Source organism: Oncorhynchus clarkii, chromosome 10, assembly GCF_045791955.1.
Source record: "Oncorhynchus clarkii lewisi isolate Uvic-CL-2024 chromosome 10, UVic_Ocla_1.0, whole genome shotgun sequence".
Classification (NCBI taxonomy): domain Eukaryota; kingdom Metazoa; phylum Chordata; class Actinopteri; order Salmoniformes; family Salmonidae; genus Oncorhynchus; species Oncorhynchus clarkii.
The window spans coordinates 49,702,885-49,813,682 of NC_092156.1; the positions used below are offsets into that span (position 1 = coordinate 49,702,885).

Sequence of the window (110,798 nt, forward strand, 5' to 3'; positions counted from 1 at the left end):
GAGAATCTGTGGAAAGAACTGAAAACTGCTGTTCACAAATGCTCTCCATCCAACCTCACTGAGCTCGGGTTGTTTTGCAAGGAGGAATGGGAAAAAAATTCACTCTCTCGATGTGCAAAGCTGATAAGAGACATACCCCAAGCGACTTACAGCTGTAATCGCAGCAAAAGGTGGCGCTACAAAGTATTAACTTAAGGGGGCTGAATAATTTTGCACGCCCAATTTTTCAGTGTTTGATTTGTTAAACAAGTTTGAAATATCCAATAAATGTCATTCCACTTCATGATTGTGTCATCAACTTGTTGTTGATTCTTCACAAAAAAATACAGTTTTATATCTTTATGTTTGAAGCCTGAAATGTGGCAAAAGGTCGCAAAGTTCAAGGGGGCCGAATACTTTCGCAAGGCACTGTATGAGGAATGAACAGAATTTCAGTTGGTTTAATAGCCATCAACATGAACTAAAATTGATCAAGCTTGGACCAATAACTTTTGTATGAAATATTTTCATCATAATAATGTAACGTGAGATGTATTGCCGATGCTTTTACATTCCATGCATGCTGTCACACTTACTAATACATAGAATCGGTTTATACAATAAATCACACAAAGCCAAACAATGAAAAGTTTATTTTTATTTTTATAATTTTATGAAAAAGTCCATGTATTTCTGTTGCAGTGTAATAAAGTGTTTGTTTGGTAGAAATTCTGGTGTGTATACTCTTCCTCTTAACAAACATTTTAAAGGGTACAAAATTACAAAAAATAATCAATAATTGGACCTTAAATACCCACCTAAGGCTGCAATTAACACTTTTTTTTACTATATTTCTGCTGTGTTTTACAAACTCCTGTTCTGAAAACCGCAAGCATCTACCAGTGAGGGGAGTCTATTTGGCAGAACAGTAGAAGGTTCTCTACTCCAAACTTATTCTAGGCACACAGGACCAAATCAGCTACTCTTCCAGTAAGGCTGTCTTAAGACACTACCAAAGCATACATCATGGTAAAAAGGGGTTTTCGCAGAACAGACATGTTGAGCTAGACACGTATAGGCAGTGGCAGGACAAAAATACTCAACTTTACAGTTCACAATATAAAATGACTTGGGAGGTAGATGTTCAGTTGAAGCGCTCACCCATTATTCAGGTAAGGATCTTATCAATAGGCCTCGCTAACTAAACATCATCAGTTATGAACCACAGTCAGGCGCCTGTACTCCAATACATACTTTTCTTTCATATGCAAAAATAACTGAGTGATGGCCATGCTAGGTTGTTAGCTAAATGTACAGTGCAGAGAACCCAGGGAAATGCACGTACTATATAGAAAAGTAGATCATTTCACAATTCTACAAAAAGCAAGACAGTCTCACAGGACAGGAGTTCATTGTCCTCTGAGTAAAACTAGAACAGGGATTCAGGATCTGCATGGGCCACCAACCAACTGATGTGCGCACCAAAGCTACCCATAAGCATGACAGAAAAATAACCTCAACCTGCACTTAAGAGACCTACAACAGCTTGCTAACATAAGGCTAGTAAGCTGCAAGCATCAACAGTTCACCGTACTTGCATTCCCTCAATCAATTGAAAGGAAGGTTTACTTGGCAGAACAGAAACTAAGCATAACGGGTTAATTCTCTCTCTCTCTGGTTGTTCCACCTCAAAAAGCACAAGAAAGAGAATTAACACTCACCATCTCAGATTGTTCTGAAATCAATTCTGTAGTTGGTAACATATGATTAGCATTCCTGAAACATTTTGTTGAAATATAATTTAATCTGAGAAATTAAGTTAATTGATTGCACCCAAATTGGCAATTTTAATAGGATTCAGATAACACAATATGGAGCTCCATACTACTTGTCAAACAGAACTGAAACTGTATACTGGATGTTGGGGGTGGGTGTTTGACATTTATTTTGGGATTCATCATGTCTTACTCATTGGTAGGAAGAAGTTTTAGCCAAATCAGATGTTGGGTACTATATTTCTTAAATATTATCTGAATCCTATCAATTAAAAAATGGCCAACTTGGGTGCAATCAATAAGCTTAATTTCTCCAAGATAAAATGTACATATCAACAAAATGTTTTAGGAATGCCAATCTTACCTGTTTCTAATTACAGAAACAATGTCAGAACAATCAGATGGTGGGTGTCATGGCTTGCTGAAATGACATGGAACGACTCGCTCTCCTTCTCAGTCAGAGTCGCTCTTCTCCTCCTTCACCAGTAGTTTCTTCCCTTTCTTTGGCCCCACTCCGAAGTCCCGTTTGGCAACTCTCTTGGTGAGGCTGTAGGGGATTTAATGTTTCATTTGAATAAGACTCGGAAAGGAAACAACACACACACACACACGCACACACGAGAGAGCCAAATGCACAAAAGGGAGAATTGTAATGTTGCATAAGGGAAAGAGAGCAGGAGAAAGCGAGGATGTGTGTCAGAGAAGTGAGTGAACTCACCGTTTCTGACGGTATTTGTCAGCGTCGGCAACAGGCACCAACTCACTCAGTTCAAGACTGTCATTGAACTTCTTCAGCATCTCATATTTTTCCTTCCCTCGAATCTGGATGGGCAGATGAGCCCAGTTACACACAGTATACACAAACAGCCAACAGCAGACTAGTGACTAGGCATCTCTGAAGGGGACGGGACAAACTTCCATTGGTCTGTTCTCTGAGCAGTTACCTGAAGAGTGTAGATCTCATCGTCACTCACAGCAGGGGAGGACTTGGTCTTCTTACTGGCCCCAGGCTGAGGGGCAGGCAGGGAGGCCTCCTTCATAGCTTAGAAGAACACAAACATGACACACACGATGAGGAACTACTCACACTCAGAGTCATAGGTCAATGTCAACCTTTATCAGCCATCATACAACTTTAAAGTCCAATGTCCAAAGATCTGGCATCTTTCTTTTTGCCATTTTATGTTAATCCCAACCCCAAGACCACCGCTTTAAGATTGTCAGGATCAATTACCACGTTTGATTCCCTGGGCAGGCTTGGTCTTGGTCTCCAGGGTTGTCTCCTGCTGCTTCTTCAGGTTGATCTCCTCTGTCTTCCTGTCTCGACCAGGACAGGCACACACACGCACCTCAAAGGAGCGCCGACCCAGGAGCTGCCCCCTGCAGAACGGGAGAGGAAGTTCCCATCACTGTCATACTATAACAAGACATTAGTTGGGGGTCAACCCAGGACCAGGGTTGGGGTCAATTCTATTTTAATTCAGTCAAATTATACATTTTACTAATTAGAAAAGCAACAATGACTGAATGTAAATGGAACTGAGACAAAACCCTGCAGAGGAGAGACAGGCAGGTAGAGAAGACAAATCAAAGACAATCAATGGAGCAACAGTCTAAAACGGATTATTAGATGACTCACTCTTGTGTCTCCAGGGTGATGATGGTGAGGATGGGTCTGCGGTTCATCCCTCCCATACAGGAGCTGTTGCACATGAAGTTGTAGAGCACAGTGGTACACTCTGATCCCACCTGGGAAACCAGATAGAGAGACAGCTGTGACTGATGGACACCCCCAAACACACACTCCCCCATACAACACAAAACACATACAGTGTAAACATATACAGTGCTGTGAAAAAGTATTTGCCCCCTCTCTGATCCTCTCTACTTCTGCATATTTTTGAAGCGGAATGTTAAGCAGATCTTCAACCAAAACCTAATATTAGATAAAGGGAACCCGAATGAATAACACTTACATAAACAAATTTATGCAACACCCAATACCCTTGTGTGAAAAAGTAATTGCCCCCTTACACGCAACTGGTTGTGCCACCTTTAGCTACAATGACTCCAACCATACACTTCCTTTCGATGTTAACCAGTCGCTCAAGCCATTTTCACGTCGACTTGATTGTGCGTTTTGGATCATGCATGACCCAGCTGCTCTTCAGCTCACAGACGGATGGACTGACATTCTCCTGTAGAATTCTCTGATACAGAGCAGAATTAATGGTTCATTCTATTAAGGCAAGTTGTTGACCTTTGGTGTAAGGTTCTTACTGTGTAATGCAGTGTTTGGTTTTTGGCAGGCATAATGGGACACGTCTCGTCCAAAAAGTTACACTTTTGACTTATCTGTCCATCGAACATCCTTCCCAGAGTCTTGATGATCATCCAGGTGCTTTTTGGCAAACTTCAGTCACTTTTAAGGATGAATGCCATGTTGAAAGTCACTAAGCTGTTCAGTACTGGCAATTCTACTGCCAATGTTTGTCTAGCGATTGCATGGTGGTGTGCTCGATTTTATACACCTATCAGCAACGGGTGTGGCTGAAATAACAGAATCCACTCATTTGAAGGGGTGGCCACATACTTTTGCACACACACACACACACAGGATGTAACGTTTCACCGATATGCATCAGTCACCAGTTCAAATGTTAAATATACAAAGTGCAACCGATCCAAATGTAGCATGCATCGGTCAGAAAATCAATTAAAACGTTATCAATCATCGGTTCACAAAATGTATATGCTCATAACATTTTATCTACCTTCCAAAAATACCTCTCATCCTTTGTAACAACTGACGCCTCCCCTATGGATGTAACTACGTTGACATTCATTGATCTACAAGTCATTTTGCATGCCGAACAACCCCAGGCAATATCTGTAGCCTAGCCAAACTGCGAGCTGCTTCCTGGAGTGACCAATGAGAGGTAGGTGGCCTATTCCTGATCTTGCACATCTGCACGGCCCCTCCAGAACTCGAATGCATGCAAAAATGGCTTGCACAATATTAGGTTTTAGTTGAGTGTCAACTAGGGCTGTCGCGGTGACCGTATTACCGCCACACTGGCAGTCACGAGTCATGAAGGCTGTCAAATTTCACATGACCGATTAGTCGCAGTAATTAGGCTTCTCCAAGCTCTGATGCTGCGGATTGTCATTAGTAGCCTACCAAACTCGCTAACTACCTGGTAATCAGCACTCTATTGTCCCTCTAATCACTCTGACATCAATGCAAATGTGATCAAAAACCTAATCAAACTCTTCATGAGAGCCCATGAGCTCATGTTGCGCAACATTTCTATAGGCTATGCAATTGAGCGAGAAAACATGGTGATGGCCTCTACTAAATAGAGGAGGATTTCATCAGCTTTCTATAGGCTAGGCCTACTATATTTATTTCTTAACTTTCCTAATATTAAGCACATTGCTTATATTTACAACAGGAGGGTAGCCTACCTGGCTAGCATGAAAATCAACAACAGGAAAAGCGTCCTCCATTCACTATTTTAGTGCATAGATTACATGTATTTTTCGCCTGCTTCGAGACAGGTGCTTGATAAAGGTCCATTCTAAATCAAAACGAATTTCACATAAACTAAATAATATATGTAAAGATTAAATCAATAATAATCTGATGGGTGACAATACTAGCCTATCACTTTTGAATTATATATGGAACATTCGTGCTTATGGCCTACTGCCGTGTGCGCATAGCTGCGCTTATAATATGAAGTAACCTAATAGTCTGTTGATCTGTTGCGTCAGTCTCACTGAGTAAAAAAGTTGTTTGATGCTAGTGGATCTATTAACTGTCCCAGACGATGTTTAGAATATTTATTTTGCACAGAATTGAATGTCAACTTCTGTACTATGGGGGATAGTAGATTGGCATAGGCTAGTGCTTTTGCTGTTCGTTAGGCCTACTCATCTTGTTGGCTGACGAAAAATAAATGTGGACGGTTCTTCCAATATCTTTAATATGCACCTCAGAATTGGATAAGGACGTGCGCAGTTAAGTCCCTGATGTGTCTGTCTTCACTTGTAGCCTGTGAAAAAGACCCGATCGTGTGATAGAGAGACGTGTGAGTGAGGTGCTTCATTGCAGGCAGCACTCAGGGAGAAGGGCCACAAAAGGCATGGATTTTTTTTAGGGTGCATTATGGCCACACAAAGGGGATGCTGCCAGGGAAATCTGCTTCTCAAATTGTGAATGAGAGAGACAAAGTGTATACAGCCTGCGCAAAAAAAACAAAGCAGAGCTGATGCCTTTCAAGTGACTTTTTTTTTCATGCAGCCTTACAATGCATTAAAATCAAAACATATAGCCCAACGTTTGTAGAACTAAAGTTACATTAATAACTAAATTAAGCATATAGGAATACATATTTCTTTGTTAACCGCTCAATGAATGTGCACTTCCTCAAATCGTTTGGAGAAAATATTATTTATATTTTATTAATCTTTGTTCAATTGTATTCCTCATACAACAAAACAATGTCATGGAATTCTAAGCAAATCTTGTCTGTTAAATGAACTAGTGTATTACAGCCATATGGCATAGCCAGACCAGGACGACTCAGAGTATGCTATTCTGTTCTTCTGAAATAGACTACATTTTCCTCATATCATGTTTCTTTAGACCCATCTAAAATAAATCATGGATTTATTGTGAAGGTGTAGGCTATATTACATAGATGTAGACTTTTTAAAGCTAAAAAAAAAAAAAATAGGCGAATTTGTGAAAATGCTTTATCCAACATTTTGTGGTTGCGTGAGGCTTGGTGCTCATGGAATCAGTGATCTATTAAAAAAACACTCAAACTGGAAACAGAAGCAGGATCTGTCTTATTTCTGTTTGGATGATTTATAAAGCCAGGCACATTTAACATTTAGGCTATTGATTATAGACTTAATTAAGTTGGGGTTCACACGCTCCTAAATTATCTTAGACAATTAAGCCGAGGGGCATTTTCTCGTCTCCTCACTCCGCTGCAGCCTCCAACGCATTGTTCTCAACACCAATATGCTGGTTTACTTAACTATTTTGCACATAGCAACATATAAGAAACGGCTCATGGATGATTAAGTTCTAGAACCTAGGCCTTCCATTGAATGCGTTTGACACACCTGTCTTAAGAGTGACTGTGCCATCCCTGTGGCCTCCGCAATGGGATTAGTCCAGAGGCAGGTGCAAATCAGACGGGTGTCTTGTGCACCACGAAAAAATGTAATGACATTTGCAACTGCTTGACTAAAGAAATCTCGGTCGACCAACAGACCAAACAATCGTTCAATCAACTAAATGAGGTCAGCCCTAACTCACACAGACACAAACAGTAGTGTATGGGACCTACCTGAGGAGGCTCATAGGGGACGAGCACGCTGTGTCTCAGAGTGTTACCATCCTCCATATACTCTGATCGCTGGTTCCCCTCAACTCTGACCAGGTGACCTCGCGGGGCAGGACCTAAGGCACAGAAAACACGAGTATTAAGCGACACACTGAGGATATCCTATCAGTCAAAACATTTGCGTTACTCATTCAATAGGCAACAAGTGTAAGTATAAAATGACGTTTAAACTCCTTTTATAGTGTGGACCCTCTATACTGCATCAAAGCACATTCTAGATCAATCTAACATGTTTTAGTATGGGTAAGAGTAGCCTTTCCCGCTGTGTTGTGTACCTTCATTGTTCTCGCTGGTGCTCTGGTGGTGAGGGCAGCGTCTCACCACGTCAGCCACGTCACTCAGCTTCTTATAGATGGCCAGGGCTCGTACCACTGCCCCAGGAGGAGGAGGGTGGTCCACCACGATCTGAACTGGACAAGTCTTCGCCAACTGGCAGAACAACTTGTTCAGGTCTGGCGAGTACTGGAGAGAGAAAGAGTTTGTTAAATCAAAAACAATACTTAGGTCTTAGTTTAACCTGTCAGCATTGTTCTAATCCCAGTGTGATAGATATTATGGCAACGACATACAAACTTCACCGTACAAAATTTGGTCACTGGATCCAAACTATGTGCGTCCTCATCCAATTTCGAGGTGCATATTCTCAGATTCCGAGGTGCATATTGAAGATATTGGAAGAACTGTCCACATTTACTTTGTCAGCCAACAAGATGAGTAGGCCTAACGAACTTCTATTTTTCCTGATAGTTTGATTGAACTCACAAAATTCTCATGTAAACATGTCCAAAATTCACAAAGTAAATCTAATTCCCCATTGTTCTTGTCTGACTCTGCCCTGAACATTTCCAAGTCCTTTGAAGCGTCAGACAGTAGAAAATGTAGTTATTTCTGAGCACTTGATTAGTTTAGATCTAATTAGTGAAGGAAATTTGACCATTACAAGTAGTTTGGACAAAAGAGGAATCTCTTTACCTTCTGTATAAAGTCCTCTTGATTCTTATCAACTGTATTAAAACTCAAGGCTGCTGTGACAGCCCAGCATCCTCCAAATAAACATCACTCCTCTCCTGATATACTCTTCAGATTATGAATGAGTCCAGGTTTAAATATTCTGTAGAGCGATCAAGCTGCTCCCCCAGTTCATATGGCCAGGACTGAAACCCCTCCCCCAGCCCTGCTTTGAGGCAAGTCAAGACATGTCCTCACAGGCAAACTTTACCATTGCAATTTAAACCTTATGCTTACTATGCTTTATTAAAGCATTCCAGTGAAAGTATTATGTTTACAACAGTACAATGTTAGGCGTTATTAATTACGTTTTTTTAGCAGCCACATTGCAAATGTACCATTATAAAGTACATGATATAGCTCCCATCACATGTACAATGCCTGAATACAATGAGTTACATTGTACAAGTTTGAGTAACATTGTTGCAAGTAGAAGACGTTTATGCTAATGTAACCATTTCAAATTAAACTTAATTTCATTTTAAGTCTTTTTCAGATTTTATTTCACAAAAACCCATAATCTCTTAAACACTGAACAAAAATCTAAATGCAACATGTAAAGTGTTGGTTCCATGAACTGAAATAAAAACAAAATGTTTTCCAAATGCACAAAAAGGTTGTCTCTCAAATGTTGTGCATAAATCAGTAATTTCTTCTTTGTCAAGATAATCCATCCACATGACAGGTGTGGCACATTAAGAAGCTAATTAAACAGCATAACAATTACGCAGGTGCACCTTGTGCTGGGAACAAAAATGCCACAAAACAATGTGCAGTTGTCACATAGATGTCCCAAGTTGAGGAAGCGTACAATTGGCATGCTGGCGGCAGGTATGTCCACTAGAGCGGTTGCCAGAGAATAAAATATAAATTTCTCTACCATAAGCCGCCTCCAACATTGTTTTAATTGAGTTTGTCAGTACATCCAACAGTCATCACAAACGCAGACCACGTTTACGGCGCTGTGTGGGCAAGCAGTTTAACGATGTGAACAGTGTGTGCAATGGTGGCAGTGGGGTTATAGTATGGGCAGGCAGGCAGGCATAAACTACGGACAACGACCACAATTTCATTTTATCGATGCCAATTTGAATGCCCAGAGATACCGTGACAAGATTCCACAAGCCACAATCAATAACCTGAGCAACTATGAAGGAGCTATGTCGCGCTGCATAAGGAAAATGGTGGTCACACCAGATACTGACTGGTTTTCTGATCCACACCACTACTTAATTATTATTTTTTATTTTTTACATGCATCTGTGACCAGATGCAAATCTGTATTTCCAGTCATGTGAATTCCATAGATTATGGCCTAATGAATTTATTTAAATTTACTGATTTCCTTATGAACTGTAACTCAAGAAAATCTTTGAAATGGTTGCGTTTATATTTTTGTTCAGTATATAATCGACATGCTATGTATGAGATACTTCCAACACCAGTAGGTAAGTTACTATTATAAAAAGACACATTAAGATCATTATGAGATATTGTAATATCAAGCCCACACCTTGTGTATACCGCCACATTAACATTTGTGAACACCATGATCACTTTCCCAAAAACATGAATAAAACACTGGGTGTCAAGGTGCTAATAATTAAGAATAAGAGTGTAAAAAGAGAACATTTTACTGACCGGCAGTCAAACTGAGCGCAGGGCGGGGAGGTGCCGTGTTAGTTAAATCTCTTATAGCAAGGATGGGGTTGTTGAAATCATAAACAAACCCTTGTGAATCAGTCTTAAAAGTCGACCAGATAGAGAAGGGCCACCATGAGACTTGTCTAACATGTTGATGGGCCAAGTTGTTCAAAGATTTAGGTTAAATCTAGCAATTGATTTTACAATGACAACAGAAAAGGATGATCCTGCCATGTTCTTGTGTGACAAGGCTCCCTCTTCCTCTTTGAGACCTTCTGCTACACCGCACAGACAAAGGAGGACTGGACCTTATTTAACTTTCCGCAGTTCCCCAGGTAATTTACTATGTCCATTCAACGGATGCTTAACTGGATGCGTTTGACTATATACTCGTCTGCAAATGTATGAATAGAATCTAGGACGATTAGGTGTCACAAAAAAAAAAAGGACTACCTTGTTGACCAATGTTGAATGGAATGTTAGTTCTATTCAAAATGATCAACTCAAATGACAAAAACTACAGTGCTATACCGGTGCATTTCCAATGTAAAAAGCCCCATGAGCACTAACGTGAAGTCCATAGGAGCACATCGAATTGTGTCCAATGAATGCTAAGAGTCTGTTTGTTAGAAATGAAGGCATATGTACATTTCTCAAACATTTCCCGTCTGAAAAATTCAGAACAAGCCTGTGAAGGCTTTGATTTCTGGTAAAAACAGATGGAAAAGGGATCTTAGAAATACATAAACACAACGTTGAAGTGAAAAGACCCCTGACAACTAATATCAACGTTTATATTTAGTTTTGCTGAAATGTTTTGCCTTCTGTAGGTTTAAGAAATATTGCCTAGTGTCTTGTCATTCTGTTACCAAAAACTCCCATATTTTGAAGATATTTTCAAATCTCTCTCTCTCTCATGAGGGACAATGAAAGTTCACAGAAGTAACACGTAAAGTAAAACCAAATAATTTGTTACCGTTTCCACTAATAACAATTTAGTTTATGATTTATTAAGTGATTAAAATGCATCATTCTGTTAGCAAATTGGTAACAGAAAGACAAACCCTAGGGAATGCGCTAGTTGTGTAACTGGTTAGAATGACAAAACTAAAGCCCCCCCCCCCCCCCAAAAAAGAAACATTTCAATGAACTGTTGATTGCAAAGTAGGCCTACTTGGCAGAAGAACATCTTGATGAATTGCCTATCAATCAGGTGGGCATTTGTTTTGCCACATACATGCAGTACAGAATATATTTTTCCCAGACATCAAAAGTTGTCTCCTGATGTGGTTTAAGCATTGTTGTGGACCAATGTTGTTCCTATGAAAAAGTGTGATTTTTTTGTGAAAACTTGAAAAAACTGAAAAGTCCTATTATTGTTGTGAAAAAATTAAATTAAAAATAAAATACTTTAAAGGCCCTAGATACATAGGTGAGGGTGTCAAATCCCTTAGACTTACTGTGCAAGTGACGGACTTGGCTGTGCTGGACTGGAGGAAACGTAGCTGGAACCCCAGGGCCCCGGGGTAGTCAGAGGTGGTTGGTACGGTGGAGGTAGGTGGCGAGCCAGTGTCCAGGGTAGAAATGGAGGGCTGGGGTGCAGGCTCCGTTGCGGACACCTCAAACAGACTCGGATCAAATTCCACCTGGAGGGGGGCCTCCATCATGAACTGCATGTAAGAGAAGTATGTTTTTCTTAATACAATGAATAGTATCAGAGAAATATTTAAAAAGAATGTTAGGTAAATAGTGCTCTGCAATGGAGACCAACATTTGTTTCCAGCAACAATGAAATTGTAACTTGAGACAACATTAAAATGACTGGCTAAATAGTACATAGAAATAACATGCACAAGGAAAAATTACTTGCTGCAGTGAAACGTACATTATCGTATCCCACCCAAGACTCGGTTACAGGTGGTTGAACTGCCCTGATGAGCGAGAGAGAGAGAGAGAGAGACTTTAAAACAACCAAATGCAGACATTGATCATGCCACAATTCAACAGTTCAGATTGTCCAAACTTTGGAGCTGATGGTGATAGCAACAGCTGCTTTGCTTATGTCTACACTCACAAATGGTCATAACCCTGAGGATGGAGAGACAAAACTGAGGCAGAAACAAAACATATTTCAGTATCCGATTCATTCAATTGTAATACTGCACGTTTTTTCTTACACCAGGTTCAAATTCATTTTCCACAGGTCCTCGAAAGACTCCTGGCTGAGGGGAAGAGACACGTTCTCCGCCAGATCAGCCATGATGTTGTTCTCTAGCACCTCAAAGCAGCACGCAGGGAAGAAAAGCCAATCGGGGCTGAAAGGAGACAAGCAATTAGAAACATGCAATATGATAAGAATGAGATGAAATAAGCGTTACAGTATTTACTATCTAACGTTAAACAGGATAAAATACAAATTGCAAAGACATATCAAAATGCTTAGCTCGTAGTAATTAGAATGGTAGGGCTGAACATGCTAAGTGTGGTTCAAAACGTTGTCTTTCATACATAACAGGCTCACTTCCGTGTTATTGCCACGATGACTATGAAATAGCTAACAAACGTACATAATTTCAATACAATCTAACGTTAACTAGGTATAAAACAATGCCGACGTACAATCTCCCTTGCTAGATAACCCCCATTCAAGTCAGTCTCATAGATCAAATAAGTAAGTACAGTCAGTGGCTACCTGAATGATGTATAACAAAACGCATAAGCCACAAACCAAGCAATGTTCTCTAGAAACTAGATTGCTCTGATCATTTGGTGGTGGTGGACTAAACTTACCTTCTCCGATCTGATTACCCCGACACTTCTGATTGCAGTGTTGCCGGTGAAGTGTTGCTAGCTAACTCGGTGTGTAAATTCACATTTGTTATTGCCGGGGGTGTTAAATTTGCCAGCACAATATGTTTAGACTTTTCTTCCACGAGTTGGGGAATCCCCTAAATTTGACCTGTAATATGGGCGGAGTCAAATGGGTCATCCAGTCAAATCCAACCAACGAAAAGTAAATTAATTCAAATCAAGACTGCTCCGAGGGGATCGAAATATTTATAATATAATTTTAGTGATGTAAATTATAGTACACTTCAAATAAAATACCAAAGGAATATTTTCATGTTGTATGACCAAGTGTTGATGGGTGCGTTCCAGAAATAGTCTCCCAAGGAAAAAGGACAAGTTTGACATTCCAGATACATTGGAGTTGTCCCGCTAGCAGTGGTGTAAAAAAATACTTTAAAGTACTGCTTAGGTCGTTTTTTGGGGTAGCTGTACTTTACTATGAATATGTTTGACAACTTTTACTTCACTACATTCCTAAAGAAAATTATGTACTTTTTACTCCATACATTTTCCCTGACACCCAAAAGTACTCGCTACATTTTGAATGCTTAGCAGGACAGGAAAATGGTCTAATTCATAAGCTTATCAAGAGAACATCCCTGGTCACCCCTACTGCCTCTGATCTGGCGGACTCGCTACACGCATGCTTAGTTTTTAAATTATATCTGAGAGTTGGAGTGTGCCCCTTGATATTCGAAATGAAAAAAAAAAAAAAACTAGAAAATGTGTGCTTTGCTTAATAGAAGGAATTTGACAATATTTATACCTGTACTTTTGATACCTAAGTACATTTTACCAATTACATTTACTTTTGATACTTAAGTATATTTAAACCAAATAATTTCTCAAGTTGTATTTTACTGGGTGACTTTCACTTGAGTAAAAGTAAAGATACCTTAATAGAAAATGACTCAAGTATGAAAATTGGGTACTTTTTCCACCACTGCCCACTAATAGTGGGGGCTTTGCGCCCAAGGAATAGTGTAACACGGGCTGGTGTCTACATAAGGCCCAAGTTTTTATGGTACAGGGTGCAGATCCTCACCTTTGCACCACAGGATCATAACATTTAGCAATCTGTCAGCTCTCTCTCCATCTACAATGAAACCTGCAAAGGCATGAATAATCTGGAACGCACCCAAATGGCCTGTCCAGAGCTGATTATTACAAAAGTGACATAAAATTAAGAGAAGATGCTTTTATAGATTCAAATTAACAGAATACAAACCATTTACATGTCCACTTCACCGATATACACTCACCTTCATATGAACTTGGACAGTGAAGCTACATTTTTTAACATTTGGCTCTATACTCCAGCATGTTGGATTTTCATAAATATCTGTTTTAGCACTTTATGTATATAGTCCCATCCGAGTGCCTTCATTTCTAAAACGGTAAATCAGATATGTTTGAAAATACCCTCAAATAAAAAGGTGACATTCTGTACGGTTGCCTCCTATGAAACATTTTGATTTCAAAATGCTGGAGTAAAGAGCCATTTTAGCTTCACTTTCAAAACACAGGTGAGTATACATGCTGGATTGCAAACCAAAAACACCAGAAAGAGTGGTGTGACGATTTCAGAGCCTCCATTTCATTACATTTACTGAAAAAGTAGATAGACGTTTAAGTGGATATTTCATCATTTTCTTGACCATCTCAAAGTCAATACAGGCTACATAGTTATAAAATCCAACTTTTCAAACAAACTTTTGATATAAATCAGATAAATATGTAGACAAATACTTTACAGGGAAAACAGAGATTCTCTGCACATCCCTTTCTGCTTCTCTACCACATGGGCACATACAATGGCTCTCTGTCACAGGCACATTCCGGACATGGTGAACAAGACTGACAAACAATACATAACGAACAAAACCAATAAATGCAAGTAAATAATACATATATAATTAATTCAAATAATTATTGTAGATAATAGGCAGAATCTACCGCACACTTAAGTCAGATTAGTGAAGGCGCTGGAGGCAAATCGCTAAACTGGAGAAACAGGAAAAACTATCCACACACTTCAAGACAGATGCAAATTAATTTTAATAGTAGCTGAGCTTTCGGTCAGTCGACCTTTACCTTAAAGTAAATTCAAATAATTCATAAAATACTTTAAAAGCCTAAACACTAATGTATCAGTGTAAAATATATTTCTCAGATAGAAAATGGGACTAATTACATCAAAAACCTTCGAAACCATACGTTTAATTGAAATATGTATAAATTAACACAATTAAAATTGCTCGACTGCGTAGCGTGTTTATCGAATATATCAATGACAAACCTACTCCTGCAATTGAATCACCCACCTGTCATCGGTGATGCCTGGAAAAGTAGTAGAGAAAGAGGTCTCCGTGAGTGGGTTTGAAACTCTGGGGAGATGGAAAGATTGAGAGGTTGCATAGAGATCCATGATAAACAATAGTGAACAAAAGACGTAAAATTGCTCCTATAATTCTAACTGACTAAAAGCCCGGAAATGGAGGTTTGGTCTGGGTATAGTCAAATAGAAGGTCAAAACATCAGGAAAAGAGCATCATTGGTAACCAATTGTATTGCTTGAACCGTTTCGGAAGTAGAAATCAACCGTTTTTTTTTTTAAAGTAAAGGAACACCCTCACGAAGACCCCGTTATCTGTGAGGAAAATGTATAAACTTGAAGGATATTAGTCGATAGCCACCATGATTGAATGACAAATATAGGAAGAAAAAAAAATTGAGTAGTTGACGTGAAATGGAAAAGGAAAAAGCTATATACACGAGAGAGAAAAAAAGGAAAACTAATATAAATATAAACACTCACTCCAAAAGCAACTGTACAAAATTCACAAAGATACATCACCCACATAAAAAGTCAAGTCATCCCAGTGCTTTCAACTACAAGAAAACAGACTCAGTGATTCATTCAAATAACACACTGGTTTCAGTTTCATCAGTCCCATAGCAATGTGAAGAGTAAAATCCAGAAGGGAACAGGTCGAATCCAAAAACAGTAGGCTATATTTTGATATCTATCTCGACCTACTTATTTTCTCTTAAGTTGAAATCTGAAACATGACGAGTCACTGGAGAGCAGGCCATTTTTTCGTCATTTTTCGCGCTCTCCCTCTCTTCCTAACCACTAAAAAATGCATAATCAACTTCCGCCCTTCTTCTCTCCCACAGACTGGCATATATTCAAGACACTTCTGCATGTGATCCTTAAACACTTTTTTTTATGCTTTATTTCTTGTGAATGACCTCTCCTTAGATTCATCGCTGTATGAATAAATGTTTCTATTCCAAGCCATCATCTCAAAGTTCTTTCTTTCGTTTTTACAAAGATTAACACCTTCACTTCCCTCCCACATATCTTGTCACATGTTCTCTTCTTACACATCACCATACGCCTCTGCATTAAATAAAAGCCATTGCATGTTTACTTTTCAAGTGCAATTTAATAAAATGAGTAGATTTTCATTTAAAAAGTTTAGGAAAATATGGCTTCCACAAATGCAGCATGTTTAAGTGAATCTTCCTTGCAAATGATCATTTCCTCCATGGGCCCTGAGAAGGGTTTACATTTAATCATTTAAAATGTTTTAAATAAGATTAAGAACACAAATATTAAGAGTATTTTAAGAGGCCTTCATTATCAGTAAAAAGTGAATAGCACAGAGTACTGAAGCTTGGGTTCATTTGCTAACACATCAACAATGAAAACAGCACCATTGTTTGGAATGCTAATATTATCATTCTGAATCTACCAATTCTCTATCATAGTATGTCATGATTGAGACACCCTTTATGAAACAAAGCTTATCTATTGAAATTCAGATTTTGTTATATAAAATTTAAAAAACATGCTAATGCATACTGAAAGTAGTCAATATACACATTATGGGATATAATGCAACATTTTGGCAGAAGAAATGCTACATTGATGTACTATTTCAGCAGTTAAAGTTGAAGCCTACATCTGTGTGGAGAATTATGCCAATCCCTAATTGCTGGTGGTGGTTGTTTCCAGTTTACTTGGTGTGGTGGTAGAACCTCTGTCCTGATTGGCTGTGGGAAAGGTAGGCATGCCGAGGAGAGCTCTGAAACGTTGCCTGTAAAAGACAAACAAGAAAGCATGAATAGATCCTTTAGAAACATCATACCATAGAAGTATAATTTAGTTATTTCATTTGTAAGCATCACGTCTAACTAAGCATGAGAATGACTGAGTCAGTCAAATCAAAGCTAGGGTGCATCTAGCCTAAAAGTGATGAATACTCTAATCCATATTGTGACTAATGTTGATTTTCATGATGTATTCCTAGTATTTCGTCGAAGCCATTACCATTGGCCATTTGATCTACCTGGCAACACCAAGGTTGTATGTAATGGGTTGTGCTGCCCAGGTTTCGGTGCTGTGTGATAGGTAGGGCTCTGCATTTAGGGAGTTATTAACTGACCTCAAGAGGCTGATAGTGCATCTTCTCACACCACGTGTGAATTAATTGTCACCCGTGCATACCATAATTATATAACGGAATTATTAAATTAGTCCAAAATAAATTCCCAACCATGTTGATTGACTTCAAAAAGGAAATTACTGCCAACACTTATTCCAGAGAAGAGGCAAAGTAGCAGGTTCTCTGCCCAAAATCTGCAGATTGAGCAGACTTGGTCAGCGTTAAGCAGACCAATTGAGGAGTTTTTGTATGGGGGGGGGGGGGGGGGGGGGCAGTGAGTGTCGAATTTGGTAAAGGTAAGTGATTTGCTATTTTGATACAGTAGTTTAAGGCTTATTGGATCGAATAGAAGTTCCATAATGCTTAGGTTGTTGGCATTGTATTAAATATTTTCTACAAAAAGATCATTGTCTAGCTAGAATGTTCCCACTTGATCTCGCCTCCTTCCGCCTGCCTTTCGCCTTTGCGGACATGCATTTCTATTGTTTGAGCCCTGTTCCCGGAGAGATACCGTCCTGTAGGATTTCACTCCAACCCTAATCTAGCGAACCTGATTCTAATAATTAGCTGGTTGATAAAATGAATCAGGTTAGTTACAACTGGGGTTGGATTGAAAACCTAAAGGAAAGTAGCTCTCCAGGAACAGGGTTGGAGAACCCTGGTTTGAGGGGTCAGTCAAACATCTTGTATAAAAGTATGTATTTCTAAAATGGTCAATTGTAAACACCATATTAAGGTTCATTGCATGACAAAAAATTAGCAGGTCTATTTCGTTCCAGTAGATAGCATAATCTGTCCATCCACAAATTACCTGTGGCAAGATGGTGGCATAACACCAGACAACAGAAAGAGCTGGCCACTACTATCCCAGAGATGACCTCTGCCCTCGACTTGCAATTAAAACAGTAAATTAATTTTTATTTGATTTATTTCACCTTTATTTAACCAGGTAGGCAAGTTGAGAACAAGTTCTCATTTACAATTGCGATCTGGCCAAGATAAAGCAAAGCGGTTCGACACATACAACAGAGTTACACATGGAGTAAAACAAACATACAGTCAATAATACAGTAGAAAAATAAGTCTATATACAATGTGAGCAAATGAGGTGAGAGAAGGGAGGGAAAGGCAAAAAAAGAGGCCATGGTGGCGAAGTAAATACAATATACACTGGAATGGTAGAGGTGGGTGCTGCTATGGTGACCAGCGAGCTGAGATAAGGGGGGACTTTACCTAGCAGGGTCTTGTAGATGACCTGGAGCCAGTGGGTCTGGCGACGAGTATGAAGCGAGGGCCAGCCAACAGGTCGCAGTGGTGGGTAGTATATGGGGCTTTGGTGACAAAACGGATGGCACTGTTATAGACTGCATCCAATTTATTGAGTAGGGTATTAGAGGCTATTTTGTAGATGACGTCGCCGAAGTCGAGGATCGGTAAGATGGTCAGTTTTACAAGGGTATGTTTGGAAGCATTGAATGAAGGATGCTTTGTTGCGAAATAGGAAGTAAATTCTATATTTAACTTTGGATTGGAAATGTTTGATGCGAGTCTGGAAGGAGAGTTCAGTTTAACCAGACACCTAGGTATTTGTAGTTGTCCACATATTCTAAGTCAGAACTGATCAGAGTAGTGATGTAGGACGGGCGGGCAGGTGCAGGCAGCGATCGGTTGAAGAGCATGCATTTAGTTTTACTTGCATTTAAGAGCAATTGGAGGCCACGGAAGGAGAGCTGTATGGCATTGAAGCTCACCTGGAGGGTTGTTAACACAGTGTCCAAAGAAGGGCCAGAAGTATACAGAATGGTATCGTCTGCATAGAGGTGGATCAGAGAATCACCAGCAACAAGAGCGACATCATTGATGTATACAGAGAAGAGAGTCGGTCCAAGAATTTAACCCTGTGGACCCCCAGAGACTGCCAGAGGCAGGGACAATAGGCCTTCCGATTTGACACACTGAACTCTATCAGAGAAGTAGTTGGTGAACCAGACGAGGCAATCACTTGAGAAACCAAGGCTTTCGAGTCTGCCGATGAGGATGTGGTGATTGACAGAGTCGAAATCCTGGGCCAGGTCAATGAATACGGCTGAACAGTATTGTTTCTTATCGATGGCGGTTAAGATATCGTTTAGGACCTTGAGCGTGGCTGAGGTGCACCCATGACCAGCTCTGAAACCAGATTCCATAGCGGCGAAGGTATGGTGGGATTCGAAATGGTCGGTAATCTGTTTGTTGACTTGGCTTTCGAAGACCTTAGAAAGGCAGGGTAGGATAGATATAGATCTTGCATTGCTCACTTCTAAAGTGGATGCCTATTCAACTAAAGTGTAAAGTCTAGTCTGGAGAATGACCTGGAAACGCATGTGCATGCTAAGTTAGAAGGAGTAATCAATCTTCTAAAAGGGAAAACAATCACTTGAAAATCACTCCTGTAAATTTAATGTGCGGGTATTTGGACTTGGAAATGGGGCAACCAAACTTCTATCATGAGCAATGTTTTCTATGAACTGTTAGGGCAGGAGAAGCTAGATCCCATGCCGCAAATTAACATTGCACACTGGACGGATCCTCGCCAGATTGGCTCATTGTATGATTGTACAAATCCACAGTTTTGAAGTCAAAAAGCAAATTGTTCACCTTGTAGCAGAATTGGGGGCTCTGACCTATGTACAGTGCCTTGCGAAAGTATTCGCCCCCCTTGAACTTTGCGGCCTTTTGCCACATTTCAGGCTTCAAACATAAAGATATAACACTGTATTTTTTTGTGAAGAATCAACAACAAGTGGGACACAATCATGAAGTGGAACGACATTTATTGGATATTTCAAACTTTTTTAACAAATCAAAAACTGAAAAATTGGGCGTGCAAAATTATTCAGCCCCTTTACTTTCAGTGCAGGAAACTCTCTCCAGAAGTTCAGTGAGGATCTCTGAATGATCCAATGTTGACCTAAATGACTAATGATGATAAATACAATCCACCTGTGTGTAATCAAGTCTCCGTATAAATGCACCTGCACTGTGATAGTCTCAGAGGTCCGTTAAAAGCGCAGAGAGCATCATGAAGAACAAGGAACACACCAGGCAGGTCCGAGATACTGTTGTGAAGAAGTTTAAAGCCGGATTTGGATACAAAAAGATTTCCCAAGCTTTAAACATCCCAAGGAGCACTGTGCAAGCGATAATATTGAAATGGAAGGAGTATAAGACCACTGCAAATCTACCAAGACCTGGCCGTCCCTCTAAACTTTCAGCTCATACAAGGAGAAGACTGATCAGAGATGCAGCCAAGAGGCCCATGATCACTCTGGATGAACTGCAGAGATCTACAGCTGAGGTGGGAGACTCTGTCCATAGGACAACAATCAGTCGTATATTGCACAAATCTGGCCTTTATGGAAGAGTGGCAAGAAGAAAGCCATTTCTTAAAGATATCCATAAAAAGTGTTGTTTAAAGTTTGCCACAAGCCACCTGGGAGACACACCAAACATGTGGAAGAAGGTGCTCTGGTCAGATGAAACCAAAATTAAACTTTTTGGCAACAATGCAAAATGTTATGTTTTGCGTAAAAGCAACACAGCTGAACACACCATCCCCACTGTCAAACATGGTGGTGGCAGCATCATGGTTTGGGCCTGCTTTTCTTCAGCAGGGACAGGGAAGATGGTTAAAATTGATGGGAAGATGGATGGAGCCAAATACAGGACCATTCTGGAAGAAAACCTGATGGAGTCTGCAAAAGACCTGAGACTGGGACGGAGATTTGTCTTCCAACAAGACAATGATCCAAAACATAAAGCAAAATCTACAATGGAATGGTTCAAAAATAAACATATCCAGGTGTTAGAATGGCCAAGTCAAAGTCCAGACCTGAATCCAATCGAGAATCTGTGGAAAGAACTGAAAACTTCTGTTCACAAATGCTCTCCATCCAACCTCACTGAGCTCGGGCTGTTTTGCAAGGAGGAATGGGAAAAAATGTCAGTCTCTCGATGTGCAAAACTGATAGAGACATACCCCAAGCGACTTACAGCTGTAATCGCAGCAAAAGGTGGCGCTACAAAGTATTAACTTAAGGGGGCTGAATAATTTTGCACGCCCAATTTTTTAGTTTTTGATTTGTTAAAAAAGTTTGAAATATCCAATAAATGTCGTTCCACTTCATGATTGTGTCCCACTTGTTGTTGATTCTTCACAAAAAAATACAGTTTTATATCTTTATGTTTGAAGCCTGAAATGTGGCAAAAGGTCGCAAAGTTCAAGGGGGCCGAATACTTTCGCAAGGCACTGTAGAAGAGGATCAACATCTAACCAGACCTGAGTGCCAAACTGCTAAAACAGAGGGCAACATACAATGAGGTGAAATCTGCAGCTATGCAAGCTAAATCTGTTAGGCAAAGGGGGGTCAGAGAAGGGGGGAATGGTTTACAGGGAGGGTGTTCTGGGTGGGGAATAATCAATGGGTGAATTTCCCAGTGGGTCCTGCTTTTTGTTACACATCCTTGGGCTTATCAACACTAAAGACAACAATTATACAGTTAATATAACACTCTTTTCTGAAAAACAATGGCAAAAATAGCAACTCTCTCTTGGAATTTGAAATACCTTATATGTCCTATCAAACGTGTCAGCGGTCTTGATATCCTTCCAAGAAACCATATTGATACAGCAATGCTCCAAGAAACACACCTGCTCCATAAGCAGCGCTCGACATTCAGGGCAGCCCGCTGGCCCTGCAAACGCTTTCATATCGCCCACTTGGGCCAGTACGTTTTCAAACTCCCACAAAAATTCAATAAATACATATTCACAATCTCCCTGACGTCTGACGCTTCAAATCAAATCAAATTTTATTTATCACATACATAATGGTTAGCAGATGTTAATGCGAGTGTAGCGAAATGCTTGTGCTTCTAGTTCCGACAACGCAGTAATAACCAACAAGTAATCAAACTAACAATTCCAAAACTACTGTCTTGTACACAGTGTAAGGGGATAAAGAATATGTACATAAAGATATATGGATGAGTGATGGTACAGAGCAGCATAGGCAAGATACAGTAGATGGTAACGAGTACAGTATATACATATGAGATGAGTATGTAAACAAAGTGGCATAGTTAAAGTGGCCAGTGATACATGTATTACATAAGGATGCAGTAGATGATGTAGAGTACAGTATATACGTATACATATGAGATGAATAATGTAGGGTATGTAAACATTATATTAGGTAGCATTGTTTAAAGTGGCTAGTGATATATTTTACATCATTTCCCATCAATTCCCATTATTAAAGTGGCTGGAGTTGAGTCAGTGTGTTGGCAGCAGCCACTCAATGTTAGTGATGGCTGTTTAACAGTCTGATGGCCTTGAGATAGAAGCTGTTTTTCAGTCTCTCGGTCCCAGCTTTGATGCACCTGTACTGACCTCGCCTTCTGGATGATAGCGGGGTGAACAGGCAGTGGCTCGGTGGTTGTTGTCCTTGATGATCTTTATGGCCTTCCTGTAACATCGGCTGGTGTAGGTGACCTGGAGGGCAGGTAGTTTGCCCCCGGTGATGCGTTGTGCAGACCTCACTACCCTCTGGAGAGCCTTACGGTTGTGGGCGGAGCAGTTGCCGTACCAGGCGGTGATACAGCCCGCCAGGATGCTCTCGATTGTGCATCTGTAGAAGTTTGTGAGTGCCGAATTTCTTCAGCCTCCTGAGGTTGAAGAGGCGCTGCTGCGCCTTCTTCACGATGCTGTCTGTGTGAGTGGACCAATTCAGTTTGTCTGTGATGTGTATGCCGAGGAACTTAAAACTTACTACCCTCTCCACTACTGTTCCATCGATGTGGATAGGGGGGTGTTCCCTCTGCTGTTTCTTGAAGTCCACAATCATCTCCTTAGTTTTGTTGACGTTGAGTGTGAGGTTATTTTCCTGACACCACACTCCGAGGGCCCTCACCTCCTCCCTGTAGGCCGTCTCGTCGTTGTTGGTAATCAAGCCTACCACTGTTGTGTCGTCCGCAAACTTGATGATTGAGTTGGAGGCGTGCGTGGCCACGCAGTCGTGGGTGAACAAGGAGTACAGGAGAGGGCTCAGAACGCACCCTTGTGGGGTCCCAGTGTTGAGGATCAGCGGGGTGGAGATGTTGTTGCCTACCCTCACCACCTGGGGGCGGCCCGGATTGCATCGTCTGTGGACCTATTTGGGCGGTAAGCAAATTGAAGTGGGTCTAGGGTGTCAGGTAGGGTGGAGGTGATATGGTCCTTGACTAGTCTCTCAAAGCACTTCATGATGACGGAAGTGAGTGCTACGGGGCGGTAGTCGTTTAGCTCAGTTACCTTAGCTTTCTTGGGAACAGGAACAATGGTGGCCCTCTTGAAGCATGTGGGAACAGCAGACTGGTATAGGGATTGATTGAATATGTCCGTAAACACACCGGCCAGCTGGTCTGCGCATGCTCTGAGGGCGCGGCTGGGGATGCCGTCTGGGCCTGCAGCCCTGCGAGGGTTAACACGTTTAAATGTTTTACTCACCTCGGCTGCAGTGAAGGAGAGTCCGCATGTTTTCGTTGCAGGCCGTGTCAGTGGCACTGTATTGTCCTCAAAGCGGGCAAAAAAGTTATTTAGTCTGCCTGGGAGCAAGACATCCTGGTCCGTGACTGGGCTGGTTTTCTTCTTGTAGTCCGTGATTGACTGTAGACCCTGCCACATACCTCTTGTGTCTGAGCCGTTGAATTGAGATTCTACTTTGTCTCTATACTGACGGTTAGCTTGTTTGATAGCCTTGCGGAGGGAATAGCTGCACTGTTTGTATTCGGTCATGTTACCAGTCACCTTGCCATGATTAAAAGCAGTGGTTCGCGCTTTCAGTTTCACGCGAATGCTGCCATCAATCCACGGTTTCTGGTTAGGGAATGTTTTAATCATTGCTATGGGAATGACATCTTCAACGCACGTTCTAATGAACTCGCACACCGAATCAGCGTATTCGTCAATGTTGTTATCTGACGCAATACGATACATATCCCAGTCCACGTGGTGGAGCAGTCTTGGAGTGTGGAATCAGCTTGGTCGGACCAGCGTTGGACAGACCTCAGCGTGGGAGCTTCTTGTTTTAGTTTCTGTCTGTAGGCAGGGATCAGCAAAATGGAGTCATGGTCAGCTTTTCCGAAAGGAGGGCGGGGCAGGGCCTTATATGCGTCGCGGAAGTTAGAATAGCAGTGATCCAAGGTTTTTCCAGCCCTGGTTGCGCAATCGATATGCTGATACAATTTAGGGAGTCTTGTTTTCAGACTAGCCTTGTTAAAATCCCCAGCTATAATGAATGCAGCCTCAGGATGTATGGATTCCAGTTTGCAAAGAGTCAAATAAAGTTTGTTCAGAGCCATCGATGTGTCTGCTTGGGGGGGAATATATACGGCTGTGATTATAATCGAAGAGAATTCTCTTGGTAGATAATGCGGTCGACATTTGATTGTGAGGAATTCTAAAATCAGGTGAACAGAAGGATTTGAGTTCCTGTATGTTTCTGTGATCACACCACGTCTCGTTAGCCATAAGGCATACGCCCCCGGCCCTCTTCTTACCAGAAAGATGTTTGTTTCTGTCGGCGCGATGCATGGAGAAACCCGCTGGCTGCACCGCCTCCGATAGCGTCTCTCCAGTGAGCCATGTTTCCGTGAAGCAAAGAACGTTACAGTCTCTGATGTCCCTCTGGAATGCTACCCTTGCTCGGATTTCATCAACCTTGTTGTCAAGAGACTGGACATTGGCGAGAAGAATGCTAGGGAGTGGTGCACGATGTGCCCGTCTCCGGAGTCTGACCAGAAGACCGCCTCGTTTCCCTCTTTTACGGAGTCGTTTTTTTGGGTCGCCGGCTGGGATCCATTCCGTTGTCCTGGTTGAACACAGAACACAGAATCCGCTTCACGAAAATCATATTCTTGGTTGTACTGATGGTGAGTTGACGCTGATCTTATATTCAGTAGTTCTTCTCGACTGTATGTAATGAAACCTAAGATGACCTGGGGTACTAATGTAAGAAATAACACGTAAAAAAACAAAAAACTGCATAGTTTCCTAGGAACACGAAGCGAGGCGGCCATCTCTGTCGGCGCCAAGGTACTGATTCACACTTGTTATCAACCAACATTCGGTTTCCAAGTATGGGGGATTTTCCGATGCATGTGGTGTGCGTCTTGGAGCGGTGAGTACAATCAATGCGGGCTTGGAGGGAGGCAATTGTGAATGTGTGTGTGACTGGGCCATTGAGAGAAGCCGTTGCCTAATCCTGTGGGTGTCCTTGGACATTTTTTTGTATCATTGCTATGGTTACACCACCAATATAATCTATGCCCTGAAGTATGTGCCAAGAAGGGGAGGAGAAACCAAGTAAAGATGGCCGTAGATAGACTAGAAGTAAGATTAGGACACAAGAGGCAGAAAACCAAAAGATGTGGATCACATACATAAAGAGGAGTGAATATGTATGTTGTGTCAAACTGAAACTGTATATAAAAAGGGATCTCAGTCTGAGACCGGCAGTTGCTCCATGGACCAGCTCGGCGTGTTACTTTGTAATAAAGTCTATATGAAATACACAAGCTCGGGTGTCTAAAATATGTTGTAAGAAGTATTTCCACAACACAAACAAGAATGTCAGAGAATTCCCTCTACGTCTAGAGTGAGCCCCGCCAGTAGCCTACGTCCTGGATACTCGAGCCAGACCCATCTCAGCAGAGGCAGGAAGCCCATCAATAAAAGTGCATTCAAAAGTCCTACACCTGCCTTTCCGCTTGCTTGTCAAGACATTAACAATATTTACACAAATGTGACTTGTTTCAGGAAACTACGCTATGTCGCGTGTCACTACTTCACAGGAGCACCATTTAAAATATTTTTTAAAAATAAAACATTTAATCAAAATGAGTTTTAGGCAAGAAATGCATGCATTTTCATGTGCCTTAATAACACACTTGTATGCCATCTGTAAATATGAATACAATTATTAAATTACAAGCCTAGTTGGTTTAGCCACAGAAAAAGACCGCAATCTTCCCGGTAGCAGTGATTAGATGAGATAATGAGTGGTCTGGAAATGCTGAGAGCTGAGTTTGGATTTGTCTACCATGTAGCACACTTGTCTATGATATGAGCTGGTCAGTATGTGTAGGTAATCCTTTTTAACGCAGCTTTAAAAAATAAAAAAAAGATATCACGTAGTAGAACTGCATAAGTGTTGCTCTCCACTTTCTGGAGGACAGAGTTTTGAAAGCAGTGGAATTACAGTACGATAGCTAAGGAGATGGACATAATTCTGGCTTTTGATTGCAACTATGCAGAGGGAGTCGAAAAGAGAACACACAGAAGGCTCCGGATCACATCTTCAAACTAAGGGCAACTATGTTATCCGTGACAGAGGGAGAAGCGTCCATCCACGTAAGAGAGTCTAGCTAGCTACATTTTTAGATATTACACGCTTCTAATTTGGTCAGAAAGTCAATTTCAGTTGAAGTGAAAATGTACTGTTAGCTAGCTAGCTAACGTTCCATGTATTTTGCTCCATAAGTCAGTAGGTCAGAAATTACTTTTTGGTTAAATAAAGAAATACAAATGAATATTGTAATAATGGTATCCTGCAGTCCATAGTTTTTTAGAAACCAGCTGTTAATGATCTATGTCATTTATTTATCAGCTAAAAATGGCGACCGTATTACCTCCCAAGAGAATTCTCTTTGGTTAGTCACAGCTGTGTATATTCCCCCTCAAGGAATTACACTGGACTTTATGCAAACAACATATCCTGAGGCTGCATTTCTTCTATCTGGGGATTTTAACAAAGCAAATTTGAAGAAAACGGTACCAAAGTTCTATCAACACATTCACTGTAGTACTCACGCTGGGAAAACACACGACCACTGCTACACTCTCTTCCGGGATGCCTACAAGGCCCTCCCCCGCCCTCCCTTTGGAAAATCTGATCACGACTCCATTTTTCTCCTCCCTTCCTATAGGCAGAAACTCAAAACAGTAAGTCCGTGCTAAGATCTATGCAACGCTGGTCTGACCAATCGGAATCCATGCTTGAAGATTGTTCTGATCACGCGGACTGGGATATGTACCGGGTAGCCTCATAGAATAACATTGATGTATACACGGACACGGTGACAGAGTTCCTCAGAAAGCGTATAGGGGATGTTGTTCCCACTGACTATTAAAACCTACCCAAACCAGATACTGTGGATAGATGGCAGAATTCAAGCTAAACTGAAAGCTAGAACCACCGCATTTAACCATTGCAAGGTGACTGGGAATACAAAACGAAGGAGCTGATAGTGGGTTTCAGGAAAAAGCAGAGGGAGCACGCCCCTATGCACATTGACGGGACCGCAGTGGAGAAGGTGGAAAGCTTAAAGTTCCTCAGCATACACATCATTGATGATCTAAAATGGTACACCCACACAGACAGTGTGGTGAAGAAGGCGCAATAGCACCTCTTCAACCTCAGGAGGCTGAATAAATTTGGCTTGGCCCCTAAGACTCCCACAAACTTTTACAGATCACAAAAGGATGGGCTGTATAACCGCCTGGTACAGCAACTGCACCGCCCACAACCGCATGGCTCTCTAGAGGGTGGTGTTGAGTTGCCTAACGCATCACCTACAACACCCAATGTCACAGGAAGGCCAAAAAAAATATCAAGGACATCAACCACCCAAGCCATGACCTGTTCACCCCACTATCATCCAGAAGGCGAGGTCAGTACAGGTGCATCAAAGCTGGGAACGAGAGACTGAAATACAACTTTATCTCAAGGCCGTCAGACTGTTAAATTGCTATCACTAGCCGGCTACCACCCGGTTCCTCAACCCTGCACCTTAGAGGCTGGTGCCCTATATACAGTGGGGAAGATGAAAGATGAGAGAGGCCTGTAATTTTCATCATAGGTACACTTCAACTATGACAGACAAAATGAGAGAGAAAAAATCCAGAAAATCACATTGAAGGATCTTTTATGAATTTATTTGCAAATTATGGTGGAAAATAAGTATTTGGTCACCTACAAACAAGCAAGATTTCTGGCTCTCACAGACGTGTAACTTCTTCTTTAAGACGCTCCTCTGTCCTCCACTTGTTACCTGTATTAATGGCACCTGTTTGAACTTGTTATCAGTACAAAAGACACCTGTCCATAACCTCAAACAGTCACACACCAAACTCCACTCAATACTTTGTTATATACCCTTTGTTGGCAATGACAGAGGTCAAACGTTTTCTGTAAGTCTTCACAAGGTTTTCACACACTGTTGCTGGTATTTTGGCCCATTCCTCCATGCAGATCTCCTCTAGAGCAGTGATGTTTTGGGGCTGTTGCTGGCCAACACTGACTTTCAACTCCCTCCAAAGATGTTCTATGGAGTTGAGATCTGGAGACTGGCTAGGCCACCCCAGGACCTTGAAATGCTTCTCACAAAGCCACTCCTTCGTTGCCCAGGCGGTGTGTTTGGGATCATTGTGATGCTGAAAGACCCAGCCACGTGTCATCTTCAATGCCCTTGCTGATGGAAGGAGGTTTTCACTCAAAGTCTCACGATACATGGCCCCATTCATTCTTTCCTTTACACGGATCAGTCGTCCTAGTCCCTTTGCAGAAAAACAGCCCCAAAGCATGATATTTCCACCCCCATGCTTCACAGTAGGTATGGTGTTCTTTGGATGCAACTCAGCATTCTTTGTCCTCCAAACACGACGAGTTGAGTTTTTACCAAAAAGTTATATTTTGGTTTCATCTGACATTCTCTCAATCTTCTTCTAGATCATCCAAATGCTCTCTAGCAAACTTCAGACGGGCCTGGACATGTACTGGCTTAAGCAGGGGGACACGTCTGGCACTGCAGGATTTGAGTCCCTGGCGGCGTAGTGTGGTACTGATGGTAGGCTTTGTTACTTTGGTCCCAGCTCTCTGCAGGTCATTCACTAGGTCCCCCCGTGTGGTTCTGGGATTTTTGCTCACCGTTCTTGTGATCATTTTGACCCCACGGGGTGAGATCTTGCGTGGAGCCCCAGATCGAGGGAGATTATCAGTGGTCTTGTATGTCTTCCATTTCCTAATAATTACTCCCACAGTTGATTTCTTCAAACCAAGCTGCTTACCTATTGCAGATTCAGTCTTCCCAGCCTGGTGCAGGACTACAATTTTGTTTCTGGTGTCCTTTGACAGCTCTTTGGTCTTGGCCATAGTGGAGTTTGGAGTGTGACTGTTTGAGGTTGTGGACAGGTGTCATTTATACTGATAACAAGTTCAAACAGGTGCCATTCATTTTTTGTACATTTTTTTATTTCACCTTTATTTAACCAGGTAGGCTAGTTGAGAACAAGTTCTAATTTGCAACTGCGACCTGGCCAAGATAAGGCATAGCAGTGTGAACAGACAACACAGAGTTACACATGGAGTAAACAATTAACAAGTCAATAACACAGTAGAAAAAAGGGGAGTCTAAATATACATTGTGTGCAAAAGGCATGAGAAGGTAGGCAAATAATTACAATTATGCAGATTAACACTGGAGTGATAAATGATCAGATGGTCATGTACAGGTAGAGATATTGGTGTGCAAAAGAGCAGAAAAATAAATAAATAAAAACAGTATGGGGATGAGGTAGGTGAAAATGGGTGGGCTATTTACCAATAGACTATGTACAGCTGCAGCGATCGGTTAGCTGCTCAGATAGCAGATGTTTGAAGTTGGTGAGGGAGATAAAAGTCTCCAACTTCAGCGATTTTTGCAATTCGTTCCAGTCACAGGCAGCAGAGAACTGGAACGAAAGGCGGCCAAATGAGGTGTTGGCTTTAGGGATGATCAGTGAGATACACCTGCTGGAGCGCGTGCTACGGATGGGTGTTGCCATCGTAACCAGTGAACTGAGATAAGGCGGAGCTTTACCTAGCATGGACTTGTAGATGACCTGGAGCCAGTGGGTCTGGCGACGAATATGTAGCGAGGGCCAGCCGACTAGAGCATACAAGTCGCAGTGGTGGGTGGTATAAGGTGCTTTAGTGACAAAACGGATGGCACTGTGATAAACTGCATCCAGTTTGCTGAGTAGAGTGTTGGAAGCAATTTTGTAGATGACATCGCCGAAGTCGAGGATCGGTAGGATAGTCCGTTTTACAAGGGTAAGTTTGGCGGCGTGAGTGAAGGAGGCTTTGTTGCGGAATAGAAAGCCGACTCTTGATTTGATTTTCGATTGGAGATGTTTGATATGGGTCTGGAAGGAGAGTTTAGAGTCTAGCCAGACACCTAGGTACTTATAGATGTCCACATATTCAAGGTCGGAACCATCCAGGGTGGTGATGCTGGTCAGGCGTGCGGGTGCAGGCAGCGAACGGTTGAAAAGCATGCATTTGGTTTTACTAGCGTTTAAGAGCAGTTGGAGGCCACGGAAGGAGTGCTGTATGGCATTGAAGCTCGTTTGGAGGTTAGATAGCACAGTGTCCAAGGACGGGCCGGAAGTATATAGAATGGTGTCGTCTGCGTAGAGGTGGATCAGGGAATCGCCCGCAGCATGAGAAACATCATTGATATATACAGAGAAAAGAGTCGGCCCGAGAATTGAACCCTGTGGCACCCCCATAGAGACTGCCAGAGGACCGGACAGCATGCCCTCCGATTTGACACACTGAACTCTGTCTGCAAAGTAATTGGTGAACCAGGCAAGGCAGTCATCCGAAAAACCGAGGCTACCGAGTCTGCCGATAAGAATACGGTGATTGACAGAGTCGAAAGCCTTGGCAAGGTCTATGAAGACGGCTGCACAGTACTGTCTTTTATCGATGGCGGTTATGATATCATTTAGTACCTTGAGCGTGGCTGAGGTACACCCGTGACCGGCTCGGAAACCAGATTGCACAGCGGAGAAGGTACGGTGGGATTCGAGATGGTCAGTGACCTGTTTGTTGACATGGCTTTCGAAGACCTTAGATAGGCAGGGCAGGATGGATATAGGTCTGTAACAGTTTGGGTCCAGGGTGTCGCCCCTTTGAAGAGGGGGATGACTGCGGCAGCTTTCCAATCCTTGGGGATCTCAGACGATATGAAAGAGAGGTTGAACAGGCTGGTAATAGGGGTTGCGACAATGGCGGCGGATAGTTTCAGGAATAGAGGGTCCAGATTGTCAAGCCCAGCTGATTTGTACGGGTCCAGGTTTTGCAGCTCTTTCAGAACATCTGCTATCTGGATTTGGGTAAAGGAGAACCTGGAGAGGCTTGGGCGAGTAGCTGCGGGGGGGGGGAGCTGTTGGCCGAGGTTGGAGTAGCCAGGCGGAAGGCATGGCCAGCCGTTGAGAAATGCTTGTTGAAGTTTTCGATAATCATGGATTTATCGGTGGTGACCGTGTTACCTAGCCTCAGTGCAGTGGGCAGCTGGGAGGAGGTGCTCTTGTTCTCCATGGACTTCACAGTGTCCCAGAACTGACTGACTGTGTGTATTGGTTCCTGACTTCCCTGAACAGTTGCATATCGCGGGGACTATTCGATGTTAGTGCAGTCCGCCACAGGATGTTTTTGTGCTGGTCGAGGGCAGTCAGGTCTGGAGTGAACCAGGGGCTATATCTGTTCTTAGTTCTGCATTTTTTGAACGGAGCATGCTTATCTAAAATGGTGAGGAAGTTACTTTTAAAGAAAGACCAGGCATCCTCAACTGACGGGATGAGGTCAATGTCCTTCCAGGATACCTGGGCCAGGTCGATTAGAAAGGCCTGCTCACAGAAGTGTTTTAGGGAGCGTTTGACAGTGATGAGGGGTGGTCGTTTGACTGCGGCTCCGTAGCGGATACAGGCAATGAGGCAGTGATCGCTGAGATCCTGGTTGAAGACAGCGGAGGTGTATTTGGAGGGCCAGTTGGTCAGGATGACGTCTATGAGGGTGCCCTTGTTTACAGAGTTAGGGTTGTACCTGGTGGGTTCCTTGATGATTTGAGTGAGATTGAGGGCATCTAGCTTAGATTGTAGGACTGCCGGGGTGTTAAGCATATCCCAGTTTAGGTCACCTAACAGAACAAACTCTGAAGCTAGATGGGGGGCGATCAATTCACAAATGGTGTCAAGGGCACAGCTGGGAGCTGAGGGGGGTCGGTAAGCAGGCGGCAACAGTGAGAGACTTATTTCTGGAGAGAGTAATTTTCAAAATTAGTAGTTCGAACTGTTTGGGTATGGACCTGGAAAGTATGACATTACTTTGCAGGCTATCTCTGCAGTAGACTGCAACTCCTCCCCCTTTGGCAGTTCTATCTTGACGGAAGATGTTATAGTTGGGTATTGAAATTTTTATGGAATATGGAATTTTTGGTGGCCTTCCTGAGCCAGGATTCAGACACGGCAAGGACATCAGGGTTAGCAGAGTGTGCTAGAGCAGTGAGTAAGACAAACTTAGGGAGGAGGCTTCTGATGTTGACATGCATGAAACCAAGGTTTTTTCGATCACAGAAGTCAACAAATGAGGGTGCCTGGGGACATGCAGGGCCTGGGTTTACCTCCACATCACCCGCGGAACAGAGAAGGAGTAGTATGAGGGTGCGGCTGACGGCTATCAAAACTAGTCGCCTAGGGCGTTGGGGACAGAGAATAAGAGGAGCAGGTTTCTGGGCATGGTAGAATATATTCAGGGCATAATGCGCAAACAGGGGTATGGTGGGGTGCGGGTACAGCGGAGGTAAGCCCAGGCACTGGGTGATGATGAGAGAGGTTGTATCTCTGGACATGCTGGTTGTAATGGGTGAGGTCACCGCATGTGTGGGGGGTGGGACAAAGGAGGTATCAGGGGTATAAAGAGTGGAACTAGGGGCTCCATTGTAAACTAAAACAATGATAACTAACCTGCACAACAGTATACAAGGCATATTGACATTTGAGAGAGACATACAGCGAGGCATACAGTAATCACAGGTGTTGAATTGGGAGAGCTAGCTAAAACAGTAGGTGAGACAACAGCTAATCAGCTAGCACAACAACAGCAGGTAGAATGGCGATTGACTAGGCAGAGAGGGTCGGATTAACTACACACAGAGCCTGAGTGCGGCTGGGGCCGACAGATAAAACATAAACAAGCAGAATGGATTACCGTGATTAATGGACAGTCCAGCATGCATCAGCTATGTAGCCAAGTGATCAGTGTCCAGGGGGCAGCGGTGGATGGGGCAGGGAAGCTGGACTGGCGAGTGTTATCCAGGTTAGAAAACTAAGAATGACTAAATAGCTTGTAGCCAGTTAGCTGGTTAGCTTCTGGAGGTTCTTGAGTGTGTTCTAAAAATGTAAAAATAATAGCGGTTCCGTATCACATTGGGTGAGGCAGGTTACCGGAAGGTATAAACAAATTAAAAATCGAAACGGGATAGAAAGTAAATATGGGTTCAGTGAGTGTTTGGGACGCGGCGATTCAGACAGTTAGCAGGCCTGTGCTAACAAGCTAACAGTTAGTAGACGGTGCTAAACACGGTAGCAGTTAGCGGACCGGGCTAAACAAGCTAGCAGTTAGCAGGCTGAATTTGCAAGCAAGGAGATAGCAGGGGCTAGAGAGTTAGCCTTTGGGGACGTCGCGATGGGGGGAGTCTGTTTATTCCTCTTCATGCGGTGACATCGATGGACCGGTCGTGGGTCCGGATATTGTAGCCCAGGAGCTCAAAATGTTCCGTTTGCGGTGGGAATCCGGGGATGAAAAATACAAATAAAAAAAATAAGTCCGTTATGCTCTGGTTAGAGTCGCGTTGTTCGAACTGGCGAGAGCTTTCCGAGCTAAAGGTTAGCTGATGACCGGTTAGCTGAAGACCGCTAGCAATGTTTTGCTGAAGCTGGTAGTTAGTTGGCTAGCTTCAGTTGAGGGGTTCCAGATCCGAAGTAAATATAAATACTTTAGGAAAAATAGCTACGTTGGGTGAGGCGGGTTGCAGGAGAGTATTTAGAAGAAGTTGATGTTCAGCAAAATGTTTTAAAGATATGCGAAGAAAAAAACGAAAAAACGAAAACAAACGATATATACAAGGGACACGACACGACAACACGTCCTACTGCTACGCCATCTTGGAACGAGTGGAGGACAGAGGAGCCTCTTAAAGAAGAAGTTACAGGTCTGTGAGAGCCAGACATCTTGCTTGGTTGTAGGTGACCAAATACTTCAATTTTCCACCATAATTTGCAAATAAATTAAAAATCCTACAATATGATTTTCTGGATTTTTTTTCTCATTTTGTCTGTCATAGTTTAAGTGTACCTATGATGAAAATTACAGGCCTCTCTCATCTTTTTAAGTGGGAGAACTTGCAATTGGTGGCTGACTAAATACTTTTTTGCCCCACTGTACATAGCCATGGAATCACCGGTCACTAATAATGGAACACTAGTCACTTTAATATTTACATACGGCTTTACTCATTTCATATGTATATACTGTATTCCGTTCTGCTGTATTTTAGTCAATGCCACTCCGACATTGCTCGTCCTAATATTGATACATTTCTTAATTCCATTATTTTACTTTTAGATGTGTGTGTATTGTTAGATATTACTGCACTGTTGGAACACAAGCATTCCGTTACACAATTAAAGAAGATAATCAGAACTGGAAATGTTAACTGCTGTAGAGCGTTCTCAACAAACACTTCTCAGACCAGGTAGTCAAGACAGAACTTAATTTATTGATAAGGCAGAGAGAAGAATTTCCCGTCCATCGAGTTAGACTCAACCATTACCCATGGTAATCATCCCAGTCTTTTACTGGCCAACAAGCTATGCATAATGATCAATTAGCTGATACAGCTACTACTGAATCTGAAACAGTGGAATTATCAGAACCCAAATGAATTAAAGAACCTTACATCACTGATTGTTAATCCACATCAAGCCAGACTAAGCCCTTTCTAAAATAATGAAGAACTACTCTTCTCAACAGAGGAAGCCACCTTGCTGGGAGCCCAAATCTCTTTCAAAGAACTCAAAAGAGCATTGGATAGCATGAATAAAGGTGAATCACCTGGATGAGATGGTATTCCCCGAGGTCCATTTAAAATTTTGGAATCAATTAGGTCTACTACTGCTCGGAATTATTAACACAGCCGTTCATTTGGAAGAGATGTGAATACAGCACTAACTTCACTTTTTTTTTTTAAAGGATGCCACTCAGTTCTCACTATCTTATCTTTGATAAACACAGATATTAAAGAGGTTTTCAAAATGTTATCGTCCCATTTCGAGGCTTACTACCCAAATTGGTCTACAAGGACGAAAGCAGGTTTGTTAAACATTTATCCTCTGCAACCTCCGACTATTACACATCTTAAATGCTTCATATGAAACAGCTCCTTGGGTTGTTTTATCTTTCAATGCAGAAAAATCTTTTGATAGACTAGATTAGTCATATCTTTGGTGTGTCTTGGAACATACAGTGCCAGTCAAAAGTTTGGACACAACTACTCATTCAAGGGTTTTTATTTTTACTATTTTATACATTGTAGAATAATAGCAAAGACATCAAAACTATGAAATAACATATGGAATAATGTAGTAACCAAAACAAGTGTTATACAAATCCAAATATATCTTATATTTGAGATTCTTTAAAGTAGCCACCCTTGCCTTGAAGCCAGCTTTGCAGACTCTTGGCATTCTCTCAACCAGCTTCATGAGGTAGTCACCTGGAATGCATTTCAATTAACAGTTGTGCCTTGTTAAACGTTCATTTGTGGAAATTCTTTCCTTCTTAACTTCTCTAGGGTAGGGGGCAGCATTTGAAATTTTGGATGAAAAGCATGCCCAAATTAAACTGCCTTCTACTCAGGCCCAGAAGATAGGATATGCATATAATTAGTAGATTTGGATTGAAAACTCTAAAGTTTCCAAAACTGTTAAAATAATGTCTGTGTATAACATAACTGATTTAGCAGGTGAAAACCTGAGAAAAATCCATTCAGGAAGTAGGATTTTTTGTTGTGTTTGTAGGTTCTATTCAATGCCATTGCAGAATCCATTGACTTAGGACTCAAATTGCAGTTCCTATGCCTTCCACTAGATGTCAAGTCTTTAGAAATGGTTTCAGGCTTGTACTCTGAATGAGTGGACCCTGCCGTATCACATGGCTATTTCATGCGCACGACCGAGAGTTCCTTTCTTGTTTACCTTTTATATTGACAACGTTATTATCCGGATGAAATATTATTGATTATTTAGGCTAAAAACAACCTGAGGATTGAATATAAACATCGTTTGACATGTTTCTATGAACTTTACGGATAAAATCAAAATTGTTTGTCTGCCTGTTGTGACTGCGTTTGAGCCTGTGGATTACTGAAGAAAATGGTTTTCGGATAAAAAGAGAGACTTTATCGAACAAAAGGAACATTTATTGAATAAATTAATGTCTTCTGAGTGCAAACATGTGAAGATCATTAAAGGTAAGTGATTAATTGTATCTCTATTTCTGACTTGTGTAACTCTTCTACTTGGCTGGTTACTGTTTGCAATGATTTGTCTGCTCAAATAATTCTAAGGTATGCTTTCGCCGTAAAGCATTTTTTAAATCTGACACCGTGGTTGGATTCACAAGAAGTTAATCTTTAAACCTATGTAAAATAGTTTTATATTTTCTGAATTTTCATAATGAGCATTTCTGTATTTGAATTTGGCGCTCTGCAATCTCACTGGATGTTGGCCAGGTGGGACGCTAGCGTCCCACATACCCTAGAGATGTTAATGCGTTTGAGCCAATCAGTTGTGTTGTGACAAGGTATGGGTGGTATACAGAAGAGCCCTATTTGGCAAAAGACCAAGTCCATATTATGACAAGAACAGTTCAAATAAGCAAAGAGAAACGACAGTTCATCATTACTTTAAGTCATGAAGGTCAGTCAATGCGGAACATTTCAAGAACTTTCAACGTTTCTTCATGTGCAGTCACAAAAACCATCAAGCGCTATGATGAAACTGGCTCTCATGAGGACCGCCACAGGAAAGATAGACCCAGAGTTACTTCTGCTGCAGAGAATAAATTCATTAGAGTTAACTGCAGCTCAGATTGCAGCCCAAATAAATGCTTCAGAGTTCAAGTAACAGACACATCTCAACATCAACTTCAGTGGAAACTATGTGAAATCAGGCATTCATGGTCGAATTGTTGCAAAACCACTACTAGAGGACACCAATAAGAAGAAGAGACCTGCTTGGGCCAAGAAACACGAGCAATGGACATGTCCTGTGGTCTGATGAGTCCAAATTGGAGATTTTTGGTTACAACTGCTGTGTCTTTGTGAGATACGGAGTAGGTGAACGGATGATCTTCCATGTGTGGTTCCCACTGTAAAGCATTGAGGAGGTGTTATGGTGTGGGGGTGCTTTGCTGGTGACAGTGATTTATTTAGAATTCAAGGCACTTTGAACTAGCATGGCTGCCACAGCATTCTGCAGTGATACCCCATCTGATTTGCGCTTAGTGGGACTATCATTTGTTTTTCAACAGGACAATGACCCACCTCCAGGCTGTGTAAGGGATATTTAACCAAGAAGGAGGAGAGTGATGAAGTTCTGCATCAGATGACCTGGCCTCCACAATCACCCAACCTCAACCCAATTGAGATGGTTTGGGATGAGTTGGACTGCAGAGTGAAGGAAAAGCAGCCAACAATTGCTCAGTATATGTGGAAATTCCTTCAAGACTGTTGGAAAAGCATTCCTCATGAAGCTGGTTGAGAGAATGCCAAAACTGAGCAAAGCTGTCAAGGGTGGCTACTTTGAAGAATCTAAAATACATTTTGATTTGTCTACAGTTTTTTGGTTACTTCATGATTCCATATGTGTTATTTCATAGTGTTGATGTCTTCACTATTATTCTACGTTGTAGAAAAGTGAAAAATTAATAAAAACCCTTGAATGAGTAGGTTTCCAAAATTTTGACTGGTACTTTGTGAATTGGCTCCAATTTCATTAATATGATTAAAATACTATATGCCAATCCCTCAGCCATAGTTATAACAGGTAATATCTGCACTGCTCCTTTTAGAATCACTAGAAGCAGCAGACAAGGTGAGAGAGCTGCTATTATTACTATCCATGGAACCCCTGGCCCAGACAATTCGTCAAATCGAAAGTAACACCGATTTCCCTCAAATCTACTGAGGACTTAATTTCATTATATGCGGACAACATTTTACTATACCTAGACAATCTTTTAATCACCCTCGAACACATTGAATATCATAGATTAATTTTATAACTTGAGATGAAGCTGAATTACAGTGCATTCGGGAAGTTCAGACCCTTCACTTTTTCCACGTTTTGTTACAATTTCTCTTTTTGCAAATGTATTAAAAACTACATAAGCATTCAGAACATTTACTCAGTACTTTGTTTAAGCATCTTTGGCAGCTATTACAGCCTCAAGTCTTCTTGGGTATGCTGCTACAAGCTTGGCACACCAGTATTTGGGGAGTTTCTCCCATTCTACTCTGCAGATCCTCTCAAGCTTTGTCAGGCTGGATGGGGAGCGTCGCTGCACAGCTATTTTCAACTATCTCCAGAGATGTTCTACCGGGTTCAAGTCCGGGCCACTCAATGACATTCAGAGACTTATCACTCCTGCATCATCTTGGCTGTGTGCTTAGTGTTGCTGGCTTGTTGGAAGGTGAACCTTTGTCCCAGTCTGAGGTCCTGAGCGCTCTGGAGCAGCAAGATCTCTCTGTACTTTGCTCCGTTCATCTTTTCCTCGACACTGACTAGTCTCCCAGTCCCTGCTGCTGAAAAACATCCCCACAGCATGATGCAGCCACCACCATGCTTCTCCGTAGGGATAGTATTGGCCAGGTGTTGAGCGGTGCCTGGTTTCCTCCAGACGTGACGCTTGGCATTCTGGCCAAAAACTTTGATCTGGGTTTCATCAGACCAGAGAATCCTGTTTCAAGATCTGAGAGTCCTTTAGATGCCTTTTGGAAAACTCCAAGCGGGCTGTCATGTGCCTTTTATTGAGTAGTGGCTTCAAATTGACCACTCTACCATAAACTCTGGAGATCTGTCAGAATGACCATCGAGTTCTTGGTCACCTCCCTGACCAAGGCCCTTCTCTCCCAATTGCTCAGTTTGGCCGGGTGGCCAGCTCTAGGAAGACTCTTGGTGGTTCCAAACTTTTTCCATTTAAGAATTATGGAGGCCACTGTGTTCTTGGGGACCTTCAATGCTGCATAAATGTTTTGGTACCCTTCCCCAGATCTGTGCCTCGACAGAATCCTGTCTTGGAGCTCTATGGACAATTCCTTCGACATCATGGCTTTGTTTTTGCTCTGACGTGCACTGTACACACACACACCTTTCCAAATCATGACCAATCAATCGAATTTACCACAGATGGAGTCCAATCAAGTTGTAGAAACATCTCAAGGGTGATCAATAGAAACAGGATACACCTGAGCTCAGGTGAGGCTCATAGCAAAGGGTCTGAATACTTATGAAAATACGGTATTTTTTTTTATTTTTTTTTATACATTTGCAAAAATGTATAAACCTGTTTTCGCTTTGTCATTATGTGGTAGTGTGTGTAGATTGAGGATTTTTCATTTAATCCATTTTAGAATAAGGCTGTAAGGTAACAAAACGTGGGAAAAGTGAAGGGGTCTGAATACTTTCCGAATGCAACGTAAATACACATTTGATTAAAATAAATCTATATACATTTTTCATTCACTATAGAAATTCATGTAAAAACTTAAATGGAGAGGAAATCGCGATAACAGACGACAGTCTCAACCTTAGCCTACATAACATTCTAATGCATAAAAAAAAACATCAAGAAAGAATAACGTAACCTAGGCTAGCACATGTGAATAGAGTTTTAGTATGGTTACGCTAATCGTCTATTGTGATAATAATAGACCGATTGGCACTGGTGAATAAATACTTGACCATACGATGACGCGGTTCTTTCAACATCAACGGAATTGTTTGAAACAGAGAGATATTTGTAATTGTACATTTGCAGAGCTTTTCCAGAACGGATTCATTTCGCTGCGGTTTGGTTTCGCATGGTGTGTGTATTGGTCCAGTTCTAACAATCTTTGGTGAAATTTGAAACAAGAAGATAACCGCAGACTGCTTACCTTCCAACTGAACACTTGTTGGGGATTTTTTTTAATTCTGTTTTGCCTTGAGAAATGTATGAGCTGGTTGATCGAAACTATTTTCAGAGTAACCCGGGTTATAATATGGAGTTGAGTTTCTTTGACCTCATTAAAATGTATCCACACATTTACGCTTAACTGTCTGGTCGACTGCTATTTCTGTATTGACTTTATTGTAGGTGAGGTGAATTCTGGATTTGTGTCTCTCAAACCACTGGATGAGGTCTATTAGGCTCTTTGCATGTTAAGCAATTAGAGAAAGTTGCTTCTGCAAACCCTCAGAGTTAACCAACAACTTCTCCACTCTTAAGAGATCTGCTTCTCCGCCTCCACAAAGCATGAGTAAAAGTGCAGGTACTCTCTGAATGATATCCGACAGCTTTGTACCAGGTACCCCATCGGGTTTTACATGGCTCGGGAGGAAGCTGTGTCAGCAGAGGGGAACTTGTTTCTGTAATGGATCTCTGAGATGCTCTTTCTATCGAAGTTTTCTGCTTGGGCAATGTTTGAAGATTTTATTGATGACTGCAGCAAGTTTGTCAACCTCTGGGAAATGAGTTTGCCAGATATTGCTTGCAAGAGCCACAACACGGGTATTGCCAGTCAAACGCAACAATTTGATAACAACCCCCACAGAATGTAATTGCATGAATTCACCATGCACCTTGAATTGTCTGACACAAATCGAGTTATCTTTTTAAAATCAACCTCATAATATTGTAGACATGTTTTAATACTTTCAGACAGTGTTGAATAGTGCACTCCCTATAAATACACTATCAGCCAGAACAACTTTTCAATCTTCACCCAGCTCTCCTTGCAAGACAATCAAAATATGAACATAGTGATCCAGTGTGTCAGTTGATTCGTCCAGTGTGTCAGTTTTAGTTCCTCTTTGTGTTTTGTGGCTACCTTTGGTAGATGTCGACTCCTGAGTTGGCTCCACCTAGGGACTGTGCCTCTGTTTTTCACATGTTTATTTAATGAAGGCACGCATTTCAGGGTTATCAACTTTTTCTAGAGGGATGTTGGCACTTGCGAAACCCTCCACCATATCCTCCAGGACCTCCCACCTGACTAAACGATCTTTGCCAGTAGTCCTAGAATTCTTATGAGACAGCGTAATGTTATTTCAGATGTCCGTCTATCCTGTCTTTGTGTTTATGAGCTAATGCTAAGTTGCATGTTTTGCTGAATATATTGTCGTCATCTGCAAAGAGCGTCCCTGTGGAGTATTGGCGCATACTTTTTTCTTAAAGCTATATTCTTATTTTGGAACTTTTCTTTCTCCTTCCATGGTTGGTTTCATTGACTCTCCATTTTAACTGCCCCATTTCTATACCCGCCGATGACCAGAAATTTAGTCAGTTGGAGAGGATCAGTTTGAGCAAAGTAAGGTGCAGAATCACTGATCTACAAAAAGAGTTCCTTGCCCCAAAAAAAAAAAATGTATTTGCAGAACTACGCCTCCCCTGGATCAGGCGAACCCCCGCAAAACACGCGCGTACAACCAGCCATTGATTGATTGGAAACAGCTCGTGTCAAATATAATTTCCTACAATTTTCTGACAGCTGCGTCACTAGCAGAATAAGGCTGGAAATACCGGTAAAAGCACAGTGCTACATATCATCAACCAAAACTCCAGGCCCTAGTGATAGGATACTCACTGGGTGAGCCTGCTGTGGAGGAGTTCCATGAGTGAAGCTTCCTGGAGAAGCCGGACGGGGGGGATGGGTGTATGGCAAGCCAGACTATTCACACAGAACAGGAGGAGCAAGAAAGGAAGACATGACGTTATGAATTGATAAGGATAACTGACTAAGTGGCTTTGTGGTGTGTGTCATGCCAGAGGGAAGAGGGTAGTACATACAGCAGGGTTGTGTTTATTAGGCACAAAATGGAAGAAAACTGAGTGAAATGGAGAGGTACTAACTACACCGGTCCAATAAGAAACACTTGTTTAGTTTTTCATTGCAAAACATTTTGCTACTTTTGTCCTAATGAAGACAACCCAGGGCAGGTGGGTAAAGAGGGTTGGCCTTACCTTGGCAGGAGGGATCTGCACTGTGAGGGAGGGGGTAGGCAGCAGGCCTGCAGCACTGGCATGAAGAGCCTGAGGGTGCACGGACCGTAGAGCACTCTGAAACCACCACAAAAACACAGCAGACAAAGATTAACGGACAGTTACGTGTGAGTTAACCACAGACAGCCCGTCCACAAACAGATACAGTACACTGCTTGTGATCAACCTCTAAAAAGGTTTGTTTGAACACTGTATGGTTTATAACACTTAACACCATATTACTTAATTGTGTGCAATGGTACTCTATTAAGGGGCCCAACAAACTCACAGAGTCAGTGAAGCCAGACTGTTGATTGGCATGTTCCAGTTGCTTCTGTAGAGGGATCCCAGCACTAGGGATAAATCCTGGTGACAAAATACAGAATATGTTTAAAAGAGAAAAATGGAGGGAAGCAAGAGAAGTGAGTAGTAGTTTAGGCAGAGCATGCGACTAACTTTATTTCCTCACCACCCTGGTACCGTCTGGAAGTGCAATTTCAACTGCACCCAAACTGATCTTGAACCGTCCCAAAATTAAAATAGTTCCAAAAAAAAAATGTGATATGCCAACATGGGTCTTTTGCAGTGCTTTTAAATTAATTGGTGTATTTCTGAGACAAATACAGAGTCTTTTTTTCTTTTCTTTTTTTAAATGAACACAGGCAAACATCCATTACATTATTAATAAATTACAATTGATTAACTGAACATGCTAACCACATTTATACAATATATCTAAGAGAGAACAAACAATGTTATTGTGAACTGGTTACGGAATAAACTTAAGACATTACATTCCACCAGCAGCTGCCCCCTTAAACAACAACATACAATAAAGAACGGCGTGTGTGTGAGCGCGTGCTTCACCCTCCCTCTTCAGTCAGTGAAGAATGGTCACCTTGACCTGATTGAGCGCCACCACCTGCTAACAGCCAGGGACTAAAATTTACTTTTTGGTACACCAGCCACTGTGAAAGGTATTCAGATTTTTACCAGCCCAGATCAAATTAAATCTCTAAAATTACACCAACAAAACATACAAAAAAAATACAGATGAGCACGCTTTGTAATGTTTCTAAAACAATACATGTATTAGTAGCAAGAAGTAGTGTGTTATATTGTTTAATTTCATAAAACATTTTGTGACTTAAGTCTTTTAAACAGAGACTTACATTTTACCGTGGTAATGCATGTTTTCGCCTGTGAGATTGAGTCTGACTAGTATCCACATTGCTTCTCCCTAGCAGTTGAAACTCAAAACATTGAAAAACAACCTAGCTGGTGAACAAAACTATATAATTAGCCAAGGAACACAAGGACAAAGTCTCACTTCAGTAGACTTCCGTTTCAATTAAATTAAAACAAACCTTTATGCCTGTGCGCTGCGCTGCACTTCTAAAAAACAGCCTGAGAGTGTAAAATGTGCATTCTAATAGGCCTATTTGCTCAACATTGGAATGATATTCTAATACACATTTCCATAACCTACATAATTACATATGCGAGGCCTAGCCAGCCATATAATTATTTGAAACCTGGACGTTTTACATAGCCTACAGCCAAAATCCGATCATAGAAAAAAGCAAAGATTTCCTGATTTGCCATTGAAACCCGCATTTCTTCTTCTACTGTCCAAAGGCAGGAAGGCACAATCCCATTGTTGCATCTTCATTCATTCCCTCTTTGTAAATTCCTACTATTATATCCATCTCTGTCGCATTTAAAAAAATTAAAAAAATTGCTCGCATCAGGTGCGCGTTTGAGAATGGTGTTTTCGCATAATAGCGTTTTGGAACATTCATATACATGGCCGAGACGAGTAAACACATTGCTGCGCTTATGTGAATTATTCATGGTTTATCAACTTAAGCTAAATATTGTGAGCCGTTTCGTCGGCCTCATCTTTGTGTTGAAATTTTTTTCTGGCCCATAGTCCCACAACTGTCCGAATGTCTGTTTTGAACCGTCCCAGACATATTTATCGTCTAGGGTCTAGGGCTGTTACAGTCTTGGAATTTGAGGTTAAGGTAATTGGCCAGGCCAATGTACATGTCACCAACATAACCGTTGGGGGGGAGGATTAGGCATATCAGACTCAAAAGAGGAGGCTTTTCTCTGCAACTTTACTATTATCATTACACTTCGTTATTATTATTCAAGTTATTACCTCAAAATATTAATCTAGTATACAAATTAAGAAATGTCCGATTGGAGAGGAATTCCACAAAAAATATAGAGTCCAATTTTGTCGCACTAAACCACTCACATCAAGCCCATCGCGTTTTTCCCTCCACTTTTCCCAAACAATTCGCATAACGTCACCAATGCTTTTGCGGTCATTCTATGTGGCAATATTTTGTTCAAAGTAGCAAGAGGACACAGTAACTAGAGAACAATCATATACTACTGGAAAAGTAATACGCTGATGAAAATATTATGATAGAGGCTATGCATCCTGTAGGATGAATCATGAAAAGAGCTGGGCTACGTTTCATTCAGTTGCACCACATGTAATAAGAGAGGAAACGCAAAACTGGCACCTGTCGTCATTCCCTGCACATATGCTGACCCTGCAACAAGACATAGGTTGTTGTTTTCTATCTGATTAAAAGAGATGAAGTCCAGACAGGCTTGGCCAAATGTAGTAAACTGTATGAATGGACATAAGGAATTGGTGAACTCATACATGCACACCACCCACCTAAAAGGACCCATCAATCGAGCTGTCTGCAGCGCATCTCCTTCAGACGCATAAGCAAATCACATTTGTCCCTTCCCAAAGACATACTAAAAACCTTGCCTTAACTTCAAATCCTTTCTGTGGGATATCCCCAAAAAATTGTCTACATTATAGGACAATGCTAAAACAAACGTAGCCCATCATAAATTGACGAGGAATGTTTTAAAAGGGGAATATAGAGACAGCTGTGATAGGCATAAAGATGAAATTGATAACCATAAGAAAATTTAAAACATGTATACAACCTGTCCATAGCCTAATGATCAGCCCTTGATCAATTTTATTGAAGCAATGGATGGTTATGTTGACACTACACTTTAATTTGAGTGCTTTATTTAAATCTGCGCAACCACTTATTGATAAAAGGTATTTTTTTCTCTTTGTCTTTTAGGGTCGCCTAGATTTACTTTAGCAGGCCTATAACGTATAGCCCAATACTGTATAGAGGCTATACAAATAATGCATTAATAAATCAATCCACTTCTAACTTACACATCTGTCTCCTTCACTGTTCCCTTCTTGGGCAATTCACACATCTCTGCTGGCAACTACACTGGCCCATCTCATCCCCCTCTCTCTAGCTCTTGAACGAGCAATATAATTTGTAACTTATTTCGAGCAATTTCTAAAACTAATAGGCCTATTCGAGAAGAGAAGCATTGATCAATCGTCTTGCTTGCTGAATGGCTATAAAATAGGCTGCAGCGTTAGCAATGAACTGGTGAGAACAAAGTGTATGTAGCCTAGATCTGGTGTGACGTGATCCCATTGAATTGATACATAGCTTAACTGATGCATTGCAAACGTTAAAAAGTCTGAGAAATTCATTTGTTCATGAATTCACACAATGAACCCAAAAGACCTGTCAACGGCAGTGTCCCTGATAACAAGTTCTATTGGGTCAACAGATTATTTTCGCATTTATCGTTCCGGATAAATAATTGACGGATTGTGGCAGGACGATATTTCGCAATTGGTGTGAACGCCATCATAAACAAGACGTGCACGTATTTCTTTTTTTCTTCCTAATTATTCGGACGACAATAACAGACTTGGTGAGAAATGGCCTTTAACAAGATTCAATTATGACCGGAGCATTCAATTTTCATTACAGATAGAAGACTGGACAGGCTACTTTAAGAAAACTTCTGAATGGACATATAGGCCTATAGAGAGAAAATCAGCGAACTCACACGCGCACCCCTTAAAAGGACCTGTCAATCAAAGCCACCAGCTTATGTCAGACACAAGAGCAAAAAAAAATGTTTTTCTTAAAACTTATGAAAAAACCTAGGACTACCTTATTCTTTCCGAAAGTAGGCTATAAGATCATGAATTGACAAGGAACGTATGAAGGGAAGACAACTAGGCGAAACTGACCATCATTAACCTAGAAACAAATACACGCAACACAGCCTATTTATCAGCGTAGATTAGTCTACAAATTAAGAGAAGACTACGTATCAAATGATACTATGCCAGGTTGGATTTGCACATTGTCCATTTGACACATTAGCACATTATAGGCCTCAGAGCCAGAACAAACTTGTCAACTGCTGTTGAGTAATTAATAGTCAGACACAACCAACCTGTTTTTAAAGACAGATTTATTTACTTATCCACACAAACTATTATTTTTTTTTTTAACTGAAGTGCCATAGCATATAGGCTAGCACTTCTCCACCCCCATGCATCTAGCGGATTAGCTGCTCGAGCATCCAACGACAGTTGGGAAAAGGAGGAGATGTAGACTAAGTTAGCAAATCAAATGCTTATGATCATTAGTAAACCCTCCCGCTATTAGGTCAAGTTCACCTACATCAAAAAATTTATAAAAAGTTAATACAAAATAAATATAGGTCTATTTAAACGTTTTTTTGGCGTTGTTTAATTTTCATGGCGGACATCATCCATAAACATCATATATGGTTATTCAATTACTGACAAGAGTCCTAGGTGCAGTCAGTACACTAAGCCATCCCAGCGCCTTTACGCATAAACCTTCTTAAACACACTGTGCCACAATCGCAACAGGGCCTACGACAACATATAGATTTTAGTAGACAGACACACAGGTGAAAAGGTACCTGGCTGAGAGGTAAAGTGGCTGTGTACAGCGTAGCCCTGCTGCTGTTGAGGCAGGTACTGCATGGCCTGGAAGGCTGAGGCACCTGGACACAAGAGGGGACATTAGCGATGGGGTTTATGAATGAAGCACGCACAAACAGCACACACATTAGGTTTCTCATTCTCATAATAACCGCAACATAGTCACTTTGAAAAAACATAATACCTAAAGATTCAACGCCTGTTTCCAGATCCGTTTGTGCCATCTTGACAACTCCATTGATCGCTGTCAAACATGCTTGGCATTACAATGACAATAGGAGCGGGCAAGACAACAGATCTGGGAGCAGGCTACCAGACAAAATGATTTGCTTTAACATCTCACATAGACAACACGTCTCTGAAATAACAATTACATTAAAAATTCTAACCGGTTACCTCTGAGCTGTGAGCTGCTGGCGTAACTGACAGGGACAGACTGGCTGGGGGCGAAGGGAGTGCCGTGCTGTGCCTGGGTGAGCTGGCCGTAGGGGCCATGGGCTGCCTGGCTGGATGCATACTGCCCATGCTCCAAGCCTCCGGAGCTCATCCCTGGCTGGCTCTGGTAGTGACGCCCCTGTCAAACAACATACAGGACACGTTTTCAGGCATTCACTGTACTGGAATTGCAAATATTATATAGTCATTACATTACATTCAAGCCTGAACTAAATTAATTATAGAACAATTAAGTACAACAACTAGGGCATCTTGTGTCCCCAGTCATTCCTCAAGTCACTGAAGTCCTAATTATAATCAACAGGAACAAGTGCCTGCTGCATACACTAACTAAGGTGCTTGAGACCAAACCCTAAGAACCCCATTTCTACACTGAACCAAAAGATAAAACGCAACATTTAACAGTTTCAAAGATTTCACTGAGTTACAGGTCATAAGGAAATCAGTCAATTGAAATAAATTCATTAGACCCAAATCTATGGATTTCACATGGACTGGGAATACAGCCACACTGTCCTTGTGGCTATCAAAAACATGGAGTACTGGTATATACAACAAACGATAAAATAAAACCTCCTCTTATTTCCTTTTCAAAACATACACACTCCTTCACTCAAACGCTCATGCACACATACACATCGCGGTGATAAGTCTGCCATGAATGGAGTAATGTCACAACGCCTGTGGGCTTCAAGAATGTACACACTGTTTACAGATGTGTTGGGGCGTGGATCAGAAAACCAGTCAGTATCTAGTGTGACCACTATGTCTCATGTGGCGCAACACATCTCCTTTGCATAGAGTTGATCAGGCTGTTGATTGTGGCCTGTGGAATGTTGTCCCGCTCTTCTTCAATGGCTGTGCGAAGTTACTGGGTATTGGCGGGAACTGGAACCCACTGTCATACACTTTGATACAGAGCATCCCAAACATGCTCAATGTGTGACATGTCTGTGCAAGCCACGGAACAACTGGGACATATTCAGCTTCAGCTTCCAGGAGTGTGTACAGATCCTTGCGACATGGGGCTATGCATTTTCATGCTAAAACTTCAGGTGATAGCAGGGCATGAACGTCACGACAATGGGCCTCAGGATCTTGTCACGGTATCTCTGCATTCAAATTGACATCGATAAAATGCAATTGTGTTCGTTGTTAGAAGTTCATGCCTGCCCATTCCATAACACCACCTCCACCATGGGGCACTCGGTTTACAATGTTGACATCAGGAAACCGCTCGCCCACACGACACCATACACATTGTCTGCTATCTGCCCAGTACAGTTAAATGCGGGATTCATCCACTTCCCCAGCATGCCAGTGGATATCGAACGTGAGCATATGCCCACTGAACTCGGTTACAACACCGAACTGCAGTCAGGTGAAGACCCTGGTAAGGATGACGAGCTCGCAATTGAGCTTCCCTGAGACAGTTTATGACAGTTTGTGCAGAAATTCTTTGGCTGTGCAAACCCAGTTTCATCAGCTGTCTGGGTGGCTGGTCCCAGATGATCCCGCAGGTGAAGGCGGCAGATGTGGAGGTCCTGGGCTGGCGTGGTTACACGTGGTCTGCCAAATTCTCAAAAACGATGTTGGAGGCAGCTTATGGAAGAGAACTTAATATTAAATTCTCTGGCAACAGCTCTGGTGAACATTCCTGCAGTCAGCATGCCAATTGCACACTCCCTCAACTTGAGACATCTGTGACATTGTGTTTTGTAACAAAACCTTATTGTACCCAGCCCAAGGTGCACCTGTGTAATGATCATCCTTTTCAATCAGCTTCTTAATATGCCACACCTGTCAGGTGGATGGATTATTTTGGCAAAGGAGAAACACTCACTAATAGGGATGTAAACAAATTTGTGCACGAAATAGAGAGAAATATGCTTTTTGTGCGTATGGAACATTTCTGGGATCTTTTATTTCAGGTCATGAAACATGGGACCAACACTTTACATGCATTTATATTAAGAATGCTCACTCACCGGAAGGACAGGGGACTGGAAGAGCTGTTTACTCCGTTCTCCTAGCAGGGCAGCAGAGCGGCCGTGACTCACTTGACCCGCTGATCATTGATATAGAGAGGAAGGAGACAGAGAGAAAGATAATACACAGTTTGTGTGTATTAACAATCAAACGTGTGATACATAAAATCTATGTGAATTACCTTGCATGCTGAGCAGGTGTTGTCCTGAGTGGGAGTGGATAGCCATGCTGGGCTGGTACGTAGATGATGTCAGGGTTGTCATATCACTACAAGAAAACAATCATGTCCATAGTCACACACTAGCAGTCAGTAGTAACAATGTGTGTATGTGTATGGTAACAATGTTAACGCTAATCTATCAGCAAATAGGACTGAATCTCACATCAAAAGCCAATAACCTAAGTAGGTTGCTGGGGAATGTGGGGATGTGTTAGCCTGGTGGTCCCAGATATGTATGCGCTGTCACACCATAGATGTGGTCAAGACAGCACATACAGATCTGGGACCACAAGGCTAAGGATAAGTGATGTTTGTAAGACCTCCAGAAAGTTCATTCAAGAGCCGGTAGAGCCTTTACCTTTGTTCTTTCCTCCGTCTCTTCTCCTCCTCATGGAGCACTTTCTTCAACTGGAGGAAGAGCTGGTGTTTCTCCTCTTGTAGCCCTTGTAGCTTCTCCCCCATCTTCATGATCTAAGGCAGAGCGAGAGGGACAAACAAAGAGGAGTTGAATAAAATAAATAGAAAGAAGCAGGCACTGGCCAATGTAAAAATCTCAATAACACACCTGCTCTTTTGTCTCATCTAAAGACATTCTCTCCTCCACCTCTTTCTTCCTCTTTCTTTCTTCCTCCTCCTTCTGCTTCTGCTCCATCATTTTGTCTACTTCTTCTTCCTCTGTGACACAAGGTTGGATGAGGGGGTTTACAGGACAGGAGTTGGTATCAATGACCACGTTCACATGCACACCAATATCCTGTTATTATTCGGGATACTCAAGTATTTTGCCTTTGAGTTGGCGCACAAACATCATATCCCATTTACAAAAGCTTGTAACCCAGTTATGAGAAACCCAGATAAGATGCCAGGTATATGCTAATCTAAGACGGGATACTGTAGAATGTAAACATCTAACCCTGTTTACTGTTGTTTTTGCTGTCTGTGCAGACTTAGTTTTGCATATCATGGGTGTTGTGTGATGTTTTCATCGGATTGCCAAACAATTCACTTCAAAAAGTAGCATACCTGAGCAGTTCAATCCACCATAATAACTTAGCCTATTATAATGAATTTACTACTGGCTACTTTAACCCCTAATTTAGACAATTCTGATTATAATTCCCGAAATCTGGTAGGCCATATTATAATTTCAGAAATTTGGTAGGCCATTTGTCATAGTCTTCTGGGGCAAAAAGTTAACTGAAAGTAGTGCTCACCAGAATGTCTTACATTGACAGAATTAATTAGTAATCTAGTTAACTCTTTTGGGATAGGGGGCAGCATTTTCACTTTTGGATGAATAGTGTGCCCAGAGTAAACTGCCTTCTACTCTGTCCCAGATGCTAATATATGCATAGTTTTATTAATATTGGATAGAAAACACTCTGAAGTTTCTAAAACTGTTTGAATGATGTCTGAGTATAACAGAACTCTTATGGCAGGCGAAAACCTGAGAAAAATCCAACCAGGAAGTGGGACACTGAGGTTTGTAGTTTTTCAAAGCTTGGCCTACCGAATACACAGTGTCTATGGAGTCAAGTTGCACTTCCTACGGCTTCCACTAGATGTCAACCGTCTTTAGAAACTTGAATGAGGATTCTACTATAAAAAGAGGGGCTCAGGAGACCGGTTTGAGTCAGTGGTCTGGCAGAGTGTCTCAGGCTCGTGACGCGCGCACCCGACAGAGTTAGCTCTCGTTCCATTGCTTTTCTTCAGACATAGGAATTCTCCGGTTGGAACATTATTATTGTTTTATGTTAAAAACATCCTAAAGATCAAATCAAATCAAATTTTATTTGTCACATACACATGGTTAGCAGATGTTAATGCGAGTGTAGCGAAATGCTTGCGCTTCTAGTTCCGACAATGCAGTGATAACAAGTAATCTAACTAACAATTCCAAAACTACTGTCTTGTACACAGTGTAAGGGGATAAAGAATATGTACATAAGGATATATGAATGAGTGATGGTACAGAGCAGCATAGGCAAGATACAGTAGATGGTATCGGGTACAGTATGTACAAATGAGATGAGTATGTAAACAAAGTGGCATAGTATAGTATAAAGTGGCTAGTGATACATGTATTACATAAGGATACCGTCGATGATATAGAGTACAGTATATACGTATGCGTATGAGATGAATAATGTAGGGTAAGTAACATTTATATAAGGTAGCATTGTTTAAAGTGGCTAGTGATATATTTACATCATTTCCCATCAATTCCCATTATTAAAGTGGCTGGAGTTGAGTCAGTGTCAGTGTGTTGGCAGCAGCCACTCAGTGTTAGTGGTGGCTGTTTAACAGTCTGATGGCCTTGAGATAGAAGCTGTTTTTCAGTCTCTCGGTCCCAGCTTTGATGCACCTGTACTGACCTCGCCTTCTGGATGATAGCGGGGTGAACAGGCAGTGGCTCGGGTGGTTGATGTCCTTGATGATCTTTATGGCCTTCCTGTGACATCGGGTGGTGTAGGTGTCCTGGAGGGCAGGTAGTTTGCCCCCGGTGATGCGTTGTGCAGACCTCACTACCCTCTGGAGAGCCTTACGGTTGAGGGCGGTGCAGTTGCCATACCAGGCGGTGATACAGCCCGCCAGGATGCTCTCGATTGTGCATCTGTAGAAGTTTGTGAGTGCTTTTGGTGACAAGCCGAATTTCTTCAGCCTCCTGAGGTTGAAGAGGCGCTGCTGCGCCTTCTTCACGATGCTGTCTGTGTGAGTGGACCAATTCAGTTTGTCTGTGATGTGTATGCCGAGGAACTTAAAACTTGCTACCCTCTCCACTACTGTTCCATCGATGTGGATAGGGGGGTGTTCCCTCTGCTGTTTCCTGAAGTCCACAATCATCTCCTTAGTTTTGTTGACGTTGAGTGTGAGGTTGTTTTCCTGACACCACACTCCGAGGGCCCTCACCTCCTCCCTGTAGGCCGTCTCATCGTTGTTGGTAATCAAGCCTACCACTGTTGTGTCGTCCGCAAACTTGATGATTGAGTTGGAGGCGTGCGTGGCCACGCAGTCGTGGGTGAACAGGGAGTACAGGAGAGGGCTCAGAACGCAACCTTGTGGGGCCCCAGTGTTGAGGATCAGCGGGGAGGAGATGTTGTTGCCTACCCTCACCACCTGGGGGCGGCCCGTCAGGAAGTCCAGTACCCAGTTGCACAGGGCGGGGTCGAGACCCAGGGTCTCGAGCTTGATGACGAGCTTGGAGGGTACTATGGTGTTGAATGCCGAGCTGTAGTCGATGAACAGCATTCTCACATAGGTATTCCTCTTGTCCAGATGGGTTAGGGCAGTGTGCAGTGTGGTTGAGATTGCATCGTCTGTGGACCTATTTGGGCGGTAAGCAAATTGGAGTGGGTCTAGGGTGTCAGGTAGGGTGGAGGTGATATGGTCCTTGACTAGTCTCTCAAAGCACTTCATGATGACGGATGTGAGTGCTACGGGGCGGTAGTCATTTAGCTCAGTTACCTTAGCTTTCTTGGGAACAGGAACAATGGTGGCCCTCTTGAAGCATGTGGGAACAGCAGACTGGTATAGGGATTGATTGAATATGTCCGTAAACACACCGGCCAGCTGGTCTGCGCATGCTCTGAGGGCGCGGCTGGGGATGCCATCTGGGCCTGCAGCCTTGCGAGGGTTAACACGTTTAAATGTCTTACTCACCTCGGCTGCAGTGAAGGAGAGACCGCATGTTTTCGTTGCAGGCCGTGTCAGTGGCACTGTATTGTCCTCAAAGCGGGCAAAAAAGTTATTTAGTCTGCCTGGGAGCAAGACATCCTGGTCCGTGACTGGGCTGGGTTTCTTCCTGTAGTCCGTGATTGACTGTAGACCCTGCCACATGCCTCTTGTGTCTGAGCCGTTGAATTGAGATTCTACTTTGTCTCTGTACTGGCGCTTAGCTTGTTTGATAGCCTTGCGGAGGGAATAGCTGCACTGTTTGTATTCGGTCATGTTACCAGACACCTTGCCCTGATTAAAAGCAGTGGTTCGCGCTGTCAGTTTCACACGAATGCTGCCATCAATCCACGGTTTCTGGTTAGGGAATGTTTTAATCGTTGCTATGGGAACGACATCTTCAACGCACGTTCTAATGAACTCGCACACCGAATCAGCGTATTCGTCAATGTTGTTATCTGACGCAATACGAAACATCTCCCAGTCCACGTGATGGAAGCAGTCTTGGAGTGTGGAGTCAGCTTGGTCGGACCAGCGTTGGACAGACCTCAGCGTGGGAGCCTCTTGTTTTAGTTTCTGTCTGTAGGCAGGGATCAACAAAATGGAGTCGTGGTCAGCTTTTCCGAAAGGGGGGCGGGGCAGGGCCTTATATGCGTCGCGGAAGTTAGAGTAACAATGGTCCAAGGTCTTTCCTCCCTGGTTGCGCAATCGATATGCTGATAAAATTTGGGGAGTCTTGTTTTCAGATTAGCCTTGTTAAAATCCCCAGCTACAATGAATGCAGCCTCCGGATAAATTGTTTCCAGTTTGCAGAGAGTTAAATAAAGTTCGTTCAGAGCCATCGATGTGTCTGCTTGGGGGGGGATATATACGGCTGTGATTATAATCGAAGAGAATTCTCTTGGTAGATAATGCGGTCTACATTTGATTGTGAGGAATTCTAAATCAGGTGAACAGAAGGATTTGAGTTCCTGTATGTTTCTTTCATCGCACCATGTCACGTTAGTCATAAGGCATACGCCCCCGCCCCTCTTTTTACCAGAAAGATGTTTTTTCCTGTCTGCGCGATGCGTGGAGAAACCTGTTGGCTGCACCGCTTCGGATTGCGTCTCTCCAGTAAGCCACGTTTCCGTGAAGCAAAGAACGTTACAGTCTCTGATGTCCCTCTGGAATGCTACCCTTGCTCGGATTTCATCAACCTTGTTGTCAAGAGACTGGACATTGGCAAGAAGAATGCTAGGGAGTGGTGTGCGCTGTGCCCGTCTCCGGAGTCTGACCAGAAGACCGCCTCGTTTCCCTCTCTTTCGGAGTCGTTTTTTTGGGTCGCTGCATAGGATCCACTCCGTTGTCCTGTTTGTAAGGCAGAACACAGGATCCGCGTCGCGAAAAACATATTCTTGGTCGTACTGATGGTGAGTTGATGCTGATCTTATATTCAGTAGTTCTTCTCGACTGTATGTAATGAAACCTAAGATGACCTGGGGTACTAATGTAAGAAATAACACGTAAAAAAACAAAAAACTGCATAGTTTCCTAGGAACGCGAAGCGAGGCGGCCATCTCTGTCGGCGCCGGAAGATTGATTCCATACATCGTTTGACTTGTTTCTACGACCTGTAACAGAACTTTTCGAGTTTTTGTCTGGACGAAGTGCTCACGCCTCATGAAGATGGATTACTGGGCTGAACACGCTAACAACAAGTGGCTATTTGGCCATAAATTATGGACTTTATGGAACAAATCAGTAATTTATTGTCAAACTGGGATTCATGGGAGTGCCTTCTGATGAAGATCATCAAAGGTTATTTCTAACTTCTGTTGACTCCAAAATGTCGGATATTTCTCTGGCTGGATTGGGCTCCGAGCACCGTTCTCAGATTATGCTTTTTCCGTAAAGTTTTTTTGAAATCTGACATAGTGGTTGCATTAAGGAGAAGTCTGTCTTTAATTCTGTGAATAACACTTGTATCTTTTATCAATGTTTATTATGAGTATTTCTGCAAAATCACCGGATGTTTTGGAATCAAAACATTACTGCACGTAACGCGCCAATGTAAACAAGATTTTTGGATATAAATATTCACATTATCGAACAAAACATACATGTTTTGTGTAACATGATGTCCTATGAGTGTCATCTGATGAAGATCATCAAAGGTTAGTGATTAATTTGATCTATATTTCTGCTTTTTGTGACTCCTATCTTTGACTGGAAAATGGCTGTGTTTTTTTGACTTGGCTATGATATGTTGTGCTTTCGCTGTAAAGATGTTTCTTTCATTTGCTGTATTGGACTTGTTTATGTGTGAAAGTTACATATTTCAACAACAAAAAGAAATGAATTTCGCGCGCTGCCTTTTCAGCGGAATGTTGTCAAGGGGTTCCGCCTGCCCTAGTAAGGTTAACACCAGTAAAGTTGTCTGTTTTGTTTAGGGACCAGGGAGAAAACGCAATAACTTCAAAACAGTAGAAAGACTTGTCCTGTGTGAAATCGAATCAAATTTTAGTCACATGCGCAGAATACAACAGGTGAAGCCTTACAGTGAAATGCTTACTTACGAGCCCCTGAACAACAATGCAGTTTTAAAAAAATATGGATAGAATAAAGAAATAAAAGTAACAAGTGATTAAAGAGCAGCAGTAAAATAACAATAACGAGACTATATACAAGGGGGTACCGGTACAGAGTCAATGTCAACGGTTAGTTGAGGTAATATGTAAATGTAGGTAGAGTTATTAAAGTGACTATGCAAAGATGATAACAAAGAGCAGCAGTGACGTAAAAGAGGGGGGGGGGGCAATCAAATAGTCTGAGTGGGCATTTGATTAGGTGTTCAGGAATCTTAAGGCTTGGGGGTAGAGGCGGCTTAGAAGCCTCTCGGGCCCAGACTTGGCGCTCAGATAGTCTATGACTATGGTGGCTGGAGTCATTGACAATTTTTAGGGCCTTCCTCTGACACCGCCTGGTATAGAAGTCCTGGATGGCAGGAAGCTTGGCCCCAGTGATGTACTGGGCCGATCGCACTACTCTCTGTAATGTCTTGAGGTCGGAGGACGAGCAGTTGCCATACCAGGCAGTGGTGCAACCAGTCAGAATGCTCTCGATGTTGCAGTTGTGGAACATTTTGAGGATCTGAGGACCCACGCCAAATCTTTTCAGTCTTCTGAGGGGGAATAGGTTTTGTCATGCCCTCTTCACGACTGTCTTGGTGTGCTTGGACCATGTTAGTTTGTTGGTGATATGGACACCAAGGAACTTGAAGCTCTCAACTTGCTCCACTGCAGCACCGTCGATGAGAACGGGGGAGTGCTCAGTCCTATTTTTCCTGTAGTCCACAATCATCTCCTTTGTCTTGATCACATTGAGGGAGAGGTTGTTGTTCTTGCACCAAATGGCCAGGTCTCTGACCTCCTCCCTATAGGCGGTATTGTCGTTGATCAGGCCTACCACTGTTGTGTCATCGGCAAACTTGATGATGGTGTTGGAGTTGTGCTTGGCCATGTAGTCATGAGTGAATGGGGAGTACAGGAGAGGACTGAGCACGCACCCCTGAGGAGCCCCTGTGTTGTTACCTACCCTTACCACCTGGCGGTGGCCCATCAGGAAGTCCAGGATCTAGTTGCAGAGGGAGGTGTTTAGTCCCAGGGTCCTTAGCATATTGATGAGCTTTGAGGGCACTACGTTGTTGAACGCTGAGCTGTTGTCAATGAATAACATCCTCACATAAGTGTTCCTTTTGTCCAGGTGGGAAAGGGCAGTGTGGAGCGCAATAGAGACAGCATCATCTGTGGATCTGTTGGGGCGGTATGCAAATTGGAGTGGGTCTAGGGTTTCTGGGATAATGGTGTTGACGTGAGCCATGACCAGCCTTTCAAAGCCTTGTGAATGTTGACCTGTTAAAAGGTCTTTCTCTAATTGGCTGCCGTGAGCGTGATCAGTCTTCCAGAACAGTTGGTGCTCTCATGCACATTTCAGTGTTATTTGCCTCAAAGTGAGCATAGAAGTAGTTTAGCTCGTCTGGTAGGCTCGTGTCACTGGGCAGTTCTCGGTGGTACTTCCCTTTATAGTCTAATGGTTTGCAAGCCCTGCCACATCCGACGAGTGTCAGAGCCAGTGTAGTATGATTCGATCTTAGTCCTGTATTGACACTTTGCCTGTTTGATGATTTGTTGGAGGGCATAGCGGGATGTCTAATAAGCTTGCGGATTAAAGTCCCAATCCTTGAAAGCGGCAGCTCTAGCCTTTAGCTCAGTGAGGATGTTGCCTGTAATCCATGGCTTCTTGTTGGGGTACGGTCAATGTGGGGACGACGTCATCAATGCACTTATTGATGAAGCCAGTGACTGATATGGTGTACTCCTCAATGACATCAGAGGAATCCCAGAACATATTCCAGTCTGTGCTAGCAAAACAGTCCTGTAGCTTAGCATCTGCTTAATCTGACCACTTTTTTATTGATCTAGTCACTGGTGCTTCCTGCTATAAGTTTTGCTTGGAAGCAGGAATCAGAAGGATAGAATTATTGTCAGATTTGCCAAATGGAAGGCGAGGGAGAGCTTTGTACGTGTCTTTGTGTGTGGAGTAAAGGTGGTCCAGAGGTTTTTTCCCCTCTGGTTGTACATTTAACATGCTGATAGAAATTTGGTAAAACTGATTTAAGTTTCCCTGCATTAAAGTCCCCAGCTACTAGAAGCGCCACCTCTGGTTGAGCATTTTCTTGTTTGCTTATTGCGTAATACAGCTCATTCAATGCTGTCTTAGTGCCAGCTTCTGACTGTGGTAGTATGTAAACAGCTATGAAAAATACAGATGAAAACTCTAGGTATGTCGTGTGGTCTACAGTTTATCATGAGATACTCTACCTCAGGCGAGCAATAGCTCAAAACTTCCTTAGATATCGTGCACCAGCTGTTATTTGCAAAAATACATAGTCTTCCGCCCCTTGTCTTACCAGACACAGCTGTTCTATCCTGCCGGTGCAGCGTAGAACCAGCCAGCTGTATGTTGGTATCGATAAGATATTACAGTTTTGAATGTCGGTAGTTTAATCTTTCGCGTAGGTCATATATTTTATTGTCCAAAGATTGCATGTTAGCTAACAGAATGGAAAGAAGTGGGGGTTTATTTCAATCATCTACAAATTCTCAGAAGGCAGCTCGCCCTTCAGACAAATTTTCTTAGCCTCCTCTTCACGCAAATTACGGGGATCTGGGTCTGTTCCCGAGAAAGTACATCTTTAGCGTCGGCCTCGTCAGACTCGTTAAAGGGAAAAAATGGATTCTACCAGTCCGTTGTGAGTAATTGCTGTCCTGATGTCCAGAAGTTATTTTCGGTCATAAAAGACAAGACTGTAGCGGCAACATTATGTACAAAATACGTTTTTTTTAAACAATCGGCTGGGGGGCACATAAAACATCTGCCGCCTTCTTGCGCGTCATCTTACCAAATGTCTAGTGTCCTCAGTTTGACCGGTTTTAAGGAAATTAAAAGCTGAGAAAATGACATTTTTCTGATAAGACCTCAGCTCCTCTTGGGTGCATATTTTATGTGGTTGAAATACTGTATGCATAACAGTGTCAAAGATAACACATTATACATGTATTCACATTTTATCAAGAGACGCAGAAAGAAAGAAATCAAATTTCTCCACTCCTTGTCCCCAGACAAGATTCACATTGCTCTATTGCCCTCAGCTATGTTTAAACTGTTGTGGTCCATGTTGCTGTTATCTAGTGTACTATAAAATAGATGGCTCTCCTATTCCACTTTGCCCAGTCATATTCAAGGTTAGAACTACCTTTCTAGGGGTTCTGATGCTTCTAGCCTTGATATGCATTTTTGATAACACATCTACAGTATTTCACTTTTTTATGTGTATAGTATTGCATACTAGGTGTTGTCCAATGAATTATGTAACCACTCCCTCTTCAAATTAGGGTTGATTGAAAAAGATGTTCAAAAGAGGACATGTATTATACCTTTGTACTCCCCGATGAAGGCCATGCAGCCAAAACGCATCAGTTTTAAAACTTTGTTTCCACGCAACTGAAGGCATTTTAATTAATCATATGCCTTCTGTCTACCAAAATCTACTATTGTGTACCTTAGCAGCAAAAAAAAATGTTTTAATAAAAGTTTCACTGAAAGAAATGAATCATTCTGCAGGTATTATATATTATATACTATGTTTTTTTTTGTTTTTTACCCCTTTTTCTCCCCAATTTCGTGGTATCCAATTGTTGTAGTAGCTACTATCTTGTCTCATTGCTACAACTCCCGTACGGGCTCGGGAGAGACGAAGGCTGAATGTCATGCGTCCTCCGATACACAACCCAACCAGCCGTACTGCTTCTTAACACAGCGCATCCAACCCGGAAGCCAGCCGCACCAATGTGTCGGAGGCTACACCGTGCACCTGGCAACCTTGGCTAGCGCGCACTGCGCTCGGCCCGCCGACCAATCCCTCCCTAACCTGGACGATGCTCCCGGACCTCCCGGTCGCGGCCGGTTACGACAGAGCCTGGGCGCGAACCCAGGGACTCTGATGGCACAGCTGGCGCTGCAGTACAGCGCCCTTAACCACTGCGCCACCCGGGAGGCCAATATTATACTATGTTACATGTGAGAGGTTATGGGACTACAGTCAGTGTCCATATCACAGTTACTATTCAATTTAACCCATATGAACTTAAGTTAGAAATATCCTGTTTATTCATGAGAATAGGGATACTCAAGATATCAAATGTAAACAGCTTATCCCGATTAAGACCTTAAGTGGGATATGAGCCACTATCCGGAAAACTGTGTGCATGTAAACATAGGCAGTAACTTTTTTGAGTTTGCAAACTCCCAGTGTCATTGGGTAGAGTGTTCTTTCTTACCTTGTCTCTTGCGGTCTCGCTCCCGCATGATGTGCTTGTGCAGGGCGCGTGCCATGGCATTGGACAGTTTGGGCCTCTCTAATAGAGCAGGCATAATGGTAGGGATTGGTGGGGCCAGCTAAGAACAGACAGATAGACACAGGAAGAAAGTGAGCCCACAAATCATCACTGACATTGCTAACATATGTTTACATCTAATTGCCTACCACAGTCCTTCATTAATCAAACCACAATACATGACTCAATCAGGCTGCTATAAATTCCCTAAGTAAATCACCACACCATAAATGTAAATCTAAAATATAATAATCTATTAAATTAGCAAGCGAGCTGTCTGAAGCCAGCTACAATATGACTGACTAGCTGAAATGTCAGCAGCAGATTCTAGCTACTGTACTTAAATATGGTAGCCAATGTCGAGAATGTGATCATGATTTTGTGATTCGACAGTTTTGTGGCAACGTTATACAATATAAGTACGTAATATTACAAAATCATGATCACATCCTCTACATAGGCTACCATATTTAAGAATGATAACGACAAACTAACAGTATAATCAAGAATAAACTACAGGCTAAATTGTATTACTAACTGGCTAATAAATCGTTAATATAGCTAGCCAAGTTAGCTAGCTAGCTTTTAACGCCGACTTGCTTGTTGACGAATTGCACAATGGTAATCTCACACTAGCAGTTTAGCATTAACTAGCTAACGTTAACTTGGTGACTTTTTGAAATCAATCTGACTACTTTGAAATCACACACGGGAAGCCTGACTCTATAGCGAGCTAACGTTAGCTAGATGGCAACGCTATCTAAAAACATCAAGAATGTACAGTTTAGCAAGCGAACATTGTGTCTAGTTAAACGACACATCCTCGCATATCTAGCTAGCGAATAGTCTTGCAATAATATTGCGTGGAATCCTTTCAAAACGCACTTTTATCCGTGCCAGAAAATATGTCTTTGTTAGTCTGGTTTGCAGATAAAATATAAAAGCCCAACGTTAACACTACAGCTGATACTGTTGGGTGTGACGTTACCGAGTTTCTGAATGTTGCCAAAATCAACAACAAAAAAGCAGAGGAAATGTGACACTTCATGCGTCAACTACAGCCAGAAATAATCATTCTTCTTCTTCTTTGTCGTCGTCTTCTTCGGTGGAGTTTAACGGGGGTTGGCATCCAATGTGTTGCGTTACCGCCCCCAAATGAGCTATAGTATAAATCCGTTACACTTTGTGATACAAAATGGGTAAAATTCAACACAAAATGTTTTTTCATTATCTTACTAACCCTACACTCATTAAAACCCACCACGTTATTTTACTACTTTAACCCCATCTGATCCTACCCCAGGCCAATGACCTGAGAGGTCGGGACACTACCACTACAACTCTTCTTTAGTCAGTGTAACTTCTTTAGTCAAATCTCGTATCCTCAAGTATTTCTCTGCAGATGGCACCACAACATCAATTTTATGTGATTTACGTTAAATCACAGCAGTACAGTTGACAATCATTGCTATGAACGCTAAGAAGCCAGCCTTACTAAACTCATTGGCCTATCCATCTGTTCTGGCGCAGATCACACGAATCCTCTCAGAATCCCTCACCCTTGATCCACCTTCCTCTACCTTCTTCACTGCGTCAGAATACAACATTTTCTGCACTACTCTGACCCTGGCCACCTCAACCTGCCTCTCTCGCACCGGACACCTCCGATCCCCAGCAACATGTACACCCCTACAGTTGACACAACTTTTCCCGACGAAACTACACATTCCTCTGTCCCACACCTTAAAATCTCCTGTAACAGCATAACTCATATATCCTAACATTACATTGTCAGGTAAAGACTGAATCAAAGCTCAAAAGAACAGACACCTCTGTTTCACCACACTCCCCACTGGATCTGCGTCGCGCCAAACGGCGAGCGTCACAGACACCAGAAATCGTAAATTGCCCCACCTCCACACTCCACTCCCTTCAATGGTACCTAAGCATATGGTGGGTGGGGAGTGATGATATGTGCCAGAATTAAGCCTAGGCAAACATGTTTGAATTAAATTGTAAATGAAAATATACACACGTGGTGCTATAGGATATATACATATTTTACATTGTAAGACGATGCCCTTGTGTGCTGGAGCTATGGGTTTATTTTTCCACTGTCACTAGGCCTTCACACTCGAACTGAATTGAATAGGGGATGCATAACTACTTTTCACTGAAGAAGGGAACGAGGTACGACGTTCAACTTCGATCGAAGACCTTCAAATCATGCCTGACAAGACCAATGAAATCATAACGGTATCCTAATATAGTGTGAATACGGGAGTAGCATATTCTACAATAATGTAACGGCATGTGCTTGTATTATTTATCCAATTGATAAATAAAATAGTTAATGTGGATGATACGCACTTCATTCAATGATTACGGTATTGGACAAGGTAGATATAGGAGTAGCCTATAGTCTACAGTAATAATGTCATTGAATGTGCTATATTATAATTTATTTAATTGATGAATTCACTTGTAAATGGGGATGGGTAGGCTACCTCATTCAGTGACTACTGAATGTCTTGCTATCTCTGGAAGTATGTTAATGAAAGCTTTTCAGCTGTTGAGCTAAGGCAAGGTCAAAATCATTTCTAAATCTATTTTTATTTTAGTCAAGAAGTGATGAGCCAGAGCAACCAATCAGCATCACTGTGGATGTTCTCCCCACCACCCACACTGCTCTCCCACCACAAGCAACCACATCCTATTCTCCTGTTCAATTAATTTGCCGCCACACTGAAAAGGACTGTACATAGTACCTCTGTGCCCATCTCATTGTAGCATGATCCATCCAAGGCCAAAGCTGGACGCCTAAAACGTGAAAAATTTAAACAAGATGCGACTGTAGTTTGTGTGTGTGTGTGTGTGTGTGTGTGTGTGTGTGTGTGTGTGTGTGTGTGTGTGTGTGTGTGTGTGTGTGTGTGTGTGTGTGTGTGTGTGTGTGTGTGTGTGTGTGTGTGTGTGTGTGTGTGTGTGGATGGAGTTCCAAGAAAATACATGAGATGGCAAAAGAGATAGCGATGAGAGTGAGAGCATACAGTATGAAAATAAAGACCCCTTTGGATCTAAAATGAGTGTGGGATGCCCTCTTGTGTCTCCTTTGTGTCTGTTTGGTGATACTACAGTCACCCTTGGTGGTGCTTCTTGGAACACTGCTATTTAAGTCTGAGCAGAGGTTGACAAAAACCTTCGATGGTGGTGGTGCTATGTTGCGGGTTATCTTGAATACCAGGCAGGTGTGTGAGTATAGAATGAAATGGTGTAAACTTAATAGGCTAAACTTGTTGAGTACACTCTTTTGAGAAAGGGGTTCCAACAGGGTTCTTTGGCTGTCAGCAAAGGAGAACACTTTTTGGTTCTTCCAGGTAGAAGTCTTTTTGGTTCCATGTAGAACCCTCTGTGGAATAGAGCCCAAAAGGGTTCTACCTAGACACAGAAGGGGTTCTACCTGGAACCATAAAGGGTTATCCTATTAGGGCAGCGGAAAAATCATTTTAGTTTGTAGATAGCACCTTTTTATCTGAGTGTAGGCCTATATTAAAATAAATTGTATTGGTCACATACACTTGTTTAGAAGATGTTATTGCGGGTGTAGCGAAATGCTTGTGTTTCTAGCTCCAACAGTGCAGTAATATCTAACAATATCACAACAATACACATAATACACACAAATCTAAAGTAAAGGAATTAAGAATATATAAATATTTGGACGAGCAATGTCAGAGCGCCATAGATTAAGACACAGTAGAATAGAATACAGTATATACAGTGGGGCAAAAAAGTATTTAGTCAGCCACCAATTGTGCAAGTTCTCCCACTTAAAAAGATGAGAGACCTGTAATTTTCATCATAGGTACACTTCAACTATGACAGACAAAATGAGGGGAAAAAATCCAGAAAATTACATTGTAGGATTTTTAATGAATTTATTTGCAAATTATGGTGGAAAATAAGTATTTGGTCACCTACAAACAAGCAAGATTTCTGGCTCTCACAGACCTGTAACTTCTTCTTTAAGAGGCTCCTTTAATACCTTTAAATTGTTTATCTTGGGTCAAACGTTTCGGGTAGCCTTCCACAAGCTTCCCACAATAAGTTGGGTGAATTATGGCCCATTCCTCCTGACAGAGCTGGTGTAACTGAGTCAGGTTTGTAGGCCCCCTTGCTCGCACACGCTTTTTCAGTTCTGCCCACAAATCTTATAAAGGATTGAGGTCAGGACTTTGATGGCCACTCCAATACCTTGACTTTGTTGTCCTTTAGCCAAGTACCTTCAGGCATTTGAAAATTGCTCCCAAGGATGAACCAGACATGCGTAGGTCTTGGCAGATTCTTTTGATTTTTCCCATGATGTCAAGCAAAGAGGCACTGAGTTTAAAGGTAGGATTTGAAATACATCCACAGGTACACATCCAATTGACACAAATGATGTCAGTTAGCCTATCAGAAGCTTCTAAAGCCATAACATAATTTTCTGGAATTTTCTAAGGTGTTTAAAGGCACAGTCAACTTCTGACCCACTGTTATTGTGATACAGTGAAATAATCTGTCTGTAAATAATTGTTGGAAAAATGACTTGTGTCATGCACAAAGTAGATGTCCTAACCAACTTGCCAAAACTATAGTTTGTTAACAAGAAATTTGTTCAGTAGTTGAAAACGAGTTTTAATGACTCCAACCTAAGTGTATGTAAACTTCCGACTTCAACTGTATGTATATGATTATTGCCGCTAGGGGGAGCTGTGGCATCAATGGAGTGTGTTATTGAGATCGTGAGGGTCTTGTTGATTTCTTCTTCCATCTTGGAGAATGACTAATGAAAACAAACGTTTCTCCGTCTCATCATTTTACCCTATTAATTCAGGTATATCATGTGCAAAAGTAAAATATGACTAAAAATGTTGAGGTAACCTGGTTAATTGCATAGTCCAAAAGTTTGGAGATGTTTGAAGGCAATTCAAGGGAGTTTAATTATCGGTAGACCGAATATGATTTTTCAAAGCAGATGCCTATACCGATTATTGGAGTACCAAAAAAAGCGGATACCAATAAATCGGCCGATTCTTATATATATATATATTTGTAATAATGACAATTACAACAATACTGAATTAACACTTATTTTAACTTAATATAATACATAAATAAAATCAATTTAGTCTCAAATAAATGAACATGCTCGATTTGTTTTAAATAATGCAAAAACACAGTTTTGGAGAAGAAGGTAAAAAGTGCAATATGTGCCATGTAAAAAAGCAAACATTTAAAGTTCTTTGCTCAGAACATGAGAACATATGAAAGCTGGTGGTTCCTTTTAACATGAGTCTTCAATATTCCTCTTTTGGTGCAGGTGGGACGGTAGCGTCCCACCTGGCCAACATCCAGTGAAATTGCAGAGCGCGAAATTCAAAATACAAAAGTAGTAATATTAAACATTCAAGAAAATACAAGTATTATACACCATCCTTTAGCTTTGAATCTTGGTAATCGAACCGCTTTGTCCGACTTACAAAATGTTTTACGGTGAAAGCATAGCATTTGATCGTCTGAGGACAGCGCCTCACACACTTCCTGCATTAACAAATTCATAACCTGCACAGGTGTCACAAAACTCAAAAATAGCGATAAAATAAATCACTTACCTTTTGAAGATCTTCATATTTTTGCAATCCAAGGGGGTCCCAGGTACACAATGAATGGTCTTTTTGTTCAATAAAGTCCTTCTTTATATCCCAAAAATGTCAGTTTATTTGGCACGTTTGATTCAGAAATCCACCTGTTCCAACTCGCCCAACATGCCTACAAAATAATCTAAAAAATTACTTGTAAACTTTGTCCAAACAATTCAAACAATGTTTCTAATCCAACCTCAGATACCCTTATATGTAAATAATCTATCAAATTTAAGATGGAATTCAATACCGGAGAAAAAGAACGAGGAGCGCGCACTCATTCACGCGTGACAAAAAACAAGAGTCCTTCTAAGGGATACTTCGAAAGAATACGAATACTTCTTAATAAATACAAAAAACAAGCATGAAACCATTTCTAAAGACTGTTGACATCTAGTGGATGCCATAGGAACTGCAATATGGGTCCTAATTATTTGGCTTTCCCATAGAAAAGCATTGAAAAGTCCAATAACCTCAACAAAAAAATTGCCCTAGGGTTTTGCCTGACAAATCGGTTCTGTTATACCCACAGACAATATTTTAACAGTTTCAGAGTGTTGTCTATCCAATGCTACCAATTATATGCATATCCTAGCTTCTGGGAGCTTCTAGCGCCTGAGTAACAGGTAGTTTACTTTGGACACATCAGTCATCCAAACTTCCGAATAATGCCTCCTACACCGAATAAGTTTTAAGAAGTTTTAGGTTGTAGTTATTATTATAGGTTAATATTCTAGGTTGTTATTATTATTATTATAGGACTATTTCTCTCTATACCATTTGTATTTCATGTACCTTTGACTATTGGATGTTCTTATAGGCACTATAGTATTGCCAGCCTAATCTCGGGAGTTGATAGGCTTGAAGTCATAAACAGCACTGTGCTTCAAGCATTGCGAAGAGCTGCTGGCAAACGCTAGAAAGTGCTGTTTGAATAAATGCTTACGAGCCTGCTGCTGCCTAGCATCGCTCAGTCAGACTGCTCTATCAAATATAAAATCAAGAAAGTTAATTACGGTCTTTGTTAGGAAGAAATGGTCTTAACACAGTTCGCAACGAGCCAGACGGTCCAAACTGCTGCATATACCCTGACTATAGTTAGATACATTGGTGCAACGATGGTGCTTTTTTCGCAAATGCACTTTTGTTAAATCATCACCCGTTTGGCGAAGTAAGCTGTGATTCGATGATAGATTAACAGGCACCACATTGATTATATGCAACACAGGACAAGCTAGTTAAACTAGTAATATCATCAACCATGTGTAGTTAACTAGTGATTATGTTAAGATGTATTGTTTTTTTATAAGATGAGCTTAATGCTAGCTAGCAACTTACCTTGGCTCCTTGTTGAACACGGGTAACAGGTGGTCAGCCTGCCACGCAGTCTCCTCATGGATTGCAATGTAATCGGCCATAATCAGCGTAAATGCTGATTACCGATTGTTATGAAAACTTGAAATCGGCCCTAATTAATTGGTCGGCCTCTAGTTTTAATGAGTGAAAAACTGGTTGGTATTTTCCCCATTGTAACTAATGGAGTTTGGCAAGGTTGCTAATGGTTTACATGTAAGAGAAGGGATTAAGATGGCGTCCAAACTTTCTGTAATTTTTTTCAACAACGTTTTAGATCCAATTTGTTTTATTTTCTATGAACAAATGCTCAGTTTACTTTAGGTAATATATGTAAATATGTGATTTCCCAATAAAATGTGTTAGTGTTAATATTTGTACGAAAATAGCTTTTAATTAACAGTTCGCTAGCTTGATGCTAACCAAATGTAGTTTGGCTCAGCGCTGGTTAGCTCTAGGCTAGTTGGTTTCAGTCAATGTTAGCTTACATGTTAGTGGTTAATAATGCAATGGTTGTAGCATTGTTTTGCATAGGCCTCCAGTAATATCAAGTTTTTTCGAAATAGACACTGATATAGTACAGTGAGTTATATATAATGTGAATGTGTAGATGTATGGTGACTCCAGGTTTGGATGAACGGACCAGTGGGATATCCATGGGCAAGTCCCTTGACTGGTACCAGGAATGGTGGGAGGATAATCTGAAAGTAATTATCTTTGCACACAAAAGCAGCGTCCAGGCCTCCAGAGTACTCACCCTATCGCCTGCTGTACGGACAGGAGCCGCAGCTGTTTATTGTTAGCAAGCTGGAGATTTTACAACAAACTCTGCACACCACACAGTTCTATCAGAAGCTCCTCTGGGGCAGTCCCAGCAGTTGTCTTATGTATGGCAAGTTATATTTGCATGATTTAGCATACTTCATTAATCATTACCGGTGGCTCGCACATGTGACTGACCAATACCTCACAAGGCTTTCTCTCCAAGTTGAGACCTTGGTTGATACCTCGGTTGTTTCCATATCAACATTCTGGGCGTACTGCCAAGTTGCAGTGACAGTGAGGATTCCTCCATACACGATCAGTCAGTCACCTGCATGAACCCATCAAATTGGTTTCAGAGAAAAGCAGCATTGATTTGATACAAACATAACATTTCCCCCACAGTACTTTGAGATCACTGAAACTCCACCTGATGTGGTGGAAGTTTGTCGAACCAGATCAGAACGCCTTCGAGGACCACTTTCAGGCATGGGCTGAGAAGGATGTGGAGGCATTTGACCAGGTAAAAATGATTGTCCGCTGTTAATTTATTTTCTGGCCTTCCAAGAGATATATAAGAGATGTATTTGTAATAATATTACGTATAATTGCATTTATTTCTATTATCATCAAGTTGAGACTGAACATGGACAAGGCGCCAGGAGAAACAGAAGGAGAGCCACCGTAGGAGAATCAAGGGGACCAAGTGCTTTAACATCCGGGCGAATGACTTGGTTTGGAAGAAAGACGAAAGGAAGGCGAGACCTCGAAAACCTTGCTGCTCTTTCGCTCCTAGCTGGGGTCACCATCCGTTAAGGTAAACATGAAAATCTCAGATGAAAGCTATTTGCTTTTGCCTCTTTGTTGTGGTCTACCATTAACATTATTGCATGTCTCATCAAACATTTAAATTAAATCATTCAAAAACTATATTTTTACATACCTGATAAACCTGTAACCTGTGTGTTCGCTTGTTTTACGTCTGTCTCCTATCCTGTTCCCTTTACTCTGCTCCTGTTCTCCAGGACCTAGGAGCTCTGCCTAACACCCAGACATGGATCCACCTGATGTCCTCCATTACCAACCACCCTCCAACTTTTCATTACATCATCTACAGCTACTGTTATTGTCATGTTGTCATTATCTGCTAAGAAAGAGCAAAAAAACTATCATACTGGGCACGTAATGTGAAATGCACAGAATAGCTAAAAACCCTAGCACTGCAAACACTCAGAACAAAGAGAGCAGCAGCGCCTGGACTTAGCAGTCTCCCTCTTCGAGTTCCCCTTCCGAGACTGACTACCTGTTGAAAAGCAGTGACGGGCAGAACCTCCCATCCCACAGCACCCACCACCTCTCTATTCACCTATCTACCAGAATTCACTATTTCAGTCATACCTATTCTATCTTTTTGGTCTTTTGCGGTAGCCTACCACTAATATTCTAAATTGCGGAGCATTTAATAAACCAACCATACTTTCCTGTGATGTTGAGGCTGAGCAAAAACTTTGATAGGCTAGTAGACTATGTGGAAATAATCGTGTAGTTATTCATTGATATAGCCTAGATCGCTTTATATAATCTGGACCGTTGTTTGTTCTAAGTCTAAGCAAACAAGGGCTATCAAATAAAATAAAATGTTATTGGTCACATGCACATGGTTAGCAGATGTTAAAGCGAGTGTAGTGAAATGCTCATGCTTCTAGTTCCGACAGTGCAGTAATATCTAACAAGTAATCTAACAAATTCACAAATACTACCTTATACATACAAATGTAAAGGGATGAATAAGAATATGTACATATAAATATATGGATGAGCGATGGCCGTGCGGCATAGGCAGGATGCAGTAGATGGTATAGAATACAGTATATACATACGCATGCTCTAAGGACGCGGCTACGGATGCCGTCTGGGCCGGTAGCCTTGCGATGGTTAATACGTTTAAATGTTTTACTCATGTTGGCCACGGAGAAGGAGACCCCACAAGCTTTGATAGCGGTCCGTGTCAGTGGCACTGTATTGTTCTCAAAGCAAGCAAAGAAGTTTAATTTGTCTGGGAGAAAGATGTCCGCGACGGGGCTGGTTTTCTTTTTGTAGTCCGTGATTGACTAGACCCTGCCACATACGTCTTGTGTTTGAGTTGAATTGCGACTCTACTTTGTCTCTATACTGACGCTTTGCTTGTTTGATTGCCTTGCGGAGGGAGTAACTACACTGTTTGTATTCGGTCATGTTTCCAGTTGCCTTGCCATGATTGAAAGCAGTGGTTTGCGCTTTCAGTTTTGTGCGAATGCTGCCATCCATCCATGGTTTCTGGTTAAGGAAGGTTTTAATAGTCACAGTGGGTACAACATCTCCGATGCACTTGCTAATAAACTTGCTCACCGAGTCAGCGTATAGGTCATTGTTATTGTCTGAGTCCACGTGATCGAAGCAATCTTGAAGCGTGGAATCCGATTGGTCAGATCAGCGTTGGATAGACCTGAGCACAGGTGTTTCCTGTTTAGTTTCTGCCTATAGGATTGTCGCAACAAAATAGAGTCATAGTCAGATTTGCCGAAGGGAGGGCGGGGGAGGGCTTTGTATGCATATGACTATAATCGAAGAAAATTCTCTTGGGAGATAATGCGGTCTGCATTTGATTGTAAGGAATTCTAGGTCAGGTGAACAAAATAACTTAACTTCCTGTATGTTGTTATGATTACACCATGAGTCGTTAATCATAAGGCATACACCCCCACCCCTTTTCTTAGCAGAGAAATGCTTGTTTGTGTCGGCACGATGCGTGAAGAAACCGGGTGGCTGTACCGACTCTGACAACATTTCCAGAGTGAGCCATGTTTCCGTGAAACAGAGAATGTTACAATCTCTGATGTCTCTCTGGAAGGCAACTTGTGCCCTAATTTCATCCACCTTGTTGTCTAGAGATTGGACATTGGCGAGTAATATGCTCAGAAGCGGTGGATGGTGTGCTCACCTTCTAAGTCTGACCAGTAGGCCACGCCATCTGCCTCTCCTGCGGCGACCGCATTGTTTTGGGTCAGCCTCTGGGATTAGATCCCATGTCCAGGGTGGAGGTCCGAACAAAGGATCCGCTTCGGGAAAGTCATATTCCTGGTCGTAATGTTGGTAAGTTGACGTCGCTTTATATCCAATAGTTCTTCCCGGCTGTATGTAATAACACTTGAGGTTTTCTGGGCTAACAATGTAAGAAATAACACATAAAAAAACGAATTACTGCATAGTTTCCTAAGGAACAGAAGCGAGGCGACCATCTCTGTCGGCACCATCTTGCTAAACTAACACTTGATGCGCAACACATGTAGACGTTTTTAAGGCGTTGTCGTATCTCTGACTGATTGAATTATGTGACAGGCTATTTTATAAAATCAATTACCTAACGTTTGATTGATTACGTGATTGAATTAAACCATGCAACAATTAACTTGTTAATAACCTGGGGTGCCACGGAAGTGTGTTTATAGAGCTGATGTCTTCCGAATAAACTCTTAAAGATCTGAAGATATTTTATATCAATAGCAGTCAATTATTAATCGTCACCTTATTCAGTCTCATCTGAATGTCGTAAAATTATTGGTTATCTTCACGAACCCTGGCTAACAAGTTGAATCAGCAATACAATAATTGGCTTATTTATTTATTTATTAAATACCTAAATAATCACAGAGAATTACACATACACGGGATAGATCATACATCGATTACTGATCATGTTATTAAAGAAAAAGTCCCTAGCAGACGAAACTTACACAAAGAAAAGGGGTTGGGTTTGAATCAAAGAGCGGGATGACTGAGGGACAAAGGAGATCGGGTCTCTATCGGACCTTGAAAAGCTATGCTACTGTAAATACCGAATCTTATGCATTCTATAATAACCGCCTATTCGGAAAAGGAAAATGCAAGATATATATTTACACTGATCTGCAGTTCAATAGATGGGTCGAAGATGTAAGACTGGTTTGCCCAGCAGAGATTGCCCTTGTCCTTTGTAGAATCTGTCTGGTCGTAGTGTTGTAGGGCAGATACGTTGTACCCTGTCATTCTTATTAGGAGATTGTCTGTCCTTTCCTAGGCCACGTACGTTTACAGCTGCAGCTGATAACTCAACTTCTAGGATGTATCACTTCTTCTTTAGTGAATAAGAGTTCAAAGTTCATACCATTGTGCCATAATCAGCTTGTGCTGAATTCTGTCTGGTCTAGTAGAAATTCATCCTTCCAGCATGGTGATCGTCACTTCCACGTTGAAATTAGCCCTTTAAAACGTATGGACACCAGTCCTCACATCGTCGGGAACTAAGGTTGACTTCCGTCAACGGGCTTTTGTGTTGGGGGAGAGAAGGGCGTGTTTCATAGTTCTCAACCAATGTATGTTCACTTGGGCATGGCCACTGAGTGAGCATAGTTTACTTATGAAAACTATTCTCTCATTTAGAAGGTAAAATTACGTTTAATATTTTCACAAATACTTTCATATTTAAACATTTAAATTGCACAACAATTCCATGTGAATCTGATAACTAGAATGTGTAGACTTTCCAAGATACAATTTAAGTCATCCTATCCTCAGATATAATGTCCCAGACACCAACTGATCTGACATCATATTCTTGAAGTACCAACGGACACTTTAAACTGGTTGGATTACAGAAATATTGTACCTTTCCCCAACCCTTTGATATTACCATACTGTTTCTATGTTAACAAAGGACTTTCCAATAGTCCGTTATGTAGGGTGGAGAGAAAACGGGGAAAGGTATTTATGGGGGTCATGAACCTCATACAACAGGGCAATGTCATGACAGCATTCATGTTAAGATCTTTCATAATAATAAACTTACAAGCGACGTGAACGCGACGGCAGTTTGAAGCATTAGAAAAACACTTGTCTCCATTGACAGGCCATGTTAATTCATGGTGGTATTTTATGGCGCTAGGAAGACGTTAGGTGACTTGGTGGGAGGTATCAGTAGCTTCACAAGGCTTAATTCTGGCACTTATCATCCCCAAAATGAGCGCAAAGCAATATATATGTCTTTCCCAAGATGCGTTGCATGCAGCACCTGCGCCCTCTGAGCTGAAGAAACACAAACATCACAAGTCCACTTCAGGTTACCTTAACTCAACAGCATCATATGCTTTTTGCCAGTCTCCCTTTAATTTGTTATTTTATTTTATTTTACCTTTTATTTAACTAGGCAAGTCAGTTAAGAACAAATTCTTAATTTCAATGACGGCCTAGGAACATCGGATTAACTGCCTTGTTCAGGGGCAGAACGACAGATCTCGGGGATTCAATCTTGCAACCTTTTGGTTACTAGTCCAACACTCTAACCACTAGGCTACCTGCCGCCCCTATAACAAGGGTTAGGCCTATATCCTCACATACCCACACAATTTGAGCCCTGCTTTTAACCATAAGACATCTCCACAGAAATGTATAGCCTAAGGATTGCATGGTGACAGTAATTGTGTCTGTTGAACTGTTGAAAAAAACGAGGTCAAATCATGACATCAGTGATTTTCAGGTCAGAGAAAGATGCCAGGGTTTCGGAATTGGAATTTTGAGTTGGATGACAATTCATAACAACAACAAAAATCCCAGTCTGCGCTTGTTTTTTTCTGAGTTTCCAGTTGTCATGAATGCACTGAAGTCGGAAGTCAGAGATTGCTGAGTTCCGAGTTGTTTTGAATGCGCCACAAGAGACCTAGGCTACCTCTTATTTCTGAAAAGGGCTACCTCCAACAAAGAGGCCTTGTGTCTGTATTGATGTGAGAAATAGGCATCTACACAGTAATGGTGGCAGGCTACGATATCAACTAGCCTAATAATTTTTGTATTGAAGTAATATGCCTATTTTCGCTAAATCGACTAATTAAATTGATTAGATTACTCTGGCAATTAAACATATTTTTTACAAATTCATGTACATTAAACATATTAAACATAAGGCATTCATGGTGAGATCTTTAATAATAAACTAAACAGACACTTTAACACGTGATGCGCTCATGTTAAGATCTTTCATAATAAAAAACTTACAAGCGACGTGAACTCGTCAGCAGTTTGAAGAATTGTAAAAACACTTGTCTCCATTGACAATCCATGTTAATTCATGGTGGTATTTTATGGCGCTAGGAAAATGTTATGTGACTTGGGAGGTATCAGTAGCTTCACAAGGCTTAATTTTGGCATGTATCACCCCCCTTATAAGAGCAAAGCAAAATACAGGTCTTTCCCAAGTTGCGTTGCACGCAGCACCTGCTCCTTCTGATCTGAAGAAACACAAACAAACATCACAAGTCCACTTCAGGTTACCTTAACAACTCAACAGCACCAGTCTTTTTCACCCAACCTGAAACCACCCATGGACCAGCCAAAAAGCCTGGTTCCACCCTCAATGCAAGGCTCGGGCTCCTCACAACAGCTTCTACCCCTTCCATTTCAACTTCAGAACTCAAACTGGTGTCAGGCTCACTCTGAACTTGACACCAATCTTCCTCGACATACCCTCTCCCTTGTTATTGCTAGGTTCAACAGATTCAACCCTATCCTCGGTCTCCCTCAATCCTTTCAACCTCTAAACAAATGTAGGGATCTGGCAGTTCTTGGGGTATGGTCTTCCACAGCTAGATGATAGGCAGTTCAGAAAGATAGTACTGTATCTTGAGAGAAGGGAGCATAGACTAGACTTAGTTGGTGTGTTTGTTCAGCTATTACATTCCACTCCATAGAAATATAATTAATTGAATGGGCATCTCCATTCAAGTCAATGATGGAATAAGGGGTGGACTGCCAGCCATTTTGAGTGCACCCATGCCAGGTAGTAAAAGCTAGGTTGAAGATGACAACCTAGAGTATAAGCAGGAAGTGTACCCTTCAATCTGTGCTGTGATTTGTTGAGTCAACTCAACTGACATTACAAATAATACATTTCATAAATAATACATTCCATTGGATGAGCATCAGTTGATAGAACATTCTAAAATACCATGGAAATGATTGCATCAGAATACCAGGCAGGCAGCCATTGCGAGTGTACTTGTGACTTTACCAGTCTAATTGCCAGGGTTAGAGCTTCCAGAGCCCATTCTATTCCTGCCATTTGCCAAAGAGACTGGCCTTTTGGCAATCTTGAAATAGGAACATTCTATCATTAATGAGCTTGAAGAGATCAAAACATTTGATCCTGATTCGATAACCCTCACGGCTATCAGCCAATCACAATGTTTATTCAAATTAGGCTGATGGGAAAACATTCTTAACTTAATTCATACATGCTCCCACTGGGGTGTGCCAATACATAGCATCAGCAATCCAGGGTTTATATACATCATTGCCTGCTACCCTTTGATAGGCTACAACTGTCTTAGCTCATCATTTTTTTTTTAAACTAAAGATATATTGTAGGCAATCAACTATTTGCACGTGACTATTTAACTTGCTTCATTGTTTACTGTTAACGGCTTAATTTTTTAAAATTAAAACTAGACCAAAGATTGAGCAAACACACATATACAGCCAGTTTCCTGGACAGATAAATAATAATAATTTATTCAACTTTTATAGCACTGTTCATTACAAAGAATCTCAATGGGCTTTAAAGCTAAACAAAAATGCATGCAATTTAGAAAAAACATCACAACATCATAAGATGGACAATCATTAGAAAGTTAATGGCTTGAGTGGTCATCTGGCCTGGCTTTCAGGCTAACATATCCTTCATATCACGGAAATAACCTTCATTGGTCTATGAAGCTACAGTAAGATGAATCACCAAAACTGTCCACTGAAATGTTTGGGTGCAATGTCAATGCATACTGTATACATAAATGCGTAAACAGTATATCACAAAAGTGAGTACACCCCTCACATTATAGTAACTATTTGAGTATATCTTTCATGTGACAACACTGAAGAAATGACACTTTGCTACAATGTAAAGTAGTGTGTACAGCTTGTATAAGTGTAAATAACTCTCAAAATAACCCTCAAAATAACTCACACAGCCATTAATGTCTAAACCGCTGGCAACAAAAGTGAGAACACCCCTAAGTGAAAATGTTCAAATTGGGCCCAATTAGCCATTTTCCCTCCCCAGTGTTATGTGACTCGTTAGTGTTACAAGGTCTCAGGTGTGAATGGGGAGCAGGTGTGTTCAATTTGGTGTCATCGCTCTCACACTCCCTCATACTGACTGGTCACTGGAAGTTCAACATGGCACCTAATGGCAAAGAACTCTGAGGATCTGAAAAAAATAATTGTTGCTCTACAAAAAGATGGCCTGGGCTATAAGAAGATTGCCAAGACCCTGAAACTGAGCTGCAGCACAGTGGCCAAGACCATACAGCGGTTTAACTGGACAGGTTCCACTCAGAACAGGCCTCGCCATGGTCGACCAAAGAAGTTGAGTGCACGTGCTCAGCGTCATATCCAGAGCTTGTCTTTGGGAAATAGATGTATGAGTGCTGCCAGCATTGCTGCAGAGGTTGAAGGGGTGGGGGGTCAGCCTGTCAGTGCTCAGACCATACGCCATACACTGCATCAAATTGGTCTGCATGGCTGTCGTCCCAAAAGGAAGCCTCTTCTAAAGATGATGCACAAGAAAGCCCGCAAACAGTTTGCTGAAGACAAGCAGACTAAGGACATGGATTACGGAAACCATATCCTGTGGTCTGATGAGACCAAGAAGCTTATTTGGTTCAGATGGTATCAAGTGTGTGTGGCGGCAACCAGGTGAGGAGTACAAAGACAAGTGTGTCTTGCCTACAGTCAAGCATGGTGGTGGGAGTGTCATGGTCTGGGGCTGCACTGGGGAGGTACAGTTCATTGAGGGAACCATGAATGCCAACATGTACTGTGACATACTGAAGCAGAGCATGATCCCCTCCCTTCGGAGACTGAGCCGCAGGGCAGTATTCCAACATACCGACCCCAAACACACCTCCCAGACGACCACTGCCTTGCTAAAGAAGCTGGGGGTAAAAGTGATGGACTGGCCAAGCATGTCTCCAGACCTTAACCCTATTGAGCATCTGTGGGGCATCCTCAAACGGAAGGTGGAGGAGTGCAAGGTCTCTAACATCCACCAGCTCCGTGATGTCGTCATGGAGGAGTGGAAGAGGACTCCAGTAGCAACTTGTGAAGCTCTGGTGAACTCCATGCCCAAAGGCAGTGCTGGAAAATGATGGTGGCCACAAAATATTGACACTTTGGACCCAATTTGGCCATTTTCACTTAGGGGTGTACTCACTTTTGTTGCCAGCGGTTTAGACATTAATGGCTGTGTGTTGAGTTAGAGGGGCCAGAAAATGTACACTGTTATACAAGCTGTACACTCACTACTTTACATTGTAGCAGTGTCGTCACAAAAATATATACTCAAATATTTACAAAAATGTGAGGGGTGTGATATACTGTAGGTCTAAAAGCTAATCTTTCAAGTAAACTAAAAAAGATGATTGCTAGCAACAGAGTAATCGGGTAGATTAAGGGCCTGTTTCTCAGACATAGACTAAGCATATTCCTAGACTAAAACACATGTTCAATGGAGAATATATATAGTTTTTAATTCTGGACAAGGATTGAATTGTGTCCAGGAAACTATCCCTAAGCCATTTGGGAGGTGAAACGAAACTAACAAAAATGTGCTGTGGATAACAACTATGACAGGAGAACACAGATGTAGATTTGGTAGTCTGAATGTTAAAGCTAGAATCCGTAGTTGTCACATCAGTTTTGGGAATAATAAATGATATATACCCATTGATTCTTGAAAAATATAACTTATAAATGCCTCATGAGCTTAGTTCAACTGTTGAACCCAAAATAGAAGCTAGTTTTACTCCAATGTTGGTAAACAACGTTTAAAAAAACTACTGTATAGCCTCAAAATATTGTTAACTATAATTTTGACATCATGCATGGTCAGTCCTTGCATCAATAGCTCGGTCTATGAATTTGAGAGTGGTTACATTTCCACAGGTCCATCCCGTCGCTTTTTACCAAAACAGAGGCGGGATGGTCGCTTTATTGTTTCAATTAAGGATTTTAGCTTTAAAAGGGGAAAGGGGGTTTGAAAGTGCATTAAAAGATTAATCTGGTGGCAACTAAATTGCTTTTATTTATCTTTGTGACGATGCAGTCAGACTGCAGATGTGCTGAAAGGTGGTTAGCTAGACTTTCGTTTGGCTGTTTCCGTAGACACTCTCGTCACTGTAGGCAATGTAAAGAAAGAAGTCCTCTTCGTGGTGTTCCTATTACAGAGAGATTCAACATTTGGTTAATCAGGAATGTGTTTGAGACAACAGAAAATCAAGGAACATTTCAGGATAAGTAGGATAGACCAGATGTAGGACGTCAAAGGCAGGAATTCCTGATTAATCAGGAGGAAATACCACAGCAGCATGCATAATGTATAAGAGGGAATTAAAAAAATGAAGCCCTGCCTAGATAAATAGGCTCAGTACCTGGTAAAGTAGTCCCATGGTGGCTGAGGTGGGAGGAATGACATTGTTGACAAAGAAGAAAAGGGCGTCCTCTGCCCGCAGGTGAATCCTCTTCCGTATTAGGAAGTAGAACTGTCCCACTTAAGAAATAAGAAAATACTTTAATTCAGATTAAAATGTGGAAATAGACCCAACACAATTCGATACATGTCCTGTATCTCACCTGTAAGATCAGAGGGTACAAGATATTTCTTCTTGTCCAAATCACCAATTCTGGCTTTGGGGGCTTTCTCCACTATCACCTGCAAATTAAATAAATGTCCCAGGCAGTCAGATGACTAAAAATCTATTTATGAAATGCTTACCGATTCTCAAAGCAACACGTTAAAAAAAAAAATATATATATATATATATATATATATATTGATAGTGTCAAAAAGGTGTCAATTTAGCAAAATAGATGACGTTAGCTAGCTGGCTAGAATGACAGTGTAAAACGTTAAATCAAAACAATCTGTGACCAATTAATTGTAAAACTTTTTCCAAAAATGTAACCATATATGTTAAGGTTGTAGCTAGTACCAACACTGTCGATGTCCTGAAGTTCCTCTCTTTGTTATTGTGTTGTGTGTGGGTGACAAGCGATGCGGTTAGCATTTCGCAAGCATTGGCTAGCTAGTTAGCAGCAACTCACTGGCACTCTATCAGGGTACTTCTTCCTGATCTTTTCCCCCTCCGATCTTCTCTTCTCAAATGGGTGCTCCTCTTTATACAGGAATTTCATTGTCACGGTTTAAGATTCCTCCAAACTCTAAATTTGGATGACAGTTCAAGCTAGCCTATGCCTGCCCTTTGTATGGCAGCAAAACTATGCAATTCTATCAAATCTGTTCGCCTTGTTGCTAATGCTAATTTCGTGACGTTGAACGTTATGACGAGAAGGAATAGAACAATGACGTTACTAAACCTAGGTTAAACATGGGATTGATGCCGCGTTCCAAAAAACTGGGAACTCGGAAAAATAATGTATTACATTTATATAGCGCTTTTCATAATCTAAAAGCACTTCAAACGCAAAACAAACAATATATCACGAAGGGTCAACCAATAGATGCCAAGTTCACATGCTAGTCGGAACTAGGAAACTCGGAAATGTCCGACATGCTGATTCGTTGAAGTCCTCTTCGTGGTAGAACTACAACCAGTTAGCAAGTCGGAAATGTCCTAGGTTCCGTGTTCCGAATAGCACATGAAAGCAGCAAAAAGGCAAAATATTTGAAAACTGTATTTTCCGAGGATGGTAGATTATGGTGATGGGGTCTGCAGGTGATCTTGTAGAGGGCAAATCTGGGAACCAGCCCGAGTTTTATAGCAACTGGACTTCTCTTCCATTCTGTATCAGCAGCTCTGGGCGCCAGAAAACGTATCACACAAAATTCAGAATAGTAGCGTCGTCCTCCCTACGAGCTCTCTGCCTCAGCACTGTTGTATTCCTCTGTCTCCCATTCATCTCACGCTTCAGGCGATTCCTCAAAATATATTCTCAAAATATCAGGAATTGTCAGCCAGGTAAAACAAAAAAGATGGTACTGTGTCGAGATCCATTTTTTTTAAACAAAAGCTAGCTAGCCAAGCCAAAAAGTCAATCAATCTGCAAACCCCTGGTTTAAAAACGACGGATCCATGCAATTAAAACTCAACGTTATCCAGGGGCGACAGTAGATTGAATGACTTACCGGTACGGGACACCCAAGTGTGCCCACAAAACGTACAGGGTATACTACTCTGCTGACACTGACAAACAGATCAATACAAACTTTTGTCTGATCCATATAATAGACCTACGAAAAGGGGAGTTATAAATACAATATGACGTTCATCTAACCTGGAGAAAATGATTGTCCAAAAACAAACAAGTGGTACTGACCCAATGATAAGACAGTGAACATGCACACTCACCAAATCATATAGCCTACATTCGGAATGGCTCGCAATTTGGGCAGTGCGCGCTGCAAATACCAAATATATGATTGTTAAATTGCGACTGTCAGTGAAAAGGTGAGTAAGCAGCCAATGATCCTCTGTGGCCAAATAATGCTTTCTGGTGTAGTAGCCAATTTTCAATTATTTTGTAACATTTCTGTATATAGAGGAGTTAAGTTTAATAAAATAACCTTTATTTAACCAGGTAGGCCAGTTGAGAACAAGTTCTCATTTACAACTGCGACCTGGCCAAGATAAAGCAAAACAGTGCTACAAAAACAACACAGAGTTACATATAAACGAACGTAGTCAATATAACACAATATAAAAAATATGTACAGTGTGTGAAAATCTAGAAGAGTAGGGAGGTAAGGCAATAAATAGGCGAAATAATTACAATGTAGCATTAACACTGGAGTGATAGATGTGCAGATGATGTGCAAGTAGAGATACTGGGGTGAAAAAGAGCAAGAAGACAAATAACAATATGAGGTAGTTGGGTGTGCTATTTACAAATCCAGGTACAGTGATCGGTAAGCTGCTCTGACAGCTGATGCTTCAAGATAGAGGGAGATATGTCTCCAGCTTCAGTGATTTTTGCAATTGTTCCAGTCATTGGCAGCAGAGAACTGGAAGGAAAGGCGGCCCAAGGAAGTGTTGGCTTTGGGGATGACCAGTGAAATATACCTACTGGAGCGTGTGCTACGGGTATGTGCTGCTGTGGTGACCAGTGAGCTGAGGTAAGGCGGGGCTTTACAAATGTATGTAATTTTTGATTAAGCATCTCCAATGTAAGTCTGGAATGAGAGTTTACAGTCTAACCACACCCCTAGGTATTTGTAGTTCTCCACATATTCTAAGTGTAACAGTTTAACTTCTGTCCCCTCGCCCCAGGCTCGAACCAGGGACCCTCTGCACACATCAACAACAGTCACCCTTGAAGCATTGTTACCCATCGTGCCACAAAAGCCGCGGGCCTTGCAGAGCAAGGGGAACAACTACTTCAAGGCCTCAGAGCGCGTGACGTCACCGATTGAAACACTATTAGCAAGCACCACCGCTAACTAGCTAGCCATTTCACATCGGTTACATAAATCAGAACCGTCCAGAGTAGTGATGCTAGTCGGGCGGGCGGGCAGCAATCGGTTGAAGAGCAGGCATTTAGTTTTACTAGCATTTAAAAGCAGTTGGAGGCCACTGAAGGAATGTTGTATGGCATTGAAGCTCGTTTGGAGGTTTGTTAAGTGTCCAAAGAAGGGCCAGATGTACACAGAATGGTGTCGTCTGCGTAGAGGTGGATTAGAGAATCACCAGCAGCAAGAGCGACATCATTGATGTATACAGAGAAAAGAGTCAGCCTGAGAATTGAACCCTGTGGCACCTTCAGACTGCCAGAGGTCCGGACAACAGGCCCTCCGATTTGACACACTGAACTCTATCAGAGAAGTAGTTGGTGAACCAGGTGAGGCAGTCATTTGAGAAACCAAGGCTATTGAGTCTGCCGATAAGAATGCAGTGATTGACAGAGTTGAAAGCCTTGGCCAGGTTGATGAAGACAGCTGCACAGTACTGTCTTATCGATGGCGGTTATGATATCATTTATGACATTGAGCATGGCTGAGGTGCACCCATTCCCAGTCCGACTGGAAAAAATCTTATGAAAGGTCATCCAACTTGGAATTCCAAGTCGGTAATCCGGCATCTTTCTTGAGCACCAAATTTCTGACATGAAGATCAGACGTCATGATTTGACTTTTTTTTGTTCCTACAGTAGTTGTTTTGAACTCGGCAAGAGTACCACTGTGTGAGTCATAATACCCATCAAACCTGGCAGTCAAACAACGTAATGGTTCCAATAGTTTTTTTACCATACATTCTTCCCATTGGGGATTTTAGAAACACTTAATATAAGGGCTGTTTCCAATGTAGTCTTACCCTGGCATGACATATGTGTCAATCTCTCTAGGACAATGTGACTTATCAATATATTTGACTGTATTTACTCCCACAAAATGAACCGCTAATTAGCTGCTGATGTGGCTATCAAAGAATTACAAATACATTTTTATTTGTCACACATGCTTAACAAATGTTATTGCGGGTGAGAAATGCTTGTTTCTCTAGCTCCAACAGTGCAGTAATATCTAACAATTCACAATCTAAGAGTAAAATAGAGTTAAGGAACATATAAATATTAGGATGAGCAATGTCAGAGTGGCATAGACTAAAATATGGTAGAATAGAATACAGTATATACACATGAGATAAGTAAAGCAAAAATATGTAAACATTAGTGACAAGTGTTCCATTTTTAAAGTGGCCACTGATTTCAAGTCTATGTATATGGGGCAGCAGCCTCTAAGGTGCAGGGTTACGTAACCGGGTGGAATCAGCCTAGTGATGGCTATTTAACAGTTTGATGGCCTTCAGATAGAAGCTGTTTTTCAGTTTCTCGGGCACAGCTGCACCTGTACTGACCTCGCCTTCTGGATGATAGCGGGGTGAACAGGTCATGGCTCGGGTGGATGATGTCTTTGATCTTTTTGGCCTTCCTGTGACATCGAGTGCTGTAGGTGCCCATCGGGTGCTGTAGGTATCCTGGAGGGCAGGGAGTTTGCCCCCGGTGATGTGTTGGGCAGACCGCACAACCCTCTGGAGAGACCTGCGGGTGTGGGCGGTAGATTTGGTAGATTTGCAGTGGTCTGATACTCCTTCCATTTCAATATTATCGCTTGCACAGTGCTCCTTTGGATGTTTAAAGCTTGGGAAATCTTTTTGTATCCAAATCCGGCTTTAAACTTCTTCACAACAGTATCTCGGACCTGCCTGGTGTGTTCCTTGTTCTTCATGATGCTCTCTGCGCTTTTAACGGACCTTAACGGACCACAGTGCAGGTGCATTTATACGGAGACTTGATTACACACAGGTGGATTGTATTTATCATCATTAGTCATTTAGGTCAACATTGGATCATTCAGAGATCCTCACTGAACTTCTGGAGAGAGTTTGCTGCACTGAAAGTAAAGGGGCTGAATAATTTTGCACGCCCAATTTCAGTTTTTGATTTATTAAAAAAGTTTGAAATATCCAATAAATGTCGTTCCACTTCATGATTGTGTCCCACTTGTTGTTGATTCTTCACAAAAAAATACAGTTTTATATCTTTATGTTTGAAGCCTGAAATGTGGCAAAAGGTCAAAGTTCAAGGGGGCCGAATACTTTCGCAAGGCACTGTACACATGGTTAGCAGATGTTAATGCGAGTGTAGCCAAATGCTTGTGCTTCTAGTTCCGACCATGTAGTAATATCTAACAATTTCACAACTACCTTTTACACACAAGTGTAAAGGAATGAATAAGAATATGTACATATAAATATATGGATGAGTGATGGCCGAACGGCATAGGCAAGATGCAGTAGATAAGTACAGAATATACATATGATATAGTAATGTAGGGTATGTAAACATTATATAAAGTGGTATTGTTTAAAGTGACTAGTGATACATTTATTACATCCAATTTTTAATTATTAAAGTGGCTAGAGATTTGAGTCAGTATGTTGGCAGCAGCTACTCAATGTTAGTGATGGCTGTTTAACAGTCTGATGGCCTTGAGATAGAAGCTGTTTTTCAGTCTCTCAGTCCCAGCTTTGATGCACCTGTACTGACCTCGCCTTCTGGATGATAGCGGGGTGAATTGGCAGTGGCTTGGGTGGTTGTTGTCCTTGATCTTTTTGGCCTTCCTGTGACATCGGGTGGTGTAGGTGTCCTGGAGGGTAGGTTTGTTTGCCCCCGGTGATTAGTTGTGCAGACCTCACTACCTTCTGGAGAGCCTTAGGGGTGTGGGCGGAGCAGTTTCCGTACCAGGCGGTGATAAAGCCCGACAGGATGCTCTCGATTGTGCATCTGTAGAAGCTTGTTTTTGGTGACAAGCCAAATTTCCACCCAAGGCGCTGTTGCTCCTTCACCACACTGTTTGTGTGGGTGGACCATTTCAGTTTGTCAGTGACGTGTACGCAGAGGAACTTAACTTTCCACATTCTCCACTACTGTCCCGTCGATGTGGATAGGTGGGTGCTCCCTCGGCTGTTTCCTAAAGTCCACGATCATCTCCTTTGTTTTGTAGACGTTGAATGAGAGGTTATTTTCCTGACACCACACTCAGAGGGACCTCACCTCCTCCCTGTAGGCATTTTCGTCATTGTTGGTCATCAAGCCTACCACTGTAGTGTAAACTTGATGATTGAGTTGGAGGTGTGCATGGCTGAACAGGGAGTACAGGAGGGGGCTGAGTACCCACCCTTGTGGGGCCAGTGTTTAGGATTAGAGAAGTGAAGGTGTTGTTTACTACCTTCACTTTCTGGGGGCGGCCCGTCAGGAAGTCCAGGCCCCAGTTGCACAGGGCGGTGTTCAGACCCAGGGCCCCAAAATGTGGCCACCAATTGTGAAAGTAAACCCACTTAAAAAGATGAGGCCTGAAATTTTCATCATAGGTACACTTCAACTATGACAGACAAAATGAGAAGAAAAAAAATCCAGAAAATCACATTGTAGGATTTTTAATGAATTTATTTGCAAATTATGGTGGAAAATAAGTATTTGGTCACCTACAAACAAGCAAGATTTCTGGCTCTCACAGACCTGTAACTTCTTCTTTAAGAGGCTCCTCTGTCCTCCACTCGTTACCTGTATTAATGGCACCTGTTTGAACTTGTTATCAGTATAAAAGACCTGTCCACAACCTCAAACAGTCACACTCCAAACTCCACTATGGCTAAGACCAATGAGCTGTCAAAGGACACCAGAAACAAATTGTAGACCTGCACCAGGCTGGGAAGACTGAATCTGCAATAGGTAAGCAGCTTGGTTTGAAGAAATCAACTGTGGGAGCAATTATTAGGAAATGGAAGACATACAAAACCACGATAATCTTCCTCGATCTGGGGCTCCACGCAAGATCTCACCCCGTGGGGTCAAAATGATCACAACAACGGTGAGCAAAAATCCCAGAACCACACGGGGGGATCTAGTGAATAACCTGCAGAGAGCTGGGACCAAAGTAACAAAGCCTACCATCAGTAACACACTACGCCGCCAGGGACTCAAATCCTGCAGTGCCAGACGTGTCCCCCTGCTTAAGCCAGTACATGTCCAGGCCTGTCTGAAGTTTGCTAGAGAGCATTTGGATGATCCATTAGAAGATTGGGAGAATGTCATATGGTCAGATGAAACCAAAATATAACTTTTTGGTAAATACTCAACTCGTCGTGTTTGGAGGACAAAGAATACTGAGTTGCATCCAAAGAACACCATACCTACTGTGAAGCATGGGGGTGGAAACATCATGCTTTGGGGCTGTTTTTCTGAAAAGGGACCAGGACGACTGATCCGTGTAAAGGAAAGAATGAATGGGGCCATGTATCATGAGATTTTGAGTGAAAACCTCCTATCAACAAGGGCATTGAAGATGAAACATGGCTGGGTCTTTCAGCATGACAATGAACCCAAACACACTGCCCGGGCAATGAAGGAGTGGCTTCGTAAGAAGCATTTCAAGGTCCTGGAGTGGCCTAGCCAGTCTCCAGATCTCAACCCCATAGAACATTTTTGGAGGGAGTTGAAAGTCCGTGTTGCCCAGCAACAGCCCCATAACATCACTGCTCTAGAGATCTGCATGGAGGAATGGGCCAAAATACCAGCAAGTGTGTGAAAACCTTGTGAAGACTTACAGAAAACGTTTGACCTCTGTCATTGCCAACAAAGGGTATATAACAAAGTATTGAGAAACTTTTGTTATTGACCAAATACTTATTTTCCACCATAATTTGCAAATAAATTCATTACAAATCCTACAATGTGATTTTCTGGATTTTTTTCCCCTCATTGTCTGTCATAGTTGAAGTGTACCTGTGATAAATTACAGGCCTCTCTCATATTTTTAAGTGGGAGAACTTGCACAATTGGTGGCTGACTAAATACTTTTTTGCCCCACTGTAGGTATTCATCTTGTCCAGATGGGATAGGGCAGTGCGATGGCACCGTCTGTGGATCTATTGGGGCGGTAAGCAAGTTGAAGTGGGTCTAGGGTGTCAGGTAAGGTAGAGGTGATATGATCCTGAAGTAGCCTGTCAAAGCACTTCATGATGACAGAAGTGAGTGCTACGGGGCGATAGTAATTTATTTCAGTTACCTTAACTTTCTTGGGAACAGGAACAATGGTGGACATCCTGAAGCGAGTGAGGACAGGAGACTGGGATAGGGAGAGATTGAATATGTCCGTACACACTTCAGCCAACTGGTCTGCGTATGCTCTGAGGATGCGGCTAGGGATGCCGTCAGCCTTGCAAGGGTTAACACGCTTAAATGTCTAACTCATGTCGGCCACGGAGAAGGCGAGCCCACAGTCCTAGGTAGCGGGCCGCATCGGTGGCACTGTGTTATCCTCAAAGCGGCGAAGGAGTTTAGCTTGTTTAGAAGCAAGACGGTGTCTGCAACTTGGCTGGTTTTCCCTGTGTAGTCCGTGATTGTCTGCCACATACGTCTCGTGTCTGAGCCGTTGAATTGCGACTCCACTGTGTCTGTACTGACGTTTTGCCTGTTCGATTGCCTTACGGAGGGAATAACTACACTGTTTGTCATCAGCCATATTCCCAGTCACCTTGCCATGGTTAAATGCAGTGGTTCGCACTTTCAGTTTTGCACAAATGCTGACATCTATCCACAGTTTCTGGTCAGGATAGGTTTTAAGTCACAATGGGTACAACATCCCTTACACTTCCTAATGGACAAAGACAGTATATCCCGAGAAACTCTTTCACGGAAACATGGCTGTGTTACAATCCCTGATGTCTCTCTGGAAGGAGATTCTCGCCCTGAGCTCGTCTACTTTATTATCCAGAGACTGAACATTAGTGAGTAATATACTCGGAAGCGGTGGATGGTGTGCGCGCCTCCTGAGTCGGACTAGAAGTCGACTCCTAATAGCGCTTCTCTGCCGGCAGTGTTTTGGATTAGCCTCTGGAATCAGTTCAATTGCCCTGGGGGGTACGAACAAAGGATCCAATTCAAAAGTTGTATTCCCGGTCATAATGCTGGCGAGTTACTGCCACTGATATCAAAAAGTTATTTACGGCATGTACGGTATTACGGTATGTAGTAACACAAATGTCCTGGGCTGCTAATGTAAGAAATCACACACAAAAACAAAAATACTGAAAAGTTGCTAAAGAGCTAGAAGCAGAGCTGCCCTATCTGTCGACGACATCTTGCAAAAAGTGCCATGATCTGAACGAGACTGTCGAATCGAGGCAAAAGTAAGAATCTCTGGATTAACTACGTTAGCTAAATTTAGTAATGAATAAATTGTCTAAATGTCTTTAAAAAAAATTACCATTCTATGAACGGTCTTGTGTAAGTTTTAAATGTGCACAACACCTGTTAGCAAAGGTGTCAGCTGGAGATGACATGCAGTAGGTAGCAGGGACTTGAAGTCGTGCATGATGTCTACTTTGATGCGAACTTGCATTTTCGAATTGGAGTAAATTGAGCCAAATATATATTGATAGGTCACCTTGTCCGAGGGAGATTTACATGGTTGTCACACAAAACACAGCCTTTATTTTAAGTGCTTCTAAAATTCCCTAAGGGAAAATTGGTGGGAAAATTATTAATACCATTTTCCTGTTTGACCGCTATGTTTTATTGATATCAGCTTATTGATATCAATAAAACGTCACAAGAGCATTCAATTTGACTGCTGAGGGGCAAGAAGAACCCCAGCTCCGTTAAAACCTACATGCCGTTTAAGGGATTGTTCAATAAATGTTTGTTTAGAATACCAATCACCCCTTGAAGAGCATAGTCAGAAGAGCATATTTCCGATTTCCATCCAGTTATTTCATATTTCATGCTCCAGAGTTTCCACTAAATAAGTCAGATTCCACCAGCAAAGTAAAAAATTGGCTAACAAATTAGCTTTTTGGTGTTAATTTAAAGGTTACGTATAAGGTTTGCAGTGTGGTTAAGGTTCGTTTTAAAATAAAATGTTAAGATAAATTGAAGGGTTAAACCATAATTCTGACTGTTAACTAGTGACAACCGTCCCTGTTAGACCAGAGAAGCTTTGGTCCAGGGACCTGTATTAGTCACTTACAAGAAACTCTCCATTAAAAAGATTGCTCTGAATTTAGTTTGACATTCACCATGGAATGCAGCAAGTTAAGCTCACAAAATAAAATAGTAATAGAATAATCTACATAAGACAATCATGATCTAAAAGTCAGTAAAATGTTTTTTAAAATTAAAAAAAAAAAAGAGTATGATGCCTAGCATTTTATTGGAAACACTGCTAGATGTGATTTTGAGCGACACAGAAACCCAACCAAGGCCTTAGCGTACATTGTTCAATGGGCTGGGATGTTGGGGTTACATTGAAGGAAATGTGATAATGTGTACATGGTGGAAAGTGAATGGGTGTAAATCAGGCTTTAAAAAGTATAAGGAAGAAAACGTGCTCATGAATAGAATGCTTGTTGAATAATCAATCAGAAAACCCATCTTTGCTCTGTGGATGGAGAAGTACGGTAAGTCTTCTCTATCAACTAAACGTTCAAGTAATTCAGTTATTTCTGTAAATCTCTGAATAGAATACAAATTATTTAAGAGTAAAAAAATATTCTCAACAAAGGGAGAAAATAACTCATTACTTAACCACCCTGTTGACCCCTCAGTAAAAATCCACATATCCCAATAATTGAAAGATATTGCCAAACTGGCCCGACCCAGTCCATCCCTAACCACTGATGAAAATATAGTTATATTTAGGCTTGTTGATCAGTTATCTATTAGTTGTTCCTTAATCTTAACTTTAACTCCAGAACCAAAACTATTAAAAGCACCCTTACCTGAGAAGGTAGATGATAAACAGAAAAGATTAACAGACATGTTGAGAGAGAATGATAGACTGGGTATAGTAGTGGGTATAGTAGTGGAGAGAGAGTTGAGTTCTAGGGGCATAAACTAAAAGATGGGATGGGAAATAAGAAATGACTGGTTTCTTTAGTCTCATATCATCAATATCTCCAGTCAATAGTTAAAAAGATTACATAATTTATCTAAAAAAAAAAATTTAAAAAAGAAGTCGACTCACAAATTTATACAAACACTCGACATGAACTCCCAGAATCCAAGGACTGTAAAGGCAAGAGTTTCCATTCAGGAAAAAAAAAAAAACCTTGCCCTCTCCACTTTGTTTTTATAATACGTAGCCCCCCCCCCCCCTCCCTCTTTATTTGTGGACCCCAGTCTTTGTCCTCCCTCTTCTTAAAAAGGGTCACACCATGGAGATTGAGAGATGTGGGCAGAGCAGAGGAAGGGGTCGTGCAAACCAGGAGAAAGGGCATTCTAAAAAGGAGAGGAAGTGGAGGTGCTGATACTAGTCCCGATGGACGAATCCCCATAGCCGATCCTGATGGAGTTTTCGACTGAGGACGGATCGGACATCTGAGGTGAACCTGAGATTGAGAGGAAGAGGGCAAGAGAAAGAAACATTACTATGGAAAATCAACATACTAATAAGTTATGATGAGCGGTATCACTACTCTTGGCAGCACATCACAGGTGTAACATCTTTGAGACATACCTAAGTGCATCTAGCATGGGAAGCAGGTTAAGTAGAGCTGTGTCGCTTGGGTCACTGAACCACGATTTGATGGGTATTGCATTGTCTGTGAGGCGAACACAAATGTTTGACAAGAGGGTACGGAGACAGGCCAGATCCATGACAAAACTGTTACAAGCCAATAGCCCCTTCTGTATAAGCAATCCAATGAAAATGGCACTTGGCATCTACCTAAACTTAGTTTGAAATAATAAATAGCCAAATATACTTGACATATAATCCCGTGTGAGTTGTACAGGTAACTGACAAAGTAAAAGGAAACACCAACATAAAGTTTCTTAATAGGGCGCGAGCCGCCAGAACAGCATCAATATGCCTTAGGATAGATTCTACAAGAGTCTGGAACTCTATTGGATGGATGTGATGCCATTCTTCCATGAGAAATTCCATCATTTGGTGTTTCGTTTATGGTGGTGGAAAACGCTGTCTCAGGTGCCGCTTATGGAGCGATTTCAGTGCCCTCAGAAATTCTATGAATCCCATTTTGAATTTGCTTTAGGATATTGAGTATCTTACTCAATTACCTCGTATCCCTGCACAACTCAGTTCTGGTACCCTTTGTATATACCAAAGCTATCGTTACTCATTGTGAATCAATTAATACTTTAATTACATGTTTTACTTTTCTATTATTTCTCTATTTTCTTTCTCTCTGCATTGTTGGAAGGGCCCGTAAATAAACATTTCACTTAGTTCACACCTGTTTACGAAGTATGCGACGTAGGATTTGAAACTGAATTTAAGGAATATTGTATTGTTTTAAAATGCAGTTTGAATATTCTAATCCAATATTTACATATACAGTTTCAATATGGTAGATATTGCATTCATTGTCTATGTATCAAGTTTAAACTATAATTTCAAGTTTAAGTTTCAAATAGCATATTCAACTTCTCAGATTCAGTTTTCATATTAAACCAGATAACATCCTGGTACTTTGCCAGCCAAGAAAAGTAGATGTGAACAGAATCAAATGCTCTCTGTGGTAAACTGAAGCTTCTGACAGTTTTTGAAGCCAATGTGGTATGTTTAATTTATTTTCTTCCTATGAATTTGGCTCTAGCATTTGAACCGTTTTGGCTATAAACTATTATGACCCCATTCCTGAAAGCAAAGACTCTGTGGAACATGGACGTTCCCCTTTACGATGATCACAGGCTGCACAGAACACATTAGAAGAGTGTCACAATAATTCGCAATTTGGCCCCCATTAAGAATATAGTTGAATGGGCCTGTCGTAGCCCTTCTAAGGATAGCCTTTTCACTCCCTATTTAAAAGCTTGCTCTTGTGACTGACTGGGTTCAAACTAGGTCTCCTACATGTCACAAGACTATGTTAGTCCACTTAGCTAAAGCCTATAGGGACACGTTCAGAAAGTTAATGTAAAGGACAACCTGCTTCTTGCTTAACGAGTACTGCTTCCCCCGGACTCAGCTCATACAGTACCGAGATCAAACTCAGGACTTTTGCCTCAAAACACACGACCGCCTTCCTGAAGCGTTCCCACCAATTGTGCTATTAAAAAAGGCCTTCAATTGTGCAAGGGGCGACCCTTCATGCTGAGAATTGAGTTCCACAAATCCCCATCTGCTACACTAATAGAAGTCTTCAAGGTCCAGCAAGGTTACTCATCAAAACAGTGTGGTTTGGTGATACATGCTAATGTGAGCAACCTGAAGACCTGTTAGATGTGTTAGTTTCAAGTCTCCGGTAACGTGACCGTTGGCTTGCCGAGATAAAGCCTAGCCATTGGTCCTGTGACTTGGATAGGTCTATTCAAGGAGGTGGTCAAAGGGGGGGGTGAAATGTAACAGGTGGTTTTGGTGACCACGCTTGCGTGATGAGTAACTTGTCAGATCCCGAAAAGTTGCATTGTCTGGTGCACAGGAGACCTGGGTTAGAACCTCATTAGTCAAACTAACATCTCTTCAGGTCTCAGGCAAGGTTGCGCATCACCATGCATGGATCACCAAACCACCTTTGTTGCATTCATTAAATGGAGTGCGCAGATCCTTGCCACTGAAATTGTTGTTGTGCATTAGGCCTGATTTCGAACACAGGCAGTTATAATGATGCCGTGATCTCAAATAATAGCTTGTTGCCAAAACGGTACAAACGCTAGAGCCAAGTTAATCGTAAGAAAATAAATTTAACATGCCATATTGGCTTCACTATTGTTTCCCACAGAGAGCGTTCGATTCTACCTTTCCTGGCTGGCAATGTACCACGATGTTGGTTTAGTTTTAAATAGGAATTTAGAGAAATGAATTTGAAAACTGAATCCGAGGTTGAACATATGAAACTTTGATACACCTGAAATTATAGTTTGTAAACTTGACAGACAATGAATGCAATACCATATTGAAACTTATCAGTTTGAATATTCAATGAAATTTTACAACTGAAAGCAATATTCATTCAATTCAGTTTCAAATCATGAAATACAAGTTCAATTTATGAATTAAATTATTACATGTGTGCATTGAATTCAAAATCCTAATACAAATTCAAAATGATGAAATTCAAAAACAATCTCTGTTGGCACTGAAATCGCTCCATGGCTGCTCCAGAATCTCCCATACTGCTCAGATCGGTTGACTGAGGCACATTCACACTGTTTAAATACCCTATGCTCCTTTGAGACCACTCAAAGTCACTGAGATCTCTTCTAGCCATGGTATTCAAAATGATGAGCAACTGGGCATTGTTATACATGACCTTAAGCTAGAGTCCTGCATGGGTCAGTATTTTGGAGACGCACCCGCCCGGCCACATCAATTCCGAGCCCCACCCGACATCAGGGAAGATCTCTCTGTAACCTGACCCACCCGCATTGAATTGTTCCCGAGAGCCAATCCGTGACCCACCAAATTGATTTAAATTGTTATGACTCCAGGCTAATCCCCTTCACTACATGAATTTGTCTGCATGTCTATCCAACATTTGGACAAAAGGAAACCATGCCATGAATTAATAACAATATCTTATTTTCCCCAATACGATGCAGCACATTAACTCAAATAACTTTTGAAAAAAAAAGCTTTCTAATTAGCTTTCTTACCTAATGAAAGCCTGTAGCCGACATAACAAAACCTTTACATTCAATATTGTTTAGTTCAAATAAATATTTTAATTGAAATTTAAACAATTCTGAGAATCGAATAGGCAATGGGTTGCAAAAACCTACATTTATTTAGTAGGCTATCCTCAAACTTTGTCCAGCCGCACAGGTTGGAACATAATATGCCCTGAAAATGGTCTGAACGAAAGCCAGAATGAATGTAATAATTAACTGAATTATCGTAAACAAATACCTGCTTGCACTTTTTGCAGGCTGTGTATCCATCTAGGCGTAGGCTACGATGTCTGCCTCACTATTACAGAATGGAATTCAGAACAATGCAACACAAGCTACTGGATTTGTAAAACGTTTCTTGATTTAAAACATTTCCTACCCACAATATAATTGTTCTGAACAGTGTGCCGACCCTCGGGTTAAAATGTTCTCATTCCAGATGCCAACTGATTTTTTTTTGTGTTGCGGGTCGTCCGCGGGGAACAGTAAGTATCCGATCCGATGCAGGACTACACCCTAAGCATGATGGGATGTTAATTGCTTAATTAATGGGGGGGAAAAACCCAAAACCACTAATTTACATTGTTAAATAACACTAATATGTTATAACAATATTTTGAGGTGAACACATTTTGTTATAATAAGGTTGATAGCAATGTGAACATTTGTTGCAGCTTAAGTCAATTACAAAACCCACAATGCAATGCTCTCTCTATGGGCTGGCGAGGCCATAGCATGTGAAGTAGTTAATTAGCTGTAAAAAAAATTGCCTAAACAAAATGCACTATCAATCAAGCCGTCTACAATCTTACCATGTTCAACGTGCAGAGTGGAGTCTGACATTCGCAACGGCCAATGACCTAAAAGTCGTATTCCTATTAACTTCCAGTGTAGTGAGTGGCTTTATTGCAATGCTACGTGATACCGGCTGAATTTCTGCCTGCTTGAACGGCAATAGCTCAGATACACATGAAATGGCCCTGGAAATCAATGGAACATCACTCAGCGATGCACAAAAACAGTATAACATTCAAAATAGGAAAATCGTTCCTTTAACTCAGGGGCCGCGCCTTCTTTCAATATACTTTATATCCCTCATTTATTTAAGTGTTTCCTTTATTTTGGCAGTTAACTGTACATGTAGTAGGGTTGGGCGGTATCCAGATTATCATACCGTTTCTGTACCATACCGGGGTTTACCGGAAGTGCACACAAGAGGCGCCATTATTTTTATTTTTTTAGATTTTTTGGGAAAAATAAATTAAACAATTTAGGCAACAGGGATCTTGATCGAGAAAGGGATTGAACGTCTAATCTGGGTACCAGTCTTTTTTAGCTAACATTCCACTCCATGTCATTGTCAAAGAGACAAACGTTTCGGCAATCTCAACATTCAATATGCAGCTAGACTGGTTTCGTCCGGACAAACAAAAAATGGTTGCTTAACAAATGGATACCAACGTGTTCTGTGGAAGAAAAAAAGGGATATAGTTCCAATATTTGGATAATCGTAATTGGATTATAGCTGTGAGGGTTATCGAATCATGATTAACTCCTCTGTTCTCCTCGAGCTCATTTAAGATGAATGTTCATATTTGAAGATGGCAGAAAGGCCAGTCTCTTTAGCAATGATAAGGTGTGGCAGGACTGGAATGTTAGCTAAAGAGACTAGTACTCAGACTAGAATGACTCTGCTGTAACCAAAAAGCTTGATTTGACTACTACCCACTTAGCAAACAAAATGCAAAGCTGGAGCCCTGAGCTGGATATAATTTGACATAAATCATTATATGCAGGGGCGGCGCACACAGCCCCCGAGCGACTTATCTTTCTTAAATGGTATATCGCCCAAGCCTAACATGTAGTCATTATAACATGGTAACAGCTGCTTACCAGGGTGGATGCGGTAGGCTCCAGGCGAGTTGTCCAGGATGACTATGCTAGATAGATCATTGTGCACCACAGAAAGATCTTTAAAATAGCTACCCAGATCCAATGTACAGTGCTAAATAGAGAAATGAAAATTAGGAAAAGTGAGTTTTATGTGTTGCAAAAGAGTGATAAGTCTAACTTTACATAGAGAGAACCTTTAAATAATGACAGAGACAATCAGGGCCGGTTTCCTGGACACAGAATTTTTATTGAAAGTGCTTTTTAGGGTAAGACGAGGCATAAATCTTTATCCGGGAAACCAGCCCTCAGAGTGTAAGACTGAGCAGAGTGCATAACTGTACACAGCTGAAGTGAACCTGTCAGTGGGTTTGTTTACCTGTCTGTAGTATCTTCGTTTAAGGATGTCTCTGTCTAGCTTGTCAGACACGGCTGAGCCATATATTTCCATACTGGCCGTGAAAACCACCAGCTCATACCACTGACTCACCTAAAAAAAATCGAGTTACATCTCACAAACAGCCAAGAGATCCACCCAAAATGCACAAAATTATAAATTAAATAGATTAACTGTATAGTACACAACCCCAAAATGAAAATGTATAGATTGCTAGCTCAAAATACTTTTCAAATACATTTGTCATCATCACTGTTGTCCAATTGCCCCTACCCTGACTGACAGTCCCCCCTCATACCATCACCAAGCACCCTACCCTGTCCAATCACCCTCCAGCAGAGGCTTTAAATACACACACCTTTCCCTAATCATTGTGGCAAGAATGGTACAACTGAGAAGACACTGTCTGTCATTGAGTTGAAGCATTCTACCTGAATATTTCAGTTATCCTGTAAGAGCTTTGGTGGTGAACCCATTTTGTTTTTTGCTCTAGCACTACACAGCAGATTCAAATAATCATCATGCTTTGATGATTTGAAATCAGCTGTGCAGGTGTTAGGGCAAATACCAAAACATGCACCCCTTGGGGTCCCAGGACCGAGTTTGGGAAACACTGGAGTAAAGGATGATGGGTCAAGGGTGAATACCAGGCCTTGGGCAACACAAAGTAATATGAATGTCTGCTTCGATAAGGTTGGATTCGTCACATTCATTGCCATGGTTATTAACTGTAGAAATAGAACGGAAATCACAGAAAACAGATGGTTGTGGTGGGAGCTGCAGATAAGTATTTGGGTGTATGAGGTTTTACTGCAGAAGAGTTACAAGGTGTGTGGAACGAAAGAGTACTGTCCTCCCAGGCCACTGGCCTGGTGTAAGATCAGTTACAGTCAAAGTAGTGTAATGAATGGGGTGGTGTTACCATTTTTAGGAAATAGTGTTAGGCAGTGTACAAAACAACTGCTCTTTCCAAGACAGACCAGGTGAAAGCTATGATCCCTTATTGATGTCACTTATTAAATCCACTTCAAATCAGCGTAGCAGACAGGTACAGACAGATTTTTAAGCCTTGAGACATGGATTGTTACCGTGTGCCATTCAGAGGGCGACTGGGCAAGACAAAATATTTAAGTGCGGGGTATGGTAGTAGGTGCCAAGCACACCAGTTTGAGTGCGTCAAGAACTGCAACGTTGCTGGGTTTCACACTCAACAGTTTCCCATGTGTATCAAGAATGGTTCACCGCCCAAAGGACACCCAGCCAACTTGACAACTGAGGGAAGGAAGCATTGGACATCAACATGGGCCAGCATCCCTGTGGAATGCTTTTAACACCTTGTAGAGTCAATGCTCTGACAAATTAAGGCTGTTCTGAGGGCAAAAGGGATGCAACTCAATATATTAGGAAGGTGTTCCTAATGTTTGGTACACTCAGTGTAGGGTTAGTTAGTTAGTCCTTTTTATTTTTGTATCACAAAATGTAACGTGATCGACTACACACTCCCGCACAGTAGGTGGCAGCATAAACAAAATGTGCGACCGCCATGATACCAAAGAAAAAGAAGCATCAGCGCCAGACCTTACCAGTTTGCAAGTGTTTGTTACAACACCTTTTCTCTTATAACCTTTCCTTTGCGTTTTGGATGCGTTTATTGATCACATAAGTTCTTATTTATTGATTTGTATTAGAATTTTATTGAAAACATTTACTGTTACTAATTGATATGTTTACCATAACTTTATTTTACTCATGTTTTACCCATTGCTTAACTTTCACTACAGTGATATTCCTTTGAAATGCTATGAGGTTTATGAGTACATTTATATGCATTTGTTTTACCATATATCAAATCACTCATGTATTTTTTTTCTTCCAGTTAACCATCCTTTCACCCCGTAATTGTCCTAATATCCATTCATCCTTCAATATAATTTCATGATCTAAACTGCAATAATAAAACTGCCATCCTCCTCTCTGTATTTTAAATGAACACCACGACAATAGCCCCAACTCAAACGTCAAGATACAGTCCTTTATTCAAATCACAACTCTAACCAGTTTTTTTGACACCAAGAAGCACCGCAGAGAGCATAAACAAGATGCGAACACAAAGTATTAAGCTGCTTGAAATCATATATCCAAAGCTTAGTTGAATAATGTTCATACTTGCTACTATATTGTACTTATTTGGATGTTGACACAAAAGGCCCATCACTTACCACTTCTAAGAAGAAGTCCACATGCGGTCTTTTATTTACTAAAAACCTGACAGGATGTCTGTTGATCACCACCTTCATGGTAGAGGGAGAATATGAATAAAAGGGAACAGGTAAGGTTAAGCGTGCGAGTCAGTCTGGCGTGTGTTGACAAGGTGACAGCATGACGCGAATTATTCACACAGTGAACATATAGGCCAATACCTTTAGGATGAAGTCAGGTGGAGTGCCAGGTCTCACTTTGGGTCTCACCAACCTATCAGGGTGGGAGTGGATTAGGGTCTCGTCAAGGTCCAGCACCAGAATCTTCCTCTTGACTGCATCTGATGAGCAGGAGCCCAAGTCCAATCACAGTCAATACCACGTGAAAAACTAAACAAGTAAGCGCTAATTTTTCAATTTCAAAGCCATAAATCTCTGGTCTCTAGCCTGGTCCCAGATCTGTTTGTTAAGTCATACCAATAACTCCTACCGTCATAGCCTGGTCCAAGATCTGTTTGTTCTGTCGCGGCAACCGTTACATTCAATGTCATGACAACGACAATAATAGTTTGGACATATTAATAGACATTTACAAGAACATGTTTCAGTACGATACAATACGCAAAAAAAAAAAAAAACAAGATACATTTATCAATAATGGCTGTTGATGCTGAAAAAGCTTTCAACTGTTTTTTGTTTTGTTTTTTTTAAATAGGAAAAACTCTGCAATCCTTCAACTTTCCAGCTGAAATAAATGTAATAAAAATATTATAAATATCCTAAAGCAAAAATATACAAATAATACATTATCTGAAATTGCTTAAGGGGAACAAGAAAGTGACGTATTCTCTCCCCTCCTGTTTGCACTGGCAATTGCAGAAATAATTAGACAGGACCCAAAACGTAACAGCTATCAGTATTGGTAAACATGAATATAATCTAAACTTATTTGCCGTTCTCCTGATATACCTGACCAATATTGAAAACTCAATGCCCCCCTTGTTAGAAATATTTTCAGAATAATTACATTTCAGGATATAAAATATACATGTAAAAAACTGAAATAATGGCAACAGGTAAAATTTAAATAATAACTTGTGATCTACGGCAATCCTTTAAGTGGACCACAAAAAATACAAAATACGAAAGATGCTTAAGTGACAAAACAACAAATATAAAAAGATACCTCTCAGTTTTAACCTCTCAGACTTGGAATTGTATCAACTCGCCACCCAAGGCTTTTACTTGAGACATATGTTTGAATGCACTACAGGCCTCCCGAGAGGCAGAGCGGTCTAAAATACTGCATCGCAGTGCTTGATGCATCACTACAGCCCCGGGTTCGATTACAGGTTATGTCACAGCCAGCTGTGACCAAGAGATCCATGAGGCTGTGTGCAATTGTCTCAGTGTCGTCCGGGTTAGGGGAGGCTTTGGCTGGCCGGGATTTCCTTGTCCCATCGCACTCTAAGGAATCCTTGTGGCAGGTGTTTCGTCCGACACATTGGTGTAGCTGGCTTCCGGGTTAAGCGAGCAATGCAGCTTGGCAGGGTCCTGTTCTGGAAGATGCATGGTTCGACATTCGCCTCTCCCGAGTCCATAGGGGAGTTGCAGCGATGGGACAAGACTAACTACCAATTGGATATCACGAAATTGGGGAGAAAACGGGGTGAATATATATTTTTATCAAAACAATTGTAATGCACTAAAAAGGAACAATGGTTACATATTGAAGATGGGTTGGACGATACTCATCATTTACTTTGGTATAAAACATTTTTTTTTAGATAACTGGAAAAGGGAAAAATAATATGCTTCATTATCTAAATATTGTCAGATGTGGGCAACAGAGGAACAAAATGGTGCAATTTGAGGACGTGGCAGAGAGTAGTGCAGGCACTGGAGATAGGGGTGAGAACAAGTTGGTCTGGGCAGGTGTGATGTTTGTGTGTCTGTATGTTGTCTTTTGTATGTTTTGTACTGTAAAAAAAAAAGCAAAGGCAGCAGTAACAGATCTGGGACAAGATTAAGACCCTTTGACCTTTTAGACACTATAGTGACAGGATACTTACTGAGTCTGTTTCTGGACACAGGCAACAGAGGTAGTGTGTCATAACGCACCGTTTGGTACTGGATTATCTGCAGAGGTAGAGATGAGCAACTGTCACAATTGATCAACTGAAATGTCAAATTACCAAAACTTATCTTAAAATGTTTTGCGATAAACACAATAGGCCGTTTGTTAAATACATTGTGGCGAAATACCAGGGTGCTGGAGTATTTTAAAATATATTTGTCGATTACACACATATTGTTTTGCTCTCTATTCACTTGGAACTAAGCCTAGATCAGTTGTGTGAACTGAACAACCCTCTGATGGGTTCCAGACAGATGTCTATAAAGAAGTTATTTCTGTAGGTGTCAGTGTATATTGACAGTCAGATAGTTGTGGGTACAGTACTAGTGATGCGCAGGCTGACTCAGGGGGTGTGCGGCAGGTTTTAGGGTCATGAAATATTGTGTGGATGAAGGGCGGGTGGGTGGCAGGCGGATTGAATAAAGAGAAAATAATGCATACAAAATGCCTACATGTATAATTATTGTACCAGTTGTATCTATAGACGACATGGAAGTTTCTCTCATTATTTTTTTATCTGCCGTTAGTGCATAGCCTTAGCCGAAGCTTTAGGGCCTAACTAGCACGCCAAATACTTTTGGGAACTTGGGCAGAAAAAGTTTACGTCGATAAAGTTAGGCAAAAACAACATCGCCGTTCATTCAATAAGAGAAGTTAAAAATAAATAGAAGTGAGACCCAGAAAAGTAGTTCGTTTGGGAAAGATTTGGTGAAGTGGTAAAAGAGGATGAATCGTGTTATGATCTTGAGGTGCTAAAAAAAATGTTGTCACAAAATGGGGACTTCCAAATGGCACATCAAGGGAACTGAACTGTTCCAGCCTAGTCTCATAAACTAGACGTATCATAGTAAATGTAAATCCAGGACTCAAATTAGTAAACTGTGTTACATTTGGTATGGTTACATAAGACAGGTTACTTAAGGCAAAAACAAAAGTAGGGTGATTGTCAAGGTGGATGGGTGGACGTATAACTCGAACGTCTAGAAACCCAAAAGTTGTGTGTTCAAATCTCATCATGGACAACTTTAGCTCATTAAAGAACTTTGCAACTACTTACTACTTTTTAGCAACTACTTAGCATGTTTGCTAAACCTTCAACCTAACTCCTAACCTTAACCCCTAGCCTAGCTAGCATTAGCTATGTCACTAACATTAGCCACCTAACTAACGTTAGCAAAAACAAACTGGAATTCGTAACATATTGTACGAATTACAATTGGTAACATACACAAACGTATGTGGACACTCCAAATTTGTGGATTCTGCCATTTCAGCCACACACATTGCTGACAGGTGTATAAAATTGAGCACACAGCAATGCAATCTCCAAAGACAACCATTGGCAGTAGAATAGCCTTACTGAAGAGCTCAGTGACTTTCAACCTTTCCAAGTCAGTTCGTCACATTTCTGCCCTGCTAGAGCTGCCCCGGTCAACTTTATGTGCTGTTGTTGTGAAGTGGAAACGTCTAAGAGCAACAACGGCTCAACTGTGAAGTGGTAGGCCACACAAGCTAACAGAACAGGACTTCCAACTGCTGAATCGTGTAGTGCATAAAAATTGTCTGTCCTCGGTTGCAACACTCATTACCAAGTTCCAAACCGCCTCTGAAAGCAACGTCAGCAAAATAACTTAGTCTGGAACTTCATGACATGGATTTCCATGGCCAAGTAGCCTAAAATCACTATATGCAATGCGAAGCGTCGGCTGGAGTGGTGTAAAGCTTACCGCCATTGGACTCTGGAGTAGTGGAAACGCGTTCTCTGGAGTGATGAATCACGCTCCTCATCTGGCAGTCCGACGGACTAATCTGGGTTTGGCGGATGCCAGGAGAACGCTACCTGCCCCAATACATAGTTTCAACTGTAAAGATTGGTGGAAAGGGAATAATGGTCTGGGGCTGTTTTTTCATGGTTGGGGCTAGGCCCCTTAGTTCCAGTGAAGGGAAATCTTAATGTTAAATAATACAATGACATTCTAGACAATTCTGTGCTTCCAACTTTGTGACAACAATTTTGGGAAGGCCCTTTCCTGTTTCAGCATGACAATGCCCCCCGTGCACAAATGAGGTCCATACAGAAATGGTTTGTCGAGATGGGTTTGGAAGAACTTGACTGGCCTGCACAGAGCCCGGACCTTAACCCCGTTGAATACCTTGGGGATGAATTGGAACGCCGACTGCGAGCCAGGCCTAATTGCCCAACATCTCTGCCCGACCTCACTAATGCTCTTGTGGCTGAATGGAAGCAAGTCCCTGCAGCAAAGCTCCAATATCAAGTGAAAAGCATTCCCAGAAGAGTTGGGGCTGTTATAGCAGCAAACGCCATATTAATGCCCTTGATTTTGGGAATTGGCTGTTCGACAAGCAGGTGTCCACATACTTTTGGTCACCTAGTGTATCATACAAAATGGATGATGGACATCCACAAATGAATAAATACCATACGAAATGTAACATATTATACAAATTTGAGTGTCCCGGATTTATATTACCTCAGTTCAGGTTGACTGTTCAGATGGGTAAAATGGAATAGTAGCCTAACTGAAATCTGGACACTGACTGTAGGTTTATAACCTCTCATATAGCCTACTACAATATGAGCTCCGGCAGAATTAAGGATTTCTTACAGTAAAATTATACACCAAATGTAAGTTGACTGGGAAACAATATAAAATATTATTTCATTCTTTCAGCATCTTGAGAGAATGAATACACGGTTAGGGATCATCTGTAAAGGTGCTATCTTTGCCAGCATCATAAAAGCTGATAGTATTTCAACCACAAGATATGCATCCAAGCTGAACTTAAATCTTATGAAAAACATGTTTGGTCGTTTTAACCGCTTTCAGTTGCCTTAAAACCATTCAAACTGAAATTTGGGATGGTTAATTAATTAATTTAGAGTTATTGCATTTCTCCTTGGTCCATAAACATATTTACTGAATGGGAGAAGCAGAAATTAAAGAAATGTATGCCTACCAACTTCAACTACACTTAACAAAAATATAAAAACACATGTAAAATGTGTTCCCCACGTTTCAAGAGGTCAAATAAAAGATCCCAGAAATGTTCCATAAGCACAAAAGGCTTCTCTAATCGTGTGCAAAAATGTCTTACATCCCTGTTGAGTATTTCCCCTTTGCCAAGATAATCCATCCACCTGGCAGGTGTGGAAAATCAAGAAGCTGATTAAACAGCATGATCATTACATAGGTGCAACTTGTGCTGGGGACAAACGGCCATTAAAATGTGCAGTTGTGTCACACAACACAATGCCACAGATGTCTCAAGTTGAGGGAGCGTGCAATTGGCATACTGACTGCAGGAATGTCCACCAGAGCTGTTGCCAAGAATTGTATGTTAATTTCTCTACCATAAGCCGCATCCAAAAACATGCTAAGATAAATAAATAACAGTATGTGGATGAGGTAGTTGGACGGGCTATTTACAGATGAGCTATGTACAGGTGCAGTGATCTGTGAGCTGCTCTGACAGCTGGTGCTTAAAACTAGTGAGGGAGATATCTCCAGCTTCAGTGATTTTTGCAGTTCGTTCCAGTCATTGGCAGCAGAGAACTGGAAGGAAAGGCAGCCAAAGGAAGAATTGGCTTTGGGGGTGACCAATGATATACCTGCTGGAGCGCGTGCTGCTATGGTGACCAGTGAGCTGAGATAAGGCAGGGCTTTACCTAGCAGAGACTTGTAGATGACCTGGAGCCAGTGGGTATGGTGACGAGAGTGAAGTGAGGGCCAGCCAACGAGAGCAGTGTTGGGTAGTATATGGGGTTTTGGTGACAAACCAGATGGCACTGTGATAGACTGCATCCAATTTGTGTCTCCTGACCCCTCCTGTCTCAGCCTCCAGTATTTATGCTGCAGTAGTTTATGTGTCGGGGGGCTAGGTTCAGTTTGTTATATCTGGAGTACTTCTCCTGTCCTATTCGATGTCCTGTGTGAATTTAAGTGTGCTCTCTAATTCTCTCTCTCTCTTTCTTTCTCTCTCTCGGAGGAACTGAGCCCTAGGACCATGCCTCAGGACTACCTGACATGATGACCCCTTGCTGTCCCCAGTCCACCTGGCCGTGCTGCTGCTCCAGTTTCAACTGTTCTGCCTTATTATTATTGGACCATGCTGGTCATTTATGAACATTTGAACATCTTGGCCATGTTCTGTTACAATCTCCACCCGGCACAGCCAGAAGAGGACTGGCCACCCCACATAGCCTGGTTCCTCTCTAGGTTTCTTCCTAGGTTTTGGCCTTTCTAGGGAGTTTTTCCTAGCCACCGTGCTTCTACACCTGCATTGCTTGCTGTTTGGGGTTTTAGGCTAGGTTTCTGTACAGCACTTTGAGATATCAGCTGATGTACGAAGGGCTATATAAATACATTTGATTTTATTTGATTTTGAGTAGAGTGTTGGAGGCTATTTTGTAAATGACATTGCCGAAATCGAGGATCGGTAGGATGGTCAGTTTTACGAGGGTGTGTTTGGCAGCATGAGTGAATGATGCTTTGTTGTGAAATAGGAAGCCGATTCTAGATTTAATTTTGGATTGGAGTCTGGAAGGAGAGTCTGGTTTACAGTAACCAGACACCTAGGTATTTGTAGTTGTCCACATATTCTAAGTCAGAACCGTCCAGTGTAGTGATGCTGTACGGGCAGTGATCGGTTGAAGAGCATGCATTTAGTTTTTCTTGCATTTAAGAGCAATGAGGCCACGGAAGGAGAGTTGTATGGCATTGAAGCTCATTTGGAGGTTTGTTAACACAGTGTCCAAAGAAGGGCCAGATGTACACAGAATGGTGTCGTCTGCGTAGAGGTGGACCAGAGAATCACCAGCAGCAAGAGCGACATCATTGATGTATACAGAGAAGAGAGTCAACCCGAGAATTGAACCCTGTGGCACCCCCAGAGACTGCCTAGGGGTCCGGACAACAGGCCCTCCGATTTGACACACTGAACTCTATCAGAGAAGTAGTTGGTGAACCAGGCGAGGCAGTCATTTGAGAAACCAAGGCTATTGAGTCTGCCGATAAGAATGCAGTGATTTACAAGAGTTGAAAGCCTTGGCCAGGTTGACTAAGACGGCTGCACAGTACTGTCTTTTATCGATGGCGGTTATGATATCGTTTAGGACCTTGAGCGTGGCTGAGGTGCACCCATGACCAGCTGAAACCAGATTGAATACGGTACGGTGGGATTCGAAATGGTCGGTAATCTGTTTGTTAACTTGGCTTTCGAAAACCTTAGAAAGGCAGGGTAGGATAGATATAGGTCTGTAGCAGTTTGGGTCTAGAGTGTCTCCCCCTTTGAAGAGGGGGATGACCGTGGCAAATTTCAAATCTTTGGGAGTCTCAGAAAGAGGTTGAACAGGCTAGTAATAGGGGTTGCAACAATTGTGTTATTTTCTACTCATCTATTTTTTTTACTTAACTTCTTAAAGCACTGTTGGTTAAGGGCTTATAAGTAAACATTTCACTGTTGTATTGAGTGCATGTAACATAAAATTTGTCAACTGCACATTCCCTCAACTTGGGACATCTGGAATTGTGTGGTGTGAAAAAAACTGCGTATTTTGGAGTGGCCATTTGTCTCCAGCACAAGGTGCACCTGTGTAATGATAATGCAGTTTAATCAACTTCTTAATATCCCACACTTGTTAGGTGGGTGGATTATCTTGGCATGGGAGAAATGCTCACTAACAGGGTTGTATACACATTTGGGCACAAATTGAGAGAAATAAGCTTTTTGTGTGCATGGAAAATTTCAGAGACATTGTATTTAAGCTCATGAAACAATTTAAATGTTGCGTTTTGTTACGTGTAGTAGCACATGTTAAGACAACCCGTATTGATTACACCTGTTTGACAGTTTTCCTCGAGTTCTTTGAAATGTTACCAAGATTTAATTTGGAATCAAATAGCACAGTGAAGTACCATTCAGACCTTTTAATAGATAGATTGGCGTGTGTGTGTGTGAGTTTCATATTAACCGTCTGTCAAGAGCATTGGCAAATCCAAATGGGCCGTGTGAATATTAGTTAATCCAGCTTCCAATATCACTTATCCAAGTGATATTAATTAGGGGAAATACCTTAGCAGGGGCCAATATTATTACACTTTTAGTTCTAGAAAACTCACCGTCCGTAAATGCTTCCTGAGTATGTACAGAATAAACCCCCATATTCTAGATGTAACTCCGACGAAAGTGTGGATGCCAAGTAAGCGGTGACGGGTCTTTAGCATGGTACAACCCGAGCGACTCCAGTTGAGTCGGGACCCCAGCCTCTTCCCTCCCGAAACTGCAGGTCGAGTAGACACTGGCCAATGGCAATCGTGGGCTCAGTTCAAATCTCACTTTCGCCACACCACTGAAAATGAATGAAAAAATAAAACGTAAAAAGTAGCCTACAACGCAAAACCGTCATTAAATACGAAAGCGAGGAATCCAGACGAATAACATTCACTGGTTCTCGGTCACTACCTAGCCCTAGCAAGCTAGACTTTCATTAAAGTGTGAAAAGACGTCTTTATGAAATGTAATGCCCTTCTAACCTTGCTTAGTTTCGTTGATAAATAAGTTATTTTACGAAATATGGCAAAAGTCCCAACTAGACGCCGTCAACGCAACTTTCAAAGAAATCAGGAATTGGACAGAGTGCCGCCATAAGTGTCTCGCTGTCACTTCCGTAGAGAAAAACATGCGCTCCTTTCAAATACTTTCCTCCCGCGAAATAGTCACATCCAGGCCACAGGCATTGACCTCAGTATGGTTAAGACCAGCATTGACCAACAGGCAGGTCATTAGAAATACACTACTGCATTGTAATATACTGTAATCTATTATGAAGCGCAATCAATGATCGTGGTGGATAAAATAATGCCAGACAGAACTATTTTGTTACACCCAGTCCAGACAACCGCTAGGCTCCGGTGCTGTTCTAAAACGTCTCCAGTCCAGACAAACGTCTGCAGTGTAAATTGGGACCATAAAATTAGGAATTAGAATACTAGAATGGTCATGAACCTTACTAAGATTGTCGAAATGTCAGCCACGTTGGCCAAGGAGTTGGTCTTACCCGTGATGAAATATTTTTTACACACATACATTGGACACCAGGTCCCCACATTTCCTACACCGAATTCACCGATGATAAAACTTAGACAAGTTGTAAATGCAACAAGTACTCATATGTTATTATATAATAGCACTAACAGCTTTCCAAGAAAACAAAATCTGAGACATTTATGGTCTGTTTGCATATATGCAAATACTCTGGGCAGCCATTTGATTAGCTGTTCAGGAGTCTTATGGCTTGGTGGTAGAAGCTGTTAAGAAGCCTTTGGACCTAGACTTGGCGCTCCGTTACCGCTTGCTGTGCGGTAGCAGAGAGAACAGTCATTGACTGGGGTGGCTGGAGTCTTTGACAAGTTTTAAGGCCTTCCTCTGACACTGCATGGAATAGAAATTCTGGATGGCAGGAAGCTTGGCCCCAGTGGGCAGGGGTGCAGCGATGGGTGGGCTTGGAAGGGCATAGGCCCTCCCACTGGGTGAGCCAGGCCCAGCCAATCAGAATGAGTTTTCCCCCACAAAAAAATGCTATATTACAGACCTAAATACGTCTGTTTCATCAGCTGTACGAGTGGATCAAAAAAGGTGAAGAAGTCCGATGTGGTCTGCAGTTGTAAGAACGGTTGGACATACAGCCAAATTCCCTAAAATGACGTTATGGTAGAGAAATTAACATTCAATTCTCTGGCATCAGCTCTGGTGGACAGTCCTGCAGTCAGCATGCCAATTGTATACGCAAAACACATTTTAAAGTGGAATTTTAATGTCCCCAGCACAAGGTGCACCTGTGTAATGACCATGCTGTTTAATAAGGATCCGCACCTTTTTTTTACATTTTCGCCTAAAATGACATACCCAAAACTAGCTGCCTGTAGCTCAGGACCTGAAGCAAGGATGTGCATATTCTTGATACCATTTGAAAATAAACACTTTGAAGTTTGTGGAAATGTGAAATTAATGTAGGAAAAGAACACATTAGATCTGGTAAAAGATAAGACAAAGAAAAACATGTGTTTTTTTAATATTTATTTTGTACCATCATCTTTGAAATACATTTGAAAGGCCATAATGTATTATTCCAGCCCAAGCACAATTTAGACTTTGGCCACTAGATGGCAGCAGTGTGTCAGCAATGTAAGACCCAGATGCAGACATGTCGAATTGACAATGGTTTAATATTCCAACAGGGGCTGGCATTAGACAGGTCAAAGCAGGCAGGGGTAGTAAACCAGAGATGGGGCAACGGTACCGGACGGGAGGCAGGGTCAGCAGAGGTCAACAATTCAGAGATGGGGCAAAGGTACAGGTCGGCAGGCAGGCTCAGGGGCAGGCAGAGTGGTCAGGCATGTGGGCTCAGAGTCAGGACAGACGAGGGTCAAGTTTGGCACACCTGTATTTGGGGAGTTTCTCCCATTCTTCTCTGCAGAACCTCTCAAGGTCTATCAGGTTGAATGGGGAGTGTTGCTGAACAGCTATTTTCAGGTCTCTCCAGAGATTTTTGATTTTCAATCGGCCTCAGAGTGGGTCAAAGAGACTTGACCCGAAGCCACTTGTCCCGAAGCCACGTTGTCTTGGATGTGTGCTTAGGGTCGTTGTCAGTTGGGAGGTGAGGTCCCGAGCGCTCTGGAGCAGGTTTTCATCAAGGATCTCTCTATACTTTGCTCTGTTCATCTTTGCCTCGATCCTGACTTGTCTCCTAGCCCCTGCCACTGAAAAACATCCCCACAGCATGATGCTGCCACCACCATGCTTCACCGTAGGGATGGTGCCAGGTTTCCTCCAGACATGACGCTTGGCATTCAGGCCAAATAGTTCAATATCCGGAGCAGGTTTTCATCAAGGATCTCTCTGTAACGCTTATCATTCAGCCCAAAGAGTTCAATCTTGGTTTCATCAGACCAGAGAATATTGTTTCTCATGGTCTGAGAGTCCTTTATGTGCCTTTTGGCAAACTCCAAGTGGGCTGTCATGTGCCTTTTACCGAGAATTGGCTACCATCTGGCCACTCTACCATAAAGGCCTGATTGGTGGAGTGCTGCAGAGATGGTTGTCCTTCTGGAAGGTTCTCCCATCTCCACAGTGGAACTCTGGAGCTCTGTCAGAGTGACCATCGGGTTCCAGAAGGGTTTTGGTTCACGTCACTGACCAAGGCCCTTCTCCCCCGATTGCTTAATTTGGCTGTGAGGCTGTTAGTAGATAGGTAGATTCTCGGTGGTTCTAAACTTCTTTAATTTAAGAATGATGGAGGCCACTGTGTTCTTGGGGACCTTCAATTCTGCAGAAATGTTTTTTTTTTACCCTTCCCCAGATCTGTGCCTCGTCACAATCCTGGCTCGGAGCTCTATCGACAATTCCTTTGACCTCATGGCTTGGCTTTTGCTCTGACATGCACTGTCAACTGTGGGACCTTATATAGACACGTGTGTGCCTTTCCAAATCATGTCCAATCAATTTGTACAAACATCTCAAGGAGGATCAATGGAAACAGGATGCACCTGAGCTCAATTTCGAGTCTCATAACAAAGGGTCTGAATACTTATGTAAATAAGGTATTTCTGTTTTTTATTTTGAATAAATGTTTAACAATTTCTAAAAACCCATTTTTGCTTTGTCATTATGGGGTAATGAGTGTAGATTGATGAGACTTTTTTATATATATATAAGGCTGTAATGTAACAAAATGTGGAAAAAGTCAAAGGGTCTGAATATTTTCCGAATGCACTGTAGATAGTGAGCTCACATTAACTAGCTAGCTAGCTAACTTCGCTGGTTCATTGTACTTACTGTCTGACAGAGCCATAGACCGTTTTGCCAACATTGAAGAGAGGTGGATGGCATTACTGTTCAACTTGTCAACCAGTAAGGTGAGTCGACATTTTAGTTTTACTTGCGCACGCCAACAAACGCACACACACACACACACACACACACACACACACACACACACACAGAAATCAGTACCATGGACAGCCATATGATATTTAGCAACGTTGATTGGGCTAAATTGTTTTTGGTATCTTTAAGTTGGTTTTCGGTATATTAAACTAAGCAAATATAGCCTTTTTTATTTGATGTTTAAATGTTTAAGTTGAAATAGTACTGGAATAGCGGAGGCGGTGCTCCTATTGACTTTGTGCTGACTTGTGGTAACTACGTGGTTCTAAATCAGTAGTTGTTTAGTAAACTTTTGAAAACATTAACTTACTTGACCATGCTACAGGTGATATAACTGTTTCTATGCAATATTTGCTTTGTGGACTTCACCGGACTGATGTTGCTTTTCGGTTTTGTGATTAAACAAATTAATGTGTAGTCTTTTTGTTAGCACAGCCTTATTTTATATCAAGGTGTCGTATGAACAAATGGGTTATAGAGCAAACAATGCAATTATCACACCATAGGTTGTAATATGTATTTTTTACTGGCCTGGCTTCCTCAGTGATTTTACACACCTACCGCTACTGCCATACCATAATCCCACCATGGGGACCTCTGCTCACAACATTGACATCAGAAAACCGCTCGACCACAGGACGCCGCCATACACGTGGTTCTCCGGTTTGATATACTGCCAAATTCTTATGGTAGAGAAATTAACATTAAATTCTTTGTCAACAGCTCTGGTGGACATTCCTGCA

At 41.7% G+C, this 110,798-nt stretch overlaps 4 protein-coding genes and 1 long non-coding RNA gene across 13 annotated transcripts; 1 reads left to right on the forward strand and 4 right to left on the reverse strand.

The window, feature by feature from the left end:
- Positions 1-614: 614 nt before the first annotated feature.
- Positions 615-12,792, reverse strand: LOC139418716 (tumor protein p53). Of its 2 annotated transcripts, XR_011635346.1 has the most exons (12): positions 12,620-12,779; positions 12,007-12,144; positions 11,715-11,760; positions 11,290-11,499; positions 7,453-7,639; positions 7,121-7,233; positions 3,394-3,503; positions 2,989-3,134; positions 2,699-2,796; positions 2,473-2,576; positions 1,495-2,301; positions 618-853 (listed from the first exon to the last, which is right to left on the reverse strand). XR_011635346.1 is itself a non-coding variant. In XM_071168369.1 (11 exons), the coding sequence occupies exons 2-11, from the start codon at positions 12,087-12,089 to the stop codon at positions 2,208-2,210; spliced, it is 1,191 nt and encodes a 396-aa protein (XP_071024470.1). In that variant the 5' UTR covers positions 12,090-12,144; positions 12,620-12,792; the 3' UTR covers positions 615-2,207. The 2 variants fall into 2 exon arrangements, 1 of the variants encoding a protein (XP_071024470.1); XM_071168369.1 differs by having other exon boundaries at positions 615-2,301; positions 12,620-12,792.
- Positions 12,793-15,898: 3,106 nt separating this feature from the next.
- LOC139418718 (G protein pathway suppressor 2-like) lies at positions 15,899-69,329 on the reverse strand. Of its 5 annotated transcripts, XR_011635347.1 has the most exons (13): positions 61,448-61,656; positions 60,403-60,520; positions 50,415-50,524; positions 50,208-50,320; positions 49,811-49,896; positions 49,629-49,708; positions 47,581-47,758; positions 47,163-47,246; positions 42,625-42,701; positions 42,318-42,413; positions 41,941-42,024; positions 16,651-16,785; positions 16,201-16,240 (listed from the first exon to the last, which is right to left on the reverse strand). XR_011635347.1 is itself a non-coding variant. In XM_071168371.1 (12 exons), the coding sequence occupies exons 2-12, from the start codon at positions 60,494-60,496 to the stop codon at positions 16,705-16,707; spliced, it is 1,083 nt and encodes a 360-aa protein (XP_071024472.1). In that variant the 5' UTR covers positions 60,497-60,520; positions 61,345-61,478; the 3' UTR covers positions 15,899-16,704. The 5 variants fall into 5 exon arrangements, 4 of the variants coding, with proteins under 4 accessions (XP_071024472.1, XP_071024473.1, XP_071024471.1 ...); XM_071168371.1 differs by having other exon boundaries at positions 15,899-16,785; positions 61,345-61,478; XM_071168372.1 differs by lacking the exon at positions 61,448-61,656 and adding an exon at positions 69,199-69,329 and having other exon boundaries at positions 16,112-16,785.
- LOC139418719 (uncharacterized) lies at positions 68,652-70,646 on the forward strand. Its single transcript, XR_011635348.1, has 3 exons — positions 68,652-68,778; positions 68,890-69,072; positions 69,281-70,646. It is a non-coding gene; the product is annotated as an uncharacterized lncRNA (long non-coding RNA).
- A 5,149-nt stretch (positions 70,647-75,795) lies between these two features.
- LOC139418720 (gamma-aminobutyric acid receptor-associated protein) lies at positions 75,796-80,083 on the reverse strand. Of its 3 annotated transcripts, XR_011635349.1 has the most exons (5): positions 79,422-80,083; positions 78,951-79,029; positions 78,749-78,867; positions 77,960-78,535; positions 75,800-76,330 (listed from the first exon to the last, which is right to left on the reverse strand). XR_011635349.1 is itself a non-coding variant. In XM_071168374.1 (4 exons), exons 1-4 carry the CDS (start codon positions 79,509-79,511, stop codon positions 78,455-78,457), a joined length of 369 nt encoding a protein of 122 aa, XP_071024475.1. In that variant the 5' UTR covers positions 79,512-79,873; the 3' UTR covers positions 75,796-78,454. The 3 variants fall into 3 exon arrangements, 2 of the variants coding, with proteins under 2 accessions (XP_071024475.1, XP_071024476.1); XM_071168374.1 differs by having other exon boundaries at positions 75,796-78,535; positions 79,422-79,873; XM_071168375.1 differs by having other exon boundaries at positions 75,805-78,535; positions 79,310-79,427.
- An 8,944-nt stretch (positions 80,084-89,027) lies between these two features.
- LOC139419627 (CTD nuclear envelope phosphatase 1A-like) lies at positions 89,028-106,774 on the reverse strand. Of its 2 annotated transcripts, XM_071169607.1 has the most exons (8): positions 106,230-106,774; positions 100,025-100,091; positions 98,175-98,293; positions 97,974-98,045; positions 95,737-95,847; positions 95,361-95,472; positions 90,352-90,436; positions 89,028-90,223 (listed from the first exon to the last, which is right to left on the reverse strand). In XM_071169607.1, the coding sequence occupies exons 1-8, from the start codon at positions 106,332-106,334 to the stop codon at positions 90,145-90,147; spliced, it is 750 nt and encodes a 249-aa protein (XP_071025708.1). In that variant the 5' UTR covers positions 106,335-106,774; the 3' UTR covers positions 89,028-90,144. The 2 variants fall into 2 exon arrangements, with proteins under 2 accessions (XP_071025708.1, XP_071025709.1); XM_071169608.1 differs by lacking the exon at positions 90,352-90,436 and having other exon boundaries at positions 90,048-90,223; positions 106,230-106,753.
- Positions 106,775-110,798: the final 4,024 nt, after the last annotated feature.

Bases quoted from the DNA above. Each gene is read 5' to 3' on its own strand.
- LOC139418716 (XM_071168369.1), bottom strand. From the start codon at position 12,089: ATGGCTGATCTGGCGGAGAACGTGTCTCTTCCCCTCAGCCAGGAGTCT. The intron at 11,500-11,714 runs GTACGTTTCACT...TCTTACATGCAG, and splicing joins CTTGGGTGGGATACGATAAT to TTCATGATGGAGGCCCCCCT. The intron at 7,640-11,289 runs GTAAGTCTAAGG...TTCTCTCTCCAG, and splicing joins CCAAGTCCGTCACTTGCACA to TACTCGCCAGACCTGAACAA.
- LOC139418718 (XM_071168370.1), bottom strand. From the start codon at position 61,507: ATGAAGTGTCACATTTCCTCTGCTTTTTTGTTGTTGATTTTGGCAACA. The intron at 47,759-49,628 runs GTGAGTGAGCAT...GTTGTTTGACAG, and splicing joins TCCAGTCCCCTGTCCTTCCG to GGGCGTCACTACCAGAGCCA. The intron at 16,786-41,940 runs GTGAGTATCCTA...TGTCTTTTACAG, and splicing joins CTCCACAGCAGGCTCACCCA to GCAACGTTTCAGAGCTCTCC.
- LOC139418720 (XM_071168374.1), bottom strand. From the start codon at position 79,511: ATGAAATTCCTGTATAAAGAGGAGCACCCATTTGAGAAGAGAAGATCG. The intron at 78,868-78,950 runs GTGAGATACAGG...TTATTTCTTAAG, and splicing joins TGTACCCTCTGATCTTACAG to TGGGACAGTTCTACTTCCTA. The intron at 78,536-78,748 runs GTACTGAGCCTA...TCTCTGTAATAG, and splicing joins CCATGGGACTACTTTACCAG to GAACACCACGAAGAGGACTT.
- LOC139419627 (XM_071169607.1), bottom strand. From the start codon at position 106,334: ATGCTAAAGACCCGTCACCGCTTACTTGGCATCCACACTTTCGTCGGA. The intron at 98,046-98,174 runs GTATTGGCCTAT...TCTACCATGAAG, and splicing joins CACCTGACTTCATCCTAAAG to GTGGTGATCAACAGACATCC. The intron at 95,473-95,736 runs GTAAACAAACCC...TTCTCTATTTAG, and splicing joins AACGAAGATACTACAGACAG to CACTGTACATTGGATCTGGG.